This window comes from Diabrotica virgifera, chromosome 5 (genome assembly GCF_917563875.1).
Source record: "Diabrotica virgifera virgifera chromosome 5, PGI_DIABVI_V3a".
NCBI lineage: Eukaryota > Metazoa > Arthropoda > Insecta > Coleoptera > Chrysomelidae > Diabrotica > Diabrotica virgifera.
Genome location: NC_065447.1, coordinates 63,849,447 through 63,968,712, shown reverse-complemented (window position 1 = coordinate 63,968,712; position 119,266 = coordinate 63,849,447). Strand labels below are relative to the sequence as shown.

The following is a 119,266-nucleotide window of genomic DNA, read 5'->3' as shown; positions in this document are numbered from 1 at the left end:
ACAATTTTAAAGTAGAAATTCTGGTAAAATTTATAGTATTTTTGAGTCGAACAAGAAAATGTTATTAATTAGAAGTTTGTACAAAATAAAATTAAAAGTGCTTCCTTGTAAGTAACGTTTATTATACAAAAAAAAACCAATAACAAGAATATACATGGGATTAATTTTTTTCAAATCCTAAGAAAACTAATGAGTATTTTTCAAAAATTTAAACGCAGAATGAAAGATTACGTTAGGACCGAGGGCCGAAAGTCACTGAAAACTTCTATGTTTATTTTAATAAGTTACAGGGGCGAAAAATTAAGAAAATTTAGTGTGATTTTTAGTTTCAAATATGTCATTCAAAAACAACTTTTCATTCATTCTAAGGGACTTTCGGCCCTCGGTAATAAAGTAATCTTTCATTCAGCGATTAAATTTTTCAAAAATACTTATTAGTTTTCTCAGGATTCGAAAAAAATGATTGCATTTAAAATACACTGAACATTTTGACAGGCGTCAAAATTTTGCATTTTGTTCCTTTCCCTTTAAAGTTTTTCGCACTTATTTAGAAACACCCTGATTTGATAAAGAACAAAAATCTAGTTCTTAAAGTAGCTAACTTTTTTTATTATCCAACATAAGCGAAATAATAAAAAAAAACAGAATGTTATTAACAAAACCAGAGTCTATAGTTGGGTTTTAATATATTATTATTATTATACAAAAAAACCAATAACAAGAATATGTGTAAAATACTTTATTTTAAATAAATAATATCTTATTTTAAATTATATACAAATATCGCTAGAAATAACTATAACAACAATTTCTCACATGGTTTGATGTGAAGTGTTGGGGTTTAGAGTCGATAACTTTCTTTTTTTGTTATTCCCCTTAGCATTACTTTTCTTTTTATACTTTTTTGAAAATTCATCACTTTGATGGCTGCTATTTTTGTTTTTTGTATAATTATTTAAAACAATATTACACATAATTTTTATAATAGCAGAATAAACTTTGAAGACATTTTCCCCACATTCACACTCAAATTCAAAATTTAAATGAAAGCCTTCATGTTGTAAACCTTTCATTACCAAACATGATAACAGCTTCAGGTGACAATTGTGCTGCAAAAATAATTTTTCAAGATTGGGAATATTTATAATAAATTCGAATGTTGAGCAAAGATGATAATAAATAAATTTTACTGAGTCTGTTGCTAAGCACAAACCATCTCTCTGCAAATAATCGTAGTAATCTGCTCCAGTTGTCTCTCCTTTAGTGCAGAAAACAAGCTGTTTGAAATGTTCAAAATAGTTTTTACTTTTATGAATTTGATGAGCCACATATCCACAAATATATAACTGGGTTGGTTCATCCAATTTATACACTTCTAAGTGGACGCATTTCTATATGCACGTAAGTTTATATAAAAATATATTATACTATAAAATATATTATATAAAAATATATTATATTGAACTAAAATCATCTTAATACATACCTTTTAATATTCTTTATAATTTGGAGCACGAAATATTGTAAAATGTTTGAGTTTTTCTGTAAATACAGTGAATATTATTTAAAAACATTTAAAAATAAATGAGAACTGTCACAATTAACCGGTCTACGCTTAGATGTTGCCAAGTTTCAACTTCATGGCTTGTAAAGTAAAGGTGGCTATGGGTCTGTGCAGTTTTCTGTGGTATAGTTGTTCCATTTTATCTTTGCCCATGTGTCATGATTCATTTTCAAACAAGTTAAATCAAATCACAAAATGAAACGTACCTGGGACTCTTATATTGAGCACAATAATCATTGCCAATTCTGTTGCCCTCTGTTCGGCCTTGTTTGCAGCATATTTGACATGTTCGCCAAATATGTCGAACAGCTAATAGAAAAAAGAATGGCAAAAAATAGATCCGCCCATCTGGCTTTTGTAGATCTTAAGAATACATATGACTTGATACCTAGAACCAAGCTATAATAAATGATGGAAGACATCGAAGTTCCACGAATATTAATAAAAGCGGTAAAAGCACTCTACAAGAATAACAAAGTAGCTATCAAAACGGGCAATAGAATATGCAGTCCATTTAAGACAATAAAAGGACTATCTACAAGCCTGCTATACATCCCCTAATCTGTTCAAAATATTCCTGGAAAAATCTCTGAAACTATGGAAAAGAAAGTGCGAAAGAATGGGTATACCAGAAGGAACGAATATACCCCAATAGTTTTGCTGATAACCAAATAGTGATCGCACAAGACGAAGATGACCACAACCACACTTTTATGATGAGAAAACTAGAACAGGAATATACAAAGAATGGGATGGAAATAAACCTAAAGAAAACTGAATACCTATTAACGATGGAGAACACAGAAATAAAACAGCTGGAAATAGACGAAGGTAAATAATTATCAAAGGAACAGACACGTACAATTTTACGTAAATACTTAAGTACTTATTTCGGTTTCATAATTTCAAAGAAACAACGGAAGAAAATATATAAAATAGACTAGGACAAACAAGAAACTGCATAAGAAAATTGAACCCAGTACTGTGGGATAAGAACATCAGCATAAACACAAAAATACTATATAATACCATGACAAGAAAAGTATCCTCATTTAGAGGTGTGAAAATTGGACAATAAATAAGAAAACCCAAAACAAAATAAGAGCAACAGAGAGGGAATTCCTAAGCAGAAGCTGCAGAGTAACAAGAATAGATAGAATAAATAACATAGAGATTAAGAAAAGACTGGGAATGAACTCAGAATAGTCTACATCGAACAGAAGAGATTAACCTAGGACGGACATGTCAGAAGAACAAACAAAAATCGTTGGATAAATAGAATAACAGAGTGAATCCCGATAGGAAGAGAGGCAGCTCTTGAAGGTCTTTCAGATATGAAGTGGACGAAGCAATGGAAAGAAGAAATCTACAGGAAGGGGACAGAATATATAGCTAACATCTAATTTTTCGTTTTCCCAATCTTATTTCTGTTTCTGAGCTAGTAAGAATGATCCAAAGACTCCCACATCTACTCCTATCCTGAGCAACGCGGCCTTTGGTCATTTTTGTCTGCTACATACTGACAGAGAAGCTAACGGAGGGGGCTCCTTAGTCAATGCTCTTTGCTGATAATATATGCTCGTAGAAAAGAGCAAAGAAATGTTGAAGGAGAAATTGGAGGTGGGTTAGAGAAGGGCTAGCCCTTCTATTCTAGCCCTATATTTCTACTCTTAAGTATATGAATACTGAACATTATTCAATAGCTATTGAATAATGTTCAGTATTCATATACTTAAGAGTAGAAATATAGTGAAACATCGCACCTCGCCGCCATATGTTCTACCATGGTGAGGAGATATGCAATTTGTGGCGAGGTGCGATGCTTCGCTGTACACACAACCAAACTTATGTGGAATCACCATGTGTTTCAGTGTAATATTTATTTCTTTTGAAAAAAAAAAATGTTATTGTTGCGAAGAATAAAGGTTTTTATTGAAAATAAACAAATCTGTAAGACAATCAGATAGCTCGGTACGGTATAGGTTATTTGCTTGAGTTGCAAATTGAACGAAAATAAATAAACTAACTTTTGCGTCCAAAAACGAAAATATGCCTCATGTGGGGCTTTATAACTACAACGGGGAAATATTATTGGTTTTGTGGAGCAAGTGATGTTCTCAGATGGGCATAGCTGTTAGAGCTAGGCGTAACACAGGGCGTTCTGTCCAAAATCTATGCTAGGTAACAGGAACTAGGAAAGTTCAAAAATAAAGCAAGGGAAAGTCGCCAAAAAGTAATAACGGCTCTTAACGATCGTTTAATTGTCCAATCAGCTGGAAGACACCCAACCATTTCTCACCCTTTTTTTTTTGGATTGAGGTGGAACGCTCTTAGCAGACTAGGGAAGGTGTCCCTAGCATTGTTGGACTCGACAGGAGAGGAGAACACGCTAGGGCCCACAGACCAGAGTAGGTCCATGCGTCCCGCGTGCCCCCCATAACCAGCCGCCTACCAACTAAAACCACCCCCTCTTCCGACCCGGAATATCCCTGGACGTGTCCATTAGTGAACGATACATGGGGATATCCCGCGCAGTCTATGTAAGTAGGGCTAAAGGAGAAGATTGGCATAGGCCCTTCTATACTGTTCTCGCCTTTCTAGAAACGGTGAGGCGGATAGGGGGGAGGTCTTTGAGGATAAACTCATAAAAAGAAAGGACAGGCTCGCCTACCTAAGATCAGCAGATGGACAGGGGAGGTATGTGGATAGTGAGCTGAATAGTAGTATAGTATTAGCTATGCTATTCTCGCCTGTCTGAAAATGACACGCGGATAGGGGGAGTTTACGACTGAAGGTGGGTATTACTTAATTGATAATCGGCCCAGTGGAGCCTGCCTACAAATGGTAGAAAGAACATTATTAATTAAGGTGGAGGGAGACTTAAAGATGAATATAAATAGGTAGGCCTTGAAAAAAAATTTAGGGTAATGTGCCTGTGAATGTTTATATCTGTTGTGGGAGTTCTTTTTTTCTATTTTTTGTCTTTTTTCTGTTTTTTTAATTTTTTTTACTATTTTTTATTTATTTTTTTTATCAACTACGTGTAGCCAATCTCACACATCTTGTTCCGCTCGTTCTAGAACCGCTCTGCGCTTTACAATACCCGTGACTACGTCTATAATAAATTCAAAGTTGGACTTATTCTCGACCGCGACGTTAATTATGTTATTGGGGCCTATATCTGTTCCTGAGCCTGGCCTGCTCACAAGCGAAGACGCTACACCGGAAAACGCAGTGTTCTGCGTCTTCCCTCACGTGGCAGGTCCGGCACAGGTCATCGTTTGCCTTACCGATTCTGCAAACCCGATTCTACCATTTCTCACCTGCAGCTCTAAAAGTAGCTTTTGGAAGCTACAAGTGTAACTCTTTTAGTTGAAACAATAAGAAGAGTTCGTGCCAAGAAGTATACAGCAGGAGACAGTTATGGGATCCCGAGGTATCCAGGCAGCACCAGATTGATCGCCTAAATTGGTGTCTTCACCACTAAAACTGGAACATTGCGAATTAACAAAATATGCTATTTTCAGAAAAAGTCTGGATTTGTGTAAAATCAGATGACCCACGAAATCGTGTACTTAGAGGCCGAGGAAGACAAGCAAGAACGGAAACTGTCAAAAAGCTATCCCCAGAGGATGTAGGCAACAATATGTTCCCGGGATGTCCAGCGAGTCCAAAGAACTAATGAGAACATACGAAACCCAATATTCCACTGACCCTTTTAGCCAAGAAACGGTTGACTGCGGAGCAGTCCTACTCCAACAGCTGAGTCAAGCCAGAAAGGAAAAGTGGATTGAATCCCTGGTAAAAATGGACATGAACACATAGTAGCAAAATAGCATGGAACCTTATAAAAAAACTTAGCGGTAACCCAAAAGAACATAAACCATCTTGCAAGGTTACAGCAAAACAAGTTGCTACTCAACTCCTTATGAATGGAAGAACTAAGAACACATGTAAAGGCCCATAATATTAGAAGAGGATTGAATCAGGAGACAAAGCACCTAGGAACTCCTTTTACACTAAAAGAACTCCACAACGATATGAACAGGTTAAAAAACGGGAAAGCTGCAGGTGTGGATGATATATGCAGTGAACAAATAAAGTATCTAGGCCAAGGAGCAAAAAACTGGATCTTGCAACTTTACAACACGTGCTGCAAAGACTGCAAAATTCCAAAATCATGGAGAAAATTCAAAGTGATAGCCTCGTTAAAACCAAGAAAGGACCCAGAAAATCCCAGTAGCTACAGACCTATTTCGCTGTTGTGTCACTTTTTCAAACTGTATGAGAGGATCATCCTCGCCAGAATAAAAAAAAATGTCGACAAGCGACCATCATGGCAATCTGTACTTTGCACACTGCTGCTCTAAAAAGATTTGTTGTGTTGAACCACGTACGTAGATTTCTCATCCAGGAAATCCTTCGCCTTCCTGGTCCTCACTTTCCTTCCACTTTTCCTTGCAAGATTAGTTACAGCAGTCCATATCTTTCACCGTTTCTCATGATGTGACCGAAGTATTCGATTTTGGCTGTTTCTATTGTGATTAACAGCTCTTTTTCTTTTTGCATTCTCAGCAAAACACCCTGATTAGTAATGTGGTCGGTATAAGATATCTTCAGAATTCGACGATAAAGCCACATTTCAAACGCCTCAATTTTCTTGCAGGTGGCGTCTGTGAGAGTCCACGACTCAACTCTGTACAACAGTATAGGAAAGATATAACATCGTAGTAACCTGATTTTTATGGGTATCGACAAGTCATGACATTTGAATAACTTTGCCACTTTTTGAAATGTAGATCTTGCTTTCTCTATCCTACATTTGATTTCTATGGAATGGTCCCAATTTTCATTGACGTTCGTACCAAGGTAGGTGTATGTTTTTACTCTTTCTATTTGTTGACCGTTCACACTGATTCGTCCAACTTGCTGTTCCTTTTTAGAGATCATCATACATTTTGTTTTCTTAGTGTTTAGCGAAAGACCGTGTCTCTGACTGACTTCTGCGATTCTGCTCATTAACTCTTGGAGGGCTTCAGCACTGTCAGCGAATACCACTGTGTCTTCTGCGTATCTTATGTTATTAATACATTCTCCGTTAATTCGAACTCCGGCTTCAAAATCCTCCACTGCTTCTTGAAAGATTTCCTCAGAGTAGATGTTAAACAGCAGTGGTGATAGTATACATCCCTGACGGACCCCACGTTTGATTTTGATATCATCTCCTCTGTCCGGATAGATGATGTTTGGTTCCAGCACAGATTGCTGATAATCCTTAAATCATAGGTGTTTATTCCAATATTGTTTAGTATCTCCATCAGCTTGTCGTGCTTTACAGTATCGAACGCTTTATGGTAATCAATAGTCCACACCCTGAGACCCAATCCCTCTAAAACACAAGTCTGCGCCTTCCACCTTCGCGCAAAGGAGGCCAAGCGAAAACTTCAAATTGTGTGGAATGGTAATATACTAGAGCACACAGACCAACCTATATATTGGAGTAACTCTGGACCGGTCCTTCGCCTACAGACAACGTTGCATAAAAACGAGAGGGAAAGTAAGAACTAGGAACAGCATACTCAGAAAGCTAACGGGAAGTAAATGGTGTGCATGTCCTGGCGTCTTAAGAACAACGGCACAGGCACTGTGTTTCTCAACTGCTGAATATGCGTGCCCAGTTTGGGGCAGATGTGCCCACGCTAAACAAGTTAATACTGCGCTAAATGACACATGCAGTATAGTAACGGGGTGCATGAAACCAACGCCACCCTCAAACCTATATAAAGTAGCGGGTTTTGCAGAACCCTCAACACGCAGAGGCGTTGCAGAGCACATAGAGAAAATTAAACAGATTTCGGACGAGCGGCATGCCCTATACATAGTTCGAACACCACGAAAGCGACTAAAATCCAGGAAAAGCTTCCTTGGAACAGTGCAGGATGAAGTATTTTCCTCTTCCTCAGGTTCAATGGACCGGCCAGTCTCCAGACTTTAAAACTTGGAAAACTATGAATAGGATAAGAATGGGGGTCGCTCCAGTGAAATCAAACATGGCAAAATGGGGGAAAATAGACCAAGATGATGTGAACTGTGACTGTGGAGAAACGCAGAATATGGAACATCTTTTTACATGCAGAAACTTATCGGTGTACCCTCCAAGATTTGTGGCTCGCACAACGAACAAAGTAAGTTTTTTTAATTAGCAACGAAATAATAGGTTATATCAGATGATTCCATATAAGTTTGGTTGTGTGTATTTCTACTCTGAGATTAACAGGCCGGAAATGGAGTATATGTGGTTGGGGACAAACGGAAATTTTTAGGGGCATACATAGAACTGCTTTGAGAAAAATTAGGATGAGTATAATCCAGGAACCGAAGCTTTTCACCTCGCAATTTTTACAGAATGGATCGATTTGCTTAAAAATTTGAGAATAAGTAGTGGATAGTCCAAGGATCAAAATCTATATAATGCCGAAAGGCGCTTTTACCATGGGGGTGGTTGCCACCCCATCTCGGGGGTGGAAACTTTTGATTATATTTTGACCACAAAAGTTGATAAAAACATTAATTCTAAGCTAAAAATGTTCTATACATTTTTTTGATAAAATGAATAGTTTTCGATTTATTCGCTATCGAAAGTGTTAGTTTTATATCGATAATACTCATTTACGATTCACTCAATTTTTTAATATTGTTCTGAAGCTATTTCCTTGTGGCATTTTTACAATCAACTATTTTTAATGGGAAACAAGCCACAATTTTACCAAAAATGATTTTATTAACGTCTGAATTGCCAATATAAATGAGTCAGATTAAATAAAGTATTAGAAGAATTTTTTTACTTAGCAACAACATTTTTGTTTATTTTAGTAGTATTTTGTATTTTGACAACGAAACCCGATTTGGGCTTCGAAACGTTAATAAAATCATTTTTGGTAAAATTGTGGCTTGTTTCCCATTAAAAATACTCAATTTTTGCCGTAGCAAAAATTTTTTCAAACCTAGTTCTTGAGAATTAAATAACCTATAATTTCATATTTAAACATTTTTTCGCATCTCTGATGCTAATCTTTCTATTCTGAAGAAAATGACATTTTTTACCAAACTACAAAAATTCGTTATTCGCTTTTAACTCCAGTTTTTTTCAAACTAAACATTCTAAGCCAGTCAAACGTCTAGAATCTATTTACATAAATAAAGAAGAATGAATAAGGCCAATGACTAAAAACACCGCTAACTTACATTATTATGCTTCCAACTGGATTTCTTCTTTTTTTTCAAAATCGGGTTTCGTTGTCAAAATACAAAATACTACTAAAATAAACAAAAATGTTGTTGCTAAGTAAAAAAATTCTTCTAATAATTTATTTAATCTGACTCATTTATATTGACAATTCAGACGTATATTATACATTTTAAAGTAGAAGACTTTAAAATGATATCTCCAATATTTATGAGTTGCGTTCCTGAGACGACTTTACTAAAAGATAGTTCATTCGATTACAAGAAATCAATCCCAACTCAAGAATATCCGTCGCAAAAAAATCATAGCATGTGATATGTCTTTAAAAAGACAACCAAATGCAACGATGACAGTAAAATTCTCGCGTTAGAGATTCCATAGTAAATCACGAGGGAAAACCAGGAAAAAAATAAGTAACGCAACTCATAAATATTGGCGATATCATTTTAAAGTCTTCTACTTTAAAATGTATAATATACGTCTGAATCTATTTTATACATGTCATAATTCCTGTCATTTGACATACCTATTCTACATGTTCCACTCATTAAAACGCCCATTTGGTGACAAATAGCAGTCCGATTTTTGCATGAGAGTTTAATCTCTGTTCGAAGAGTTAAAGTCTGTTCTGTCGGACAAAATACATGTGCCGTTTTCGTGGTCTGACAGTTCCAAATTTTTAACCTGTTCCACAATTAAAACTGCCCCTGTTCCAGTGTTCCCATATATCAAAGTTTGTCCGACTAGACAGCCTTAAGCTATTAACAAATTTTCAGCTTGCTATTAATCAACTTTTTTTTTCATACTCGGGATCCAGACCTATTATAATACAAAAAGAGATATGGTAGGTGAAAATAGTTTATTTTTTGGTACATTCTCAAATTGCTGTATTCAACTTGAAATAACAGAGAGACGGTCGATTTTAGGTGTATAATTCTACTAATACTTTTTGTAGTGCTGGAAAGGACCTTTAAAATGACTTATTTTAAAGGCCCATTACATTAAAACTAAGCGAGATATGCTGCAAACAAAATTGATAACTAATGTATTTTAAGAAAAAATGAGAAGTAATTTTAACCCCCATCCACCAAAATGTAAATGCATCGTTTTCCTTCCACAATACCTTTAACTATAGTGTTATTCTATGTTCAAAAAGTTTGGACGAGTTTAAAATGAATGGTTTTTGAAAAAAAAAGATCAAATTATAGAGCGCATTTTTAAATTTTCTTAAAAATCTTCATTTTTCTCCATGTAACTTGAAAATGATACGAGATACAGTAATGAAAAATAAAAAGGCAATTTTTATCTGAAAAAGCTATACATTTTTGTGTGGTATCTTTTTTCGTATCTCTTATCGTTTCGAGTTACATGGAGGAAAAGGAAGATTTTAAAGAAAATTTAAAAATGCGCACTATAATTTGATCTTATTTTTTTCAAATACCATTCATTTTAATCCAGTCCAACTTTTCGAACATAGAAATAACACTATAGTAAAAAGTATTGTAGAAGAAAAACGATGTATTTAAATTCTGATGGATGAGGGGTTAAATTTCTTCTCTCGTCCACACGTCTCATTTCTTCTTAAAATACATTAGTCATCAACTTTTTTGCAGAATATCTCGCTTAGTTTGAATGTAATCGACATTTAGTATTGCTCATTTTAAAGGTCTTTTCAAGCACTACAAAAGTTATTAGTATCATTATACACCTAAAATCGACAGTTTCTCTGTTATTTCAAGTTGAATACACCGATTTGAGCATGCAGCAAAAAAATAAACTCTTCTTACCTACCATATCTCTCTTTGTATTTTAACTAGAAGATTTATGAAGGAACGAATATCTTTATTTTTTTATAACCTACAGAAATATTTTATATAGTTTTTTTGTTAGATTCATAGTTTTTAAGGTATTCGCAAAAATCCGTCAGAATAAGTGTCATTTTTCAATGAAAATGGCCAATTTTCAACCACGAATAACTCAAAAAGTATTGAGTTTTCAAAAAATAATTATAGAACAGTTTTTGCTTAAAATTAGGTTATCTAGCCTCTTCCGTGGCTATTTTAACCAACACATTTTTCACCCCCGAGAGGGGGTGGGAACCACCCCCAAGATAAAAGCGCACATCGGCATAGGGTAGACTTTGTTTCTTGAGCTATTCCCTACTTACTGTGAAAATATCAAGTAAATCGATGTAGTAGGATGGAATTCGGAGCCAAATACCCTCATTGACTGCCCTAAAATGCGCGTTACGGCATTTAATTCCAGGCTGTGAGGTGCGTTTCGTTGCGTCCGGCCCGTTCAAGTGCGCGCATACCTTAAGTCCGATATTTTTCCATCGCTTGGTGAATTTTCATTTTGAGTTTACGTATCATTGATTAGTGTTAACCATGAGGAGTCAATGGGAGAAAGAATGTGATATTACCTCCGAATTCTATCCTACTGCTTGGATTTTAATGAAATTTTGGGAATAGCCTCTACTTATCTCCTAATTCAAAGTCTACCCTATGCCGATGTGCGCTTTCATCTTGGAGGTGAATCACTAATTCACCCCGTCTCGGCGGTGGAAAAATTTTTGGTTAAATTAACCACGGAAGTGGCTAGAGAACCTAATTCTAAGCAAAAACTGTTCCATAATTTTTTTTTGAAAACTCAATACTTTTTGAGTTATTCGTGGTTGAAAATTGGCCATTTTAATTGAAACAAGACCTTTTCGAACGGTTTTTTGCGAATACCTTAAAAACTATGCATCTAACTAAAAAAACTATATAAAACATTTTTATAGCTTATAAAAAAAAACAAAGAGATTCGTTCCTTCCTAAATCTTCTAGTTATAAAACAAAAAGAAATGGTAGGTGAGAATAGTTTGTTTTTTGGTGCATTCTCAAATCGGTGTATTCAACTTGAAATAACAAAGAAACGGTGGATTTTAGATGTATAGGGGAGGGTGGGGGAATTTTACGCAGCGGTTAATTTTACGCAGAGTCGTTTCAAATATACCGGTCTTAGCCGGTGCCATGCGCGCACGTCCACATGTCTTACAAAGCATATCAGTTGGATGTCAGAGATACTGCTAGATTGGGACTTGTAATGATAATACGGTATGCGGCAAAATAATCAGTACCGAAATTCCTGTGCCTCAAATTTGTATGTCAGACGCCGAAACTTACTGAGTGGTTTCTCTAAAGGCGGAGATAGATATCCGCGCCGTGTGAGCGCCGCGCGTTCGTGGTGCGGTTAATGTTCATTAAAATTTTCGCTGTGTCTAGGCTAGGTACACGCTAACGTGTACGCAAATAAAAAAGTTAGATACACGCGAATTAAACTTCATCAAGCCAGTGACGTCATTATTTAGCGTGAGCAGTGACTGTATATTTTGGTGCACGCTATTTTGATATGTTTAGTGATTGTTTGATAGAAACATATTTGTTATTAAGGGAAGGGGAAGGGGAAGGGAAGCAGAACTATTCAGATGTTTCAAACTCAATTGTAATAAATCAATGTGTATAGTATAAAAGTATACATATATTCAGGTTAGCAAAATAAATATTTAGTTGACATGACATGTACAAAATACTGTTAAAATAATTTTTATATGTAAGTTAAATATACCAGTTTATAAACCATGCAATGCCGTTGTGTTTATTTCTATTTATACAGGGAGTTGAAATTGTTACGATTTTCATAGAAAATTGGTAATAACTTTTGTAAATACCCTGTATAACATAATGTGTGTGTGTTTGAGCATTATTGGCTTCGGAGTCAATGTCCATTCGCCATCTTACCTTTTTGGGATTATTTTTATTATTTATGCGGAAGCTCTAAAGGAGTGCTTCCTGTTTTCTACTGATTTGTTCAGGTATGTATCCAATCACAATCCTGCTCCAATTTTACAAAGAACTATTTTATATACCTATATCTAATTTTCAACGATTTTTGTTTTTATTTGGAATTATTTCTTTTCATTGTGATTTTTTTTATCATTTTTTTTATTTATTTACTGTATAACATAATAAACCTTTATATTTTTGTAATAGGGACGTTAAGAAGATTTTCAACATAAAATAAAATATAGGGTGTTCCATTTAAAAAAAAAACATAAGTTTGGTCTGCCACTATGTTATCCAACATCCTGTAACATTCTGACTAATTTTTAATATGAAGCTCAAAGTTTGCTACAATTTTTGTTACTAACTTTTATTGCTATCTATTACTATAGCGGATCTACTGAGCTTTATGACACTAATCAATCGCCCTGTATATTTTATCTTAATACTTCTGCTACCCTTAATCACGAATTCTTGTCTCTTATCTTTTTCATACTGTTTTAAAATGTTGTTAAACTCATTAAAAGAATTAAATAATTGTCCACACTCCATAATTAATTTAAAAACAAACACTAAACAAATAAAAAATAAGAAATCTACTAATCGCGATTAGACAAATTCTAACCTCTTTCTGACACTCGCGGTATCCTCAAGTTAGCGTGTATTCAAAAAACCAGTAAGTAACAGTACACACTAAATAGTGACGTCACCGACTTGATGACGTTTCGCGTGTACCTAACTTTTTTTATTTGCGTACACGTTAGCGTGTACCTAGACCCAGCGTAAAATTTTTAATTTTGACGAACCTTCCGCGATCCAGAGGAAACTTTCGAATTTTCGAACATTTAGTAATTGTAGATAATCATGTCTCTGTCCTGTACTTCTACTACCTACATCTTATTTTGGTATTGTTCTGAAACTATTTTCTTGTGGCATCTTATGCAATTTACTATTTTATGTGCAATAAGCTACAATTTGAGTTTGAATCAAGTTTATTTGACGTTCCAAATAAAAAGCAGTAAAAATATCTCTAATAAAATATTTCAAACGTTTCGTGTTGATTTTGAGAGTAAACTAAATGTAAGACCAAATGTTTAGCTTGTCGGGATTGTATCATGAGGTTTTTCCTCGTTATTTACTATGAGATCACTAAGAGCAGATTTCACTGTAATCATTTATGATTTTTCTGATATTCTCTGATTTTCTTTCTTCTGATTTTTGGATATTCTTAAGTTAAAGTTGATTTCATGTAATGGAATGACCTATCATCTTCCAATAAAGTCAACCCTTTCGCGTTTCTGCTTTACTGATATAAAATCGTATAATTCTCAATTTTAAGCGAAAGGCCACACGAGCGATAATTTACGGCGCCGTAAGAGCAGTAAACCTGACGAAGCATTGGTTGACTAACTATTTCATCTACAATTGGTTAGTCAACCAATGCCTCGTCAGGTTTACTGCTCTTACGGCGCCGTAAATTATCGCCCGTGTGACCTTTCCCTAAAGGATTGTTTCAGTCCTCAACATATCAGGGACTACCTTTTTCGCTTTCCGGTGACTCAGTTATAATATATCTGCTTGTTCCAACTGCGTCGCTTCACTAGAAACAAAGTTAGAGAACTATAGGTTCTTCCAAATTGTGCGTTACCTTTTTCGCTTTCCGGTGACACAATTATAATATATCTGCTTGTTCCAACTCCGTTGCTTCACCAGAAACGAAGTTAGAAAACTATAGGCTCTTCCAAGTTGTGCGTTACCTTTTTCGCTTTACGGTGACACAATTATAATATATCTGCTTGTTCCAACTCCGTTGCTTCACCAGAAACGAAGTTAGAAAACTATATGTTCTTCCAAGGTGTGCGTTAGCTTTTTCGCTTTTCCGGTGACACAATTATAATATATCGGCTTGTTCCAACTCCACTGCCTCACCAGAAACGAAGTTAGAAAACTATAGGCTCTTCCAAGTTGAGCGTTACCTATTTCGCTTTCCGGTGACACAAATTATAATATATCTGCTTGTTCCAACTGCGTTTCCTCACCAGAAACGAAGTTAGAAAACTATAGGCTCTTGCAAGTTGTGCGTTACCTTTTTCGCTTTCCGGTGACACAATTATAATATATCTGCTTAGTTTTTGCTTAGAATTAAATTCTCTATTTACGTGGTTATTTTAATAAAAAAAAAAATTCCACCCCCTAAAGTGGTGGGAACCATCCCCAAGATAAAAGCGCACATCGGCATAGGGTAGACTTTGTTTCTTGAGCTATTCCCTACTTACTGTGAAAATATCAAGAAAATCGATGTAGTAGGATGGAATTCGGAGCCAAATAACCTCATTGACTGCCCTAATAGCAGAATTTGAAGAAATGATAAAACAATACTTGGTAGAAAATACTGTCATTTAATAGGTAAATGTCACGAAACAATAGTTATTGCTTTTGTAACAATTTAGATCTAAATAACTTCTGAAAAACAAATAAAATTGAACTAAGGACAATATAAAGTCTAGTCATAAATTGAAAGTCTACTTATCTAATCTATAGATAGAATAGAAAATGTAAGGTAAAAAGGTGCATTTCTACGGTTAATTAAAATGTGTTTTATTTTTGATAACTTTCAAGGTAGAGTCCGATTCACGAATATACGATTTTTTTGGATCATCCCGACAACGAATATTTTAGTGTGCAATATAAGAAGTACGAAAGTAAATTGCTCTAATAATTATTCCAATAAACAACAATGTAATTTGCAATTTACTTTCGTTCTTTATACTTTGCACACTAAAATATTCGTTGTCGCGATAATCCAAAACAGTCGTATATTCATGGAATAGGGTATATAAGTATATTAGGTACACTTTTCTGATGTTAAAGAAACTGTAACAAAGTCAGAAACAATATGTTTTAACGAAGTTTCACATTAACTCTTTGAACATCAACAAGCTTGGGGAAATATTCAATTAATAAACTCATATTCGCAATTACTTCTGTAAACTTCATACAGTTCATCCCAAACCCCCTTTTCAGGGCGTCATTAATTTTGACTTCATATAGGATTTTAAGAATGTCGCAAATCATTACATGACATTTTACTTAAATCTGATAGTTGTCAGAATATTTATTTTTATATTTATATAAACACTATTTAAACAAATATTTGCCAGAATATTAATATTTAAAATATTTTAATGTAAAAATAAATAAATATAAAATCAAATTTCACTATACCTGTCCGAATATACCAATGACATAAAATATTATTTATATTTACGTCGCTGAAAAATACTAACCTAGAAATTACAATTGTCATTTTACCAGATGATATTGCGAAAATACTGTCACGAACGATTACTTTTGTCCACGAGGAAAAATTTCCTGTAGTTGGCTGTATACCATTACAAAAACATAAAATCCTTTATACAAGGTATATTTGTTAAAATCCCTATACAGGGTTGTCTTTGATGTAGCCCTGTATAGGGATTTTAACAAATATACCTTTTATAAAGGATTTTATGATTACTTTTGTATCAAATTATCTTTATTCGCATCATTAATTGGTAGTCTATTTACAGTATTGTAATCGCCAACCAATTATAAATCTATAAGTCGTTTTAATATGCAAATACCCGTCAACTAATACATAATTTTCTAAGCTCAATGTATAATAATCACGGAGGTACATTTTTTTCTGTCATTTCCAACTGTAATGCGTTAGAGAGAATTCGATAATCTATGACGCACTGAAAAAATGGTTTGGGATGATCTGTAGTTGCGATTATGCCGATTTTGTTTATTCCTATTAATATTTGTACATCGTTCCCATTATTACCCATTTCTGTAAGTATTCTAAAACCTCTCTCCAAAATCGGCAAAAGAGATACGAAATTGGTAATGATATCGCAACAAATGTGAATATCAACGAAATGATATCGCAACAGGTTACAGTTTTTTGAGTTATGATCTCAAATGAGGACAAAATAGACGTTTTTTTTTCTAACAACATAGAAACTTCAAAGTATGGAACTGTAACATTGTCCTGCTAACAGTTAAACTATAAAGGGTTTTCTTATGTTACCCCAGTCGTCAACATATTTAACCTCTAAAAATTATACGAACAAGGTGAATTTTGCTGACAATATCAAAAGATGAAACCGGGGCCACTCATGCCCCCGGTTTTCCCCTAAAACCGTCCCTCCCACATATGGGCGAAACACGGAAAACATCGATTTACTAAGAATCTGTATGCTGTAGAAAAAAATTTCAAACATGAAATGTAGCTGAGATAATTTTGAACAAAAATTTTGACACTTTTTGTGTTAATCAACTGTTCTCTCAGAAACAATGCTTGAAGACACCAGTGATTTTGAATGTCAGTTACGCGCGCCAAATCAATTATTTAAATAAAATTTGTATCAATTGGAAGGTAAAATTTTGATCAAAATTTTTTGATCAGACTGTCATATCGACAAAAATCAAAATGAGTTTTGAAGGTGAAGAGTGCAGCTTTTGTGTGTAATTTTTGCATTTTGCCGCAAATCGCTGGTCGCTTCAAGCGTTGTTTCTGAGAGAACGGTTCATTCTAGACAGAAAGTGCTAAAAATTTTTGTTCAAAATTATCTCAGCTACATTCTTGTTTGAAACATTTTTTGTTTTCTCCCACATCCCAGATAGCATGGAAACTTGTGGCAAGTTTGATTCTTCTTTGATTTTAAATTGCTGCGTCAAATATGACGAGGCAAGTTTGTGTCAAGTTTGCTGCAATATTGTTATGACAAAGATGATGATTCAAGTTTGTAGCAACTTTGCTGCAAGCTTAGATACAGTTGCAAAGCCGTCATCTATTATTTGGTTGACTTATGTACACGTTACGGTCGGTTCGGTTCGGTTTCGTTCGTTACCCTCAATGATGTCACGCCCACGAAAACGGCAGTGTTGCCACCGGAGAGAATTTTCAACATAAAAGGGAAAAAGTTAACTTATAAGGGAATCTTTATTCTTTGTTCCAGTCCAAATTGTAAAATATTTAAAAAAATCAAAATATTTGAAAATAATTCAACATATTTTCACAGATTTTTTAAATAGGAGCATAAGAGGGAATTTTATCATAAAAGTGGGAATTTTTAAGGTACGTTGAGGGAAAAAGCTTACTCGACAGCTGACAACACGGGAAAAGTAACCTGCCAGCCCAGCCCAAGCGGTGATAATTTGTGGTTATGTCCTAATAGGACAGTGGACAGTCCTATCCTATGTTGATTGATATTTTTCTTTGAATTTTTTACAACATTTACCGTACAATTCTCCGAGACTATTACTTTAATTACAAGCTGAGAACTAAGCAGAACCTTCTTTTCTTCAGTTTTTCATAGACCCACCTGTTTGTGGTGATTAGGTATATATTGGTATTCTCTTTGCTTTGGTGAAATTGAGGTAAGTTTTTTATGTTTTTCGTAGCTTCTAGCCTTATTTAAATTATATTTATAATAATATTATATGTAAATAAGTTTTAGGTTTTATTGTAAAATTGTTACTTTAACATCTTTTTATCTCTTTTAATAGCATTTAATAGCACAGATTAATTCTGTTCACACAGCAAGAGTTTATAACAATTTCTTTTATTTGTTTCAGAGCTGATAGACAAAAATGAGCATCGGAATCTGAAGCTAGAGGGTTTAATGTAAGTTACAATAAATAATTTTAGACAATAGATTGTATTTTAGTTGAGTGATTACTTAATAAATAGTTATATAAAATAGTATTGTATTTTTTATTCAAATTGTGGCTAGTATGTCAAAACAATTTTTTTTTTTCAGTTTGTATAAAGTTTGAGAAAACAAACTTCATGCAACAAAACAAAAACAAACCTTCAGCAAGTTTGTATCAAGTTTGAATAAACAAACTTCATGCAAGTTTGTCACACTCCAACTAGCAAGTTTGCAAAGTTGCCATGGCAAACTTACAGCAAGCTTTCATGTTTGATGTGTCAAACTTGTTGCAAGTTTGAAACAAGTTTATATTGCTATCTGCGATGAGCGTGGGTTTTAGGGGGAAGCTCTGGGTAGGAACAACAACTTTTTTGCATATTTTTTGGGTCCCAAAATTGACATCTCGGCTAAATTCAGCTAATTCGTATGATTTTTATTTTATTTTATTAATCATTTTTAGAGGTTAAGTAGCATTTTCATCTCTGAGACGATAATGCTATGGACTGGACTATGTATACAACATACAAACCTATTGATATAATAGGGCAGTGTAAAGAAAAACTATAGCCGATACTTGAGTGTCATATTTTACAAGTTCAAAAGCATTCCAAAAATGAGCTTGAATGAATTCATAGTTACCGTGCAACACAAAACTAGTAACGATTTAAATTATGCTTTGGCAATGTTTTATGAACACCTTGATCATATTATCAAAAAGAAAATCACACCCAATAATTAAATACCTACAATATAATCACACATCACTTAAAATAATAAAAATAAAAATGCTATGACTGTGGGTGCTTAACATAATGCATATTTAGATGTTTTCTTCGTCCCCAATATCCTTCTAAATCGAACGGTTGAAAGTCTTTTAAATTGTGATTAACTTCTTCCTGATAATACATTGCAGAATTTGGGCTACGATCCATTTCAACCTTACTCCAAGAATCATAAATGTACTTTATCAAATCGCTGTGCTGAGCATGAACAGATCTTTCATTGGGAATCATATGGGTAACATTTGGAGGCCGACGATTAGACCCATTTATTTGCTGTGACATCCCCATACGTGGACCACTGTAAAAAATAATAATTTTGACATTTAAACTTTTGTTTTGGCAATTTATTACAAAGTCATATGAGGTTTGACTTTTTAGTTTTGCATATAGCTGCTTATAGGATACCACCAATAAAACCGTTCGACACAAATGTAACCCCAATTTTTTGTTCACATAAATACAGAGTTTCATAGCGACACAACAAGTCGTGTAGATGCAGTGAATTTTTGAAATTAGCAAGTTGGTTGAAAAATGGAACTTGGCAGATAACATTTTCGATATTAATTTTTACGATATACATTTTCAAACAATAATTTTTTACAATTTTCGGGGAGGATTATCCTAACAGCAACGTCTCGCTGAAATGGATTTCTGTGTTTGGGAATAAAGCATCACACCAGTCAACTATTTTCTACTGGTATTGCGAATTTCAATGTGGTCGCTTCAGTCTCAGCAACGAACCCAGGCCAGGTCCACCCAAAACAGGGGTCACACAGCAAAACATTGATTTGACAGCTAATTAAGGATGACCGCCATGTAACATACTGGGAGATAGAGGCATCTTTGGGCATTTCAAAGACCTCAATCCAAAAGATCCTACATGACATGATCATTATTTAACCTTCGGATGTCCAAGGGGGGTAAATTTGGACCCCAACGTATGTTTTTATTTAATAAATTCATAAATAAATTTTAAGCTCATTATTTTTTTATTTAACTTTAATATCATTCTAGATATACTGAATTCGCTCTATCGAGATTCACTTTGACACTGACGTTAGTAATTTCTTTTTTGGGAAATTCAGTTGTCAGAAGTGACTGGAAATTACTACACAACCAACGCAGCTGCTCATAGCCAATATTATTAATAGTAAACAGACATAAAAATAACATAAACCTTGCGCCAATCAATAAAATTATTTATTTACACCATTATAATGTATTGATAACAAATGAGAAAATTATTTATTGTACAAAATAAAAATATTTTGTAGAAATAAACTCCACAAAATTTTATGAGATTAGTAGACACTCCCACTATTTCTAATAATTCTTCTTTTTTTTAATGAAAGATTAAGTTGATTTTAGCAGTTAGTAGTATGAGGTAGGAATTTTTGTGTTGTATGTTTCCTATTCCGAATGTGTCAAAGTGAATCCCGGTAGAGCGAATTCAGTATACCCTCATATTTAGTAATAAAAAAAATTCCCTATATTTTACGAAAAAATTTTTTTTTTCTGAATTTGGGGTCAAAGACGAACTCCCTTGGCCTTTCATATTCCAATTTTATATTAAGTAAATACCGTCTATTATGTTGAATTGTTAGTAAGAAACATTCCAATAGTGAAAAAAAGTTGTTTGTTAAACCTGTGACGACGTAAATTAGTGTATATTGTAAAATTTCTTTAGTTCTATGTTCAGAATGATGATTCCTGTTTTGGTTCAGTTGTGATTAAAATATGTTTTACTTATGTTTATTTATTATTTATTGATACAATACTAATATTAAAATTACGAATACAGTGGTACCTCGATATACGAGCGCCCTAATATACGAGTGTTTTGAGATACAAGCCGCCGAGCGAGCGATGTTTTGCTTTGATCTGAGAGCAAAATTTGAGATACGAGTAACCGCTTTTTATTAAAATTCATGCCTTTTTTTGACTACCTAACTTGTATTATAAGATAAAAGGTAGTTTTACTGGTAATAGATCTTTACGGCCCCGCCATAAAGATCATTTCAAGGGTCTGTATGTGACTATTACTACTATCTAGTAGTAATAGTCACATACAGACCCTTGAAATGATCTTTATGGCGGGGCCGTAAAAAGTTACAACTGGTCGTGCATCGGAGTTGTTCAATGAAACATGCAACATGCCTAACACATTTCCGCAAATATTCTGAAAGGGAGGAAGAAACAAACCTCTTTGGACAGTTTTTTAAAACGAGCTGCAGATGAAAATGAGCAAAGTGTGACGAAAAAAGCGAAGACCACTGACGAAAATTAAACGCTTCCATAAGCACCTCACTTTTTCTTATGTTTTTACAGAATATGTATGTGTTTTTTGTTATGTATAAATAAATGTTTCTTCTTGTAAAAACATTTTTCTTATTTAAAAACACTTAACAAAAACAACTAAGGTGGTTTTTTTGGGACTGGAACGGATTAATGACATTTCAGTTAATTTCAATGGGGAAAATTGCTTTGACATACGAGCAAGGTTACGGAACGAATTACCCTCGTATGTCGAGGTACCACTGTACATTATTTTATTTCTTAAAACAACTTAATTTTTTTGTCAATTGTCATTTTTGACTTGGGGTCATTTTTTACCCCCTTTGGTCATCCGTGTAACAAAAAAAGGTTGGTCATCGGAAGGTTAATATAAAATAGATTTAAAATAAAATGGATATTTTTAACCCAGACTTCTTTATTTTTGTTATTGAGAACATAATCCATTTTATTCAACTTCTTTCAAAAAATAGATTTATTTTATTTTGACTTTTTAATTTTAATCAATCCATTCTGTAAGCCCGACCGCACATCAAAGAAACATGAAACGTAAATTACGTTTCATGGAAATAAACCACTGCTAAACAAATATACGTCCGGCCATTTATGAAACTCTCCGAAAATAAAAATGTGTCATGAGCATGAATCACACTCGTTTCATTGGTAGGCGGACTTTGAGATTTGTTTAGCAGTGTTTTAGTTTCATGAAACATGTTTTTCGTTTCATGTTTCATGTTTTTCGTTTCATGTTTCTTTGGTGTGCGGCTTGGCTAAGGGTGTAAACTATTTAATGTCAGCAGCTGTGCATATAAAAATGTACTGTACCGTTGATTGAAATAATACACTGGAAGATATCTCATCTTACGAAGGAAAACGAGACCTCTGCTATATTCGCCCAATAGATGGCAGGCCAAAAGCCACCTAGTGAGCAGATATGTAAGTCTCTACCTTCAGAGCGATACAGAATTATGTACGACATTCTACTGGAATAAACATAGCGTTGCCAGTTTTAAATGTTTTGTAAATATTCGGCATCGAAAATATTTATTAGTCCCAGCTGTATCGTTGCCTCCGTTAGGTAAATTATTCCTATTCGATTTCTTTGCACAAACTTACTCCTTATAACAAATCCACAGGGTGTCAGGCAGTACTGCGGTTGGAAAATTGTTTAAACAATTTTTTTAAACAAATTCACAAAAATAATTTTTTTCACTTCGAACAACAAATTTTTCTTAGATTCTTTGGGTCATTCTCAGCAAAAAAGGTTGTCGAATTATACGCGATTTAAAATTATAAAAAAGCTAAAATAACCATTTTCAAGGGTTAATAACTCGGTTAAAAGTAATCATTATGAAAGTCAGACACTGACCAAATTAAATATTAAAGTCCCCTCTACAAGATCCTGAAGAAATGTTTGTCATTACTTCATTATTAAGATTTTTTTTTAATTATCAACAATGAGCTTTAAGCGTGTATTGAGGCGGCCGTCAATGTGAGTGCGAGTGAGATGCTCCATTGGACGGCTGGAATGGTGCATGTCTTTCGCAATCACCATTGAAGGCCGCCTAATATGCGCTTAGCGTCCATTGTTAATAATTAAAAATGACAGTTTAGTAATAGCCAGTTTAGTAGTAAAGCAGACAGTAGTAATAAAGCTGGAAAGCTGGAACCCTAGTACAGAAATAAAAAGTAGAATTGCCAAAGCAAGAACAAGTTTTATGAAATTTAAGAAAATCCTGTGCAGTCATGATCTAAATTTGGAACTTCGCATAAGAATGGTTTGATGTTATATATTCCCAGTACTACTTTACGGGGTTGAAGCATGGACCCTGACAGAATCGCTTTTAAAAAAACCAAGAAGTATTTGAGATGTGGGACTACCGCCGTATTCTGAAGATCAGTTGGGTAGAAAGAGTCACAAACGAAAGTGTTTTGCAACGTTTGAATAAAAGTTGCGAAGTAGTGAACACGGTTAAAAGGCGAAAATTGGAATACTTTGGTCATATAAAGCGTCACCCAGAAACATGACATACTTCACCTTGTCATGCAAGGTAAAATAATGGGAAAAAGAAGTATGGGTCGCCGTACAACTTCTTGGCTTAAAAACCTACGTAAATGGTTTGGGAAAACTAGCACTGAACTATTTCGTGCGGCTGTAAATAAGACAATGATTGTTAATATGCTGAGCAACATGAGAGCCAACGATCGACAAACGGTCTCGGCACCTTAAGAAGAAGAAGTTTAGTAATAATATAATGACAAAAATTTCTTTAGGATCTTGCAGAGGGGGCTTTAAACTTTGCTTAGGTCACTTTCTGACTTTCATAATATTTATATTTAACCGAGTTATTAAGCCTTGAAAATGGCCATTTTCGCATTTTTCAAATTTTAAATCGCGTTTAACTCGACAACAATCAATATTAGAGAAAAATCACAAGTTACTTGGTCTGGATCCCGCGTACCAAAAAAAACTTGACTAATAGCAAGCTGAAAATATGTCAATAGTTTAACGGTGTCTAGTCGGACAAACTTTGATGTATGGGAACATTGGAATAGGGGAAGATTTAATAGTGGTTCAGGTTAAAGATTTGGAACGTCAGACTACGAAAACGTCCCATGTATTTTGTCGGACAGAACTTCGAATTGATTTGTTACGTTTTCATTAAACTCTCCTGCAAAAATAAGACTGCTATTTATCACCAACGTAGTTCCGGTTATTTGACATATTCTACGTGTCGGACTTATTAAAATTCCCAGTTGGTGATAAATAGCAGTCTGATATTTGCATGAGAGTTTAATGAAAGGGTAACAAATCAATTGGAAGTTCTGTCCGACAAAATAGATGGGACGTTTTCGTAGTCTGACGCTCCAAATGTTTAACCTGTTCCACAATTAAAAGTTCCCCTGTTCCAGTGTTCCCACACATCAAAGTTTGTCCGACTAGACACCCTTAAGCTATGAACAAATTTTCAGCTTGCTATTAATCAACATTTTTTTGGTACGAGGGATTCAGACCTATACCTTTTTTGCTGAGAATGACCCAAATGATCTAAAAAAATTATTTTTGTGAATTTGTTTAACAAAAATTGTTTAAACAATTTTTAGATCATGGTACTGCCTCTCACCCTGTGGATTTGTTATAAGGACCTCTTTTTGAGTAAGTTTGTGCCAAAAATTCGAATTGGAATAATTTACTTAACGGGGGCGACAATACAACCCGGACTATATACAGTACTTGTTGACAAAGATCTTTCTATAATAATACCGGTATTCTATGTGGAGGCCAGTGATAGCTGGGCTCGCTACCTACTAGGCTCGCTAGTCTAGAATTAAAATAAAACCAGATGTGCAAACGCCATAGCTTTAATGCTTTTTTATGTCAAAATATTATTAAGTGCTGAAATCGAAAAAGGTTTATTTTAAATTTTATGTACATTGTAGTGGGCATTAGAAAATGTTGACGAAAAGACTTTATGTCTCGGTCTCGATTAACAGCCGGTTAGTTGACCGGGGTTTAATCGGGACCTCTTTAGAGTCTCTTGCGTTCTAATAAATGCAATTATAATTATTTTTATACTTATACATGATTATAATAATACATGCAAGCATTTTTACAACGCAAGAGACCCTAAAGAGGTCCCGATAAACAGCCGGTTAACTAACCGGACGTACCGGGCAAGAAGAAATATTTACCTATACAATATGTATTAATATTTCACAATCAAGGATTTAAAAGAATCTTCTTCTTCTTCTTTTGGTGCCTATTCGTCTAGAATATTGGCGATCATTCTGGCTATAATGATTTTATTAACTGATGCTTTAAATAGATTAGTTGTTATTGTGGAGAACCATTTCCTCAGATTCTTTAACATGATATTATTCTTCTCCCAATTTCTCGCTTCCGAATACTTTGCCTTGAAGTATTACCCTCAGTAATATGTATTTGGTGCCATTTCTCATTATGTGTCCGAGATATACTAACTTTCTCCTTTTAATGGTGTACATCACCTCTCTTTCTTTCCCCATTCTTCGTAATTCGGTCTCGTTGGTTACCTTGTCCGTCCATGATTTCCTTATGATTCGCCTGTATAGTCACATTTCGAAGGATTCAAGTTTTTTCTCCATCGCTTCAGTGAGTGTCCAGGATTCAACTCCGTAGTAGAATGTAGAGAAAATATAACATCGTAGGAACCTTACTTTTATCTCCAGATTAAGGTTGTGGTTTTTACAGAGTTACAGAGCCTTCTTTATTTTTCATTTTATTTCTTGTGAGTGGTTCCATTGTTCGTTTACTATTATTCCGAGATAGGTCTACTATACTGTATACTGGTATATTTACTCGGTTCACTGGTATATTCTTGATCAGCAGTTGGGCGTCTCTAATTTTATTTTTGCTGATGACCATAAATTTAGCTTTTGATATAATTACTTGTAGTCCAAATCTTTCACTTATTTACCAGGGAAATAAGGCAAAAATATACCATGTTCGGAACACTTGAGCAGCCAGGTTACACATGGTTTTTTGGGTACTATTATATACTATACTATACATATACCTAATATATTAGGTTTGTTCTAGCAAACAGTCAAACTAGTCAGAAACCGTCAACAAACAGTTGGTCAGTGAGAAAACATAATACAGTCACCAGTGCTATCCCCTCTACTCGCGCTGGTACACTATTCGCTGATGGTTTCAAATCGTTTGAAACTGATGCTAGAACAAACCTAATATAAATACAAAAATGCCCGTCACAGTTCGGACGAGAATTTCAGTTATTAACAAATAAGGGTCAAACATGGCAGTTTATTCGTTTAAATCGCTTTCGTAAAAATATGGCCATTAAATATCTAATTTATAGTATTATTATTTTAGTAGATAAGCAATTTTTGTGAGATCATTTGTTGCTTTGGAAGCAAAATAAGACTAAAATTTTAGTCCTAGTGTAAAATTAGTTAGTTTAAAATTTTAGTCTTATTTTGCAATTTCCGAAGCAACAAATCATGAGACATACATTCAAAAACTGCCATCTTAAACCTTTGCTCATCTACTAAAAGAAAAGTACTCTAAATAAGATATTTAATTACCCTATTTTTACCTGTAGCGATTTAAACGAAAAAACTGCCATTTTTGACCCTTATTTGTTAATAACTAAAATTCTCGTCCGAACTGTGACGGGAATTTTTATATTTATAATGTATTAGGTATATAGTACCCAAAAAATCCATTTGCAACCTGGCTGGTCAAGTGTCCCGACAAAAACCTTAGTTCTCTGAACTATTACTTCATTTACTTTGTTTATTAGTTGCCGTAAACTGTTCAAACTGTCTGAAAAAATAACGGTGTCATCTACATAGCGGATGTTGTTTAGGTGTTCTCCATTTAGGAGTAAAATATACAGGGTGTTCCATTTAAAAAACATAAGTTTGTACCATCCTGTCAATACGGGTATCCTGTATCTTTGAACATATTTTTAAGTTACTATCCTATCAGTACCCCAACTTTTACTTAAATAACTTTTTTTCGTATCTCTTACGACAAACGAGTAATTCGACTTTGTCACACTAATGCCCCACCCGGAAGGTGAAAATATACATCCTTGTCTAACGCCTCGTAGAATCTAGATAGCTTCCATGTCCAAGATTTGTTCTTATTGTAGCTAATTGGTCCAGTATAAATTTTGTATTATACGCCGGCCTTTATCTTATTTAAATGAATATAGACTCTCAAATAAAACAAACACAAACTGGAATCCGATCAGTTCATGTAATACGATCTTGAAAAAATAGAACGACAGTTACATATACAGGGTGTCCAGAAACTCTACCGACAAACGAAGACAGGAGATTGCTCAGATAATTTTAAGACAATTTAACCCAATTCACCCAGTTCGAAAATTCTGCCTAACGGAGCTAGAGCTATTTGAAGATGGCGTCTGGTAATTAGTTTTTCCTGAATACCTCCAGAACGCTTCTATTTAGAGGAACAAAAATTGGTACGCTTCTTTATTTTCCAGATATAAATCGATTTTATCCATTGCGAATTTCTAGTACCTGTCACAGGCCTCCGTTTTGGGTAGGAAAACGGTTATTTTATCGCATAACTTTTTTGTCTTTAACTTTTAAGCATTTTTGACTCATAATTATTTAATTGCGAGGTGTTTTAGTACTAAAAGGTACTCTTGTTTTAAGTCGATATTACACACCGTTTTCTAGAAAAATCGATTTGAACATTTTTCGTTACTTGAATTTGAAAAGAAAATTTAAAGAAGTTTTTAAAAAATCAGTGTATTTTACCAACTTAAAGCAAAAATAACTTTTAGTACTAGAGTACCTCATAATTTAATAATCTAGTGTCAAAAATGCTTAAAAATTAAAGACAAAAAGTTATGCAGTCAAATCACCGTTAACCTATCCAAAATGCACGCATATGACCGGTAGTAGAAATTCTTAATTAATGAAATCATTCATCTCTGGAATATAAATAAAAATACCCGTTTTCGTTTTTCTAAATATTCTTTTTCTAATTTTTTTTTTAAATTCAAAAAAAAATTTCAAATCGATTTTTTCCAGAAAACGGTGCATCTGTTTAAAGCAAAAGTACATTTTACTATTAGAATACTTCACAATTTATTAAACCAGAGTCAAAAATGTTTAAAAATTAAAGCCAAAAAAGTTATGCGATAAAATAACCGTTGCCCTATCCAAAACGGACGCCTATGACCGTTACTAGAAATTCGCAATGGACGAAATCGATTTATCTCTAGAAGATAAATACGCGTACCAAATTTCGTTTTTCTAAGTAAAAGCGTTTTGGAGGTATTTCAGAAAAATAATTACCAGACGCCATTTTCAAATAGCTTCAGCTCCTTTAGGAAGCATTTTTGAACTGGGTGAATTGGGTTAAATGGTCTTAAAATTATCTGAGGAATCTCCTGTCTTCGTTTAACGATAGAGTTTCTGGACACCCTGTATACCAACCTACAAAAAAATTGTTTGAAGCAATGTAAATACCCCCGTCCATTCAAATATTATATTTCAGAACTATTTTTACAAAAATCATTTAATTTTTATGACTAAGAAGACATTTCTTAGATGTGGCAACAGAGCGCTACGTAAAATAGAAACCGCACCTAGAATTTTGCCCAAAACCGTTGAGTTTACTAATCAAATCGCTGACTTCGCTAGTGGCAGCAGCAGTCGACCCCATGTATTTTTCACACTTTTTCAGTTTGTAAGAGACGGAAGATCGTATTCACGTTTTTGAAAGAAGGATAGAGTTAGTCGTCACACTGTGCCACGGTTTTCATTGAAGGATGGGATATCTTCCAGTGTAATATTTCAATCAACGACTGTACATAATATATTAGTGCAGTTACTGAAGGTTTTCACCTCCGATTTGGTTGAACCTCCATAGATTTTCATGAAAATTGGTGAGTAATTAGAGGATACCTCAAGGAACAAAGATGACATGATGCCAACTTGCGCTTTTACCCTGGGGGTGGATGCCACCTCTTCTCGTGGGTGAAAATTATTTTATTAAAAATAATACCATAAGTCGATAGAGGGACAAATTATAAGCAAAATTTGTTATATAAAGTTATTAAAATAAATCAACACTTTTTGAGTTATTAAAGACCAAAGATTTTATTTTTTCGTAAAAAAATGCATGTTTTAAATCGGTTTTTCACGTATAAATAAAAAACTATAAGCTTTTACAAAAAAGTTATTATTACTGAAATTAAAGATAATAAATAATTGAATACATTCCTCACATAAATAACTAAACTAATGTTAGTTCAAAGTGAGTTATTGGGAATTGAATGTGTATTTTTTTCGACGAGTACTCAAATCTAAGTATTCAAGCTTAAATAACGGGAAAACGATGCAATGTATAAAATATTCCTGCCAAACATTTGCCAAAGTACTTCGAAATACCTATCAAATGAGCTTCAGAACAAGGTAATAGCGTCAAAATTAAGCAAGTTATAATGAAAATAAAAGAACCGTTTCGAATTTTTTAGGAAAAAGTGAAAAATAAAACAAGCCATTTCCACAAAAATTAAAATTTATAGTAATCCCTACAAGAACTTCTTTATATTAGCATAAGTAATGTTTTCGATAATTTTGACCGGTTGAGAATGCATATTTAAAAAAAGATATAATTTAAAAAATCATAATTTTTAAAATTATTGTAATTCTCATATTCTTTTGATAATAACTCCAAAAATACTGAATATACGTAAAAAATTATATATAACCAAATTTTAGTTTTTTCTGTGTCAAATATTTTAAATGTTTTAGTATTTCTATAGGGTAAAAAATAACCGAGATAGAAACGTTTAAATCTTAAATTTTGCTTTGGGAACCATGCAACCGGGGTCATTTAACCTTTTATTTTTAAAAAAGTAAGGGGTTTAAAAGATTAGGTTCAACTTGCTTAAATAACACTTGGAATTAACTTTCAAACAGTTTTTAGATGAACCTGATATCGTAAACACGAACGGAGTTATTAAAAAACAATAACATTTTTTTAAAAAATTTTAAAAGATAAATTTTTAGAAAAAATTTTGGAGCATAAATTTTAACGCTATCAACATGTTCGGGGGCACATTTAATAGATATTTTTTAAGTACTGTGACAAATGTTTCATAAGTTTATGTTATAAAATGCATCAATTTCCTGTTATTTTAGCTTGAATACTTTTTTTCGGCGAGTTTTTTACTCGCCGAAAAAAATATACATTCAATTACCTATAACTCACTTTTAGTTAACATAAAAGGTTTTTGTAGTAAGGAGTTTATTTCATTTTTTATTAGCGTCAATTTTGATAATAATAACTTTTTTGTAGAACTTACACTTTTTCAGTTATTGATGAAAAATTGGTTAAAAACATGCATTTTTCTCAAGAAAAATTAAAATCTTTGATCTTTAATAACTCAAAAAGATTTGATTTATTTTAATAACTTTATATAACAAATTTTGCTTGAAATTTGTTCCTCTATCGAATTATGGAGTTATTTTTAATAAAATAATTTTCACCCCCGAGAAGGGGTGGCATCCGCCCCCAGGGTAAAAGCGCAAGTTGGCACCATATCACCTTTGTTCCTTGAGATATCCTCTAACCACTCACCAATTTTCATGCAAATCGATGGAGGTTCAACGAAATCGGAGGTAATAGCTCATATCCACCTTCAGTGACTCCACTATATTGTTTATTTATCTTTCAATTACTTTCAATCTTACAATGTACTGTACATAATATATTGTTTATTTATCTTTCAATTATATTTACAATGTCTTCAGTTCTGAATGAGCAAATAAATAAAGGTGTTACGTTAAAATTTATAGTAATTTTCCCGAAAATTAGGAAATACCAAAATGTGATCCGCAGCATTTGAAAAATATCTTAATTAATAATTGTACATCTAAATAAATATTTTTAATGTCCGATTGGTATATTATTTGACAAATAATGACATGATTTCGAAGTCAGTTAAGTATGATATAATGCCATAGGGCGTTATTTTGAAAAATAACACCCTAGGGCATTCAATTTAAATTAATAGTTAAATACTGTCAAGTTGACAAATATCAACCTAAGTAAAACTATGGTTACCACAATTACGTTAAGACTATTGCTGGTAAATGTACTTATTTAAAAACTAATTAATTCAAAATTCATTCAAATTTTTTGCAAAGAAAGAATAATTTAGTCGGACATTAAATGTTGAAGGTACCACGGGTATTATAGATAATAACGCTTTTGGTCAAAGTAAATCCCTCGGGCCAAAGGCCCTCGGTATATACACCATTGACTTCAAGCGTTATTATCCCTATAATGTCCTTGGTACCTTAATAACTAAAATATCTTAGATAAGCTAATTTGTATTTAATGTTAATCAATAATGATAGAAACTGCATTATTTGCCAGTTAAAAATTTAAAGTCTATTCCATGAATATAGTACTGATTTGGATTATCACTACAATAAATATTTTATTGCGCAACAAGTTTAAAAGTAAATTGCTTTAATAATTATTTACCTCTCTCGACACCTCACGGTAGAAGAGAACCGAATTATATATATAATAGGGAACTTGCATAAAATTTTAAATTCAAAAAAAAATGTTATAAATCACAACAGAACATAATTTAAAACATGTATCAAAGATTAAAAAGTTTTGTTTGGCTTTCGTTTGGCCCCTAAAGATGATTAAAAATTCAAATTAAAACAGGTGGCCCAAAACGCGTCGTGACGTCATTCGTTTACATTATGTTTACATTCTTCCAAAAAAGTAAACAGAATTTAAAATTAGACATTATAAACGTCAGTAGAAAATACAGTTATGTAACCTCACAAGTGTTTTTGATCGTTTGAACTATTTTAAATTGACTAAAGGTTCTCTAAACCAAGGCCAGAAAACAAAAAAAAAATATAGATTTTAAATTTGTACTTCTGTTATTATGAGGTTTTAAGGCGTGAAATTTTGGAAATCGTATTTTTAAAGGAAACTGAATATTATTATGCAATAAAAAAATGTGCAAGGTCCCTATTAGGTTTGGCATTCGTTTTGACACTGACACTAAGTTTTATAAATGTTTTGATAATTGCTATTTCTGACATATTTGAGTGTTTTTATTACTTAAGACAATAGGGAACTTGCACATTTTTTATTGCATAATAATATTCAGTTTCCTTTAAAAATAAGATTTCCAAAAATTTCACGCCTAAAACCTCATAATAACAGAAGTACAAATTTAAAATCTATATATATTTTTTTGTTTTCTGGCCTTGGTTTAGAGAACCTTTAGTCAATTTAAAATAGTTCAAATGATCAAAAACACTTGTGAGGTTACATAACTGTATTTTCTACTGACGTTTATACGAGTAATGTCTAATTTTAAATTCTGTTTACTTTTTTGGAAGAATGTAAACATAATATAAACGAATGACGTCACGACGCGTTTTGGGCCACCTGTTTTAATTTGAATTTTTAATCGTCTTTAGGGGCCAAACGAAAGCCAAAAAAAACTTTTTTATCTTTGATACATGTTTTAAATTATGTTCTGTTGTGATTTATAACATTTTTTTCGAATTTAAAATTTTATGCAAGTTCCCTATTATTTACCTACTATTAGACATATGAGGCTATGCATGAAACAAGGGCGAACTTGACTAAGGGTAATCTTTGTTTAATTTACTATTCTTTTCTATGTTTGTCAGTTCCAATGACATAGTGGTTCATTAATTCATTATCATAATTATTATTGTCTTTGAAGACAATAATAATTATTGAATTAAATAATCTAATTTGCTGAGTTTACCCTCACTCAAAAACTTTAAAATTGCGTTTTTCTCAAAACAGGGACTTTCTTGTTCTCCCTTGTTGCATGCATAGCCTCATATTAAATATTTACTTTCATACTTCTTATGTTGCACAGTAAAATATTTGTTGTGGAGATAAATGGACAGGTATTTTTAAAAAAATTTTAAGCTCTTTTAATATAATTCCTTCAATAACAGAATTCACACGCATAGATGGTGCCAAAAAGTCGTGCATTGACAATATTTATACAAATATTGAAGCATTTTCATCAAAAGTTTTCAACCCTCACACATCAGATCATTTGGCTCAGATAGTTAGATTTGAGATCGGTGGAGTGCCTTCGGTAAGTAGTAAAAAACGTCAGTTTAATGCAGAAAACAAACAACATTTCAAATTCTTGTTAAGTCAGGTGGATTGGTCAAATCTCTTTGCATGTCATTCTTCACAAATAGACAGCCAATGGGAAGAATTTAAAAATATTATAGAAACATTATTTCAGCAATGTTTTCCTATAAAAAGATTTAATAGCAAAAATCGTAAAGAGAGTTGGACAAGTGCACCAGAGGTTACTTCCTGTAAATCACGGCTGGATATTTTGTTCACTTTAAGTGCCAATAATGAGCTGTATCGAGAGGACTATAGGGCTGAAAAGCGTAGATATAATAAACTTTTGGTTGAGTCTCGAAAAAACTTTTATCATAAAAGGTTGGAAAGTAGTGATAACAAGTCTAAGGTTTCATGGCAAATAATCAAAGAAATTAAAGGGAACTCAAAAAGCTCCAATGTTCTGGGCTTACAAGGTGAGTCAAATGCTCTATCCAATGAAATCAACACTTTTGTGGCAAATGCAGCTATAAATGCAGTCAATAAAATCAAGCCGGTAGAAAACTTCAGCATTAATATCAGCACTGTCTCGGAAAGTATGTTTTTGTTTTCTGTTTCTGAAACTGAAATTCTAAAAATAATTCAAAATCTAAAAAATAAACATAGCTCTGGTCATGATGGAATTTCCACAAATATCATTAAGTATGTTGCACATGAATTAAGTTATCCTCTAACTTACATTATAAATAATTCCTTCGCATATGGCTACTTTCCACAAAATTTAAAGATAGCTCTGGTGAAACCACTGCACAAGAAAGGGGATCCAACTGAAGTGGAAAATTATCGACCCATCAGTCCTCTCTCGTCCTTCTCTAAGATTTTTGAAAAAGCTATGTATAATAGACTTGAAAATTTCTTCAGGTCAAAAAATCTTCTCAAACAAACACAGCATGGTTTCCTAAAGGGCAAATCAACTGATACAGCTATATTTGACTTCGTTACTAAAATACTTGAAAACTTGGAACTAAAAAACAAAACACTAGGAGTTTTTCTAGATCTGTCAAAAGCATTTGACAGTTTAGATCATCAAATACTGCTGATCAAACTTGACAAGTATGGAATATGAGGCCCAGCTTTACGTTGGATAGAGTTATTTATCACAGGAAGGTCACAGAGAGTTTGTCTGGAAACTAATGGTGAGAGAACACTCTCAGAAGCACTGAATCTCGAGTTGGGGATACCCCAGGGAAGTGTTCTTAGACCTTTTTTATTTCTTGTATACATCAATGATCTTGCTGAATCTGTAACAGATGAATCATCTAGCCTTATTAATTTCGCAGATGACTCAAATTATCTGATTTGGGCCAAAACTGTTGAAGAGTTGCTCTTGAAAACAGGTGAAAATCTGGAGAGGGCTGAGAGATGGTTCGCTGGGAATAAATTATTGTTGAACTGTGATAAGACTGTCTTCATCTATTTTAGAACCATTCAGTCTCGAGTCCGATCACGAATATGGTAAATATTCAATCAGACCACATAGAAACATCCAACTCTGTCAAATTCCTGGGTATCTACATTGACCAATATCTGCAGTGGGATGTACACCTATTGCAGTTATGTAAAAAACTGAACTCTGCATGCTACTCAATAAGAGTGCTTACAGCAGGATACTCTTCTTACTGTTTATTATGCTAACTTTTATTCTCAACTACGTTATGGAATCATGTTCTGGGGAAATGCAGTGGCAACATCAGAGCTTCTTATCATTCAGAAAAACGTAATACGGATTATTCTTGGGATGACAATCAAAGACTCATGCAGGGGAAATTTAAACTACTAAATATACTTACTTTTCCAGCCATCTACATTTATGAATGTTTAAAGTTTCTTTTTAAGAACCCTTTATTATTTAACCATTACATCCCCAATCATACCCATCACACAAGAGCTCTAAACCTAACTATCCCTAGACACAGGCTTACTCTAACAGAACGAAGTCCACTATATGCCTGTATCAAATTCCACAACAAGTTACCATCAGCGTTAAAACAAGAGATTCAATTTGGAAGATTTAAAAGAGAGTTATTTAAATATCTGGTCATTGTAGAACCATATACTGTGGTGGAATACCTGGAGTATTAGTTGTTTTTGTTTTTGTAACATGTAATGTCTAATTTTTAATTTTAATTTTAATTATGATAATTATTGTTCTATGTACTTTAGATTTATACAATCTCTTTCCTTTTTACTTTTACTTTTAATTGACATTATTTGCTCAAATATGTAAAAATTTTATGCAAATAAAAATTATTATATTCTATTATATTACAAAAAAAAATAGGATACATCCAATAAAACCTGCCAACACAAATGTAACCTCAATTTTTTGTTCACATAAATACAGAGTTTCATAGTGACACAACAAGTCGTGTAGATGCAGTGAATTTTTGAAATTAGCAAGTTGGTTGAAAAATGGATCTTGGCAGAGAACATTTTCGATATTAATTTTTACAATATACATTTTCGAACAATATTTTTTTACAATTTTCAGAGGGGATTATCCCAACAGCAAAGTATCGCTGAAATGAGTTTCTGTGTTTGGGAATAAAGCATCACACCAGTCAACTATTTCCCACTGGTCAGGGGTCACACAGCAAAACATTCATTTGTCAGCTGATTAAGGATGACCACCATGTAACGCACTGGGAGATAGAGGCATCTTTGGACATTTCAAATCCAAAAGATCCAGCATGACATGATCATTATTTAATATAAAATAGATTTATAATAAAATGGATATTTTTAACCCAGACTTCTTTATTTTTGTTATTGAGTACATAATCCATTTTATTCAAAACACTTCCCTTAACAAAATAGATTTATTTTATTTTGACTTTTTAATTCTAATCAATCCATTTTGTAAGGGTGTAAACTATTTAATGGCATCAGCTGTGCATATAAAAATGTACTGTACATAATATATTGTTTATTTATCTTTCAATTATATTTACAATGTCTTCAGTTCTGAATGAGCAAATAAATAAAACTGTTCAATTAAAATTTATAGTAATTTTCCCGAAAATTAGGAAATACCAAAATGTGATCCGCAGCATTTGAAAAATATGTTAATTAATAATTGTGCATCTAAATAAATACTTTTAATGTCCGTTTGGTATATTATTTGATACATAATTTCGAAGTCAGTTAAGTATGATATAATGCCCTAGGGCGTTATTTTGAAAAATAACTAGTTAAATACTGTTGAAATATCAACCTAAGTAAAACTATGGTTACCACAATAATTATGTTACGACTATTGCTGGTTAATGTACTTATTTGAAAACTAATTAATTCAAAATTCATTTAAATTTTTTGCAAAGAAAGAATAATTTAGTTGGACATTAAATGTTGAAATACCACGGGTATTATATATAATAACGCTTTTGGTCAAAATATATCCCTCGGGCCAAAGGCCATCGGTATATACACTATTGACTTCAAGCGTTATTATCCCTATAATACCCTTGGTACCTTAATAACTAAAATATCTTAGATAAGGTAATTTGTATTTAATGTTTATCAATAATGATAGAAACTGCATTATTTGCCAGTTAAAAATTTAAAGTCTATTCCATGAATATATTACTGATTTGGATTATCACTACTATAAATATTTTATTGCGCAACAAGTTCAAAAGTAAATTGCTCTAATAATTATTTACCTCTCTTGACACCTCACGGTAGAAGAGAACCGGATTAAACATATAATTATTTACCTACTATTAGACATATCAGGCTATGCATAAAACAAGGGCGAACTTGACTAAGGGTAATTTTTGTTTAATTTACTATTCTTTTCTATGTTTGTCAGTTCCAATGACATAGTGGTTCATTAATTCATTATCATAATTATTATTGTCTTCAATAATAATTATTGAATTAAATAATCTAATTTGCTGAGTTTACCCTCACTCAAAAACTTTAAAATTGCGTCTTTCTCAAAACAGGGACTTTCGTGTTCTCCCTTGTTGCATGCATAGTCTCATATTAGATATTTACTTTCATACTTCTTATGTTGCACAGTAAAATATTTGTTGTGGAGATAATTCAAAACAGTCGTATATTCATGGAATAGACTGTATTCACTAGAATGACATCTAGAAAACAATTAAATAACTTATGTCCAGTTGCACCAACAAATAAATGATTGATTTTTTGATTTGGATTGTCTATTTATTTTAAAATGTTGCACCAACCATTACTCAATAGGGAACTTGCACATTTTTTTATTAGATAATAATGAACAGTTTTGTTTAAAAATGAGATTTCCAAAATTTCACTCTTCAAAAACTCGTAATAACTTAGAAATACATATTTAAATTCTTCTGCGGTATAAAATAGTTCAAACGACCCGTGACGTCACATAGTTTTGCATTAGTTTTGATTATGGTTATATTTCGCTGTATCTAGGTACACGCTAACGTGTACGCAAATAAAAAAGTTAGGTAGACGCGAATTAAACTTCATCAAGCCAGTGATGTCATTACTTAGCTTGCGCAGTGACTATACATTTTAGTACATGCTATTTTGATATGTTTAGTGTTTGTTTGATAGAAAAATATTTGTGAAGGGAAGGGAAGCAGAACTATTCAGATGTTTCAAACTTAATTGTAATAAATCAATGTATATATATAAAAGTATATATTTAGGTTAGCAAAATAATTATATGTATTTAGTTGACATGACATGTAGGTACAAAATATTGTTAAAATAATTTTTATATGTAAGTGAATTATTATAATCAACTATTCTAAATGCAAAATAAGCCACAATTTAACTAAAAAAATTATTTTATTAACGTTTCGACGTCCAAATCGGATGTCATTGTCAAAATACAAAAATTAGTCAGATTAAATAAATTATTAGAAAAAATTTTTTACTAAGCAACAACATTTTTGTTTAATTTAATAATATTTTGTATTTTTATTTATTTATTCACGGGCAAGCCCTATTCCGATATAAATTTTACAGTGTTCTAAATTATATAACATAATTATACAATTATATAACATTAATGTTAACCAATTATATAACATAAACTATCGTAATATAACATATAACCAAGTGGTTTGAGAAAAAATAACTCGTATGAGTAATACAGTTACAAAAAAGAAAAAAAAAAGAATAAGATAACATTGTCATTAGGTCAGTACAATTACAAACAAAAGATATCACCTAAATCAATTCGGAAATGTTGTAAGGTATAACGGTTTTAAGTTATCTAATACATACAGGTCATGTAACACTAATCACAATACAAAAGCTCTGGCCGAAAATATTAAAAAGTTAAAAAGTTAGGGAAGAAATTAGGTTTTTAAAGCGGGAAACTGATATATTAAAAATTTCGAGGTTATTTAATGAGTTAGCTAATCGAAGAGTTCTAGGAATAAATGTGTTGTAAGAATAATTGAATCTATGAAAAGAGACATAAAAGGTTTGCACCTGCCTAGTCGAACGACTGGGGACAAATAGAGATATTTTGGAGAGAAGTTCGGGGCAGTTACACAGCCCGTTGATAATTTTAAATAAAATAATTAAGTCTCTTTGTTTTCTGCGTACCTCAAGAGGAGGTAAGTTCAGTATGCGCTCTAATACAGAATAGTCATAGTATACATGCAACTTACTGGCAGTATATCTCAGAAAATTGTGTTGGACAGCCTCAATCTTCAGTTTATGAGTAAAGTAATAGGGGGACCAAATTGTGGAACAGTAATCGAAATGAGATCTAACCAGGGAGAAATAAAGAGATTTAATAGCTGAGATGTTTGTAAAGTCTCTAGTGGTTCTTTTTATAAAGCCAAGCATCTTCATAGACTTCTGTATTGTACTGTAAATGTGTGATTTATAGCTAAGGGCGGAGTCAAGGATCACACCTAAATCCCTAGTTTCAGAGGCAGAATGTAAGGTCAGATTATTTATACTATATTCGAAGATGATTGGATGATGAGTTCGGTGGAAACGAAGAATATGGCATTTGGATGCATTCAAACACATACCATTTTGCATACACCAGTTAGATAGGCGATCAATATCACCTTGTAGACTAAGTGAATCAGCCTCAGATGTGATTATTTTAAAACATTTTAAATCATCAGCGAATAACAAAGTTTCACTTACTTGGAAACAGGGTATTAGATCATTGATAAATATATTAAACAACAGAGGTCCCAAGTGTGATCCCTGTGGTACACCTGAGTTAACAGAGATGGTATGAGAATAGTGATGATTAACCCTGACAATTTGCGATCTTTGCGTAAGATAGCTCTTGAGCCACTTCAATATAAGGCCATCAACTCCGTATAAATAAAGTTTATGAATCAAGAGCTCATGATTAACTTTGTCGAAAGCTTTGGAAAAGTCAGTATACACAGAGTCAACTTGTAAACCCCTCTCAAGAGCATCTGTCAAAAAATCAACATATGTTATGAGACCCAATTCTGCTGATTTTTTGGATGTAAATCCAAATTGTTGGGCCCCTATAATTAGCGAGAAGTCATAACTTAAATAATCGGAAATAATGCTCTCAAAAACTTTAGGAATAGCACTAAGAATACAAATGGGACGATAGTTACCTATATCCGATTTTCGACCTGATTTATATATTGGAGTGACATAAGAGTTTTTCCAGTAGTCTGGAAATTCCCCTGTTGATAAAGACTTATTAAATATATAAAAAAGTGGGCGCGATAGAATGAAGCTGAATGTTTTAAGGAAAGTGGGGGGAATTCCATCAGGACCAGGACCTTTGTTGGTATTGAGTTCAGACAGTTTTTCGTAGATTTTTGAAATTTCAATGTGATAATTAGACACATTAACCAAAGGTGAAATCTGGGTTACATGCGGATGTAAGGATTGGTTAGTATAGACGGAAGAGAATTGGTTAGCAAAAAGATTAGCAATATCAGTTCCATTGAAGGCAGTACGATCTCCAAGAGTCATTGTATTAGGTATAGCGTTATTTTCCCTTTTACTACTTACAAATTTCCAAAAGGATTTAACGTTATTAACAATAGAATGTTCGGTACGTTGAATGTAATCAGCATAACACTGTCTTGATAAAAATTTACATCTAGTTCTTAAGTTACTAAATGCTGCATAACTTTCTGGACACCTTGTGCTCTTATATATCTTGTGCACTGATTTCTTCTCGTGAAGCAACTTCTTCAGCTCAGAGGAGTACCAGCATGGATATTTCTTATCACAGATTTTTTTTAGCGGAACAAAACAATCAATGATGGAATAAAAAATGTCGTAAAATACAGAAACCATGTCAGAGAGTACTTTTCCTTGAAGTGCACCATCCCAATTAATTGCTTGAAGGGATGAACGAATTGCTGCATAGTCAGCATGAACAAAGTCATAATAATACTCTTCACCAGATAAATGATCATTTGTGATTTTGAGTGGCAAACTGCATTCAAGCGGAGGATGATGTGTGTCCACTGGAATTAAAGTGTCGATAGCCTTCAATACATCAATACCCAATGGAGATAAAATGAGATCAAGCGTAACTCCTCTATCGTTGGTTATTTCGTTGGTCTGGAAGAGATTGAAAAAAGCACAGATATTGGATATAGTTTCAATAGAATCAGCTTCAGATTGTGTAGCTGTAGGCTGAGGAGAAGCAACGGAACAATAATCATCGACATCCCAAACTGCAGATGGAAGATTAAAATCACCCAATAGAAAAAGGTTTGCTCTATCATATTGCTCGCTTATAGTGATAAGCTGTTCAAAGTACGATTGGTATAAAGTAGCTATAGATTTAGGTGGAAAATATACTGTACCGATTATAGATTTGTTATTAAAGAGAACAAACAACTGTTCAATCGAAGGATCAGACTGAATTTGATAAGAAGGAATTGAGTTCTTAATGGCAATCAACACTCCCCCACCTCTACTGAAGACACTGGAGTCCTTAGAGCGGTCAGTTCTGTAGATGTTATAGTTGAGAAGTCCAAGTTCAGCATCCGTAATTTCAGGTGTGAGCCAGGTTTCAGTTAAGATAATGATATCATAGGAACAGTTGCTGACATTCAAGCTGAGGTCAGACAGTTTAGTTCTTAGTCCTCTAACATTTTGGTAATAAAGTATAGGGCTGCCCGGTTTTAGTTTTTTTTACAGATTTTCGGTGTATTGTTGAAGTATTTAATAGTTAAATTTTGCTCACCAGCCTGTTGACGCACTCTAAGTTCGTTTTTCACTGAATCGAGTTGCTTTTTCTGACAGGGAGTTTGATCAGATAGGAAAAATATTTTATTTGCCTGGCCTAATTTAACTTTGTTTCTTAAGATTTGATGCACTTCGCGAGCCGAGGAAAGAACGACTTTAATTGGTCTATGACCGTTTTTATTCTTCTTCCCAAAACGAAAGATATGTTTACTGTTGACACTTATCGCACCTTCACTCGCTCCAGATAAAAGTGTTTTTATTTTATTAATATCCTCAGTTGAAGTTGATGGTTCTGGGAGATTGAAGATAAGTAAATTATTTGACCTTTTTTGGCGTTCGTGTAGCTCATTTATGATGTCATCGGTTATTGGAAAGTTACTCTTGTTATCTTTTAGCATTTGGATTTCAGCTTTGAGTAAGGTGACTTCGCACTTCAGGTTTTCAACTTCTCTTAGAATTTTGGGCACACTTTTGAATGACAGTCGGCAATCAGAACAAAAGTAGAACAACGTTCTCTTCTGGATTACAACAGCTCGAAGTTCAGAAGCACTTAAGCCAGTACATCCTTCGGTCGGATGAAGAATAATATGACAGCTGTCATATCAATTTTGACAACAACATCCGGTTTAGACGTCGAAACGTTAATAAAATCAATTTTTTAGTTAAATTGTGGCTTAGTTCTCATTTAGAATAGTTGATTACAAAAATTCCACAAGGATAATAGCTTCAGAACAAGTTAATTATTATTGTGAAAGCTTTGGGTCTTCCTTTTATTTTAATCTTGGATGGTAATACTATTTCATTGATAACTAAAAAATATATATTAATTTATAGTCTCTTATCTTTTTGGTACTGTTTTAAAATGTTCTTAAACTCGGTAAAAGAACTAAATAATTGTCCACACTCCAAAGTTAATTTAAAAACAAACACTAAACAAATAAAAAATACGAAATCACTGACACTCTAACTTTTTTATTTGCGTACACATTAACGTATACCTAGACACAACCTTATATTTAGGTATATTCTTCTTCTCCTTCTTTAGTTTATTGGCCTCCACCTACTTGGGTATTTGGCCAGCTCATCGTCGTGGAATAAGTCAAAAATATTTATATTCTAATGACATTTATCGTATGTCATTGTAATAATATCGATACATTTTTGGCAAAGTAACGTAAGTGACATTTTATGTTTTTTCATTAAACTAAAGCTATTATTGTTTAGAAGGTACTGCCAAAGTGTAGTAAGCCTAGAATTAATTCAAACATAATATGTCTAGGCTTACAACACTCCGGCAGTACCTTCTAAACAATAAGAGCATTTGTTTAATGGAAAAACATGATTCGCCAAAAATGTCACTTACGTTACAGTTTGTTAAAATTGGAGTTTTATACTGTTTTTGAAGGAAAGGAACGAAGGTTTACTATTGAAAATAAAACCATTTTGTAAAAGAAAAATTTTCTATGAATAGTTCAAACGATCAAAAACACTTGTAACTTCACATAAATGTATTTTCTACTGACGTTTATAATGTCTAATTTAAAATTCTGTTTACTTTATTGAAAAAATGTAAATGTACAACCCAGTGACGTCACGATGCGTTTTGGACAACCTGTTTTAATTTGAATTTTTAATCGTCTTTAGGGGCCAAACTAAAGACAAACAAAACTTTTTTATCTTTGATACATGTTTTAAATTATGTTCTGTTGTGATTTATAACATTTTTTTCAAATTTAAAAATTTATACAAGTTCCCTATTCGAACCAACAGTTTTTGAACTGTCAAAAGTAGCCAGTCCATTTTCTACGGTTATTTGAATAATCAACTGTTTTTATTTTGGCAATTCAATTTCATAATATAACCTTACAAAACTTACTTTGCCAATCATCTTTGACAGACCAAGCTCAGATTAGAATAGGTTTCTGCACTAATACGATGTTATCACTTATACATTGTTTGTTTGTAAATCAACAGTTTTTTAGAATGGTGCAACTCGTTTGAAAAATAACCATTGATAATTGATCTATAATTGACGGTTAGCAAATCAGTTGATTTACAGTCTGTTGGCCATTATTGAATTAACTAAATCAGTCTCTAATAGGGTTTGAAAACTCTTTCTTATCTAGTATATATAATTAAATTGGTATCATACAATATACCTACAAATATGATATTATATGGTGAATATCAAGGATGAAAAATGTGGAGAAAAATATACAAACGATTTTTTCCTTTAATTTAAGGGCAATATAAATCTACTAATTCAAAACGCTTGCAATAATTTTTATGGAGTTTAAGACATAAACTGTGGGTATAATGATATGATGATGTCTTGCACAATGGTCAGACCAAATAAAGAACGTGAATGGTTACTCATTCTCTGAAGCAAAAAAACACATGCCAGAGAGAGATAATATGACAGAAATAATCAAACAAACTACATGACTCCTCTACATCCTTACGAAGAGAAAAGATAGAGGAGGAGGAGGATAAAGCTATGTATTTGCAAAAATCATCAGGGATAAGGATTATACTATCTTGCAGGATATTGCATCGCAATTGCATCACAATACTCAGCAAGATCAAAGCCACATTGCCAATGATTCCAATCTAAACTCACAACTCTCTTCTGAGTTACAGATCCTTCCCGTCATCCAAGAGGAAGTGACTGAAAATGATGGTTTCAAACTGGTGTCATATAAAAAAAGAAAACAAAACAGAAGACCAAGTCCCAAGAAAGGCATTAACACTGATAACCTACTAAAGGTTGTAGCACCTACTCCAATTAAATCATGGGTATTTATATCAGGTTTTACTCCTGAAACTGAAGCAACTGATGTTTTCAATTTTCTCAAAAAATATGAGCTTGACCAGGACTGTGTGTGTGAGAAGATGGTTACCAAAAAGAACCACCTATATAGCTCTTTTAAGGTAGGAGTTCCTGAGATAAACAATGATGCCATAATGTCATCTGATTTATGGCCACTGGGAACTAACATAAACCATTTTCTCCATGTTCAACGCCCTCGATCCTCAGTGAATCCGCTGAAGAAAACCGTGGTGCAGTAAATGTTCCTGTACATAATAATAATAATAAAGGTATTTTAGGAAATTTTAAGAAAGCACAAAAAACTATTTTACACTGTAATATACAATGTTTGCGTACCTCCTTCTTAGATCTGGAGGTCCTCCTCAATGAAGTATCAGCAGATTGCTTATGTATAAATGAACACTGGCTAGTATCTGAGGAACTATTTTCAATTAAAATTAAGAACTACAGAATGATTTCTGGCTTTGCAAGGACTGTGGGCTCTCATGGGGGTGTAAGTATATATATTAAAGAAACCTTTGATTCTGTTTCATTAAATCTTGAAAGTTTGTCTCTTGAAAAACATTGTGAAATAACAGGTGTACATTTGGTAAAATTTGATATTCAACTTGTCACTTTGTATCGTACCCCAGATGGTGATTTAAATCAATTCTTCAATACAATGTCAAAAGTTTTCAAAAAGTTAAATACAAATAAACCTCTTATTATAACAGGGGATTTCAATGTGCACTTCAATGAAAGGGATATTGCAGCCCTGGATCTGTGCAATTTCTTTAGATCCTATAACCTCAAAAAATCAATAAAATTTAACACCCGTTATAATAGATGTCTTGATAACATATTTACAAATATTAATAGTACCATGTTGCAATCCGAAGCTGTTGATCTTTCACACACTTCAGACCACAAAGGCATATTGTTTAAATGTGAAGTGTCCCAAACTACTTCTAAATCTAGAATAAGCTACAGGCCCATTACAGAGATGGGACTGGCCTCTTTAAATAACAATCTTTGCTTACAAAATTTTGAATTTATTGATAATGAATGTATTGATGTGGACTCAAGGTTTAAAATGTTTATCGATATTTTAACGCAGGCAATAAATCTGTCTTTTCCTGAAAAATCTAGGCTTGTTGAGCAAGGTAAACAATGTAAAAAAAATTCTTGGTTTAATGATGATTTGAAACTTATGAGGGAGAAACTACAATTTTTGACATCTTTAAATAAAAGTGACCCCGTTTTAGTGACAAAGAAAACACTCTCAGAATATAGGAAAAAATACAGACATGCTATACATAAGGCAAAGATTAAATCTAATGATGATTTTATATTAAACTCTAACAACCGTCAACAGGCTATGTGGTCCCTAATAAACTCAAGATGTAAGAATTTACCAATAAAAAATTCATCACTCAGTGCAAATAGTTTTAATGATTTCTTCTGTGGTATTGCTGAAAATGTAATAAATACACTTAATCATACTGACCAATCATTCAATACATACCTTAGTTTTATACCACATGCTCCTTCATTCGCCTCTAATCATTGCTCCTTCAGATTTGAGCCAACAAATTTGGAGGAAGTTGTAAAAGCAATTGAAGAATTAAAAAATAGCCAGAGCAAGGACCCGGATGGAATGAACACAAAAATAATCAAGGCAATTAAACACAACATTAGCTTACCTTTAACTAAACTAATAAACTACTCAATTTCATCCTGCATTTTTCCTTCAGTGTTTAAAACTGCGAAAGTCATACCTCTCTTTAAACGTAAAGGTTCGGCTGATGATCATAATAACTTTCGTCCAATTTCTCTTTTGCCAATTCTTTCCAAAGTGTTTGAGAGAATCCTAAAGAAGCAGATCAATGACTATTTTGAATCTAATCGGCTTTTTGCAGTGCAGCAATTTGGATTTAGAAAAAACAAAACAACAACACTTGCTATCGATCATTTTACAGGCAGTATTTTGGAAGGATTTGAAAACTTTCTTGATACCCTTGCCTCGTTCCTTGATCTTACTAAAGCTTTTGATTGTGTCACTCATAGTATTCTTCTTAAAAAATTACATGCCTATAATTTTCATCCTATGTCTATTCAATTGATTGAGTCTTATCTATCAGATAGATTTCAATATGTGTTTTTTAACCAGCTCAAATCTGATAAAAAACCTTTGATGTATGGAGTGCCTCAAGGGTCAGTTCTAGGTCCAATATTATTTCTCATTTATATAAATGACTTGGGATTTTCACAAGAGGGCCCGGTAAGCACAGTCCTATTTGCTGATGATACTACATGCTATCAAAGTTACCACCCTTCCCAAATCAGTGATATTGATCTTGAGACCACAGAGAGCAATTTGTTCCAATGGTTTTTGGCAAATCGTCTCTCTCTCAATAACTCAAAATCACAAACAGTGAACTTTACCCTAAGACATAACACCATTACACATCCCATTTTAACAGATTGTTCACAGGAAGCTAAATTTCTTGGTGTTTATCTTGATCGGGGACTCACTTGGGAACGGCACATACTGAAACTTTCCCAAAAGCTCTCAAGCCAACTCTTTTTATTTAGAAACCTATCTAAGGTTACCTCCCTTCAAACCCTTCTTACATCATATCACAGCAACTTTCACTCACGACTAACTTACGCAATCCTTTCCTGGGGACACTCTTGCCATATAGATAAGGTGTTTGGTCAGCAGAGAAAGTGTATTCGCATAATCACAGGTCAGGGTTATCGGGACGATTGTAGGCAGTCTTTCAGAAACCTGAGGATTCTCACACTACCTTCTGTGTACATTATGCAGTGCCTGTTGTATGTTCATCAAAATGTAGATCTGTATAAAACACAACAGCATACTTATCAGACTAGAAATCATGATGCCCTTGTACCAGACTTCAGTCGACTTGAGAGGACCAGAAATGGAACCAGATACCTAGCATTGAAATTTTATAACTGTATACCAATATCTATTAAAAGTCTTGATTTTAACCAATTTAAGAGACAAATTAAAAATTATCTTCTGATGGGTGCTTTCTACTCATTTGAGGAGTACTTCAGATCTAAATTTTGTTTTGTCCTGTAATTTAATTAGTGTTTAGTTTTTAAATTTTAGTAATAGGTTTTTTTTTACTGAAGTACTGTCAACTTTTAATGTAATTTTAGACAATTTTAATTATTGCTGACCTGTAAAAGTACATTTGTACATTATTACCAATAAATACTCTACTCTACTCTACTCTAATAAAAGTGGAAAATATAATGTCTAAGAAATACTTATGGATCATGGCTTTGTGAGAAACACATATAAGGCAAATATTTTAGTATTTTCCGTTTTTCTGCAACTACATAAGTTTTAAACAAATATATTTTAATGGTACACAAAAGTATTATTTTTAAAGTTCAACTTTAAGTGAACATCGTTTGACCACAGTATCAAAAGTTTTAACTTACCTCATTTTTATAAATATACGTCCAAGAATATGTATATAGCATAAAGTTCAATAATTGTAAACGTTTGTGAAAGTGAAAATTTAATGTTTTTCAGCTTTCATTTTAATGTTGACAAACTGTCAATGTATTAGTTATGACTTTTGACGTTGACAGTTGACACAAAAAATGTTGATCAGATCATGTGATCAGATGGCACATTTTAAACACAGAAGCTCAAGAAGTGTTTTATGTTTTATTTATGCTTCACGACCAATGACGTTTCATGTTTCATGACAAACGTCAAAGTGACTGCTGATTTTATATAACCTAAAAATGGTTAGATTTATTATCAAAATATATTTTATTTTTTTTCTAATCAAATGAGTAAGTTAAAGTAATAAAAAGTTAATTTTGTGGTACTATTGTTTCAGAAACGAAACACATTATTATTGACACAGCAATTTACAGGTATTTAATACTTAATTTTTCATTTATAGTACAGTGGAACCCCGATAAGTCGGTCCCCGATAACCCGGAAGTCCGGTTAACCCGGACCGATTTTTATCAGACAAACATTACAACAATAAAAATGTATGTCCTTTATGCTGGATTTTCCAATTTCTTTTCAACATCTTAAAATATTTTCTTTTATCTTTCCTTATAAACATATTGTTCGAATACTATAATATCTTATATTTTTCAGGCTAATTTTATTATCATAATAAACTTTCTTCGTAAAAATTTGTCGGTTTAGCGAATTCCTATGAAGTTCATTCGTTTCAATTTTCAATGTCAAACACATTATACAATGAGAGATAATGCGTATTTGTGTAATTTGATACATAATATACCTTAGTAAAAATGTGTTATCGAAACCAACAGGTATCTGTAGTATCCTTTATTTACTTGAAACTGTCTTAGTGTTGTTTAAAAAAAACTATTAAAAAATTATTTTTCAAACAATGGTCTTAGTCTTCACTCTTATTAAATAACATAAGTTCGTTCTCGTTGCGAGACGGTATTGTGTGTAGTAAAGTCACATTGTTGGTTCCGTTCTGTAATCGTTCGTAAATATATTCAGATTTTGTGTTTGTAATGGCAATAAAACTTAAAATGTTGTTTTTGTTTCAAAATGATAACAAAAGACAGTTTGGACAATCGGTGCAAAGATAAGAAAGCTAAAAATGAGACTCTCGACGACGCTTTGTATGTGTGGAACGCGAACGTGGTTTACAAGTGTCTGTGTGCCAATTATAACAGAGTTTATTTGTAAGCATACCATATTTTAATAATTTTTACCATTTTCTCCGGCTAACCCGAATTTTCGATAACCCGGATCGGCCGCGGTCCCGATTAATCCGAGTTAACGGGGTTCCACTGTATATAATTTATTGCTCTAAAACTTCTTGTGGGATAAATAAGATTATCATTATTAAATTGGACGTTCCAAACTACAATTAGTATGCAACTAACATTGAAGTTCTCCGCGCAATATCCCCTTTTTATATGCTTAACAATATACCAAGCTGATGTACCATTTCCCATTTTAATACATTATTCTCTAGAACACTCCTTTGCGGTTATAAGCTCAATCGAAACACTATAAGTATAATAAGTATATAACTAAGCAAAAATTGGGACTAACCATAAGGGAACAATGAACAATTCAATATCTTTATTATGCATAGGCAAGGTAGCCCCGCCTATGGCGGGGATACATCTTCTGGATAAATTCTCAAACAAAAGAAATTCAGACCCTGGACGTAAACTGCACTGTCCACATATACCCCAGGAACCAAAGCCAAAAAATCACTTGAAAAATCAAAAAAATACCAGCCACTATTTTTGAACTGGAATATCTGGGGGAAGCAGTGTTGCCAATCGTATTTCTCTAGATTATCCGATGATCGCTCGAAAAATATCCGATTTGTCACGAAAAGGTACGCTAGGTCAAAAATTATTCTGTTATTAAAATCAATGTTGCCAATGTTATTCTTTTAGTCCCCTTAACAACCATCAAATAAAAAAATCCGTTGTTCGTACGCCAATCAGTTGATTGTTATCAATTATCATTATGATAATTAACATAATTGATTGATTGTGTAAATACGTAGGATGTAAAAGACTTGAGTAGCGATAAATACGTTTATTGATATAGACGAACACAAGGATATATTTCAATCCCGGGAGAACCGCCGAACACTGTAACTGATAATTGATACGCGATTAGCTGAAGACTGAATGAGAACTCTCTTTCTAGGCCCAAGAGCCTAGTTTTATAGAAGCTTAAATTGGGTCATAGGTGACGCTAGTCCCTCGTGATTTGTATATCTAATTAAGGTAAATAATTCTATTTTTGTCAGCAGTTTCGTGACATTTCCAAATTATATTGTTGATAATTGACCAATTTGTATCTAAACTAATTAATCTACGTGCGTGAATATAAAATAAATAAATTCGTGCGGTCTACTGGGTGATAAAATAATTCTGTTCAATATCGAATATGAATTCTGAATATTTATTATTGGACATACTGCCCGCCGGAAGCTGTCCCAAGTATCAGTGTTCGAGGTTTACAAGTATAACATAAATATAAAATATAACAACCATATCTCCAATATGACAACATACATAATTTATTAATAAGTAGTTTAAGAATAATCAATATTTTTCCAACTGTTAACTTAGCTTTCACCGTCCGACTCTATATTTAGATCAAAATTGGGACTACTAGATGAAAAAGTGTTGAGGGGGATGTCGGCTTTGGAAGTCGACGGGGAGGCGTCTTTCCGGTTATGAGCTAAAGAAGTTACCTCGTGGTCGGGTGTCTGCCTAAGTGCTTTGCCTGAGCGACATTTTCGTATACCAGGACAGTATCTCCACAATATGAGCAGACCAATCACCACAATCGAAGTAATGACCCCGGTGGCCGTTAAATAAGTCCAATGTGACTCATGTATCTTTCGCCAGGGCGTATGCGCTACTTCTTGCTCCAGACTTTCTTCGTCCAATAGTATAGTACGGAATTCATCGCCTTGTGTGTTAATGTGTGTGGGTTGAATCGTATTTAACAGATGTCTTGGCATCGTCAGCAACTGCGCTACCGGAGTGATCGGAGTCTTCAGGTAGCTGGTTATCGCTGTCTCCACCCCGCTGCTAGTGGGGAGTAATGTAATGTTTTTCGTTTGGGCGATGCATCGGGGCGAGAGTTTCAGAAATGAGACTCGCTCCAGAACTCTTTCGTTCCGATTTCCATCACAGATAATGGACAGGTGTATCGGAATCGGTGTGATTATTAACCAAAGGTTGGGTGTACCCATCTTACTCCACTGAGCTTGATGTATTGCCCGGGTAACCACTGGACATGTGCTATTCTTAGATCGCTCATAAATTTCTTCCAGTATACAGTTTGGTTTGATATCCATGTTCATTACGGCCGTTGGAGAGCACGCTATCTGTGCCCGTGCCAGCTGTAAGCATCTTGCTTTATCTTCTGCGGTCAATTCGAAGTAGTGGAGAGTGTTATAATCTACAATCAGTAGATTTCTTGGGGCGACAAACGAATGCAACACTGACCCCTCGACCTTAAGTGGTATCGCGGTGATCTTGAGCATGCTGTAATTATTTCTCCCTGTCACTATGAAGTAGCCGATGACCTTTATATACTTGTCGTCATGGCTGACCTCTGTTTCTATAATGGGTTGTCGTCGTATTTCCACTCCTTGTGGTAGTATCTTCCCCGCTCTTTCTATTAACTTGGTTATTTGACCCGGCTTTATTATATCAACGAAATGGCCGTGGTTGTAGTGCAGGTTTAATATTCCCTCGTAAAATTGAATATATTCGTTTATGAACTCCGTAACTTGTAATGCTATGGTTTGTATTCGTAACGTGCTATATTCGGTTTCTAGTCTTAATGCTTTGTCTTCTACTTCATTGAGTCCTTTTGATATTTCTTGTAGGCCTGTGAATAGTGCTTTGTTAAACTTGTTCATCTGTTCATTTATCCTCATCTCCGTGTGGTTTATTGACGTTATTGTCTCTAACATTATCTTTGCCTGATGCTGTGACCCCTTTATTAATTCTCTCTGGTTTTTGTCTAGTGTCTCAATGTCACTATAGGCTTCGTCGTTCACTCCAAATATGGAGGTTAATATTGTGCCTAATATTCCTCTTTTTTCTCTTCCTTTTATTTCTACTGTCAACGCTTCACTTATTGACTCCGCCTTCCTTTGTCCTTCCTCTAACTTCCCTATTATCTCCTTACAATTTACGATTTTTGTCTCTTGGCACAGATCCCGTATGCCTTGTATCATACTTCCTATCAGTTGATGCTCCTTTTGAACTCTTCCTTTTTCGATTAGCACTTTTATTCGGAATGTTCCTCGATCTATGTAAACCTCTCCAAGGTCTTCAGTAAATAACCCTGGTTCCGGATTATATATTTTATACAGTTCTGCATTCATGGGTTTCAATAGTGTTAAAAACATTATTGCGATTAATATTTTCTTCCATCTTGATCCTGATGAATTCTTTGGTTTTTCCTGTTTCTCTTCTTCTAATTTTATCAGCTTATGTATAGGTCTTTTTGTTATTTTCCCGTTTGCCTTTCTCACTGACACTACTCTGGTTAATCCCTCCGCTCCAGGGTGTGTTTCTATTACCCTTGCTAGTGGCCATCTACCTGGAGGTGTATCCTCTTCCTTAATTATGACTATTTCTTCTTTTTTTATGTTTGGGTGTGTTTTATGCCATTTATTCCTTTGTTGTAACTGTTGCAGGTACTCTTGCCTCCAAATCTTCCAAAAATCCCTTTTTATTTTTTCCAATATTCGCCACCTTGCTGGCATCTTCAAGTACGTCGTGAGCTCTTCTTCCCGATTCGGTGATACAATTTCTTTCCCTATAAGGAAGTGAGCTGGTGTGATTGCTATTTTTCCTTCTGGGTCTTCTGATGATTCACATAATGGTCTCGAATTCATACAGGCTTCTATTTGTGTTAGCACCGTACTCAGTTCTTCATATGTCAGTACTGTTTCCCCTATGATTCTTTTCAGATGATATTTCATTATTCGCACGGCGCTTTCCCACAATCCTCCGAAGTGTGGCGCATATGCAGGTATGACGTGCCACTGGGTGCCTAGTGCAATTAATCCTTGTTTTATCTCGTCCTCTAGGTTTTGATTTTCTTTTTTTTAGTAAGTTTGCCGTTCCTACGAATGTGGTTCCGTTATCACTGTAAATGTTGACGCACTGTCCTCTGCGTGCCGTAAATCTTTTGAACGCCGCAATAAATGCATCTGTAGACATATCACTTACTACCTCAAGATGTACTGCCTTTGTTGACAGACACACAAATACTGCAATGTATCCTTTATAACTTCTTTGTCCTCTGCCTTTCGTAGTACTTATTTTTATCGGCCCGGCGTAATCTATCCCTGTATTCGTGAAAGGATGACTCGGGTTCACTCTGTCCTCCGGCAGGTCTCCCATTAACTGTTGTGCTACTTGTCCTTTATACCTCCTACACTTTATACATTTAGTTAACTGACTTTTCACGGTTCTTCTTCCGTTTATTATCCAATATTTCCTCTTTATGTATTGTAATGTCTGTTGTAGTCCGCTATGTAGATTTTTTGTATGACTGTCCGATATAATTAACTTTGTTAATGCGCTGTCCTTAGGTAAAATTATAGGATGTTTTTCCGCGTACTGTAGCTTCGTGTGCCTTAGCCTTCCGGTGACTCTTAGAATCCCTTGTTTATCCAGGAACGGTACCAATGATGCTAATTTGTTCTTCCTGTCTAGTTGCTGTTTCTTTTCCAGTTTATTTATTTCTAGCTTGAAGTTGTTAATTTGTGTGAGTTTTATCACTTTTAACAATGTTTCCTCTAATTCTCGGACTGTAAGTTGTCCTTGAGTTTTGTCCTTCTTTCTGCAGTTGTTTGCAAATCTCATACAATATGATACCACTCTTCTCATTTTTTCTAAATTCGAGAATCTCTCGCATATGTCTTCCTTTATCGTTACCATGTGCGTCGTTACTTTCGTTTTGACTTCCTCCTCATTTGTTTCAGGTATATCCTCTGCCGGTAACCTCAGTGCTTTTTTACTCGTTAGCCAAGTTGGTCCCTTCCACCATAACTCTGCTTCTAATAACTCTGAAGCGGTACTTCCACGTGAGAGGATGTCCGCTGGGTTTTCTTTCGTATCCACTTTATGCCAATTTTCTGGCGCTATAACTCCTTTTATCTCCTCTACTCTGTTGGCGACGAACATTTTCCATCTTTTTGATGATCCCTTTATCCAAGCCAGGGTTATTGTTGAGTCCGACCATGCATATATTGCCATGTTCTCCCTGTTCAATGCTTGTAGGGTTTTCTTCATTAAATTTGCTAATAGTACCGCGGCACACAATTCCAATCTTGGTAATGTCGTTTTCCCTTTCAATGGTGCGACTTTAGATTTTGCTATCAATAGATTTGTTTTAATTTCCGGGTCTAATACCCTAGCATAAATAACCGCTCCATATCCTTTCAGAGACGCATCTGCGAATCCATGTAGTTCTACTCTGTTTGTTTTATTTAAATTGTTCCACCTGGATAATGTTATTCTCTCAAGATTTATTAATTGTGCCTGATATGCTTTCCACCGGCTTTGTTGCGCGCTAGTTAATTCTTTGTCCCAACTGGTCTTTTGCTCCCAAAGTTCTTGTATGAACATTTTCGCCTGAATTACTACTGGTGCTATCCATCCTAATGGGTCATATAGTTTTGCTACTTCTGACAGTATGTGTCTTTTCGTTATATTCGTTGTAATCGTTGTAACTGTTGTATTGTTCTTAATGCTAAAAATGGTGCTGCGGCCGTGCCGTATGTCACCGTCTTCAATTTATATTCTTGCACTGGATCCTTTGTGTTCTTTCTCCAGAGTATTTTTTGATACATTTGGTCTTCTTCTGCCATTCTGATCTGTCTAAACATTTTCTCCAGATCCGCTGAGTATGCTACCTTATGGGATCTCCATCTCAATAGTATATCTGTCAAATCCTGTTGTAATTTTGGCCCCGTGTGCATAATATCATTTAGGCTTACTGTTGATGAGCTTTTACTTGATGCATCAAACACGGCTCTTATTTTTGTTGTAGTGCTGTCCTCCTTTCTCACTGGATGATGAGGTAGGTAGTAACCTCCTCCCTGGACTTCCGCTATTGCCATATGACCTTGGTTTTCATAATCTTCCATGAATTGTCTGTAATTCGTTTCTAACTGTTTGTCTTTTGTGAACGTCCTTTCAAGTTGCATCAATCTGGCGAATGCCTGCTGCTTAGATTCTCCTAACTTTGTGACGTCTTCCTTAAACGGAATTCTCACTTCGTATCTACCTTCTTCATTTCTTTTTACTGTCTGACGATACATTTCTTCACATTCTTGCTCTTCTACTGATAAACTTGTTTCTTGATTCACTTCTTCTAATTCCCAGAATTTCTTTATTTGTATGTCCATTTCTTGTCTGGATATCATACAGCATACTTCTGCTTTAGTAGTCTCCCTTTCTTTCGCTATCCCCGAAATTATCCATCCTAGTTTGGTGTTTTGACTTAGTAGTCCATTACTTCTTCTGTGCATCCCTTCTGTCAATATGTAACTATATTCTTTTACTCCTAGCAATAAGTCTATTTTTCCTACCCTGTAGTATCTTGGGTCTGCCAGTAGCACATTCTTCTCGTTGTAATCCTGTAGGACTATGTCCTGTTCCGGTAAATTCCTTGTTATTTTCGGTAGTACCAGTGCCTCTATTTCCATCTCGAAGTCACTTTGGTAATGATTTCCGATCAATAGTTTCATACTCCAGTTGGCTGTCTTTTCCCCTGACGAGCCTATTCCGGATATGGTCGCCTGTATTGGCTGCCTTTTTGTTCCTAGCGCCGTCGCCGCTTGTTCCGTTATAAATGCACATTGTGACCCTTGGTCGATCAATGCTCTCATTATGTGAGGCTCTCCATTCGCATCCCTAACGCGTACCACTGCTGTGGCTAGTAATGCTTCACCTTCCTTATGGCTTGCACAGTTAACTGAGTTCTGTCCTCTTTGCTGTGTGTTGTTGTTTCTTTGCCCATTGTTCCCTTGCGTATTGTCTCGTCTTCCGTTATTTTGTTCTCTGGCGTTGTTGGAATAATTATTTCCTCCTCTGTACCTGTCCGATTGGTACCCGTTTCTTCCACTGTTTGATTCTCTTCCATTTCTTTCCTGTATTTGTTCTCCTCTTGTTTCATTTGTGTTTCTTCTGTTGCCTGTGTTTCCTGTTTCATAATGCAACGTTTGGTGGTGGTCTCCGCCACAGTGTTTGCACCTAACCTGTGAAAAGCATTGTTTCTCCTTCTTATGTGCTAGACAATTCGCACACCATTCTTTTTCTCGTATTATCCTGTTCCGGTCTTTTACCTTGAGTTCCAGAAATTCTCTGCAGTATGGTACTCCGTGATCTCCGTTGCATATCACGCAACCCATTCTTGTTTTCTTACCCGTTCCTCCTTGTTTCTCTTGTCTCTTTTCTGACTCCAGCAGTTCCAGTGTTTGGAATCGTCGCTGTAGAAACGTTTGTGTTGACTTGAACGTCGGTATCTCTCTACTGTCTCCGCTGTGGTTTTCGTATAGTCTCCTTGTCTCATTGTCCCATTTTGTTATGCTAATTCGCGCTATCAATGGGCTCCACGCTTCCGTGTCTGTTCCCAACCCTCCTATGGCTTCCAGGCACTCATGGAAGGTGTCATGTAGTGATTTCAGTGCTCTAGCGGAAGAATCCTTTACTTCCTGTGCTAGTAACATCCTGTCTATTAGTTTAAACAGTATCATCCTCGGATTCTCATATCTTTCCTTTAACATGTTCCATGCCACTTCGTAGTTGGCTTCGGTTATGTGCAAGTGTTGTATCATCCTGTGGGCTTCCCCTCTTACTTGTGTTTTGAGGTACTGCATCTTCTCTGCTCTCGACAACTGTTCGTTTTCATGTACTACCTTTGTAAACAGATCGTGGAAAGTTCTCCACGTTTCATATCTTCCTTCATACACAGGGATTTTTACCTGCGGTAATGTTACTCCCTCTCTTCTCTGTGTGCTGTCTGGTCGTTGCATTGCAGGCCGCATTTTCTTTATCGTTTCCCTGACCTTCCTCCTTAGCTGATCTATCCTCTCTACTTCGTCACTGTCTATAACGTCTAGCTCATCATTTACTGTTGCTTCTATGATGAGTGTGTTTATTTTCTCCATGTGTTCTTTCAATTCTGCTTGCAGTTCTTCATCGTACTGCAACTCCTGTTCATATTCTTGTAATAATTCCTCGATTTTTTGTTTTCTTATTTGTATCTCCTTTCCTTTTGTTGTCTTTCCTCTTTTCAATATTCTTCCATATTCTTCCAATAGGGTTTTTCCCTCAATATATGTCTTAAAAACCTGCTCGTAGTATTTTGTTTCGAAGTACTTGTCTTTCGTTACTCCGCTATCTAATAATTTCTCGTGGTTATGCCCAAACCTTGTCCAATAATCCTCTAATCTATCCTGACGCTCTTTAATGTATTGTTGATTCTTGCGAGATCCAGGGTCTCTCTTAAGAGACGACACCTGTTTAGAAATCTCTCCTCCAAGCTCAGCTTGCTTGTTCTGTAACGCTTCCATGTTTAAATCCACTTACTTTCTATTTTATGCAGTAATAAATGTTTTTACCGTATTTTTTCGTAACTATTTATATTTTCAATTTACTGTGATTCACCTTTTGCTGAATCGTAAATAGTAATTCTGTAGACCTTGCTGAGGTTTGCTTATTTATCTGTAGGTCAGTGTTATATGTGGGTTAATGTCAATCAAAGTATTATGTTGCACAGTTATAAATAGAATAATAAGAATACAACCTCTGTATTACGATGAGTATTTAAAATAATGCGATCTAAAATTATGTAAATGAAATACCAAGCACTATGAAATTATTAGGGTATAATGTTTTTTCTTTATCAACTTGTAACATAAAGAAATAGGTAGGTAGTAAATATTTGTAGGGCTAACCGTTTATTATTATTATATAGTCAAAGTATAGTTAATATATAAGGCAAATATAGTTAGAATCAATAAATAAATATAGGCAAATATAGTTAACAAAAATAAAAGAGTAAATAGTTAGTAAATATTTAAATTTATTTGAATGGCAACTATTGTATAGAATGCACTAAAATTTTTGTAAATATGTATAGGTCGAATAATTCGGTTTAAAATTGGAAAGAATATTGCGTTATACGATACGAAATAGTTGGAAAAATGTTAATTTGTTCAAAAACTTACGGTTTTTTTTTCTTTTTTATGTTTCTGGACTGGCTCTGCATGCGCACCTGGATATGCCCTCTGACCTGCAGTTTTCTTTCTGGATCTGCAGTAACTCTTCTGGGTACGGCTTCTGGCCTGTAGTTTTCTGGATACGGCTTCTGACCTGTATTTTTCTGGATACGGCTTCTGGCCTGTAGTTTTCTGGTTACGGCTTCTGACCGTTATTTTTCTGGATACGGCTTCTGACCTGTATTTTTCTGGTTACGGCTTCTGACCGTTATTTTTCTGGATACGGCTTCTGACCTGTAGTTTTCTGGATACGGCTTCTGACCTGTATTTTTCTGGTTACGGCTTCTGACCGTTATTTTTCTGGATACGGCTTCTGACCTGTATTTTTCTGGTTACGGCTTCTGACCGTTATTTTTCTGGATACGGCTTCTGACCTGTAGTTTTCTGGATACGGCTTCTGACCTGTATTTTTCTGGTTACGGCTTCTGACCGTTATTTTTCTGGATACGGCTTTTGACCTGTATTTTTCTGGTTACGGCTTCTGACCTGTAGTTTTCTGGATACGGCTTCTGACCTGTATTTTTCTGGATACGGCTTCTGACCTGTATTTTTCTGGATACGGCTTCTGACCTGTATTTTTCTGGTTACGGCTTCTGACCGTTATTTTTCTGGATACGGCTTCTGACCTGTATTTTTCTGGTTACGGCTTCTGACCGTTATTTTTCTGGATACGGCTTCTGACCTGTATTCCGGCTTCTGCTTCGCTCTGGTTCTGTTCTCCCGGGCCTAGTGTCGTCTATTTGCTACTGATTTCGATTGGTGTGGACTGTACTTGTAGGCCTCCTTTTTTTCTCGATAAGGACCATGTGTAAATACGTAGGATGTAAAAGACGTGAGTAGCGATAAATACGTTTATTGATATAGACGAACACAAGGATATATTTCAATCCCGGGAGAACCGCCGAACACTGTAACTGATAATTGATACGCGATTAGCTGAAGACTGAATGAGAACCGGCTCGAAGGACCATGTGTAAATACGTAGGATGTAAAAGACTTGAGTAGCGATAAATACGTTTATTGATATAGACGAACACAAGGATATATTTCAATCCCGGGAGAACCGCCGAACACTGTAACTGATAATTGATACGCGATTAGCTGAAGACTGAATGAGAACTCTCTTTCTAGGCCCAAGAGCCTAGTTTTATAGAAGCTTAAATTGGGTCATAGGTGACGCTAGTCCCCCGTGATTTGTATATCTAATTAAGGTAAATAATTCTACTTTTGTCAGCAGTTTCGTGACATTTCCAAATTATATTGTTGATAATTGACCAATTTGTATCTAAACTAATTAATCTACGTGCGTGAATATAAAATAAATAAATTCGTGCGGTCTACTGGGTGATAAAATAATTCTGTTCAATATCGAATATGAATTCTGAATATTTATTATTGGACATTGATTAATTCATTATTAATTATCAATTAACGTAACAATTATGGAGCGTTCAAGTATTACGTAACACGATTTTTGACCCCCACCAACCTGCGTTACATAATACTTGAACGCTCCCTTATTAACATAATTGATTAATTAATCAATTAATCTCATAATTGTAATCAATTATGTTTTCAGCAACCCAATCAAAGTTGACATTAACAGTAATTAAATATTTGATAATGATCAGTTGATTCCATTTCTGATTGGCGTTCGAACAACCGGCCCTTTAATCTACTGGATTCTCTATTTCACGGTTTAAAAATTTTTGTTTATAAATGAAAATCTCGTATCCTAGCTGATTATTACCTAATTCATGTATGTAAATATTATTTACTTACCCAGATTTAGCCATACGGCTCACACTCCCTCTAACTTACTACTTACTTTACTTAGTATTATTATATTATTCATATTTTGTATTATCGTAAGTGTTAAATTCTAAATAAATAAATCTAAATATTTCATTATTTGGATCGTTATAATAATTTATTATAATTATTTAAGTAAAAAAAAAACACTTTTAAATATTATTTTATTAAAACGTAATAACTACCTAAAACTAGGTACTGGAAAAATAAATAATAAATAAATCAATACAAAATAAACTACAGCTACATTAATAGCATAGGCGCAAAATTTCTGGTCAATGCTTTTAAAATGCATTATTTTTATCGAGTCCTGAGTTACTTAAGCACTGCACTACATAAAATGAAAATAAAACTAAATCGTGCGTGAATTAGCTTTCATAAGTTTAAAGACTAAAAACTAAAAACTCATCGGACGGCAATAAACTCATACTCATGACTCATCGAACTAATACTCATCAAAACAATAATGTCGGACGGCAGACGGTTTTTGAAATTTGAATTGTATTATTATGCCTTAAGTAAATTATGCTTAAATTCTAAACAAAAAATCGGCACATGTCCCTTTTGTCAAAAGATGAAAAGTATCGGATGTCACTAACATTCATCCAGTATAGACTATTTATAAAAATTTGGGCGGAACCAAACAAAATTAATGTGTTGTTGGTGTTGGGAATATATGGATGAGAAAGTTTTAGTCGATGGTAGATACACTGAAAAATATCCACAAATATCCGATTTATTTAAAGGTACGAAGAAGATACGACAACTCTCAAAAATGTACGCAAATCGGATAATTATCCGCCGATTGGCAACACTGGGGGGAAGTCAATAGAAAAGGCATGGTCCTAGTCTGCGTCATGGTTTTTGGACAATCTCTTCTTGATGCAATCTCCAGGATTGTACCTCCATCTTCGATACCTGACATAGATGTAGTATGAGCATTTAATTTTAATCTGTTTGTCTTTTGTCCCGTGTGTGTTATATATGTATTATTTCCGGCCATCACTTAAAATTCAACAAATGTTTATGACATCCAAGGATACCTTTCTGATTTGACAAAACACCCCTGCTGATGCTCTAGGGGCGAAAGTATACTTGGGTAAGATTTAATAAATTCAGTGCTCGATATCTGCGTTTAATTTCTGAAAAAATAAATATTTGTTTTTGTCTTTATGCCTATGTGGGCCCACGATAGTGTGGAAAGAAATTTAATCCCACATGAAAATTTTTTGCTCAATTAGAAATCCAATGAAATCAATTAATTTGTGGTCATCTGATTGAATACAACCAATAAAACCAACATTATACTGAAAACAGATCCCATGGGCTGTTTTCACTCAATCATGTAGCTATGGATACCTACATTTCGTTTCATTTCGATTTTGACATTTCAAATATTCAATATTTCAAAATGTCACGATTTGGTTGTAATACTGATGAGAATATTAATGAAATTATCGAATCAAATATACCAAAGAATACTGTTTACAGTAAAAAATTTGTATGGAAAGCGTTTATGGACTTTTGCAATGATAGAAAATATGAATTAGATGGAAATCGGACGGTGGAAGAATTGTTAATTGCACATTTAAATAAATTATTTCTGCTCTGTATTTTTTTTTCATAACCAGCAAAAAATTTTCTATCCGAATAACCCTCGAACATTGATAAATGCTCAAAAATTTTTTAACAACTTTCTCAAGCTTGTTGCTTACAGGCAACAGACCTCCGCCTACGGCGTCGGTCTGTTTCCAAGCAACAAGCTTTCGAAATCTGTTATAAAATTTTTTCGAACAATTATCAATGTCCTTGGGTTATTACTACTGAAAACCAACTGCAATTTGGCAACAGAAAGAAACACCCACAGACTGGAAGTTGGGTGTACTGTGTCCTCTACACAAAAAGGGAGACATGATGGTGTGTGATAATTATAGAGGCATCACTCTACTCAATATGGCATATAAAGTGTTGTCCAACGTATTGTACAAAAGACTTCTCCCCTGCGTTGAAGAAATAGTAGGAGGATATCAGTGCAGTTTCCGTCCTAATAAATCAACAACGGACCAGATATTTACAGTGAGGCAGATCCTTGAAAAAACCGTAGAGTTCGGTGTCGACACCCACCATATATTCGTGGACTTCAAAGCCACATACGACTCAGTTAATAATAGAGGTAAACTTCTACTTGCTATGGTAGAATTTAAAATACCGCTTCATCTTGTCCAATGAACTGAACTTACGCTCACAGGAGCAGAGAGCGTGGTAAAGATCCAGAACGATTTCTCAAGGCCCTTCCATTGCAAAAATGGACTAAGACAGGATAATGGACTATCGTGTCTCTTATTTAACCTGGCATTAGAAAAATAATTCGAGAGTCCCAAATTAATACGAATGGTACTATCTTTAACAAATCAGTACAAATTGTCGGATACGCAGATGACATAGATATCATAGGTAGATCTAAAGAATCTCTGACTGAAGCATTTCGGTCGTTAAGAGCATCTGCATCTGCACAGAGAATGGGGCTAAATATAAATGTTCAAAAGACCAAATATATGTGTTGCACTAGGTCAAGCAACCCAACACATACAAGAATAATAATTGACGACCTAGAACTAGAAGGTGTCGACACCTTCATATACTTAGGCTAGCTGCTAACTAAAGATAACAATGTCAGTGAAGAAATTAAAAGAAGAATAGTGCTCGCCAATAAGTGCTACTATGGCTTAAGAAGACAGATGACCTCAAAAATACCTAGAAAAATTAAATTGACTGTCTACAAAACACTAATAAGGCCAGTGCTAACATATGGCTCAGAAACTTGGTCACTTACTCAGAATGACCAAGAACTGTTCAAACGTTTTGAGCGAAAAATTTTAAGACGAATATATGGTGGCATAAAAGAACAAGGTTTGTGGCACAGGCGTTACAACTTTGAGTTGTATAGAAATTTAGGAGAACCTGACGTTGTACAATTCATTAAGGTAGCACGCCTTAGATGGATAGGTCATGTAATCAGGCGAGAGGAAGATGCCATAGTCAGAAAAGTTTTTGATCGAAGAGGGCCGATAGGACAACGAGCAAGAGGAAGACTGAGACTTAGGTACCAAGACAACATAGAAACTGATTTAAAATCTATTGGAATTAGAGCATGGAGAAGAGTTGCCAGAGACAGGGGCGAATGGAGGATTGTTCTGAAGAAGGCTTTGGCTCATAAAGAGCTGTAACGCCACTGATGATGATGAAAACCACCCACAACATTTTTCCAGAATATCAAAAGTTGGTGTTTCAGTAATCATCTCTGATCAAAATCAAAATCGTATCTTGGTAACTTTTCGAGAAAATTGTGATTTTATAAAATGTGTACATATTTATGTATAATTTCACTTTAGACCTTTTAATACCTACATTAAAAACACTATAACAATATAATAACAATATAATCAATAATAATAATTACTTTTGTTTCAACAAATTTCATTTTTAACCGAAACAATTTTTAAAATTTTAATTATAAATTATAATAAATATTAAAAATAAATATTTCAAATGTTAACCCTCCTTTAGTCGCTGAGCATCAAGAGTCGCTACGGTGTCAGACCGACAATTTAAAAAAAAATAGTTATTGCTATAAAATTCATACAAATATTTTATATTGTGTATAGGAATGACTGAAAAATATTTTTGAAAATGTTTTATTGAAAAACAACGGATATAAAATGAAATAGTATATAGTATAACAATATACATAATATTGTTATTTGTAATATTTTTTTTAACTCCTTTATTCTGCAATCTATCAGTAATGACAATAAGCGTCTTTGTTGATAAATGATTATGACATGTACAGGATGCTCCATTAAGCACCCTGTTTTATAATGTAGCTATTGCTAACTTTGTGGCATTACCTCTAATATTTACAATATGTTATTATTTACAAAGATATGTACATTACTAATTACTTAAACCTATTAATTAAGTCTCTTGGTGTGAATTTTTTTAATCTTCTTTCTTCATGTTCATGTAAGTCTTCAAACAACCGCTTGGCTAACTCGTTAGGATGTTCAGACACTCTTTCGCGATATGTTGCACTATATTCACTTATCACCTCTTGCACTGTTGGAACTGCTAAGTCTCGTTGGATCACGTAGTTGGGTACGTAGTATGGAGCATCAAGAATCAGCCTTATCGTCTTGTTTTGGAACCTCTGTATTATATTTAGGTTGCTATTAGAAGCTGCTCCCCAGAGCTGGATACCGTAGGTCCAAATGGGCTTTATAATGGCTTTGTAGCCAGTAGTTTGTTTTCTAGAGACAACTTCGAGTTTCTGCCGATAATCCAATATAGACGGCTTAGTTTTAGTCCTAACTGTTTGCGTTTAGTGAAAATATGTTTTCGCCATGTTAGTTTTCTGTCTAGGTGGATTCCCAAGTATTCTACATCTTCGGCTTGAGGTAAATTGTTGTTGTTAAGTTGTACTGGTGGGCAAGTTTCTTTACGGAGTGTAAATGTTACATGTGTAGATTTTAGTTCGTTAGCTTTCATGCGCCATTTCGACAGCCATTTTTGTATTTTGTTAAGGCAGATTTGAAGTTGTCTTGATGCCATCTTTGGGTCTTCGTGTGAAGAAAGAGCAGCTGTATCGTCCGCAAATGTGGCTATTACAACCATCGGTGTAGTAGGAAGATCACTTGTGTACAACAAATACAGGATAGGTCCGAGTACACTGCCCTGTGGTACCCCTGATTTTATGGCGTTCAGAGAAGAGTATTCTTGGTTTTGTCTGACAAGGAAGTGTCTATTGGTTAGGTATGATTTTAGTAACAGGAAGTGGGAATATGGAAGTAGCTTCTTAATTTTGTAGAAGAGTCCAATATGCCAAACTTTATCGAATGCTTGTGACATATCAATAAATGCAGCAGAACAATAACGTTTTTGTTGGAAGTCATCGTTAATCTTGTTAACTATTCTATGTACTTGTTCGATAGTGCCATGTTTGTTTCGGAATCCAAATTGGTAGTCTGGAATTAAGTGCATCATTTCTGTTATCGACTTCAGCTTTTTGACGTATATTTTCTCGAAAATTTTGGAGATAGTTGGTAGCAAGCTAATAGGTCGATAAGAGGTAACTTCTTCTAATTTTTTGCCTGGTTTAGGGATCATTATTATTTGTGCTACTTTCCAGATCTTTGGGTAGTACCCTAGTTTGAGGACGGCATTGAAGATATATGTTAGTAATTTAAAGCATTTGGGTGTTGATTCCTGAAGCACTTTTCCTGTGATAAGATCATATCCTGGTGCTTTTTTAATGTCAAGTTCATTCATTATTATATTTCTGGTTTCACTTACTAGAATTTTTTTTACAGGCAGGTCCATTTGGAAGGGTGCATTAAGTGTTTCGTCTATTTCTTTATCTTCTGAATGCTGCTCTGGATCGTATGGATGGAATACTTTTTTAAGTGTTCAGTAAAGACTTCTGATTTTTCTTTGTCATTTCTTGCCCATTTATTTCCGTTTCTAATTGGAGGATTAAACTGTTGAGGTTGTTTAAGCTTTTTTGTAGCCCTCCATAGTGCGTAGTCTGAGGCTTCCGTTGGGGTTAGAGATTCTAAATAATTCTTAATGTTTTCATTTTTACTGTTCGATAATGTCTGTTTTAATTCTGTGGTAGCTCTGTTATATTTTCTTCTATTTTCTAGTGTTCTGTTTTTCATCCATTGTTTTCTCAGTTTTCTCTTAATATTTATTTTCTCTTTAATTGATTGGGGTAGTTCGTTTGCTTCTCCTTCTCGGTATATTATTGGAGTTGCGTTCCATGCAGCTTGTTGAATTTTTGTCGTTAGGTCTTCTGTCGCGACGTCTATATCATTTTCTGTTTTAAGTGGTATATTTAGTGATATTAGGTTATCTAAATTGTTTCTGTATTCATCCCAATTGGTTTTTTTTATTATATAATGTAGGGGGCATTTCTTTTTTTAAGATCTTTGAATGTATTGTGATTATTATCGGGGAGTGATCGGAGGACAGGTCATCAGATGTGGTCACCTTGCATTTTTTAATATCTAGGCCTTTGATGGTTGCGAAGTCTAACAAGTCTGGAAGTTTGTTGATGTCTGATGGTCAGTAAGTAGGTTCATTAGTAGATAGGTATTTGAGGTTATTTGCATTAATTGCCTTTAATAGTTCTCGGCCTTTAGTGGCTGTTATACGTGATCCCCAAACGGTATTTTTGGCATTGTAGTCTCCACCGGCTAGAAATTTATTGCCCAATGTCTTGAAGTATTCTTCGTATTGTTCTTGTTTATTGTTGTGTTTGGGCGGGCAGTAAATTGCAGATATGGTTAGTGGACTGGAGTCATTTGTTATAGTTACGCTCGTGGCTTGTATGTGTTCTTTAGAAAATTTTTCTCTCTCAAAATGTTGAATATTATCCCGTATAATTACTGCGGTTCCTCCATGTGCCTTCTCGCTCGGATGTTTCGTAGTGTACACTTTGTATTTTGGTATACGGAAGTGGTGTTTTTCTGTACAGTGAGCTTCAGATATAAGCAGCATGTCAAGGTTTTCATTATTTATATATGACTTTACTTCATCAATATGTTGTTGAAGGCCATTAGCATTCCAGACTCCTATTTTAATTATATTATATCTTGTAATTATATATTCTCCTATATTATATTTTGTAATATAAAAATATTTGCTAGCAACCATTTCACATAATTCCAACAAACGTTTTTGTTCGGCTTCAAAGGACATCTATAAATAAGATTTGACCAAAACTTACCGATAAAATGCAATAATAAGATGCTAAATCTTTACCCGAACTGCAAGTTATGCCAATAAAGTAATAACCACACCGTTAGTCGCTACGGAGTCTTGCACCGAAAATAGCTATAAAACTCGCACAACTATACCCATGTAGGTAAGAATGTATACTAACACGAGGTTAGTTGATAGGAAGAAGTACAGAAAGTGGCGATAGAAAAAACCAGTTATTTTGTAAATCCCGAATGAATAATTCTGTCGTCGGTGTGTGACACCGATAGCGACTAACGGAGGGTTAAGTAAGTAAAAAACTGTACTCATTTACAGCACGCAAAAATTTTTTTTGTAAAAAAATAATGAAAAATTCTTTATAAAAGGTAAATTTATTTAAGAAACCCTCAAAGGGCCACATCTACAACAGAAGGTTTTTGATCTAAGTAGATCATCATCAGCAGTCCTGTTACCTAAAATAAGTATAACCATTTTAGTGAATACAAATGTTAAAAAATTGAAATGTTGACCAAGGTAAAAACCAGAGTTTGGTTATACTTACAGGTAAATCACATGCTGAGCAACCAAAAATACGTGGGTAAAAACCCTTTAAATGTTAATAAAATGTGTTACAATGTCATTATTATTGAAAAATCCAAGTAATGTGGCCTTTGGCTTCCTATGACCCCCCCCCCACAAGGCACGTGGGTTTCTTAATTGACAATAATATGTCTTCACATTAAGAACAGTGGTATCAGCTGGATTGAGTGTTCAGAGCATTTCCGATTTATGTCAGAACGAGACTGTGAATGTAATGTAAGGATGAATTGATCTAATGTTACACTAGCCATCAATTTGAACCACTCCACAAAAACCTTCCAAATTGATGGCTAGTGTAACAGACCAATTCACAAAACTTTACACTACATTGACAGTCTTGTTCTGACATCAATCGGAAATGCTGAGAACTTTCAATCCAGTTGATACTCGCCGTTCTTAATGTGAAGACATATTGTCAATTAAGCAACCCACTTGCCTTGTGGGGGGTCATAGGAAGCCAAAGGTCATATCCTTAAAGATTTTTATCCATCACTTGGATCTTTAAATAATAATGTCATTGTAACACATTTTGTTAACATTTAAAGGGTTTTTATCCATGTATTTTTGGTGGTTCAGCATGTGATTTGCCTGTAACTAGAACCAAACTTTGCTTTTTACCTTGGTCAACATTTCAATTTATTAAAATTTGTATTCACTAAAATGGTTACACATATGTACTTATTTTAGGTAACAGCACTGATGATGATCGACTTAGGTCAAAAACGTTCTGTGATAGATTTGGCCCTTTGAGGGTTTTTAAATAAATATACCTTTTATAAAGCATTTTTCATTAATTTTTTTTGCAAAAAAAAAGATTTTTGCGTGCTGTAAATGAGCATTACATATTTAACATTTGAAATATTTATTTGAAATATTTATTTTAAATATTTATTTTAAATATTTATTTTAAATATTTATTTTAAATATTTATTTTAAATATTTATTTAAAATAATTAACATTTTTAAAATTGATTCTGTTAAAAATGAAATTTATTGAAATAAAAGTAATTATTGGGGCCCCATCTTAATGGGGCCCGAAAAAGTCACTAAAAGAAAATTTTGATTGAAAGAACAAAATAAATTTTCAAAATTATTTCATTTTACGAACAGGAAATGATAAATGATAACAAATTAGGTTAGAGTTATTCGCAAAACCATAAACCATTCGTATCATAAAACTGCAATAAGAGTAGGTATAGATTGCCTTGTCGGCACTAATAACAATAAGCAAAATTTATACCAACACCACTCCGAAAGAAGAGGTAGGATTAACAAGAAGTATCGTCACGTATTGTCATAAAACTTATTCAGAAATTCAGAATTTGATGAAATTTTATTTAATGTTAATAAAAATTTAAATTTCTGTTGCAACTATATTTCTATTAAATAATTATGGTAGTGGAGCAAAGTATGGTAAATGTGCAGTCACTCGAGCGTTATGGGACCTATTGGGTTGTGAAGAATAGGTCCTAAAACCAAAAAAAGTTAAGTAAAGTTTTCCATTTTAGTGGGCGCTTGCCATATTTTAATTTAATTTTCCAACAATTGTTTTTTCCGATTATAACGCCATCTATACATAATTCTAAAAAATGTTTCGAATAAAAATTACTTATTTTTACGTAAGGAATCCAAATCTGCAATAAAAAATGGAGGCTCCTATTTAAGATTTTAAAGTAACCCCCCACCCCACCTCCGCGGGGGTCGTGTTTGGTGCCATTCGATAGATTTTTCAAAAATATTAAATAAGTGTATTTAACAGTTTTTCGATCTGATGTTCATTTCGCGAAATATCAGGGGATTCGTATTTAAAATATTACATTTACCCCCCCCCCCCCCCTCCGTGGGAAGTCGTGTTTGATATCATTCGATAGATTTTTAAAAAATATTGAGCACATATTTTTTAGTTTTTCCATCTGTCATTCATTTCGCGAAATATTCGCTTTTTTCTTGTGGAACTTTGTGACTCACCCATTTCCTTACGCCCGGCTCAAATCGTCAGATTTTTGAAATATACACTCTTTTGCATGTACTTAACTTACCATATCTTAATCTGACAATTTCGAGTTCCTTTAAGGATAGATTTTTTTTTTCGGCCCCCCTTAACGAACTCCCCTGTGTTACGAGCCAATATATGGTAGAGGTACATCTGCAGGGTACCAGGTTTCTCCTTATATGATAATCTGACGCGCTCGAGTAACTGCAAAAATCCCCGCTTGGGCTCCCCTACCAAAAAATAATTATTATTATTATTACTATTAAATTTTTGTTAAGGGCCCGAAAATTATGTAGTGCCTCGGGCCTGATTTGAAGTAAAATAGGCTCTGTTATAGTTATATTGTTATTGCAGTGTTTTTATTGTAGGTATTAAAAGGTCTAAGATGAAATTATACATAAACATGTATGAATTATATAAAATCACATTTTTCTCGAAAAATTACCAAGATATGATTTTGATTTTGATCAGAGATGATTACCGAAACACCAACTTTTGATATTCTGGAAAAATGTTGCGGGTGGTTTTCATGCGGAATTAAAAATTTTTCTACACTACCGTGGACCATAAAGTGTTCTATTATGTAGTTGGTAACTAAGCAAAAAGAACAAAATAATGAACTAGTATGATATAAAGACATTATTACTTGTGTTATAAACTACAGTTCTAAACCACTCTATTACATAATTTATATTTATTTTAGGATATTGTGGATTGTTGTAATGTTTTAAATTCAGTAGACCTGGTTGATACACTTACAAAATGGATAGAAGTAACAGTTTTGCTTATCAATATCAGAATACTGATGAACCTTACTTTAATAATCCTGATTTAATTAGAAGATTACCAGTACACGATGACTTCTTGAAACAAGAACCATTTTTAGATTTAAACTACGCATACCCAGAGGATATTAAAGTCAAGAAATATATTGGTTCTGGTGTCACATTTATTAGTTTAGTAGCTGAAAATTTACTTAGTCATCCCTTTGTAGTACTTAGGAGGCAATGCCAGGTTCACCAAAACGCCCAGAAATATCACCTACAACCTTTCACTCTAATGCCAGTAGTTTGGCGTTTGTATCAACACCAAGGTATAACAAGCCTTTGGAAAGGCATAGGTTCAGTTTTATTAGTTAAAGGAATGTCCTTAGGTGTAGATGATATGATTTCTAAAGTAACGCCGTGGCCAAAAGATATATCTTGGCATAGCAGCCTTAAACAATTTTGTCAACATACTTTACTAAAATGTCTTAGTTTAGCTACAGTTACTCCATTTTATTCAGCTTCTTTTGTAGAGACTGTTCAAAGTGAAATAGCTAGTGAAAAACCTGGTATTTTAGATGTGTTCAAGGAAGGAATCATGAGGTTGTTACATTGGGGTTCTCCAGCAAATGGTAGAATGTTACCAATATGGGCTCTTATTGTACCTACTATTACATTAGGTTTAGCTAAGTATATGTTCTCTATGTTAGTTAAAGGTATAACTATTAGAATTCTGGCAGTTAAATCAAGAGCAAGATATGAAGAAAACGGTGCACTACCAAAAGACCCATATAATACTGAAATGCAGGACATTCAACTGACAGCTTCCTTAGTTGGTTTGATTACCACCGATATTCTTTTTTATCCATTTGAAACAGTAATTCACAGAATCCATCTACAAGGTACCCGTACAATCATTGATAATTTAGATACAGGAAGGTCTGTGCTACCCATTTTAACAAACTATTCGGGCGCTATTGATTGTTATGAAAGTTGTTTGGCAAATGAAGGCGTCGGTGGTCTTTATAAAGGATTTGGAGCTCTTATTCTGCAGTATACTATTCATGTAGCTCTTATAAAAATGTCACATTGGATCCTAACGCAAGTTGGAAATTTAGTAGTACAAAGTCCTAAATCCCAACCTAAAGTACCAGCGAAAATTTCTCCTCCTGCCATTTCCAATTTGACTGTTTCACGTAGGTCATATCTACTTCCTTGAAGTCCATGGAACATTTATTCTCATAGAAAAAGTTGGTAAGGTTTATGAACGTATTTTTTGTTTTCAATACGTGTAGTTAATTTTCTTTCTTCTTCCAAAGTTTCCTTTTTTTAAACATTGTGATAGAAGGTTCCACATTCATATTCATTTATTCATATACAGTAAGCGCCCCGCTTATAGACACACGGGTCCGTATGTAATTGCTAGGCTTATGGGCTAATCCTGCCCGTTCTCTCTTGTGACTTTTATGTCTGTCATGTCATGTGACCATCATGTATTTTATAACTTTTACAACTATAACATGACAACAATAACAATGACAACTGTAGTCTTCAAATACAACTGTTCTATAAACTGTCAACTCTCCTTGTTTATATACATTTTCTGACGTTGACATTTCTAGGTTTTTCAATGACATCTGGAATATTCTCCAACTTAATACTTTTTCTTTTACGTCAAGGGACTTTTTCTATGTATGATCAATCTGTTTACTTCTCGGCATAAAAGTAAACAGTGCAACAAGTGAAGTGTCCAGGACTGTATTAGCTCAATGTGCCCGTGTTTCCACTAGCGTGACGGTTACTGTATATTACAGAACAATGACTTCTTATTGTTTTTAATTCCATTCTTCCTATCTACTGAACTCTCTATACCTGTTAAAATTGTATTCACATACAAATATGATTCTATAAATTCTGTTGAATACCTACCTATTCTACATATGGATGAGTACTCCGTTAATATTTAGTTTTGATTTTTTGTAATGTCCAGTATTATTTTGCAACTATTAAACTTTTAATTCTTCTCTTCTGGTGAGGTTGTCTCTGTCTTCAGACCTTTTCCTTCTTCTTTTGGTATCAAACCCTGGATCATTCTTTGCCTGTCGGGCTGTATTCTTTCATTCAGACCTCTCTTGTGCCCTTTCCCTCCCATTTTCTTACATTCATAGTTTTCAGGTCGTCTTCCACGCCAACCAACCAACCATTTCGTTCTGGGCCTTTCTTTTTACCTTTCTATTGGTTTCCATTGTAACATTTTCTTTGTTGTTTTGATATCGTCTTGTCTCTGGACATGTCCCAGCCATGGCAGTCTTTGATCTTTTACAAGTCCAATTATTGATTAATTTCGTCGTTTCTCCTGATTCTCCATGTGCCTTCTTCCTCTTGCACCGGCCGTATACTTTTCTTAGTATCTTCCTCTCAAATGTCTTAAGTTGGCTTTCATCTTTTTTTTTTGTGATTGCTCAAATTTCACAACCATAGGTTACTACTGTTCTAATTAATGTTCTGTAGACACTCATTTTGTTTCTTTTGCCTCATAATTTCACTGGAAATACGTACATTAATTTTGCTACTCACGGAATTCATCTTAGTAACCTGATTTTTATGGGTATTGATAAATCATGACATTTGAATAACTTAGCCATTTTTTGAAATGCAGATCTTGCTTTCTCTATCCTACACTTGATTTCTATGGAATGGTCCCAATTTTAAATCCCCCCTCATTTGTCAGCCCTCAATACACCCCCATTCGAAAGCTTGAAATTTATTTAATAAACATCTAATGACCGTCCAGCTTTCAACTTCATACAATAATGCCGAGAACATATTATGACATTTTTGACAAGTCTTATTTTCAGGTTAATATTAATACTCTGTCCACATATTTTCTAATCGGAAGAACACTGCTCTGGTCTTTCAATGCGAATTTTTGTGTTTTGAATCTTATGATTTATAAGGGAAAATATGTAGTGTACAAACAGCAGATACAGATTTTGTTAGCTAATAATTTTTCTAGTGCGTTATGCGTATACATAATATGTTAGCGTCTACATATTATTTGATTCAATTTTTGAAGCTCCCTAGCTAGTGTTAAGTTACTAAACACTAATGCAAGTTGATAACGTGGTGCCTTATTGGTTGATAGCGAGGCTAGCTGGGAATATTTTAATCGATTAAATTTTCCTTAATATCCACTTGTATAATGTTCGGATATTGTTATAATCTTATTTTGAAATAATTGTATTGGTGAACGATTATTATGCAAATATTTAAAGTATATTTATTTTCTGTATATACTTAACTAATTATTTATTAGGAATAAAACCTGTATATCTTTAGAAATAAATGTGTTTTATTATTGTTATATGTAATTGTGATTTAGTATTGTTATAAATATAACTGCTTAAAAATACATATTTTTTATTCCAACTTGTTTCAGCATACCATCGTTTGGTCTAAGTGTGCACAGAATACCTGAAAGTGGGAAACTAACACGCAAGAATTGCTGGAATTCATATTTGTTTCACCCCCGTAGGAGTTGATTTGTTCAATTTCTCCAATAAGGATAGCGCGGCACATATTTTTATGGTAAAACTAAATATATATTCATAATTTTTGTATGACTACCTTCGGGGTGGTTCTGAACCCCGGAATGTTTGTCCTGGTGGCGACCCACATCTCCCCGAATACCACACTAGGGGAAAACAAGAAAGTCGTGGAAGACCTAACCAGTCATGCAAGAGGGAAAAAAACATTAATTATTGCGGGTGACATAAATGTGCAATTTGTGCCATGGGGGCACCACATAGTGATTGCAGAGGAGATACTTATGTGGATTGAGGTAATCCAAGCAATGAATCTATCGGACCTTAACAACGACAAACCAACCTTTGTCAGAGGGGAAAGCCGGACTTATATAGATGTGACGGCGACGATGATGAGGATTACGGCTAAATGGGATGTACTCAAAAGGGAAATATTTAACCATTATAGATACATCCTACTCAAGATAAGAAAACTAACGATGGTAGAAGAACAAAACACATTGGTAGGCAGAAACTAAAAGAAGAAATCAGAGCAATGGAAGAATATCCCAACAATTATGAAAAAGGATATGAAAAATCAAAGCTAACCAAAGGCCTGCCCACAAGGTGGAAGGATAAGCAGCAACCCATATTGGTGGACATACAACATAGAGGGGATCAGAAGGGGATACATTTAACTGAGAAGAAAAGTCACTAGAGCGATTAAAAACTTTACAGAAAGAACTCTCAAAGGAAATAAACAATGAAAAGAAAAGGTGCTTGACATAAATGTGCGATAACCTCGAGAGTGATATCTAGGGTGATGCGTACAAGATAGCTACCAAAAATAAATATAAAAATAGCTACCGAAGACGAGAAATTATCTTGATAGAAGAATATCGTAGACATGCAAATTTATGGGACCCTAGGAATTCCGAATATAAAAAGAAAAATAGAGAGAACAGAAATAGAAAGAAACAGAGAGATAGGGGAGATATTAGATAATTCCACATATCCAATCCTATTTATTAATTCTTCAAAATCCGATACACTCGTATGTGCGTATACGGTTAAAATTATTAAATAGCCACTTATCCTCCATTTGCAAATCTCTCAATAAATGAGATCCTCCATAAACCAAACGACTTTTGAATAAATTTCATTGCCACCATCTTCTTTTTCCACGCTTTTTCTTTTGTTTATCAGAAACCATTTTAAGAAATGCGGCACAAGCAACTAATTCGTCATTATTCATAATTATATAGCAATAGAAATGCGAACTCACAAATCACACTCATTTTTGGTAAAGCCGTCTTGTTCAGGAATAGTAGTTAGCGAACCGCAATTTTGGTGTGTACACGCCTTTACAGTGAGAACTAAACTGACATGACACATGACTGACATTTGTCACACAATTTATGACATTGACATTTAATATTCATTTGAAAGTGGTGATGTGGAGATGTGGATGGTGAAAGGTGAATGTTATTTGTTATTAATTTTTTATAGTTATAGATGAATAGATGTTATATCAACGAATGTAGAATCGTAGAGAGTATTATGTTCCCAATTATTATATTATATTCCCAAACAAAGGAATTATTGGAAACTTATTTAATATGTCTGATGTCAAGAGTGGTGATGCCAAAAGACACCTTTAGGGTTTCCTTTGAAACTTTATCAGTGACTTTGCTGTTTTGACGTAAACATTAAACTGAAATCGGTACATAAAATCAAATTTTATAACATGGAAGTAAAACAAGAAACTAGTGAGAAAACTTGTAAAATAAAAATAGATACTGACACCTGTGTTGATCCTTTGGATGCCTTCAAAATTGAAATAAAGGAAGAACCCAAGAAAGAAATTGCTGCAGATCAAGCATTTGATTATTTGAACTTTAATGAATTCCCTGTAAACACTAAAGTAGAACAAGATGAATATAAATTTACACCATTTGAAGAAAAGCAAGCAAATGAAGCAAGTAAGTAAATAAGGCTGATTATAGTTATTAAGGTACCAATGGTATTATAAGGATTATTTCATTCATAGAGATTCTGGCCAATAGAAATCTACAGAAATAAAAATCACAGTGATTATTTTTTAATGATTTTAACTTCCAATCGTATAGTAAGATTTTTGATCACGTGTTTAATTCCGTCCAATGAGATTAATATTATACTGAGAATAATCTACTGTAGAAAATTACTGTGAAATTTTTTTTAAGTAGATTGTTTCTGTTTAGTTGCAGCCAGTTTCCTAGTTTTGACAACTGTCACATTTAAGAAAATATCCATAATATTAATACATTCACAGACACGCTGTCATTGTATACACGTATTGTTATGGAGTAAATGACTTCATATGCAGTCATGACCGTGAATGTGTTAATATACTTTTAGTTCTGCATCTAATATCAAATTGTCACGTGGAGAACACAAATAGGCAAATTTAAGCGCTCGATTTACTTCAGTAAGATTATTTCATGAATAAAACTGTATTTATAAATAAATTAACTAAATATTTTATTAATATCTTCATCTAAATATTTGCTAAACTGTGCTGTTCACTTTGACAAGGTGAAAAATGAGTGTCACATTAATTGGGATCAATGTCACTGACTGTTTTTAAATAAAGACTTGAATTTTATATGTAAGTATTAAAAAAATAATCTTACGAATATCACACGACAGTAAGAATAAAATTTATTCTTACTGTCGTGTGATTTTTAATAAGAATAAGATATTTAATAAGAAAATAATGCTTCATTTTTTCTCAAATTTGTTGTCATTAGGCAGTAGCCACTCAAGCCCTGTGGTCTCTTGTGACTATTGCCAGATAATAAATTTTCGAAAAACTGTCACATTATTGTCAATTTATTCTCACTTTCTTGTGATATTATACCCGATAATTTTTTTGATTATTTCATTCATAGGATATTCTGACCAATAGAAAGCTACAGAGATGCAAATTAAGGTGATAATTTTTGATAATCTCCCGTGGTTAAGCATATTACGTCAGATGCCCTTCGTTGCTATGCAAAAATACATTCAGTGACATTAATGACAATTAATGTTTTAAAAATTATAAAAGTGATGGCTTTCAATCGTCAAATATTTATAAAAACTGTGCGTTTAATGGTACTTACATAAATAAGTTACAATAAAATTTTGGTTTTGAACAGTTTTATTCATGAAATAATCGCAACAAATTGCACTCGACCTCTGAAATTAATATAGAATTTTTGCTCTCGTGACACTTTGACATAATTTCACTCGCCTTCGGCTCGTGAAATTAAAACTGTCAAAGTGTCACTCGGGAAAAATTCAATAATTTCAGAGCTCTTGTGCAATTACTACTGATAATTTCCTGTTAAGTATTACGTCAGATGCCCTCCATTGCTACGCAAAAATACATTCAGTGACATTAATGACACTTAATGGTTTACAACCTGTCAGAGAGAACATCAAGAAACATGTTTAGCAAATATTCAGGCGAAGATATCAATAAAATTTAGTTAAAATGATTTAAAAAGACAGTTCTATTTATGAAATAATCTTACCAAATTACTGTCGAGCCCTTAAAAATTGTCGATTTGTTTTGCCCTCGTGGAAACTGTCAAAGTGTCACTCAGGATACAAATCAATAATTTTAGAGCTCTTGTGTAATTACTAATGATAATAATGATAATGTCTTACCATGGAGCAATTTTCTTCATTTTTTTTATTTCCTAGTAACTCGAGTAGAGCTGCGTTAATGACCAAATGCCAAAGATGTTAAAATTTGTGGTAGACTTTTTTTTATAAAAACTTACTGTATGTGTACCTTTTAACACAGTGCATCAAATGTATAAGTGATGTGACACTATATTAAGTATTTTGCAAAGTTAATAGTAGTCCAAGTAATGAAGCTTAAAATAGGACAAAACCTTACAATTTTTACAGAATGGATCGATTTACTTGAAAATTTGAGAATAAGTAGTCGATAGTCCAAGGATCAAAATCTATATGAGGCCGAAAGGCGCTTTTACCATGGGGGTGGTTGCCACCAAATCTCGTGTGTGGAAATTTTTTATTTTATTTTGACTGCAAAAGTTTATAAACACATGCATTCTAAGCAGAAAATGATCTATACATTTTTTTGATACAATTAACAGTTTTCGATTTATTCGATATCGAAAACTTTAAATTGAAAACGTTTAAATCGAAAAAATCAATGTTTTTAATCAGTTTTCTGCTAATTTTTTTTATTACATATTTTAATTTACAATCTGCTTCATCGAAGCTATAAGTAAATAGCTTGAATGTTAAATACATGAGGGAGAAGCTGCCCTGTGGCAACCCTCCTATTATAATTTTTACATTAGATCATAATACAGGGTGAGTCATGAGGAACTGTACATACTCCTACCTCGTATAGAGGCCCCTATGGGGAATAACAAATGACCATTAAAAAGTGTCTGCTCCCATTGTTTAATAATATACAGGGCAACTTTCGCATTTTGACAGAAATTTATATTCGTCATAATTTTTGAACGGTCAGATCGATGTGTCTCTTATTTTGGTCAATCGTTACAATATTACCACCTAATCAACTGATTTATTCCAACTAGAAAAAATCAGGTCCGGCTTTAAAAAATTAGTTCGTTTGGGTCTTAGAAAAAATTTCACCCTGTATACGCTTTTTGAAAACTCTAATATTAATTTTACAAATTAGACAAATAGGCAATTAAAATGACATATTTATTTTTTCCCCATACAATTAATATCTGATCACTGTATTGTCCATGTGCTCAATAATAAAGTAACTAAAAGTGAAGTCATTGAAACAAAACAAATTCGTTCTAAAATAATATATGATAATATGGTAAACATGTTGATTGAAAAAGATTGGGCATATTCTTCGGTAAACATCGATGAAGTTACTGATACTTTCGTCAATAATATCGTAGATGTTTTGAATAGAGTGTCACCAGTTAAAACTGTGGAAGTTAAGAACTTTGGTAATAAATGGTTTGACAACACTTGTAAATTGGCAGTTAAGAATAAAAATATTGCTTATAAAAGATTTTTGTTTACAAATGATTGCGTAGATTGGAATAACTATAAAATTGAAAGAAATAACTGTGTTAGAATTTTAAAACAAGTTAAAATTAGATTTTATGAGTCAAATATTGATAGGAATAGGGGTAATTCTAAACAAATGTGGAAACATCTCAAACAGTTAGTAGGAACTAATAAAACTATATCACAATTTCAAAGTCTTGAACATGAAGGTGTAACATATAGTGTAAATTTGGCAAACATATTAAATCAATATTATGTTGATAGTATTAAAGATATTATTGTAAGTTTTGACCAAAATAGTGATATTAATTTAAATTTGCAGACAGTTGTTTCATCTGATGTAAATTTTGAAACTTTTGAGAGCATATCACTAAACCAACTATATGATATAATCAAATTACAATATAAAAAAAATAGTACGGATGAAGTAGGTCTTGATATTATCAAAAATCTATTTCATGTGTTAGGTTATCCTTTATTAAATTTAATTAATATGAGTTTAGAGAAGGGCCTGGTGCCCAAGCAATTTAAAATATCAACTATAGTTCCTGTTCCAAAAGTTCCTAATACTAATAAACTTGATCAATTACGTCCAATAAATATGCTCCCATTTTGTGAAAAAGTTTTAGAAATTGTGGTGTACAATCAGCTGATTAAATTTATTACTTCAAATAATATCCTGTATAATTACCAGTCTGGATTTAGAAATTCTCATTCATGTGAGACCGCATTACAGTTAGTTGTCTCAGATATGAAAAGTATTTTAGATACGACAGGGGTCGGTATATGCGCAGTTTTTATAGATCTCAAAAGAGCATTTGAAACAATAGATCGTCATATACTTCTTTTGAAATTAAAGAAATATGGTTTTAACGGGACAGTTTTTAATTGGCTGGAAAATTATCTGTCAAATAGTACCAAAGGACTAAATTAAATACTTAGTGAAATGTCAAATCCAAAGTTAAATGATATTGGTGTGCCGCAAGGCAGTGTACTTGGACCTCTACTTTTCATATTATACATTAATGATTTGGGAAACGTATTAAGCAAATGTAAAATTCATCTTTTTGCTGATGGCACATTAATATATTTTTATGGGGAAGATTTTGTTGATGTAGTGGACACGATGAATCGTGAATTGCATTTATTAACTGAAAGATTTAAGTTAAACAAATTGAAAGTCAATGAGTTAAAATCCAAATACATGTTTATTGGTAATAATACTCTTTTGGGGAAATTCTTAAGTTTGGATGTTCACATTAAATTAAATAATGAAAAAATTGAAATGGTTCAGGAAATAAAGTATTTGGGATTCATATTGGATAGGGAACTAACTTTTAGTAAACATGTTGATTACATTTGCAGAAAGATAGGGAAAAAAATAGGTTTTTTTCGAAGAGTATCACCATTTTTGACATTTCAAACTAAATTAACAATGTATAATTCGTTAATATTACCTCACTTTTTATATTGTTGTTCATTGATTTATACAGGATGTTCTAATTATGACAGGCTTCAAATTCTCCAAAATAAGGCTATGCGAGTAATATTGAGATGCAATCGATATACTCGAATTCAAGATATGCTGAAAACTTTAAATTGGTTAAAAGTTGAACATTTTATGTATGTCCAATCTATGACATTCTTATTTAAGATGGTAAACCATTTATTGCCTGAGTATTTGAACAGTCAGTTGGTCCCGATAGCAAATGTTCATGAGCATAGCACTAGAGCTGCAAATTCAATAAATTTTTATGTTAGAACAACCAACAAGTCCAGTTCAATGAAAAGCTTGTTTCATAAAGGAATTGTACAGTTCAATAATATACCTTATCACATTAAAAATAGCCATAATGCAACTATCTTTAAGAGATTATTAGTCCATTATATTAAAACTAAGACCTAGAAACCAATTGGCAATGTTTGTTGTACTTCCAGTGTTTTTATTTTTATTTTATTTTCTCTTTTTTTTTGTTTATATATTGAATGTTTCTGATTAATTTAATTTGACAATGCTTATTTCTTTATTTGTTTAGTCTCATGTTTTTAATTTTTGTAAAAATTTTTTGTAATACTTTATGATAATTATACAGCGCTCCTTGCCTTGACAATTCTTATGTAATTTGTACAGGTGTGGAGTGCAATGTTTCTGTTTTGTGTATTATCTATTATGATAAATAAATAAATATCTATCTATCTATTACTTAATTTTTTATAAAAAAATCAAATTTGACTATGAATTAAAAATTTGGTAAAGTGAACCATAGATTTAAAAAAAATTAACTTTTATTACAAAAATTAATTTTTTGTAACAGATATTTGATTTATGTTACCACCCAATCAACTGATTTATTCAAACTAGAAAAAATCAGGTCCGGCTTTAAAAAATTAGTTCATTTGGGTCTTAGAAAAAATTTCACCCTGTATATGCTTTTTGAAAACTCTAATATGACTTTTACAAATTAGACAAATAGGCAATTAAAATGACATCTATTTTTTCCCCACACAATTACTTAATTTTTTATTAAAAAATAAAATTTGTCAAAATCGCAATTTTACCATAAAAATAAAAAAAATTAAACAACGTTTTTCTTAAAATTAAAAGTTTCATCATTTTTTTTTTTCTGTAACACGTCTAGATCTAAAACTCCCCATAATACTTCTCTTTGGACTCTATAGTTTAACATAGACGTGATCAAATAGATAAATTTTAAATTTTTTCACTTAATTTTTGCGATTTAACTTTGCAATTCACGAAGCTGCATCTTTTATTTTTAAAAATTCATAACTTTTACGAGAAGAAGACTGAAAGTCTACAACAATTGTCATAGTCTTTCACAATGGTAAGAGATATGTGCTGTAAAAATTTCAGAAAAAATTTTTTTAAATGGAACGTTGTAGCTAGTTAAAACGTGATTTTCATCTTTTTTTTTTTCATTTTTATGTTAAAATTCAGATTTTGACAAATTTGATTTTTTAATAAAAAATTAAGTAATCGTGTGGGGAAAAAATAAATATGCCATTTTAATTGCCTATTTGTCTTATTTGTAAAATTCATATTAGAGTTTTCAAAAAGCTTATACAGGGTGAAATTTTTTCTAAGACCAAAACGAAATAATTTTTTAAATCCGGGCCTGATTTTTTTCTAGTTTGAATAAATCAGTTGATTGGGTGGTAACATAAATTAAATATTTGTTAAAAAAAATTAATTTTTGTAATAAAAGTAAATTTTTTTTAAGGCTATGGTTCACTTTACCTAACTTTTAATTATTATTCATAGTCAAATTTGATTTTTTTATAAAAAATTAAGTAATCATGTGGGGAAAAAAATAAATATGCCATTTTAATTGCCTATTTGTCTAATTTGTAAAATTCATATTAGGGTTTTCAAAAAGCGTATACAGGGTGAAATTTTTTCTAAGACCCAAACGAAATAATTTTTTAAAGCCGGACCTGATTTTTTTCTAGTTTGAGTAAATCAGTTGATTGGGTGGTAACATAAATCAAATATTTGTTAAAAAAATTAATTTTTGTAATAAAAGTTAATTTTTTTAAATCTATGGTTTACTTTACCAAACTTTTAACTCATAGTAAATTTGATTTTTTTATAAAAAAATAAGTAATCGTGTGGGGAAAAAAATAAATATGCCATTTTAATTGCCTATTTGTCTAATTTGTAAAATTCATATTAGAGTTTTCAAAAAGCATATACAGTGTGAATTTTTTTCTAATACCCAAACGAACTAATTTTTTAAAGATGGACCTGATTTTTTTCTAGTTTGAAGAAATCAGTTGATTAGGTGGTAATAGTGTAACGATTGACCAAAACAAGAGACACATCGATCTGACCGTTCAAAAATTATGACGAATATAAATTTCTGTCAAAGTGCGAAACTCGCTCTGTATATTATTAAACAAGGGGAGCAGACACTTTTTAATGGTCATTTGTTATTCCCCATAGGAGCCTCTATACGAGGTAGGAGTATGTACAGTTCCTCATGACTCACCCTGTATGTATATTTAATTTATTAAATCTGTTGGCCATAGTTTCTTCAGTCGTCTTGTGAATTCGGGAGGAGTATTTAGCAGTCTTACTTCAGCACTTGGATGACTTCTCAGTCCATCAAGGTAGCTCTTTGTGATCCTTGGAATTTCTTCCTCTACCAAGGGTGTAGCCGAGTCGTTGTGTAGGTTTTTATTGCTTACATACCAGGGTGCGTTGAATATCATCCTCAATATTTTTAATTGGACTCTTTGTATTATCTTGATATTTGATGGCTTTGAGCAGCCCCAGAGTTGAACACCATAGGTCCAAATTGGTTTTATCATAGTTTTGTTTAGGAACCGTTTATTTTCAATATTGAGTTTTGATTTTCGACTAATAAGCCAGCTCATTTGTCGTATTTTGATGTTGATCTGGATTTTATTGGCTTTAACCTTCGGAGTACGAAGACTGGGTCAAGCGTGACCCGAAATTCACTTATTTCTTAATATTTTATGAAATAATTTTTTTACAGATCCGATTGGTCGTAAGTTCTCCTTATTTGTTTCAGTCTATTTTTTCGTATATAATTCGTGAACATGCAAATTACAGTTTTTCCTCTACGTAACATCTATGATGCCGGGTCAGTCCTGACCCGGTCTTCGGATTTCGAAAAATATTTTTAATATGTTTGTAAGTACACGTAAATCGCAGCCGTCTCTGTTTACGGGTATACGTATTCAAATATATGGCCGGAGCGAATTTACCTATGCCCGTTTTCTGTAAGGTATTAAAATCTGGCCGCCGCAGCGAACTAGTGTATACCCATGGGAAACCATCTTAAAAAATTTAAATACAATAATTTAGGATTAAGTATAATGGTTATGTTTGTTTGTTTTTTGTTGAATTAAAGATACTGTTTATTAATACTGACTATTTAAAACATCCTTATAAACAAAATGAGAATGGGTCACGCTTGACCCATCTTCGTAATCTAAGTAAGTCAAATAATCTCCGTACTCCGAAGGTTAATACATCGACAACCAGACTGTTCAGAATAGCAGCAAGCAAAGTTAGGATAGCCATGCTGATCGCCAACATCCGGAACGGATAGGCACCTTAAGAAGAAGAAGAAATAACGGGAAAATAAATAAAAGCTTTTTTGGTATAGATTATATTTTCAGAAGCCAGTGGAAAGTGAATGAATAGTTTACTACAATTAAATTGTTAATTAACAATTTACGGTACCTATAATAATCATGATAATTATGATACACCACAAAACTATGATTTTCACATAAAAAGGCACTATACCTATCTAACGTAGGTACTTTACAGAATTGCTGAATTGGACTACTTGAGTGGCCTAAGGAATGTTTTAAGTTATAAACAATTTTTTGGCTTATAAACAAATATAATATCTCGGCAATCTCGGCGCTTAACATGATTTTTGGGGCATTCTAACTTGGACCATTCTTTGAACAGGTCCTAACCATCTAAGTCTTTGTGCTCTTACAACTGCAATTATATTAGGCTTCTTATACAATTCTTCTAACTCCTTGTTTGTTCTTTCCATTACCTTTCCCAAAATCCCAATCAAAAACTAGGTTGAAGAAAATAGAATCTCAGAGTTCGAGATCGGTATACATTAAAAAAAAGTCTTCTCTTGGCTTACCGCGGAGCAATTTTCTTCATTTTTTTTTTGTTTCCAAGTACCTTGAGTACAGGCACGTAACTAATGTACTACTAAATGCAAAATATGCTGTAGAAATAAATTTATTTATTATAACAGAAATTGTTAATTTGTTTCAACAAAGATTGTTTAAATAATTATACAGCTTTCAAATGTGACTATGTATTTGTATTTTTAACATTATGTGGGGTTTAACTAGTGATGTAAGAAGAGAATATTCTCGGGCATATTGTTTTTGCCAATTCACCCAGTATATTTTTTGCTTCCCAAACATTATTATTCTTGAAGCTCAAACACCTACTTGCAGCTCCGCTCATGAAATGCTTTTTCGCCTTCACGCGATTTTAGATCAAATCCCCGATGCGTAGCCGGGGCTGGGGAATCCCATGAAACACTAGCTAGGGTGTTTACAGTGTCAGTATTTATTGTTTTAGTGCTATATTAACGTGCAAATATTTAGAATGGATCAAAGTAAAGTATAATTTACTAAAAAACCTAAAACGCTCACTCTAACACTCACGAAGTCGATCGAAGTTTAGCGAGTACGAGAGTGTAGACAGGTTCTTCATGCGATTTTGCTGCGCCTCGGCCTACTTGCATTCTCTGGCGGTTTTTGAGACCAAGTCAAAGGAACCGAAGTCCTTATCTACTTCGCCCTCGCGAAGTAGAATGAGTGTGTAGTGACGGGTACTTCGGACTTCGGTGAACTTTCCCGAAGTAACTTCGCGAGAGTGTGGTGCTCGCTTTAAAAGGAATATATGGAATTACTGTAAAATTAAAAGTGTACAAGGTAAAACTAGTACTTTTGCAAATTCTGTGATAGTCAATAGGTTCTTGAAAAACAAGAATGACAAAACATTTAGTAAAATGTGTTAAATGTCCAGTGGGAGCGAGACAATTATTTGAAAAGGATCAACAGAAACATTCATCAACTGCTTTTTAGCCAACACAGTTGTTAGGTTCGTCCAATGACGGTAAGCATGCCTTCATCCAGTGCATCGACTGAAAGAAGTTTCAGTAAGTACTTATGATTTTATTCACTCCTCTAAAAGAAAGCGGCTTACTGGTGAACGGGCTGATAAGGTAACTTTTATTGCTCACAATTTAAAATTGTTAAACGTAGGCCGTAGACCAATCCATGACTGAGCTGGCGACTAGTGAAAAACAAAATCCCACAACTTCTCATCAGTACATTGAAATGCAGAATGTAGATGACCAGGATGAGCTAATGATAGAAATAGATTATGAATCTGAGGCCTCATCTTTTTCAGATTAGCTCACCACATCCAGTATTTGCTGTTAAGAAAATTTCATTTTTTTTGTCAAATAAATTTTGTTTTCTGTTGTTTTTGTATTTTCTTATATATAAAGAACGCTGTTGTTTCGCCTCATAATTTTGTATATAATTTAATGATTTTTAATACCCTATTTCATCTTTAACAATATCCATAAGCGCGTCATAAGATTCATTCTCAGAGAATTCTCCATATCGAGAATATTCTCGGGAATATTCTCCGATTTTTCATTCTCGAGAATTTTTCAACACTAGGTTTAACATTTGTGTTTTTAACATTTAACACATTGTGTGGGGATGTGTGATCCTAAGACTTATACTCTGAAGGGACAAAAAATCACATATTAAAAATGTGTATAATCAATGTTATACATGCGTGCCGTCCATACATTGGTGAAGGCCTCATCTGGCTCACATGTATGCCATCTACATGGAATGTCTTAACACGTTGATAGACAGAACATCTATAGATGTCTAATTTCCATTGATGTAATGTGGCACAACATCTATAGACGACGTTTTTAAAATAACGAGTTGTAACAAAAAATCGGTGTCAAAAAATGTCACATTACATCTACAGATGCATATTAAATGTGACACCATGTCCATATTTCAGCAATGATCGAATTCAGCAATTTCCCGGAACCGAAGGTCCGGGACTATTCCCGGAATAGTCCAGGAACCGAAGCTTTTCACCCCACAATTTTTACAGAATGGATCGATTTGCTTGAAAATTTGAAGATAAGTAGTGGATAGGCCAAGTATCAAAATCTATATGATGCCGAGAGGCGCTTTTACCATGGGAGTGGTTACCACCCCATCTCGGGGGTGGAAATTTTGATTATATTTTCACCGCAAAAGTTGATAAAAACGTTCATTTTAAGCAAAAAATGTTCTATACATTTTTTTTTAATTAATAGTTTCTGATTTATTCGCTATCGAAAGTGTTAGTTTTCTATCGAAAAAGTCAATGTTTTTCGATATTATACTCATTTACAATTCACTCAATTTTTGCGGTAGAAATTTTTTTTTTCAAACCGAGTGCTTGGAAATTGAATAACCTACAATTAATATTTAAACATTTTTTCGTATCTTTGATGCTAATTTTTCTGTTCTGAAGAAAATAACATTTTTTGCCAAACTACAAAAATTCGTTATTCGCTTTTAACTCCATTTTTTTAAACTAATCATTCTAAGCCAGTCATACTTCTGGAATATTTTAATACATAAATAAAGAACAATGAATAAGGTCACTGACTAAAATCACTGCTAACTCACATTATTATGCTTCCAATTGGATTTCTCCTGTTTTTTTCAAAAAAATATTTTGATTTTGTAACATTTGTAACAGTTAATATTTAAACATTTTTTCGTATCTCTGATGCTAATTTTTCTGTTCTGAAGAAAATAACATTTTTTGTCAAACTAAAAAAATTCGTTATTCGCTTTTAACTCCATTTTTTTAAACTAATCATTCTAAGCCAGTCATACTTCTGGAATATTTTAATACATAAATAAAAAACAATGAATAAGGTCACTGACTAAAATCACTGCTAACTCACATTATTATGCTTCCAATTGGATTTCTCCTGCTTTTTCAAAAAAATATTTTGATTTTGTAACCGTAACTTTTTTTTTATCCTAGAAAGTTTGGTAAAAAAGAATTTTGTAGGTTTTTACAAGGTTTATAAGGCTATTAATATTAAATTCTTTTAAAACCCTCAGTCGCAAAAAGAGGTGACTTTGAAAGGGATGGTAAAGGTGGTTTTTGCATGTTATCACAAGTTTTAATCGTCAACAGCTCGCTCAATTTTTGCTGTATAAAAAATTTTTGCAAACCAGGTTCTTGGGAATTAAATAAGCTACAATTTTAAATTTAAAATTTTTTATCGTAGCTCTGATGGTAATCTTTCTATTCTAAAGAAAAGGAAAATTTTTTACCAAACTCCAAAATGTCGTTATTTGCTTATAACTCCATATTTTTAAAAACAAATCATTCTAGGCCGGTCAAACCTCTAAAATCTAGAACCTATTAATAGTACATAGGTAAATAAAGAAGACCAAATAAAGTTAATGACTAATTTTAATTAGGGTGGTGAGTAGGGGAAGTTTCCGATCACTTTTTCGCTGAAAAAAATAGGGACTGACATTCTTTTTATTATTCATTATACATTCATTAAAATAGGACGGATGCGTTGGATAGGACATGTAGAAAGAATGGAAGAAGGCGAAATACCAAACAAAATATTCAAACAGATGCCAGTACGAAAAAAACAAGAGGAAGACCGAAGCTGAGATATTTAGAACAAATAGAAAATTATATAATAACCTAAAAAATAAAAAACTGGAGAAAAAAAGCACGAAACAGATCAGAATGGAGAAGAATCCTGGAACAGGTCAAGACCCAGAAAGGGTTGTCGAGCCAGTGATGATGATGATGATTCTTTTTATTATAATTCCCATAACTTTTGAGCTAGAGACTATTTTTTTATTTCTAGAGATAGATATTTTTAAATACTTTAAATTAGTTTTTTTTAAAGTTATCCTCGAAAAATGCATAGTTTTCATGTCTTTTGACTTTGAAATTACAATATTTAGCATTTGACAAAGAAGAGCTAACATATAATAAAGTATAGCTCGACTACTATTGGCCTTAAAGAAAATAAAAAAAAACGGTTTTGTTTACTTTTTCAAAAGGTACATTTTTGTTGAGCAAAGTTGTTTTGATAAAACGAAAACTTTTTCGAGTTATTAGCAGAAAACCCACACAAGCCTAATATTTGGGACTAACCCTTGACAAAAGATTAACATGGAAGCCGCACATTAAACCACTTTCTCAGGTTTTGAAGCCAAGATATTCTTCTTCTCCCTGGTCCTCTCTTTCCAAATACCTTGCCCTGAAGAATGAGTTGCAACAAGCCATATCTCTGTTCATTCCTCATAACATGGCCAAGATATTCCAGTTTGCGCTCTTTGATTGTGTTAATAATTTCGCATTCCTTGCCTATTCTAAGTAGAACCTCAACATTAGTCACACGATCCACCCACGAAATTCTCAAAATGCGCCTGTAACACCACATCTCGAATGCCTCGAGGTTTCTCAAAGAAGCATTCCCGTTATTTAATTATTGAGAAATAATTACTTACCTAAAATTTTAGTTGAAAATAAAAGAATGTGTTGGGAAAACCCGGATTTTCCGAGGAAATTTTCATCGAAGCAAATCGGAAAAAATATCTATGTAGAATTAAATTAGAGTGAATTTTTATTTGGATGTTTTTGGTGTTAAGTTAAAATCTTTGGATTTACAGAGCAATATAATTGAAGGGTTTATGTCAAAAAAAGTAAATTTTAAGAAATTAATAAAAACTGAATAAACTGATAGTATTTAAGCCAATGTTTTTTTTTCTAATTTCTTATTAATTAGAATATGTACAAAGAAATATTATTTAATGTACTAGGTGCCAAAAGGGTATTTACTTCTTGAAAAAATGAAAAATACTTTGACATTGGCTGTTTTTGAACGAAAACCCACGTCTTGCTGCAAATATTTTATGAATCAGAATAGTATGTATACAAGTTCAAGTTACGCGCATCCTCTGATATCGCCATCTTCATCAATGTTAACAGTAGTAGTTGGTGCCGTTTCGGTGACTCGAAATTTTTGAAAGGTGGGAACGCTTTTAGGGTTTTTTAAAATGTACTTAATATTCTGAATTTTAACAGAACTACCTAATAAAAAGCAGACACTGATATAACTTATCTAAGTCTATAGTATTGACCAATACTCTCTTATTTCGAACAGCACAATGATACAGTATCTCTACCAATAATAAGACCCAAACTTTGTGTTAGGCTCTTTAGAAAATATTGGGAAAATCCTTTATTTATGTCCAAATAATTGTCCTGAGTCATATTGACTACTTTAAATGAGATAACTTTTCTACTGATTGACGTATCAGTACATCCCAATCTTCTGGCACTTCTGAACTAGATATTCTCTTTTTTTCTCTCAATTGGGACTAAGTCCTAGTCATTCGGAAGGAAGGAATGACCCTTGATGGGAAATATGTGCGTTATTCTTTTAAAAACCTTTAAAGAACGTACCAGCATATATCGGAAGTAAACCATAAATGGTTTTTGTTCTGACTAGAACATCAGATTATTTATCTGACCATTAAATATTCAGAATTAAGAACAAAAACTGCCAATGTCAAATGACATTGGTTGTTATTGACAAAATATATACATACTGACCTTGGTTGTTTATGCAAAAACAGTGTATTTAAAAATCATTATAATTTTAAGACTATGGCGGTTTTTGTCACGATAGGTTTCTGACGAATGTAAATGTTAATTTGCTATCAAGTAGTGCCAATAGGTAAAAATTTCATAAAACTGACATTGGTTGTTTTTGAAATAAACCCTTCAATTGAATCAAACATGATTTTGAAATGATAATTAGTTTAGAAAAAAAATAGCACACTATCTGCAGATTTTGCATACCTACAATATTAATATATGATCATAAGATTCGATTCCAGCAATAAAATTGCTGGTAAATAACTTTTCCTTGTCTTTTTCTAATGTGCCCAGAGTAGATAGATTTTATTAAATTATTGTTTATGGTTTCGACGCCCATAATAAAAATTGTGTTTGTTGTCTAACTGTAGCTTTAATTGTATTTTATTTATTATTATATTTCTTCGGTTTTGAGTTCTAGAAAAAATGTTTACAGTTGGTTTTTGTATTTTAGGTTGTTCCCAGGAGGAAAACGCAACGGACATTATGGAAACGGTAGATTCGTCTCATAAAGATAAATATACAGGACAACACATGGAAGGAACATTATTAAATACAAATTTGGAATCTATAACTGGAAAAAGACCTTACACATGTGAAATCTGTTTCAAGCAGGTTTCTCAACTATGTCACTTGAAATCACATTTGAGAACCCACACTGGAGAAAAACCTTATAAGTGTGAAATTTGTTTTATGCAGTTTTCTCAAGTAAACAATTTGTACTCGCATTTCAGAACGCACACTGGAGTAAAACCGTACAAGTGTGAAATTTGTTTAAAGCAATTTGCTACAGCAAGTCAGTTAACAAGACATGTGAGAATACACAGTGAAGAAAAACCGTATGAGTGTGAAATTTGCAGTAAGCGGTTTTCTCGGACAAGTCATTTAAAAACACATTTAGGAAATCATACTGGAGAAAAACCGTATAAGTGTGACATTTGTTCAAGACAATTTACTACATCACATCATTTGAAAAGACATTTGGAAATTCACAGTGAAGAGAAACCTTATAAGTGTGAAGTTTGTTCAAAACAATTTTCTCAATCAGTTAATTTGAAAGTACATTTGAGATTGCACACTGGTGAAAAACCTCACAAGTGTGAAATTTGTTCGAGGCAATTTATTACTAGTAGTGAGTTGAAAAGACACATAAGAGTGCATACTGGAGAGAAACCGCATGAGTGTGAAACTTGCTTAAAGCGGTTTATTACTACAAGTGATTTGAAAAAACATTTGAAAGTGCACACCGGAGAAAAACCACACCAGTGTGAAATTTGTTTAAGGAAGTTTATTACTACAAGTGATTTAAAAATACATTTGAGAGTACACACTGGTGAAAAACCATACAAGTGTGAAACTTGTTTAAAACGATTTAGTACAAATGCTCATTTAAAACGACATTTGGGAACACACACTGGAGAAAAACATCACAAGTGTGAAATTTGTTTTAAGCAGTTTAATGCTGCAAGTCAGTTGAAGAGACACACGAAAACACACACTGGAGGCAAGCCTTACAAGTGTGGGATTTGTTTAAAGCAATTTACTACTAAAAGTAATTTAAAAACACATTTAGAAAAGCATACTGGAGAAAAACCGTAAAAGTGTGAAATTATGTTTAATCCTTTCGCTGCGGAGGATGCGTATATGCAACCTTCCAAAGTCGAGCCATATGTGGACAACGTACAACACTTAAGGAGGGGTATGGTGGTAACGCGTTTTTGCTACCCTAACGATGGGGTGATTAACTGGAAGACACTATATTTCCCATTAATACTTTATTATTATAGGTACATTTAATACTCGTTAATAGTACCCAGTTGACGATGGAATGAACGTCCTTAGTCGAGGTGGCACTCTCTACAGTAACCCCAATATTAGACTGTTAGACTGCCCTAAATATTTCTGTGTATGAATACTTATTGATTACCTATGTTTGTAATACTTTCGTATATGTATGTCAAGATTATTATTTCAATAATAATATACAGAAATGCAATCTTGCACTAATACCTACATGTGTAAGTTTTGTTTACAAGACTACTTAAACATTCGGCATGCTTGATTGTTTACTAATATATTTAAATATATTACAGTGGAATAATTTTAAGATATTTGAAATTATCTGAAATATTGTTAAAATCTAGGACACCACCGTTCCTAAAGAAAAAAAATTACTCTGCAATTTACTGTGCCTTTTCTCTCTCCCTTTTGAAAGAGAGGAATTTTTTTCGTGTCATCATCATCAACTGAATTTACAGAAAAATACAAATTTATACAAAATATACAAATATACAACTTATTACACAATTAAAAAAATAGTCATCAAATATCGTCTATTCTTATTTATTACTTCCTTATATCTCGCGAAAGTACACTGAGAAATTATATTTTATATTTTACTTTAACTCAAAGGTTTAAAAAGAAATTTACAACTTAAACTCTTAAAATTTAAATTACTCTGTTACTAGACATTTACAAGACAAATATTTTGCTGTTCTCAAATTTTTACATATTCTTCTATTAGAAATTCTCTCTTTTTTTATTCTTCTTGTCTGGTACTTCACAATAATTACATATTTCTTCATTTTCTTTATACTTAGTACTTTCTTCGTAGTGTACTATTAAACATAAATCTTCTTCTTCTTCATATTTCTTCATTATTTCATTTTTCCTTTACTTTATATTTCATATATATCTTTTTTCATATATTCATCATTTTTCATAATTCTTCATTTATATATCATTTACTTCATAAATTCTTCTTCTCTTACCCTTACCTACTCGGTGGGTAGTTTTTCCGCAGCTTTAAACCCTTGAATTTGCTTCCGGTCCTTTTGCACGTCCTTAGTCGTGAGAAGGTTTGTTCCAAAAAGACAAAATGGATAGTTGTGCGCTTAAAAATCTTCTTCTACGTCTCGCATCCCTAAATTCCTATTTGAACCTACTGCTCACCCTTAGTTGAGAATAGGATTACTTCAAAACAAAAATTGGGTATGCTAAAATCTTCTGATCTTCATTTTGTACCAGTTTTCTTGACAAGAGTGTGTTTTTTTTTTGTTTTGTCTAGATTGTCTCATATTAGTTATGCTTTTAATATATTAAAAAAATCAGTTATCTCATTAATTAATCATCATAAAACATTTAAAAATCATATTTATATTAGAATTCGACCGATATTAAAAAAAGTTAAAATCAACGATCTTAATCGTATCAAACGATCTTTATCGGTATCAAAAAACTTCAAGCATTCAATTATGAGAAAAAAAAAATCCGAAAGAAAGTGTTAATAAAAATAGACTATATTCTGTTAAAAAAAATCGATTAAAATCTCCTGACCATAAGGAAAAATTTAAATCCTAATTCTAAATTTGTTTCTGGGCCCGGGTACCCACAAAATATTTACATAAAAATTACGAACGAGAAAAACTTACAATAGCTAAAAATAGTTTATCTTTTTTTTTGACACTAATTAAATATAAGTTCAGTTTCTTCGCACGAATAGTCACTTTTACGTCATAAAAAATAGTCTCTATTTCTCTAATTGAGATACAGTCTTACATGACTTGTCTTATGTTTTCAATCAAAATATATTTATATTATAAGAATTTAAAGTTATATTATATTATATTATAGAAATTTAAAAGTATATTTATATCATACTCAATATATACTGTTTGTAGCAGTATAAAATATTCTCTTTAAATATTCTATTTTTCAGATAACTTATTCTTCATTGTCACTTCATTTTCATTATGACTTGTTTTGTCTTTATTCTTGTATCAGATTAGTTTCCAGGACATATTTCCTTAGCCTGTATCATCTTTTCTTATAAAAAATTCTTCATCGTTAGTCCCTATATATGGGATAGTCCTTGTATATAAAAAAAATCAAACTTCTCTTCCATATTCATTTTTTATTTTCCCTTTTTAGGATTCATTTCTTTGTAATTATCATATTTATCATAAAAGATCTTTAAAAATGTTGAGTGCATTATTTTCAACAAAAATTTCCATATTAATTATTTAGACATTTACGTCTCGTAAGTCCTGTATTTTGTTCCAACGTCTCAAAGTATTTCTTTTCTTATCTTATATTATATAATTCAAATAATAATAATATTTCTTCCATTATATTCTCAAAAATATTCTAATTAATCGTAATTCCATAAAATCTTCCTATTACATAATTTCTTAGTGTACATATAGTACTATAAATAGTCCATTTAAATCGTATATTATGACGTCTCAGCACATTCTTTTGTTTCTGTTCACGGTCAATATCAACATTTGAGAATAGGTAAATATACCTTACCTTACGCAAAATAAAAGTGTTTAAATAGCAAAAAATTGATAATCATAGTTAAAAATATAATCTATTAAAATCTTTCCTTAAAAATAAAACTTAATATCGATACTATAGTCAAAAATAGATATCAACTAACTTATTGAATATATTAGATTCTTTATATTATATACTTAAAAATTAATAAAAATTATGAAAACTTCACCTAGTTTGATAATTATTGTATTCAATTAAAAAGTTAATACTTCTCAAAAAGATTACCTATATTTTTACGTTTTATTTACTTAATCAAAAAAAATTATTCTTATCTGTGAGATTAATCTGTGAGACTGTATGCAATATAAAAAAATAGCTTATTAAAAGTTACTCACGAATTCACACACAATTATTGTCCACTATGGTCCATTTTCCTTGACGCTGGGCGTGGTCCCATGTCTCCAAAGCTGTTCCTGCCGACGTCTACCATTTCTCGTATGGTTGGCCTCTCCAGCTCCATATTGCAGCTAATAATGCTATTTTATAAGAGGATTTGTACTTTACCCCAAATTTTCTGTTTTTTCTTTCAGTTTTTTGTTGCCATCTTTCTTGTTGCTGTTGCTGGTTCAGAAGTCCAGTTCGTCTCTCAGGTCGCCATATGGTGGTAACGCGTTTTTGCTACCCTAACGATGGGGTGATTAACTGGAAGACACTATATTTCCCATTAATACTTTATTATTATAGGTACATTTAATACTCGTTAATAGTACCCAGTTGACGATGGAATGAACGTCCTTAGTTGAGGTGGCACTCTCTACAGTAACCCCAATATTAGACTTAGACTGCCCTAAATATTTCTGTGTATGAATACTTATTGATTACCTATGTTTGTAATACTTTCGTATATGTATGTCAAGATTATTATTTCAATAATAATATACAGAAATGCAATCTTGCACTAATACCTACATGTGTAAGTTTTGTTTACAAGACTACTTAAACATTCGGCATGCTTGATTGTTTACTAATATATTTAAATATATTACAGTGGAATAATTTTAAGATATTTGAAATTATCTGAAATATTGTTAAAATCTAGGACAGGGGGCATGATTTGAAATTTACATTTCAAGCACAATTTTGTGAATTTTTTTAGACTATGGTAGAATTATTATTTTATTTTTAAATTTAATAATTATATTCAGTACAATTCAAAGAATATTAAAAAAAAATCAAGTCAAACTATTGAAAAATAAGATAACGGTGGAAATTTTTTACAGACACCTCAAAAAAACGGATTTTGCGGTGGACATCAAAACTCATCATTAGATCATGTAAAACAAAAATTTATTAGCCTATGAGTTTTTCGAGGTAACGCTGTCGAGTTTTTTTAGTTTTAATGGGGCGTTTGGTTTAGGAATCTTGTTTTGAATTGGGACGAGGAAAGCAGTTACGTTAGAGCCGTCAAGAAGTCAAGTCTAGTTTGAGCCGTCAAGAGGTTCCAGTTTAGTTTTAGTATGGTGAAGTTCAAGATGTAGTTTCAAGTTACATTCTTCGCCCGGCTGGCTAATGCTCTTGTAGCTTGGCTCAGCCCGGCATACATGGCGGACAGAGGACGTGGACTCCGGCATTTTCGCTGCTGTTAGGCGGATGTCGATATTGTTATACCACTTTTGGTATCATTTTTTTTCTTACATGCAGTCAGATCCAGGAATTATGCAGAAGGAGTAGAATTTTTTGTGTTACTAGTTTCAACACCACAATTAAAGCACGGAGTTGCTTTCATTTTAGTATTTTTTTTTATCCCGTTTAATAAACTAGAAAACAAAATTTTTTTAATGTTTTCGTTCGAGCAGTGCCGATTTGTTTAAAAAAAATAAATTCAATGCTGAATTTTTCTTTATAAACTATGGGAGTAACCTGATGTACTGTTATTGTATCATTTCATTTGTAAAGTGACATTTAGTGGAGTGAATTGTGCCTTGGACTTAAAACCAACCAAGAAGATACAGGACTAATAAACAAGGTATTATTTTTTCTATGTAAAACTTTTTATTTTTTTTTTGGTAATCAAGATCTCTATTTGTAACACCGTAAGAGATCACATATTTAATTTCATTTTGTTTCAATAAATAATGTTTGATTTGCAAAATACAATTTTATTATTTCTCTTTTCCTTCTCTCTTGTTTCGTAAGTACAACAAAGAATTTTCTGAGTAAAGACATAGATAAGGTAAATCACGCCATATTTGCTTTCATTTAAAAAAGTATTTTATATATTTTGTATTGACTATGTTTTTGTTTAATTTTTGATTTAGCTATCTATTCTTTTAATGTTTCTATTTTTGAATTTTTTTTGGTTCCCATAAGGTAGCCAGTGGCGCCCAATATTTTATTTCATTTTATTTGATATTCTTATCTTGATTTTTCTATTTTTTATTTCTAAGCTAACAAGAGCATTTTAATAACATCTTGTTAAGGTACTAGTACACTTTAAAAGACCAAAAATAATCATTTTTTTTAAGATTTTTTTTCTCAGAACCTTTATTAAAAATGAACATAAAACTTTTTACATATTAATATATAACTCTTAGAGAGTGCAAAAAATATATCCTTTTTCATTTATGCACGTACACTAATATTGTAGAGGGCGCAAAATCGAGGCATCGAAAAATTATGGCGGACAGTTAATCTCAAGATTGGGATACCTGAAACAAAAAAATCATATTGCATTTGAAAAAACAAGGTTTCTTACGTGACAATTTCCCACAGTTTGACCAAAAATAAAAAATAAATATTTTTTAACCATGAGAAACTGAAGAAAATCGGGCGATTTTTTCACAAAAATTTTTCAAATTTCCGTAAAATCTTTTTGAGGAATTTTTAACTAAAGGTGGTAAATTGTTGCGTAAGAAACCTTCCTTTTTCAAATGCTGAGAAACTGTCCGCCATCGGAACTACTTATTTTAGAGGCCTCGACTTTGGCGCCCTCTACAATATTAGTGTACGTGCGTAAATGAAATAAAAAATATGAAAAAATTTTTTTTAAGAAACGCTTTTCTTTAGTTACGACGTTACGAGTGACTAAAATTAAAAATATAAAAAAAAATCAACCGTGTAAACCAAACCGTGTCAACCAAAAACCGTGTAAATTTATCGTTGCTGGAACGCGTTTTATGTTAAAGCGCACGCTCAGTACGATCCTGAATCAGTTCAACATTCTGCTGGAACAAAGCTATTATTTAATTATTATTTCTTAGAACTTATGAGTCAGTACGGTTGTATATTGCAAGCTTGTTTGCCATTCTGTGAATTATCAAATAAATCCTCCTTCAGTATTCCACAACAATTAACAGCGATAATCCCCTAAAAGTACCTGCCTAATACACCTTTTACGACCGATAGGGTGAAGAGCGACAACGTTGTCAAGAAGATTCTCATTTAGTTTGGCGCGAAATTTAACAGTTACAAAATGCACATTATTAAGATTTAAATTGGTAGTGTCTAATTATTGTAAGTTCTATAATTACCGATGCGCGATGTAGCTCCGTTATTCTGAAAAAGTTTACCATCGTTTTATCATCATCTAATATTATATAGGTTTAATTAAAATAATTTTAATGGTTCAGTGTTTTAATTCGATGATGAAAAAATGTGACAACATTTATTAGAACCCTAATAGCACAAGGACGTCCAATGGACGTCCATTGGACGTCCTTCACGGACTTTAGGGACGTCCTTTGGACGTCCGTTTTCGTCCGAGGAACGTCCTTTATACGTCCTATTTTGGTCCAAATGTCGCGCTACCGAACGTCCATTGGACGTCCATCTAAGGTCCGAGGGGACGTATATTGGAACTTAATCGGACGCAAATTGGACCTTAATCGGACGTCCTAGGGGACGTAAATTGGACCTTAATCGGACGTAAATTGGACCTTAATCGGACATAAATTGGACCTTAATCGGACGTCCTAGGGGACGTAAATTGGACCTTAATCGGACGTAAATTGGACCTTAATCGGACGTAAATTGGACCTTAATCGGACATAAATTGGACCTTAATAGGACGTAAATTTGACCTTAATCGGACGTAAATTGGACCTTAATCGGACGTAAATTGGACCTTAATCGGACGTAAATTGGACCTTAATCGGACGTAAATTGGACTTTAATCGGACGTAAATGGGACCTTAAGCGGACGTAAATTGTACCTTAATCGGACGTAAATTGGACCTTAATCGGACGTCCTAGGGGACGTGAATTGGACCTTAATCGGACGTCCTAGGGGACGTGAATTGGACCTTAACAGGACGTCCAATTTTGGTCCAAAGGCCAAGTTGTTAAACGTCCAATGGAGGTCCACCTAACGTCGGAGGGGACGTTCGGTGGACGTCATTTGGGCATTCATAGGATGTCCCAGTTTGGTCCAATGTCTTGCTGCTGAACATCCATCTAACGTCCTGGAAGGTCATTCGGTGGACGTCTAGCGACGATATTTAGACCTGTGGAGAATGTATTGTGGGAAATAAAAAATATATTTTTTAAGGAACTTATATTTCATCTTATATCAAATTACAATTATTGGATATTACAGTATTTACATTAAATTACAATACACTTCTCCAAGAAATTAACGCACCACCTTAAATATGGGGTATATTTGATGTCTCGTATTTCCTAAACCTGTTGTCCCATCTAAGTGATGTTTTTATAATATTATAGCCTAGGCTATAGGTTACCTCCTTAAGCTTGTCATGCTGTAATATATGTATATTATATCATATCGCTCTCTATAGTAATGTGATATAATATATATTACAGTATAGCTCCCTGTGCATGACAAGCATAAGGAGGTAACATATTCTAGGGCCTAGGCTAGAATATTATAAAAAAAATCACTTAGATGCAACAAAAGGTTTAGGAAATTCGAGACATCAAAAATGCCCAATTTTTAAGGTGGAGCGTAATGGGCTGTATATACAGGGTGTAACAAAAATACAGGTCATAAATTAAATCACATTATTCTGGGACCAAAAATAGTTCAAATGAACCTAACTTACCTTGTACAAATATGCACATAAAAAGTTACAGCCCTTTGAAATTACAAAATGAAAATGGATTTTTTCGATTATATCGAAAACTATTAGCGATTTTTTATTGAAAATGGACATGTGACATGTGGCATTATTATGGCAGGAATATCTTAAAGAAAAATTATGGTGAAATTTGTGCACCCCATAAAAATTTTATGGGGGTTTTGATCCCTTAAATCCTCCCAAACTTTTGTGTATGTTCCAATTCAATTTTATTATTGTGGTACCATTAGTTAAATTCAATATTTTTGTTTCTTAGTATTTTTCAGATAAGGCAGTTTTTATCGAGTTGCGACTTCTTTTTTAATATGTCCACGTAAAAATTTTATGGGGGTTTTGTTCCTTTAAACCCCCCAAATGTTGTATGTTCCAATTAAACTATTACTGAGGTACCATTAGTTAAACAGAGTGTTTTCAAAACTTTTTTGCCTCTTTGTATTTTTTCGATAAGGCACGTTTTATCGAGTCTGGCTTCTTTTTTAATATGGTTCAAAATATACCTAAAAATGTAAAGCATAAATAAGTTTGCATATTATTACCAAGTCTCCATAATCGTACTTAACCATATACAAATATGTGGTAGATTTGACAAATATTCACAATATTTCGATAAAAATTGACTTTTCGAAAAAGCAATAAGAGGCAAAAAAGTTTTTAAAACGTTGTTTAAATGGTAGGTACTACAATAATAATTAAATTGAAACGTGCACAAAAGCACATTGTTTTCGATACATTGGAAAAAATCACTTTTCATTTTGTAAGTTCAAATGAGTGATAAAGGCACAGAGACTTAGATCACGAGGTCACATTGAAAGGATGCCAAAAACGAGGACTCCGAAAAGGGTACTAAACTACACTATAGCTTCAAGAAAGAGAAGAGGAAGACCGGAAAATAGATGGAAGCAAGAGGTCGAAAAAGATTTGGAAAGAATGGTGTTACAGGGTCAGAAAAGAAAAATGAATAAGAGGAAGGAATGGAGAAAAATCACATATCAAGCCAGAGAAGATCTCAGTACATAAAGAAACGTGAAAATGAAGAAAAAACAAACTTTTCAAGCCATGGGCCTCTAAGGCCCTTGGTGCTATTAATATATAACTTCAAAGGGCTGTAACTTTTCTTTTGTGCACATTTGTACTAAGGTAAGTTAGGTCCAATCAAACTATTTTTGGTCCCAGGATATGTGATTAAATTTATGACCTGTATTTTTGTTACACCCTGTATATATATAAAGGTTATATTTGGTTCTTGGGACATCAAAGTATATTTTTTAGACATTCCCTGGATATAGTCACTGATGTGACATACCTCCGATTTGTTTTTTCATGAGTTTTGTAAGAGAGACTAAAAACTTTTTTATGGTTACCTCCTGTTTTCATATATTTTTTGACATGTTTTGTAGTAAATTCAACTATCTATTTACTACAAGACATGTCAAAATTTACATGTGAAAGCAGGAGATGATCCTAAAAATGGTTTTTCGTCTCCTACAAAATTCATGAAAAATCAGATAGGAGAATTTGTACATTACAATTCTCTGATGTTTGGGAAAAAGGGCTCAAGTCAGAAATGCACATCGATAATGTTTTGATGATTTCTGGACCAGAAAAATCGGCTCTTTTTATTGGTACATACAGTTTACGTCTACAACAGTTTTTTGCTGGTCCAGAAATCATCAAAAAATTAGCAATGTGCAATTCTGACTTACGCCCTTTTTGCCAAACATAAAAAAAGCAATCTGGTCATAACTGACCAATGAGCAATTTTAATTTAACCTAAATTACTAATGTTTCTTAAAATGAAGAGCTTACCCGATAGCGTCTCTTATCTAATCTAACAAGATCGTGCACTATTCTAACATACACAGCCACATCACGCACTATGCTCTGCTTTTCACTATCACCTATCACTCAAACTAGTTCAAAAGGCTTTGTCCTCTTCAATCTTCTAGTTTGCCCAGTAGTATCGAGGAGGATTTCCTCAATATTCTTGTACTTATTTAAGTTGTTTGTCGGGATTCCTGCTATCTTCTTGATGATTATATCCAGGTTCCATTCCTAGGTATTAATATTTGTTTATAAAGTAATAACTTATTATGCATGGACAATGTTGTTTCTTCCAATTAGCCAATACACTTTTTATATCTTTATTTTGGTTATATCTGGTTTTTTGTAGACCACTTTCAGCTGATTCTAAAAAAAATTAAAATGAACGGTAATTTTTCTATTCTTTACAATTAAAAATCAAAATATTTACAGGTAATACATGCATAAATGATTCGTTTCATAAAGAAAATTGAAAACGGATTTTATAATACTTACATAATTGTTTAAGAGATCCAGCCATAGCCAAAACTAGCATACTAAACAGTACAGTTGAGTACAGCAAAAAAAGCCACTAATTTCCATTTTTCACCCCCTTATCGATGCATTTTTTTCCAATCAAAATTTTTACTAAATTTTTAGGTTATCTTATGATGAAAATGAAATAATTGATGACTTGATGACCAATGACCACGCGACGCTACATACAGGGCCGGCCCGTCCATATAGGCGAACTAGGCGGCCGCCTAGGGCGCAAAATCCGCCTAGGGCGCAAAATTAGGGACGTAGTACTTTCTCATGTAGTAGTTGTGTAACTCGCAGAGACAGAAAAATCACTGGGTAATGAAAGGTGAAGGATATTTTATTTTAGTTGTCTTATAAAATAAGAAAACGCAAAACTATAACTTAACGTTAACATTAATTACTCGTTTTGGCAACCTCGCTGAGCGTAAGCCTACTTAGTGGCGCAGTGGTCGCGGCAACCCCACACTCTTCACTTCAGTCAAGCCAGCAGTCATAGCGTGAACAGAATAAGAGTACTAGTCTGTCATTAGGGCGCTGCGTGTTATGCATTTTCACTTTTCAGTTTAGTGTAGTAGTGCAGTGTTGTTGACTTTGTTTGTGCATTGATTGACAGTAGTAGTAGTTGTTAATTTACGATAACAAAACTGCAAAAGGAAGTTTGAATTAACAAGTAAGTAGCTTATACTCTTCATATTTATAATTTTTTTCAGTCATCATATCATATAGGCCATTGTCATATTGTTGTTGTATATAGGCCTAAATCAAATCAAAATTGAGATTGTTTAATTATCATAACTTAAAGAAAACCCCTTGTGAACACTTGCCTCTGTTTCGCCTACGATGCCGATGTGATTGATTAGGAACTGGCTGCTGAGTGCTGGTCATGCTGGCTGCTGTTCTGGGATTTGGGCGAACTGAGTGGTTGTTTAATTTATTTAATATTACACAATATGAATGTTGAATGAATTATTAGTTTTGAAATCCACCTGGACATTTCTAATTTTGCTTCCAAATATTTATCAAAACAAATTATTTTTTGTTGAAAACAGTATAACTTGACTTTTTAAGCAAGAATGACCATTGGATTTTTTTGTAAAATTTTTTAACTTCTAATTTCTATCAAATTGATTTCAAAATTAGGCCTACTTTAAATGTATTTATAAATAATATTAAAATAATAGGCTATTAATGTAATTTTATTTAAGAGAAGTCCTTGCTTCTTGGGGGTGTAATCCTAATTTCATATCTTGAGTAAAGACATTCAAAATTTTTTCATTTTTTCAAAATGAAGTTAGCTTAATCCAATCATTGTTTTCTTTCCAGATATGATGTCAGGAAAACACTCGGGCTCTTGGTTTAAGAAAAGAAGACAGGAAAGAGAGGAGTCAGCAAAAAAAGCTAAAGGGTCTTTTGAAAAATATTTAATTAAACCAAATGACACAACTCTTAGGGAGGAAAGTTATAATGAATCACCTTCCACCTCTGGAAAAACCAACCAGCTCCTACCTCAAGAATATGCTACAGAGAAAACAGATACTGAATCACCTTCTACTTCTGGGGGAATCATCCAGATCCAACCTCAAGAATGTCCTAGGAGGATAACAGCTATTGAACCGCCATCTACTTCTGCAGAAAACAACGAACGTCAACTGCAAGAATTTCAAAATAATTTCGTTGAAATGGACGTTGACGTTACAGATAATGCAGTGGAATTACTGCCGGAAAATTCAATCTCACCCAAAGTTACGCTTGATTATGCTGATCCAGCGTCTTGGGACACTCTAAATATTAATCGCCAAACTTTACGAACCATTTTAGTAGAGCATGGACCTGACCAAGTAAAAGGAAAATTTCCGAAGGGTGTGAATAACAGAAAATTTTCTGACTTTCATTATAGAAGGAGGCTTCCAAATGGTGAATATGTGTACCGAGACTATCTTCAATACTCAAAATCTACCGACAAAGTTTTCTGTTTTTGTTGTAAGGTGTTTGGCGGCATAAATGTCTCTTCTTCATTAGGCAAAAGTGGTTGTAATGACTGGCACAATATGTCGGCCCTCCTTGAAACGCACGAAACATCAAATGATCACCTTCAAAACTTTGAAAAATGGAAAACACTGAAAAAAGCACTTAAAAAAAATTTAACTGTTGACAATGTTTATGAACAAAAAATAAAACAAGAGGAAATTTACTGGCAGAAAATTCTAGAACGGCTGTTTGCTCTCGTCAAAACTCTTGGGTCCCAAAACTTGTCATTTCGCGGCACGACAGAAAAATTAGATGTTAATGACAACGGAAATTTTTTAAAATTTATTGAATATTTGGCCATGTTTGACCCAATAATGAATGAGCATCTAAGAAAAATCAAAAGTGATGTCAACAGGCACACTCATTACTTAGGGAAAAATATACAAAATGAGATGATTCAAACTTTAGCTAATGCAATAAATGCAGATATATTGTCCTCAGTACATACGGCTAAATATTTTTCTATTATTTTAGACTGCACACCAGATGTTAGTCACGTAGAGCAAATGACAATTATTATTCGATTTGTTGAACTACCAAAGTCATCTCTGGCATCCTCAACAGAAGTATCTAGTTATCATCAAGTACTTGTAAAAGAACACTTTTTGGGATTTGTGCCTCTCACTGAAAGTACCAGTGGTGAGTATATGACGGAAGTAGTTTTAGAAAAGTTAAAAGAGATTTCTTTGCCTGTAGAGAATATTCGTGGGCAAGGTTATGACAACGGAAGCAACATGAGAGGAAAAGAAAGTGGAGTTCAAAAGAGAATTTTAGATGTCAACCCACGTGCATTTTATGTTCCATGCTGCTCACACACTTTGAACCTTGTTGTGAACGATGCAGCTTCGTGCTGTGTAGAGGTTACTACTTTTTTCGATGTGGTTCAACGAACATATGTGTTTTTTTCGGCATCAACTCGACGATGGGATGTTTTGCGCCGTCATGTTCCAGCTTTGACATTAAAACCCTTAAGTGATACAAGATGGTCCAGTCGAATTGATGCACTAACGCCTCTGCGGTACCACTTGTCTCATGTGTGTGATGCTTTGGAGGAGATTTCTGAGGACACTTCTCTAAAAGGATCAAGTGGCAGTATTGCGAAGGTAGAAGCACTTGGATTACTTAAACACCTCTCAGACTTCAAGTTTATTGTTGCCCTTGTTACATGGCACAATATTTTATTTCAGGTAAACCTAACCAGTAAGATACTACAAGAAAAGGATTTGAGTCTCCAGAAAGCAGTTAGTCACCTGAAAAAAACCGAAGAGTTTTTGGTTACAGCCAGAAGTGATGTACAGTTTCAGAGAGTTCTGGTTGATGCTAAGGAAGTAGCAGAAGAAGTTGGAATAGAACCAATTTTTGAGAGGGAGAAGGTCCGAATAAGAAAAAAGAAGAAAATGTTTGATTATGAATCAACAGATGAATCAGCAAATGTTGCCAGTGACCCGTCAGAAAGTTTCAAGATTCAATTTTATTTTGCTCTTTTAGACACGGCTGCTAATGCGGTAAAAGAAAGATTTTCCCAGTTAAATACAGTATCTGGTGTCTTTGGATTTTTATACAACATTACTGATCTTAAAAACAAGACTACATCTGAGGTTAAGTCGATGTGCAACAACTTAGAAAAATCATTAGGAATTCAAAAAGATGGACGTTTAATTGAATCTGATATTGATGCTGTAGGACTGTGTTCTGAATTGAAAGCAATTTCTCATCATCTCATCGACTCTATATCAAGCCCTGAAGAAGTCCTAAACTACATTTACCAACACAACCTTGAGAATGGATTTCCTAACATATGTGTAGCACTTCGTATTTTGCTTACGATGCCACTTTCTGTAGCTAGTGCAGAACGGAGTTTTTCCAAACTTAAATTAATTAAAACCTATCTCCGCAGTACAATGTGCCAGGAGAGACTTGTAGGTCTGGCGACAATATCTATTGAAAGTGAGAGAGCAAGACAAGTAGACTTAAAAGTTCTCATTCAAGAATTTGCTAAGCAGAAAGCAAGAAAAGTGCCCTTAGGACTTTAGTTTTTAGCCAAGAAATACTGTTAATTTCTAATCTGTATTTAAAAGTGACTTTCAGTCCGAAGTTAATAGAACAGTAATCCAATAGCAAACAATATTGCAATATGTTAGTCAGTGTATTGTTTAAGACAGTGTTATAAAAGATTTGTAGACTAACTTTGAGTCTCCGTTTTTTATGATGAAAATTATATGTACAGAATTCAACTTTGACCCATTAAACCCATATGCCTTTGGTTAAAGTACGTCTTATGTAATTACATTTGCTTTTTATGAAATTAAAGTTTGTGTTATGTAAAATAGCAGTTATTTTATTTATATATCCCAGTCATTAATCAAAGGTTTATTAAATTAAATTAAATTATTAACATAACACAGAGTTGAAATACCGTGTCCCGGTAAAGTGCTAGTTGAACTTTTTCAACTGTAATGAGGGCGCAAAATTTGTTTTCGCCTAGGGCGCCGCAAACCCTAGGGCCGGCCCTGGCTACATAGATACTCGCGCGGCAAATTTGAAAATGAACGCAAATTGAATAGTAAATGGCCTCTCTTTAGAGTATGGAAAATTTTACCCCTCCAGGAGGACATTGTACTCTTTTCATAGAATATCTTGTGGTAACTTTCCAGCCATAATTTAATCAGATGTTCACGGAATAGAACTTTGATAGTAGAATTCCTGGAATGTTTTGTTGTTAGGGGAAACTTTTATTTTATTTATTCTTGAATATTTCCTGTTGTTAAACATTGTAACCAATAATTTACAAATAAGATTTTCATTACATTACATGAAATCAAAACATGTTTTGGATATTAAACTATATAGTTTTATAATTGTAATAATTTAATATACAATTTTGAATTAAGATTTAATCTTTCGATCTAATCGATTTAAACTACAGTAAAACTTGTGTTACCGGCCCCCTGCCAACACCGGCCACCTGTACTAACGGCCAGTTTAAAAATTCCCCACACTAATTACAGTAAAACCTGTCAGTAACGGCCGCTAAAAATGAAAAAGCTATTGGCCGATATAGAAAGGTGACCGGTATTGCCAGTTTTTGTAGTCTAGATATAATTGGTTTGGGGAATTTTTAAACTGGCCGTTAGTACAGGTGGCCAGTAACACAGGTTGTACTGTATATCTAGGCTACAAAAACTGGCAATAACGACCACTTTTCTATATCGGCCAATAGTTCTTTCATTTTAGTGGCCGTTAGTGACAGGTTTGACTGTATTTCATTAACGTAAAGTTAACGCAAGTTAATATTTTATTGAATTATTTTGCTATTTGATCTCGTAATTGGTATAATGTGTCCAATATAAGCGTTCATAAAACGTCCGTATTTCGTCCAGTATGGACGTCCAAAGTCGGACGTCCAAAGGACGTCCATATTTATTCCGTCCGAAGGACGTCCATATTTATTCCTTCCGAAGGACGTCCAACATGGGACGTCCGTTTATAGTCCATGGACGTTAGGACCAAAAATGGACCTATTTTGGACGTCCAAATGGCGTCGTGTGCTATTAGGGAATTGTCCGTATTTCGTCCAGTATATATACGTCCATATTTGTTCCATCCGAAGGACGTCCAACGTCGGACGTCCATTTTTATTCCGTCCGAAGAATGTCCAACGTCGGACGTCCAAAGGACGTCCATATTTATTCCTTCCGAAGGACGTCCAACGTCGGACGTCCAAAGGACGTCCATTTTTATTCCGTCCGAAGGACGTCCAACGTCGGACGTCCAAAGGACGTCCATATTTATTCCTTCCGAAGGACGTCCAACGTCGGACGTCCAAAGGACGTCCATTTTTATTCCGTCCGAAGGACGTCCAAAGGACGTCCATATTTATTCCTTCCGAAGGACGTCCAACATGGGACGTCCAAAGGACGTCCATTTATAGTCCATGGACGTTAGGACCAAAAATGGACCTATTTTGGACGTCCATTGGACGTCGTGTGCTATTAGGGAAGCTTCTTGTATTCTACTAATAATATTGCTTTGATTAAAACAAGAAGCTATAATATAATTACTCATAATAATAGTCGCGTTTTGTGTAAAATCTCCATGGACCACAAATGGATGTCCAATGTACGTTGAAATCAAATGTCCAATGGACGTCGCGTAATGGATGTACATAGTACGTCCAGTTTTGGTCCATAATACTTACCTTTCGATTTTTCTGGAAATCAGTAGATTAATTTTATAACTATATAAAGAGACATTTTTGGAATTAGAGTTCAGTCATAAATTTGTAGCCGTCGCGAAATAAATTGTAAATAAATTATAATAAAGCCGTGGTTATTTTGTAACGTATAAAATTAGTGTAGTATTTTCTAATAAATTAATTAATGTTAAGTGTTTATCGTAGTTTGTAAAATAAAAGGTATAAATTCATTGTTTTTCATTTGTTTAGTTTTGTTCTGAAGCTATTTTCTTGTGGCATTTTTACAATTTTAACTATTTAGAATGGGAAATAAGCCACAATATTATTAAAAAATGATTTTTATTAACGTTTCGACGCCCAAATCGGGTGCCGTTGTCAAAATACAAAATACTATTAATATAAACAAAAATGTTGTTGCTTAGTAAAAAACATTCTTCTAATAATTTATTTAATTTGACTCATTTATATCGGCAATTCAGATACATATGATACATTTTAAAGTAGAAGACTTTAAAATGATATTGCCAATATTTATGAGTTGCGTTCCTGGGACGACTTTACTGAAAGATAGTTCATTCGATTACATGAAATCAACCCCAACTCAAGAATATCCGTCACAAAAAAATCATAGCATGTGATCTGTCTTTAAAAAGACAACCACATGCAACGGTGACATTAAAATTCTCGCGTTAGAGATCTCATAGTAAATCACGAGGGAAAACCAGGAAAAAAACTTCGTGATACTATCCCGACATCGTAAGTATTTGGTCTTACATTTAATTTACTCTCAAAATTAATACCAAATTCTGACTTTACTATAATTTTGTTTAAATTATAAATAATATCAATAATACATGGGTATATAAGTAATACTAAAATATAAAATATGTACTAACTCGACTATTGACTTACTAATTGTGGTATTTTCTTTCTATTGACTTCCTCTTTCAGTATGGGTATCCACATCCTACTGCATTCCACCGAGGAATTTGCGACACAATTGGTTTCGTTTAGCATAATTAGAGCCGCTTCTTTGATTTTTCTCTTTTTACTATCTGTTTCTTTCAGGACTATACTTGAATCTCTCCACTGAACTCTATGTTCATTATCCCATGCGTGTTGACATATTTGAGATCTATCGAATTCTCTATTTTTAATATAAGATTGATGTTCACTTATTCTAACGTTTAATGGTCTTGATGTTTCACCTATATAAAACTGTTCGCATTCACAAGGTATTTTATAAATACAATTCTTTGTCCTTTCCTGTTCATTGTTAGGTTTAGTTTTAGATAGAATAGATCTCAATGTGTTGGTTGTTTTGAATGTTGTTGAAATGTTGAATTTATTTCCTATTGTTTTAAGTTTCTCGGATAGTCCTTTTATGTATGGTATTGATATTTTCCTCGTATTATTTCTTGTGAATGTTGTAGGATCCCGTTCTATGTTGTTCTGTTCCATTCGATCCAATCTTTACAATTCCTTATTTATAAACGATAAAGGATAATCATTTTTTAATAACAGATGTTAAGAATTGTTTTTCTTCTAAAAAGGAATTTTCGTTAGAACAAGTAATTTTGGCTCTATCATATAAGGATTTTATGATTCCTTTTTTAACGTTGATGTTGTGATTTGATTTGTAATTGAGATATCTGTTGGTATGTGTTGGTTTTCTATACACTTAAGTCTCATATCCAGTATCCTTCTTTAAGACTAAAACATCGAGGAAAGGCAGGGTGTTATTATATTCCTTTTTCATTGTAAATTTTATTGTCTCTTCTTGATTGTTTATAATATTCAGGAATGTATCCAACAATTCTGATCTATGAGGCCATATTGAAAACACATCATCTACATATCTCCACCATACAGTGGGTTTTAAATTTTGTTTAGAAATGATATTAGTTTCGAAATCCTCCATAAATATATTAGCCAATAATGGAGATAAAGAGGAGCCCATTGCTAGACCAAAATTTTGTTTATAAAATTCATTATTTAGTTGAAAATAGGTATTATTAGTACATAATGTCAATAACTCCATTATAGCTGATACATTTAGTTTTGTCCTAGTTGTCAATGTATTATCATTCTCTAATTTCGTTTTGATTATGTTTAAAGTTTTATCTAATGGCACATTTGTAAATAAACTGTTTATGTCAAAACTTACTAAAATATTATTTGGATTAAACTCAATAGTTGATAATTTGTTTACAAAATGTTTTGTATTTTTTATAAATGTGTCATCATTATTAGCAAATGGTTTTATAATGTTTAATAAAAATTTTGATAGTTCACTACAAGGAGAACTGATGGTACTACAAATGGGTCTAAGTGGTATGTTCGCTTTATGAATTTTCGGTACTCCATAAAAATGTGGTGACTTACTGTAATGAGGTGTAATTAATTTTCTTTGATAGTATGTTAGATCATTTTTAAATTTGAATAAAGTTCTATAGATTTTGTTTTCCAGTGTTTTCGTTGGATCCTTCGTTAATTTGGTATAAGGTCCATTTGTAATTAGATCTGTAATTTTGTCCTCGTATTGTATTTTATCCATTATTACAGTTGCATTTCCTTTATCCGCTGGTAGGATCGTTATGGAGTCATCATTTTTTAAAGTTTTTAAAGCTTTAATTTCCTCTTTACTGATGTTCTGTTCAATTTGATTTGTCTTTTCCAATTCAAGTTTACATAGTACCCTATACTGTTCTTTTTCATGAGTTGGTAAACACTGTGATATTTTTTCCACTGAACTAATTATGTCTAATTTTGGAATAGATGGATGAGTAACAGCATAGTTTAAACCCTTTGACAATACCAAATTCTCCGTTGCATTTAACTGTCTATTTGATAAATTGACAACTGTCGCTAATATGTCATTATTTCTATTTAGGTTATCAAAAGTATGTATACTATTTTGTTCTAAAAGAATATTAAATTTATTTAAATGTATATTTCTTTGTTTCTGATATGAATTTTGATAAATTATGTGTAAACTAAAAATAATTCGATCAAAATCAGAATTTGATATCATTCCGAAAAGCAAATCTTTAATACTTACGATGTCTTGTTCAATAAAAAATAAATTTGACCTGTGAAATTGTAACCTTTCCCGGATCATTGACAAACTGGCTCTATGTAGAATATTTTGGAGTCTTCTGCTTGAGTATGCTGGCCGTAACCTCAACCTAGAGCCAGTTTGTCAATGATCCGGGAAAGGTTACAATTTCGCAGGTCAAATTTATTTTTTATTGAACAAGACATCGTAAGTATTAAAGATTTGCTTTTCGGAATGATATCAAATTCTGATTTTGATCGAATTATTTTTAGTTTACACATAATTTATCAAAATTCATATCAGAAACAAAGAAATATACATTTAAATAAATTTAATATTCTTTTAGAACAAAATAGTATACATACTTTTGATAACCTAAATAGAAATAATGACATATTAGCGACAGTTGTCAATCTATCAAATAGACAGTTAAATGCAACGGAGAATTTGGTATTGTCAAAGGGTTTAAACTATGCTGTTACTCATCCATCTATTCCAAAATTAGACATAATTAGTTCAGTGGAAAAAATATCACAGTGTTTACCAACTCATGAAAAAGAACAGTATAGGGTACTATGTAAACTTGAATTGGAAAAGACAAATCAAATTGAACAGAACATCAGTAAAGAGGAAATTAAAGCTTTAAAAACTTTAAAAAATGATGACTCCATAACGATCCTACCAGCGGATAAAGGAAATGCAACTGCAATAATGGATAAAATACAATACGAGGACAAAATTACAGATCTAATTACAAATGGACCTTATACCAAATTAACGAAGGATCCAACGAAAACACTGGAAAACAAAATCTATAGAACTTTATTCAAATTTAAAAATGATCTAACATACTATCAAAGAAAATTAATTACACCTCATTACAGTAAGTCACCACATTTTTATGGAGTACCGAAAATTCATAAAGCGAACATACCACTTAGACCCATTTGTAGTACCATCAGTTCTCCTTGTAGTGAACTATCAAAATTTTTATTAAACATTATAAAACCATTTGCTAATAATGATGACACATTTATAAAAAATACAAAACATTTTGTAAACAAATTATCAACTATTGAGTTTAATCCAAATAATATTTTAGTAAGTATTGACATAAACAGTTTATTTACAAATGTGCCATTAGATAAAACTTTAAACATAATCAAAACGAAATTAGAGAATGATAATACATTGACAACTAGGACAAAACTAAATGTATCAGCTATAATGGAGTTATTGACATTATGTACTAATAATACCTATTTTCAACTAAATAATGAATTTTATAAACAAAATTTTGGTCTAGCAATGGGCTCCTCTTTATCTCCATTATTGGCTAATATATTTATGGAGGATTTCGAAACTAATATCATTTCTAAACAAAATTTAAAACCCACTGTATGGTGGAGATATGTAGATGATGTGTTTTCAATATGGCCTCATAGATCAGAATTGTTGGATACATTCCTGAATATTATAAACGATCAAGAAGAGACAATAAAATTTACAATGGAAAAGGAATATAATAACACCCTGCCTTTCCTCGATGTTTTAGTCTTAAAGAAGGATACTGGATATGAGACTCAAGTGTATAGAAAACCAACACATACCAACAGATATCTCAATTACAAATCAAATCACAACATCAACGTTAAAAAAGGAATCATAAAATCCTTATATGATAGAGCCAAAATTACTTGTTCTAACGAAAATTCCTTTTTAGAAGAAAAACAATTCTTAACATCTGTTTTATTAAAAAATGATTATCCTTTATCGTTTATAAATAAGGAATTGTCAAGATTGGATCGAATGGAACAGAACAACATAGAACGGGATCCTACAACATTCACAAGAAATAATACGAGGAAAATATCAATACCATACATAAAAGGACTATCCGAGAAACTTAAAACAATAGGAAATAAATTCAACATTTCAACAACATTCAAAACAACCAACACATTGAGATCTATTCTATCTAAAACTAAACCTAACAATGAACAGGAAAGGACAAAGAATTGTATTTATAAAATACCTTGTGAATGCGAACAGTTTTATATAGGTGAAACATCAAGACCATTAAACGTTAGAATAAGTGAACATCAATCTTATATTAAAAATAGAGAATTTGATAGATCTCAAATATGTCAACACGCATGGGATAATGAACATAGAGTTCAGTGGAGAGATTCAAGTATAGTCCTGAAAGAAACAAATAGTAAAAAGAGAAAAATCAAAGAAGCGGCTCTAATTATGCTAAACGAAACCAATTGTGTCGCAAATTCCTCGGTGGAATGCAGTAGGATGTGGATACCCATACTGAAAGAGGAAGTCAATAGAAAGAAAATACCACAATTAGTAAGTCAATAGTCGAGTTAGTACATATTTTATATTTTAGTATTACTTATATACCCATGTATTATTGATATTATTTATAATTTAAACAAAATTATAGTAAAGTCAGAATTTGGTATTAATTTTGAGAGTAAATTAAATGTAAGACCAAATACTTACGATGTCGGGATAGTATCACGAGGTTTTTCCTGGTTTTCCCTCGTGATTTACTATGAGATCTCTAACGCGAGAATTTTAATGTCACCGTTGCATGTGGTTGTCTTTTTAAAGACAGATCACATGCTATGATTTTTTTGTGACGGATATTCTTGAGTTGGGGTTGATTTCATGTAATCGAATGAACTATCTTTCAGTAAAGTCGTCCCAGGAACGCAACTCATAAATATTGGCAATATCATTTTAAAGTCTTCTACTTTAAAATGTATCATATGTATCTGAATTGCCGATATAAATGAGTCAAATTAAATAAATTATTAGAAGAATTTTTTTACTAAGCAACAACATTTTTGTTTATATTAATAGTATTTTGTATTTTGACAACGGCACCCGATTTGGGCGTCGAAACGTTAATAAAAATCATTTTTTAATAATATTGTGGCTTATTTCCCATTCTAAATAGTTAAAATTTGTTTAGTTGTAAGTTACTAAAAATAAAGTCAACTAAAATTAAACTTAGTGCCTAAAAAAACAAATAATAAAATAGTAAAGTTAACCGCGTAAAAAGTCAGTTTTGTAACAGTATTATAAGAATAATAACGCTTAAGGTCAATGGTATATATATCGAGGGCCTTTGGCCCGAGAGATATACGTTGACCGAAAGTGTTATTATGTATAACACGACTAAATTATTCTTTTTATGCAAAAAAATTGAATGAATTTTGAATTAATTAGTTTTCAAATAAGTACATTTACCAGCAATAGTCGTAACGTAATTGTGGTAATCATAGTTTTACGCCCGGTTTCATAATCAACTTAAAGTGAACATTAACTAAAGTTCAATTTAACGTTGACATTTACCCATATGAATTGCATTGATAAAGGTACCAACTTAAAATTTAAAGTCCACTTTAACTGATTATGAAACCGAGCGTTAGGTACTGAGGTTTTTATTTGTCAACTTAACAATATTTAATTAGTTATTTAAATTTAATGGTATAGGGCGCTATTTTTCAAAATAACGCCCTAGGGCATGATATCATGCTTAATTGACTTCGAAATCATGTCATTATTTGTCAAATAATATATACCAGTCTGACTTAATAACTATTTTGGTCTTATTAATATAGAAAAAAAGAATGTGTGTGTACTTTGTACGCACGTTAGAAGTTATACTTCTATTACAATATTGTGTAGAAAAACGTTTTTTAGATTTTCTAGGATTCCTCAAGGGAAAAGCAATTAGGCATTCCAAATCACGTGATATAATATGGCTGCTGGATGGCGAAACTGTCATCCATAGGCGTATCGAATGTTTAAACCACTTCATATTTAATTTGCTATCACAATTTCACAAATTTCGCTACACAATTAACAAAAAAACAAAACCAAACAGGATATTCTTTACAAATTTGTCAATATTCAATGTAAACATTACATACGCCATGACCACCCCCCTTAACTGTGTCTATGGCCATGTCAGTTTAGCCATCCACCGACCACCACTGACAGTTCATTGGAATCCCTAATTGCTGGGACTCTCCGCAGTTCGTCAAAAAATGACAGATTAACATTATTGATCGATAATTTATTGATGTTAATTCGGGGTTGTCCACACATATACGATAAGTAAATCCAATGAACATTTTAAAGACCATGGAATGAAACAGTTGGAAATTCCACGGCACCAAGGAGCATAAGTACCCTCGTTTATTTCCTAATCCATTGTAACACACAAAACGGATAAATATTATAATAAATAATAGTAGGTATAAATAAATAAACACAAAAATTTTGTTTACGGTTCGTATAATTTTTACGCTATGTTATAACTCATGCGCAAAAATTCCGCTGCGTTAATTTATAAATTGACAAAATATTTTCTTAAGCGCTTGTTCACAATGGACGTAACCATAAGATGAACGTAAACCGTTAGAATTTCGTAAACCGTAATTTGTACATAATTTTATGCAGCGTTCACAATAGACTTAAATTTTACGTAAAGACATCCTGTCTTTACGTAAAATTTAAGTCTTGTGAACGCTGCATAAAATTATGTACAAATAACTAGCGCTTGTTCACAATGGACGTAACCATAAGATGAACGTAAGCCGTTATCATTTCGTAAACCGTAATTTATACATCATTTTATGCAGCGTTTATAATAGACTTAAATTTTACGTAAAGACAGCCTGTCTTTACGTAAAATTTAAGTCTATTGTGAACGCTGCGTAAAATTATATACAAATTACGGTTTACGAAATAATAGAGAATTATCAAGTAACCCTAGGAGAATACGGTAACGCTATTTTACTGTATACTTTACATGTTATTTATAACGTTACCGTATTCTCATAGAGTTATAGTTTATATAAAGGCGGCTGCACAATTGACCGGGAACGGGAACGAGAACGGAAACTGAAAGCATCAGCAGATTCAAGGCGGCTGCACAATTGCCCGGGAACGGGAACGAGAACGGAAACGGGAACGGGAAAAAAGTTAACCTCTATGTAAATTAATGTTGTAGATGCACAATAACCGAGAACGAGAAGCTGTCCGGTAACGGGAACGGGAAAGTTGACCATGTTTCAACTTTCTCGTTCCCGTTGTATTCTCGGAACCAATCAGAAGGCAGTATTAAAAATACTGTCAAATGCTCAATAAAAATTTGTTATTAGAAGTGTGTGATCAAGTTTTATTGACAATTTTTATACATTTTGCATTCAAATAAATGACGAACGATGATTGATTTCTTTATTTGAAAAATGTCCTCATCCGTATGATTGATGTAGATCATAGTACGTGTACTTATATGGTAACTAGATACAATAATAATATAAATATTTGAATGATATGTTTTTTATCTTTATGCTGACAAACCTTTGCGATTGCACACATATTGTGTAAATTAGTTCCAAGATTATAAAAAACGAAAATATTATAAAAGCTCGTCATCAAATAAATCCATATTTTTAGAGTTCACAGACATGTTCTTTTAATAAAATTAGAAAAAGATCGTTCCACAAAATTTATTTTGAGAAGAAAAATAATTAATAGCACAAGTGACAGTGACACAAAACAGCTGTTTACCATTTAATTGTGAATCTGCTGATGCTTTCAGTTTCCGTTCTCGTTCCCGTTTCCGTTCTCGTTCCCGTTTCCGGTCAATTGTGCAGCCGCCTTCACAATTAAATGGTAAACAGCTGTTTTGTGTCACTGTCACTTGTGCTATTAATTAATTTCTTCTCAAAATAAATTTTGTGGAACGATCTTTTTCTAATTTTATTAAAAGAACATGTCTGTTAACTCTAAAAATATGGATTTATTTGATGACGAGCTTTTATAATATTTTCGTTTTTTATAATCTTGGAACTAATTTACACAATATGTGTGCAATCGCAAAGGTTTGTCAGCATAAAGATAAAAAGCATATCTGGACAAGGCGGAAACGGCGGGTTCGTTCGGAAAAATATTCCCATGAGATATTTTTGTATAATCACATTCGTGAGACATCCCAGAATAAGGTTCAAGAAGTCGCCCACGTGAAAAGTGGGCCAATTTTTTTTAAACAATTTTTTTTAATCAAATTGCAAAACATCAATATTTTTGGCCCAGAATAATTTTTTTTAGGTTTTTTGGATCATTCTGGACAAAAAAGGTCTCTTATAATTTTTCCCCAAAGTTGATCTTTTTCGAGTTATGAGCAATTTAAAATTTGAAAAACGCGAAAATGGCCATTTTTAAGACTTAATAACTCGGCTAAAAATTATTATTATGAAAGTCAGAAGGTAACTAAATCAAAGTTTAAAGTCTCCGCTACATGATCCTGAAGAAATCTGTGTCATTAATTTACTACTAAGCTGTTATTTTTAATTAATATCAATGAGCGATTAGATCGTATTGACGCGGTTGTACATGTGAGTGCGAGTAAGATGCACAATTGGATTGCTGGAATGGCTTCTCTCTCGCACTCAGCATTTACATACGTCGCACACGTGCATGGCGATTATTATTATTACTTAAAAATAACAGCTTAGTAATAAAATAATGACAAAAATTTCTTCAGGATCTTGTAGGGGGGACTTTAAACTTTGATGTCATATATTGACTTTCATAATAATAACTTTTAACTTAGTTATTAAGCCTTGAAAATCGCCGTTTTTCGTTTTTTTCAATTTTAAATTGCTTATAAGTCTAAAACGATCAACTTTAGAGAAAAATTATAAGAGATATTTTTCGTCCAGAATGGTCCAAAAAATTAAAGAAAAAATTGTTCGGGCCAAAAATATTGATTTTTGCAATTTGATTAAAAATAAATTGTTAAAAAAAAATTGGCCCACTTTTCACGTGGGCGACTTCTTGAACCTTATTTTGGGATGTCTGACGAATGTGATTATGCAAAAAAATCTCATGGGAATATTTTTCCCTTCGAACCCGCCGTTTTCGCCTTGTCTAATCATTCAAATATTTATATTATTATTGTATCTAATTACCATATAAGTACGTACTATGATCTACATCAATCATACGAATGAGGACATTTTTCCAATAAAGAAATCAATCGTTCGTCATTTATTTTAATGCAAAATGTATAAAAATTGTCACTAAAACTTGATCACACACTTCTAATAACAAATTTTTATTGGGCATTTGACAGTATTTTTAATACTGCCTTCTGATTGGTTCCGGGAATACAACGGGAACGAGAAAGTTAAGGCGGCTGCACAATTGACCGGGAACGGGAACGAGAACGGAAACGGGAACGAGAACGGAAACTGAAAGCATCAGCAGATTCACAATTAAATGGTAAACAGCTGTTTTGTGTCACTGTCACTTGTGCTATTAATTATTTTTCTTCTCGAAATAAATTTTGTGGAACTATCTTTTTCTAATTTTATTAAAAGAACATGTCTGTTAACTCTAAAAATATGGATTTATTTGATGACGAGCTTTTAATATTTTCGTTTTTTATGATCTTGGAACTAATTTACACAATATGTGTGCAATCGCAAAGGTTCGTCAGCATAAAGATAAAAAGCATATCATTCAAATATTTATATTATTATTGTATCTTATTACCATATAAGTACGTACTATGATCTACATCAATCATACGGATGAGGACATTTTTCCAATAAAGAAATCAATTGTTCGTCATTTATTTTAATGAAAAATGTATCAAAATTGTCACTAAAACTTGGTCACACACTTCTAATAACAAATTTTTATTGGGCATTTGACAGTATTTTTAATACTGCCTTCTGATTGGTTCCGGGAATGAGAAAGTTAAAACATGGTCAACTTTCCCGTTACCGGACAGCTTCTCGTTCTCGGTTATTGTACATCTACAACATTAATTTACATAGAGGTTAACTTTTTTCCCGTTTCCGTTCTCGTTCCCGTTCCCGGGCAATTGTGCAGCCGCCTTTACTTGATAACTCTCGAAGAGATAAAGTTAAAAATAGCGTTACCGTATTCTCCTAGGGTTACTTGATAACTCTCTATTATAACGGCTTACGTTCATCTTATGATTACGTCCATTGTGAACAAGCGCTAACGTCTGCAGTCCGTTTCTTACGTTTACGTTGCGTCTACGCTACGTTAAACCATAATCCAACTTTAAGTTGGACCAGTGTTGCCAGGTCAAATTTATAAAAGTTACTAGATTTCACTGAAAAAAATCACTAGAATTTCACTAGATTATGCGCATGCGCAATAACGTATAATTATGCGCAGTAACACATTTTTCGTTACTGCGCATACTCGTAACCATAGGGCTTTCATAAAATTTTCAGGGGATTTCCCTATTTTTGACTTATCCAGGTTCGTTAAAACGCAAAAAGACCTTACAATTTTATGCTGAAGTAATTATTCCGAACAACCATAATTTAAAATTAATTTATAAATAAAGAGCTAAGTGATTTTTACAAAGGTAGTCATTATGATGAAACATTTTATTTTAGGGAATAGCGGGAATCGGTAACTAGGACATGGATGGAGATCATAATACTTATTAAAAGTTTATTTATTCATCTCCTT

The 119,266-nt window shown here is 33.1% G+C and overlaps 3 protein-coding genes across 3 annotated transcripts; 2 read left to right on the top strand and 1 right to left on the bottom strand.

Moving 5' to 3' along the window:
• Nucleotides 1-15,013: 15,013 nt before the first annotated feature.
• LOC114344166 (uncharacterized) lies at nt 15,014-47,742 on the bottom strand. Its single transcript, XM_028295017.2, has 2 exons — nt 47,576-47,742; nt 15,014-19,413 (listed from the first exon to the last, which is right to left on the bottom strand). Exons 1-2 carry the CDS (start codon nt 47,578-47,580, stop codon nt 19,122-19,124), a joined length of 297 nt encoding a protein of 98 aa, XP_028150818.1. The 5' UTR covers nt 47,581-47,742; the 3' UTR covers nt 15,014-19,121.
• A 96-nt stretch (nt 47,743-47,838) lies between these two features.
• On the top strand, nt 47,839-73,273 carry LOC126884202 (mitochondrial outer membrane protein SLC25A46-like). The gene is made up of 2 exons (XM_050650070.1): nt 47,839-48,022; nt 69,801-73,273. Exon 2 carries the CDS (start codon nt 69,860-69,862, stop codon nt 71,078-71,080), a length of 1,221 nt encoding a protein of 406 aa, XP_050506027.1. The 5' UTR covers nt 47,839-48,022; nt 69,801-69,859; the 3' UTR covers nt 71,081-73,273.
• A 1,381-nt stretch (nt 73,274-74,654) lies between these two features.
• On the top strand, nt 74,655-91,731 carry LOC126884201 (zinc finger protein 664-like). The gene is made up of 2 exons (XM_050650069.1): nt 74,655-75,367; nt 90,173-91,731. The coding sequence occupies exons 1-2, from the start codon at nt 75,133-75,135 to the stop codon at nt 91,315-91,317; spliced, it is 1,380 nt and encodes a 459-aa protein (XP_050506026.1). The 5' UTR covers nt 74,655-75,132; the 3' UTR covers nt 91,318-91,731.
• The last annotated feature ends 27,535 nt before the right edge of the window (nt 91,732-119,266 follow it).

Bases quoted from the DNA above. Each gene is read 5' to 3' on its own strand.
- LOC126884201 (XM_050650069.1), top strand. From the start codon at position 75,133: ATGGAAGTAAAACAAGAAACTAGTGAGAAAACTTGTAAAATAAAAATA. The intron at 75,368-90,172 runs GTAAGTAAATAA...TTTGTATTTTAG, and splicing joins AAAGCAAGCAAATGAAGCAA to GTTGTTCCCAGGAGGAAAAC.
- LOC126884202 (XM_050650070.1), top strand. From the start codon at position 69,860: ATGGATAGAAGTAACAGTTTTGCTTATCAATATCAGAATACTGATGAA.